Below are 143034 nucleotides of genomic sequence, written 5' to 3' on the forward strand. Positions count from 1 at the left end.
TTGGTTTATTATTTCATTTTTAGCGGGACAATCTAATATGTAATACGAAGTTGTTACCTAAATATATGATTCAGTCCTAGGTACAAAGCATATAATAATTCAAAATATTGGGCTATTTCGGGGTTTAAAAAAAATACCGGTTCCGAGCCCTGAAATCACATTCAAATGCTGTTTTTGCAGCCCCGGTTTGCGGTTTTCAATACAATAGAATAGAGAATAGACGCTCAAAAAGAGTTCAATATCCAGCCGACTACGAATAGAATCAATCAGCTGACTACGAATGTCGTTTCGCCTTTATTAGGCGTGGTTCGCTAACTATGTGAACGCGTCACAACTTATCTTTCAAGTAAAACTTTTTGCAAATATTTAGAGGTAATAGGAGGTCCGTACCTGTAAGGGGGTACCATGCGGCACCATTAGTGATCCCGTGCTCGAAGCGCGGCGAGCCCGACTTGCAGGAGACTCCTCGCGACATCTTGGCGTGGTTGTTGGAGTACACCAGTGACAAGTGGCGGAACACGTCGTCGTCCGGGGCGATCGACGGGGAGTGCGCGTAGCTTTGGAACACTGCGTTCAGGGGACATGTTGGACAGAAAACAATATCGTTAATTACGTTCATACTGACACTACGACGACGACGATTAAGTTGACACTGTTAGAAGAAGATACATCACCTGAGCACAGGACTGAAGATCTGCATAGTCCTTTAAATGGGCAGCGTGAAAATAGTAAATAAATTTTATATTAGCTATTTAGTTAGAATTGTGTTTAGGTTAATAAAGCTGTGCTGCAAACTTTATACCATGCACTACTTTACACCTAACCTAAATAGAAGGTTTGATCATGGCGCCTTGTAACAACACATTGTGCTTAGGAGGTTGAAGTGGGTAATATTATAATATCATAAACTTTATGTTAGCGCACAGCTTTGTGCAGTTGCTATGAGAACATACAGCTACTGACAGTACGGACCTACCTACGTAAAGTACGTAACGACAGCGTTAACTTGCATGGTACGTGTACTCGTAAATCCAATATAGGTATGATTTTTTCCGCCTCTGCCTGGATCTGCTTTGTGGGATGTTGACATGGCTAAATGTCATGTTACCTACTGGCACTAGGCGTGTTGTCGAACGGGTAAGAGGCGACGAGGGCGCCGCCATGCAGCGATCCCGACAGCGTGAACTGGATCTTGGAGATCCATTCCTTGACCGCCTCCGTCTCGGGTTGCGGCTGCTTCGTGTTGGCCTTGAAGTAATCTGGGAAGTTGCGGTTCAGGTCGTACCGTCGGGCGTTGTGTCTGTGGTTTAAAGAGGTCCATTAAATAATTTGGAAAGAATAAAAGGTGCTAAAGATTTTTTTAAAGTTAAATCCACCGGAATACGATAGCGTTTACAAGCTATTTACCTCATAAATTGGATCTCCTATAGCATTCGCTGTTGTATAATATAACAGCCGACATAGGTTATTCATAGTTCCAGTGAGATTTATCGGGTAGAAGGTCTCGTTAATTAGTGTGAAGCAAAGCGAAGCGTGTACTCCCTGGCGAGGTTATCCCGAGGGGCAACAGTTTGGGGTTCTTCAAAAAAGGAGTCTATCTACAGGTTTTTAAAGGGTTGGCAAGGCGCAAGTAATATCTCTGGTGTTGCAGTCGTCCATAGGCTACAGTGACTGCTTACCATCAGGCGGGCTGTATGCTTGTTTGCCACCGAGGTGGTATTTAAAAAAGCAGTTAACTTTATTGTACAATATAGACGTATACCTACTAATTTGATTCATCGTGGTGAAGGTCTGATAAAAGGATACTTATATAAATACCTGCTGTCAAAAAGATAGACAGGACAATCTAAAAGTATAAACATTCATTCATTGTTATTACGCAATGAAAAACATTCAATAACGATTGTAAAAAGGAAATTAGAGTCATTTAAAAAATATGTAAATGGAAATGAGTGACAAAATGGTGTAACTTAATGTTCTGTGATGCAACTTATGCTTTACACTCAATGCGTTTGCACAATAGTACAATGTTCTACCCATGTTATGTACGGTTGATGTGTGCACAATGTAATAGATCAATATTTTTTCCAGCTAAATTTACCTGCCGTGAATGGTGTCGCATTGTCCCTCTTTAGAGATGGCGAAACCGTCGGGGTTCATGGACGGCATCAGGTGGATCCTGGTGTTGTCCAACAACCATTTGATGTAGGGGTCGCTGTCGTAGGAGGTGACCAAGTGCTGCAAGTATATGGCTAACAACTTTGAGAAAGAAACAAAGTGATGGCACTAACAGCAACACACTTAAAGGCATAATGGACCATTGATGATCCCTACCGCGTCGCAATAAGGATTACGAATGGTGAGTTGACTGTGCTAACGATGGCAGATTATTTCAAAACGTCATGATAGAAATCGAATATTTTATAGAGAGTGAAATTTTAACCACCATAGATATTTTGCGTAGTGACTTTATAGGTCACTAAACGACTTTTACTATGGGATGGGACCAATACCCAAAGCGCGAAAAAAAAATTGGCTGTCCAATTAAAAATCAGCGGCATCACATCAGCCGGAATGTCATCATACGTATGATACAGCCAATTTTCTTTTCGCGACTTAGGCATTGATCCTATAATAAAAGTTGTTCAGTATGACCTATAAAGTCACTATAAGGCAGAGTATGGCTGGTGGTTAAACTTTGGGCCTGTAAATAAGTTATGGGAGTCTCTTCGTACTATTTCGTAGATCTGATGAAATACTACAGCGACACCACACTACGCTATGCATGAACGAAAATTATAAAATAAAAGAATCAATGGAGTGGAACCACGCAGCTCGTATTAAAAAAAAATAGAATAGAATAGAAAAACGTTTATTGCAAAAACCATCTATACATACAGCACCATAATTTTTTTTTATGGTGCTGTATGTAGGTATAGAATTGCTTGCGTATGCGTAGCGTGCGCTGTGTGCTTCATTTATAAAAAGGATTGGTGCCCGTTTTGATTGCTCTTGAGTATAAATTAGATATGAGCGCCGATAGGCATTTAGCCGGCGGCGGCGCGCCGGTCAAAATCGGTCGGCGGCGGCGGCGAATCGGCGGCGTGGCCTTGAAACACCTTTGATTAATGAAAAAACAATTCAAACCAAAACCAAAATTTTACCGAATTTACACGTTTTTGCTGTAAGAAAGTTATAAAATAAGTGCATTTTTCAATTGCAGGCAAAATTTATTGAATAAAGGTACGAAAAAAGTTTTATATAGTATAAACGGTATCGAGCGGCATCAGAGGCGGTCTTAATCTTGGCGAGGCCCTGGCCGGAAGATCTTTGCGAGGCCCTTATCTATTGTGCTAAGTAAAAAGTAGCGGATTGACTGTATCAGGGAAACATCTGGTCGACTGTCCAAAGAGCCGAAGTGAGGAAAATCAAGCTCCGTTATTAACCAATATCGACCCAACAAACCGGTTTATGTCAAAAAGTGAGGCCCAAGGCCGAGCTCCACCTAACACCGAAGACCAGATTCCGACGCCTTCCCATCCGAGGCCAGAGGCTGAGCAGCAGGTAAGCATACAGCTTAGAATCGAACGCCAAGTGTGTGAGCTTGGCTGACGGCCGAATGCGCGGAGTGCCGATACGGCGCGCTTCTGTGCGAGGCCGAAGGCCAAGCTGCAAGAGGGCAGAGCTTGGAATTGGTCCAGTGTAAGCAAGACCGAAGGCCGATAAAGACCGTGGCCACAGTGTTAAAGACCTCTGGGGCTCTCCTGTAGGTGCATTCGTGCGAGGCCAAAGGCCGTGCTGCAGTGGAGCTAAGATTGGAGAAGAACCAAGCATTTTAAAAGCGAGGCCAAAAGTTACGCTCCAAACAGGGCCGAAAACTTGCAGGTTCAGATAGCGGCTTACTTCTATGCGAGCGATGCGAGGCCAAAGATTGGTCTACGAGAGAGCAAAGCTTGAAATTTGAACAATGGCCAAGCTTAAAATGAGACCTGATTCCGTTTCCGGTGCCTTCCGTGCAAGGCCAACGGCCGGACCTTTGGGCGTGAAAACGCTTAATATCTGAAATTAACCCCCTTTTACACCTTTTTAAGACATTTAAACCATGCTTGCAATAATTGAATTCGCGGTGAATGACGGATGAGCTAGCCAGCTGGCAAAATTAGTCATTTCGTTGCTCTAACACTAGTAGCGCGGTTACCAAACAGAAAAGTTTGAATTTACCATCGATATTTTAGAATGATATGGACCTAAAATACCTTTTGAATGTCTATAAGCTATTTATACTGGCGCCGTTAAAGGTCTAAACTAGATAAAATATATATTATCTGATTCTGAAAGTAGTAGTATGTAGTATCTAACAAGGTCACGCCGATGCCACGCCGATAGCGCAGCGTCGGCGGCGGCGGCGCGTAAATTTTGTCGGCGGCGGCGGCGCGCCGGCGCGGCGCTCATATCTAGTATAAATATGTACATTGTATAGTAAGTAGATACCTGAATGAGGTGTAGTAGCAGTTCCCGACCGACGGCTTCGTTGCCGTGGATGTTAGCGACGTACTTGACGTCGGGCTTGCCCAGCATGTGCTCGTATGGTGACGCTGATATCACCATCACCCATAGATCGCGCCCTGGGAAACAAAAATGATTAGTGGATAGAAATTATAAGAAGCTGATTTCAGATCAGATACCTGTGTACCTATAACTTAACAGCTTATCACATTACGTAGGTACTTAATTACTTATACCCATAACACATTAGGCCATTAGACCATTTTAGGCATCATGAACCTGTCAAGAATAGGTACAAAGTAAATAAAGATTCTGCGTGAGAAAGAAATTGCGTGTTTTGCCCCCTTAGAAATTAATATTGATATACCTACATACAAAGATAAATTTACACGGAACTAGTTTATTTAAAGACATTTTATATATTAGTGACTAACGACTCCTAAAATGAGTTTTTACAATTTTCCATTATAAACCTTTTCCCATCATTAAGTTCGTGCGAAAAACATGTTATCGAAGCGCAGATCAAAGAACCTCTTGTGTAAATAAATACGTGGTAAATACTTAGGTAACTAATCGCGACGGCCTAGAGCCTACAAGTAGAAGTAGAGATACCTAAACGCCTAGCCTAGCTTATACTCGTATATAGGTACCTAAATTAACTTTTGAACTTCATATGAATTTCTGATGGAAACAACTGCTGTAGGTAAATAAAAATATTTCGGCAATACGTTTGGAAGGTAAGCTAAATATTAAGATTTATCTAAGTTAATTATATTATCAATTTGGTAGTGTTTTATTTACTCTCACGTAATATTATAGTATTTACCTACCTAATTAATTCAATGATTTATAACATCACATATAACATCACGTGCTTTCAGATAGCAAGACTTATAAGGTCTTATGAAATTATTTTTCTAGATATTTTTTTCTATGATGTAGACAGGTGGAACCTCCTAAAGCGTGAAATCCTCTATTTAGTATTCATTAGTAACATGAATGGTACAGTAATTAAGTGACAATTCTTAACTATGCTTAATCATGATTTAACTTAGCCAAGCTCGCTTAACTAACTGTGCCAAGGAATCTGCAGTTAATTACTATTCCATCTCTGCAGATTGTGCAGTGTTTCGAAATCGATAGGTTCTCGGCTGATTGCCAAGCTGTAAAATTTTCCTAAGTTATTTTATAGTAAACTAGCGACCCGCCCGGCTTCGCACGGGTTAACAAATTATACACCTAAACCTTTCTCAAGAATCACTCTATTGTTAGGTGAAATCTGCATGAAAATCCGTTCAGTAGTTTTTGAGTTTATCGCGAACAAACATACAAACACACAAACAGACAGACGCGGCGGGGGTTTTGTTTTATAAGGTGTAGTGATTATTTAGTAGGATGTTATGAAATCAACTAATAGGAGTAAGGTCAGCAACAGAAGTAGCTAATCGTGTGAGGTGTCCATAATGATCTGAACACAAGTGCGTGTAGATCATTTTAAATGCCTCATACGCTTACTTAGCTACTTCTGCTGCTGACTGTATGCTATCAAAATCGCTGCCAACTTAGGTTGGTCTGACTCTATCATAGTAATTTTTTGATACTTCATATATTCATAGTTAGACTAAGATAAGCCTGCAGCGATTTTGATAGCACACGCAGTGCAAGCGCAATGATTACGTATAAATAACACTTGCACAGCATGTGCTATCAAAATCGTTGCAGACTTGACTTGGTTTAACTCTAACTTATCTCAAAAAACTGTTGATGCCAAAAGTTAACAAGAACAATAACTTTCGTAATCCTACGTATTTTTAACCGACTTCAATTTCATAGAAGGAGGAGGTTCTGTATTCGGTTGTGGCTATTTTTTTTTTTCTATGTACGTTCACCGATTACTCCGACATCCGTAGCTCGATTTGAGTAATTCTTTTTTTGTTTGAAAGGAGCTACCTCCGAGTTGGTCCCATTTTAATTTGGTTCTGTTCTGATGATGGGATCCATGAGGAATTGAGGGAACTCCTCAATTTTTAAAGGCACATGCATGGTGTTTTGGGCGTTTTCTTAAGCAACTCGAGCATTTTCTCCCGAAAACCACCAATTTGATGAAGTAGACCTGATGATGATGATTATTTTGATGATAATGATGATGATTTCTTTAAATGTAAGTATGTTCAGCGATTACTCCGGCACCTGTGATCCGATTTGAGTAATTCTTTTTTTGTTTGGAAGAAGTTACCTCCAAGGTGTTTCCGTATTATTTTTGGTTCTGGTCTGATGATGGAATCCATGAGGAATTGAGGGAACTCCTCAATTTTTAAAGGCACGTGTTAAGTGATTTCGGGGTTTTCTAAAGTAACTCGAGCATTTGCTTCCGAAAACCACCAATTTGATGTACTGCAACTGTAGCCTTACCACGAGTTTGACATTGACACATTCGCTAACGTCTTATGCATCTAAATGTAACTTTTTATGCATCTCGCTCACACTAAGGTTAGTACGAGCGAGATGCATAGGAAGCAAGTTACAAACATGCTAGCGAATATATCAATGTCAAACTCGTGGTAAGCTGGTAAGGCTACTGATCGGGGATTAGGGTTAGGAGTTAAGGGGTCAGGGATTAAGGGGTCGGGGAATGGCGGTTGAAGGGTTGCTGGTTCAGGATCGAGGGGTTCCTGGATCAGGGGTTGATGTGCTGTGAGGTTGAGTGATCGGGGGGCTGAGGGATTGGGTCAGTGGCGGGGCGGGCGGATGGATTTAGTTGACAGGAATTATAATTAGTCCCAGACGGACTCGAGAAAATTCCTGATTACATATTTATTAAAGAAATAGGTACACGAATTTAGTGTTAAACATGATCTTGTTTTTCATTCATGCGTCGCGCTCTTAACAATGCGTTAAAACTAAAAATGGAAAAATAAAAACTTTTTACAAAAAAAAGCAAACCGCCTTCAAAAAGGATGAAATAAAATATTTTGTATAAACAGTTGTCGTCCAACTGTCATTTGTAACTTATTCGAATTAAAATTCTTGCAGCCAAGAGAAATGTGCAAATCTCACCGTTGTGCACTAAAGAGTTGCGCCAACAGGTGCCAGTTACCTTGTACGGACTTGCTGATGGAGTAGAGAGCCGTGAGGGCGAGGTAGCGCGCCGACGCCGTCACCGCGCGCAGGTAGCGCGTGAGCTGCTCGTGGTCGTGGTCTTGGTACTGGAACTCCAGGTCAGGTGGCTAGTCGCCTCCACCTACCTTGTACGGACTTGCCGATGGAGTAGAGGGCAGTGAGGGCGGAGTAGCGCGCCGACACCGCGCGCAGGTAGCGCGTGAGTTGCTCGTGGCTGTGTGGTACCGGAACTCCAGGTCAGTGCCTCCGTCGTCTCCACCTACCTTGTACGGACTTGCCGATGCAGTAGAGAGCCGTGAGGGCGGGGTAGCGCGCCGATACCGCGCGCAGGTAGCGAGTGAGCTGCTCGTGGCCGTGTGGTATCGGAACTCCAGGTCAGTGGCTCCGTCGTCTCCACCTACCTTGTACGGACTTGCCGATGGAGTAGAGAGCCGTGAGGGCGGGGTAGCGCGCCGATACCGCGGAGGTAGCGCATGAGCTGCTCGTGGTCGTGTGGTACCGGAGCTCCAGGTCAGTACCTCCGTCGCCTCTCCACCTACCTTGTACTGACTTGCCGATGGAGTAGAGAGCAGTGAGGGCGGGATAGCGCGCCGATACCGCGCGCAGGTTGCGAGTGATCTGCTCGTGGCCGTGTGGTACCGGAACTCTAGGTCAGTGCCTTCGTCGTCTCCACCTACCTTGTACGGACTTGCCGATGGAGTAGAGAGCCGTGAGGGCGGGGTAGCGCGCCGATACCGCGCGCAGGTTGCGAGTGATCTGCTCGTGGCCGTGTGGTACCGGAGCTCCAGGTCAGTACCTCCGTCGCCTCTCCACCTACCTTGTACTGACTTGCCGATGGAGTAGAGAGCAGTGAGGGCGGGATAGCGCGCCGATACCGCGCGCAGGTAGCGCGTGAGCTGCTCGTGGTCGTGGTACCGGAACTCCAGGTCAGTGCCTCCGTCGCGCGCCTCCACCTCGCCTAGGACCGTCGGCGAGACCTCTTCCGCTAAATAGGTACAACAAGTGTAAATATTTATGTAGAGTAGAGAGCAAATTAAGGTATCCAACTAGTCTTTGATCGTTGCATATTGGCAAAGAGCATGACAGCTGCAGGGCCTGTGTCGTAGTCTTAATGAACATTTTATTGATCTTAATTAGGTATTCGTTACTTACTTTATTTGCAGATAGCTCTGCTTGTTCAATTTACCAGAAAAAAATGTTATTAGCTATTAAAGATCAATTTTCTATCAATAATGTGCTAACTATTTAAACTAAGACAAAAAATAAGATAAGAAAGAAAAAGTTTATATTTTTTTAGCTTAGCTAATGAATTTCTGCAATACTTATGTTTTTTTTACTGATTAAGATTTAGAATTTTGAAGATACTGACATCCAAGCCCTCAGTTAACAATTTCAATGTATCCAGAGGCCGTGAGTTCAAGTCTCACCCAAGACAGTAATTTTTCCACTTTTAAATTTATTCTAAGCTTAATAGCATTGTTAAAAAATAAAATTTCAAAGTATTTTTCTAACTTACATGGTGTGAATCCAGGGTCAGGAGCAGACTGCGAGGCCGCGGTTGCCACGAAGGCAGCCAGCAGAAGGGAACGTAGCATGTTGCGGCCTCTCCCGTCGCTCGTCTGCTACTGCACAAGTGAGTAAACACAGTCTTAGTATACCTAGTCTTAGTCAGATACCTTAGCGAGTTTATATGTGATTTTCCTTATACATATAGTAACAGCACCAGTCATGGGCATACATCGTTATCGCGGGAGCAAATATAAATTTATTAAAGAAGTGGTAAAACAGACTGCCCGTTTAGTAAAAACAGACCTTTCTGCCTACACATTATAAGCCTCCAAGAAGTTCATCATACATAGCACGAAGTTTTTGTTGCATAATGTTCATAAATCTTGCTTTACACTCTGTTAGTAAATAATGACCCGGAATCGACATATCAAATAAATATTCATGATTTATTTTGTACAACATTATTTAATTTTTGTTGATCTTAAGTGATTTTCGTAATATACGACATAAATTTTCTCTATGTTTTCTACTCTTAATCTGCGGCGTCGTGCAGTAAATATCCATTTTAATTGGCTAAATGATCTTTCGACTGCTACTGTTGTAATGGGTGCGTTTTTAAAATGACGGAAGTAATCAAATGTAGAACGATATATCGTTGAATCTAGTACTATCTCCTTCTCCGATATCAGTTCACACATTTTTTTCATAACTTCATATCCGGCATTTTTCTGCAAAACCACTTTGAACTTTTTTAAAATCTGTTTTCCATCTTTATTCAAAATTAATTTGGATATATGTTTGTATGTATTTTGTACTATGGTCAAACTTTCACTAAGAGATAGATTTTGGCACTGCAGTTTATTTATAGCATCTGGTATTACTTGCAGATACTTTGCTATGAAATTTACATCTTTTCGAACTTTTGCACTGAGTAAAGATTTTTTTGCTTTGACGATGCACTGTGCGTCTGAATTACGAAATGTGTCTATAACGCTTTTTATTTCATCAAAATACTTGTTGTAGTAAGTGGTAGCCTCGATCCATGTTCCCCAGCGAATAATTGTTGGGTTTGGAGGCAAAGGAATTCCATTAAACATTTCTCTTAATGCTTTTACTCTTTTCGGAGATTTGCGAAATACTTTCTTTACATTTGAAATTAATAGGTTAACTTCTGGAAAAAGAACACGAACTTGATCGGCAACTCTGTTAAGAGCATGGGCTAAACATGTAACATGGACAATGTTCGGAAAAAGTGTTTTCAAATTTCTGCCAGCTTTCAACATATACCCCACACCATCAGTCAATAACAACAACACCTTGTCATGCTTATTGTGACCAGGGCCCCACAAATCATCCAGGGCATTTTTTACAGTATTATCAGGGCAGTTATCGCGGGAGCAAATACGATTTGACAATACTGAAAGATTATAAAAAACAGTCAAAAACAGAAATGACATTCGTATAGAGAAACGTTTATACCTACGACCTTAAAATGTATAATTATTTTATTGAATATCAATGCTATCTTACCTCCATACTTGACTTGATTGGTACTTAAAAAGATTACCTATTAGGTACGCAACCTTATCAGTCAATTTAGACATTTGTCAATCTTGACTGATCTTTATTTGTAACAACATAATCAAATAGAAGTTGCCTTTAAAATGCCTCGAAGGAAAATAACATGTGATGAATTTGTGGGGTTGTTTATACAGGATTATCCTGAGCTAGAGGCTCGCGATACAAATCTATTTTGCTCGAAGTGCAATATTAGTTTTTGTAAAACTAAATCTTCCGTGAAACGTCATTTTAACTCTGAAAGACACACTTCTCTCAAAAAAGATTTTAGGTTGGAACTGACAAAATTTCTAGTAAGCTGTAACATACCGTGGTCTCAAATAGAGAACCCTGTATTTAAAAATTTCATTGAAGATTGTGTATCTGGAAAATTTGAAAAAACTGTTCAGGTCCCTTCAGAATGTTTGCTGAGGCAGACTTGCGTGAATGAATTATACGACAAAGAGATGGATATAATTAGAGACGAATTAAAAGACGCGTATATATATGTAAGTGTTGATGAAACCACAGATGCTATAGGTCGTCAAATCGCTAACGTTATAGTAGGTGCTATGCTTGAAGATGATGTTGGAACTCCACACGTGCTGTCAAGCAAATGTTTAAATGAAACGAACAATATCAGTATAACTAATACTGTAAAAAATGCCCTGGATGATTTGTGGGGCCCTGGTCACAATAAGCATGACAAGGTGTTGTTGTTATTGACTGATGGTGTGGGGTATATGTTGAAAGCTGGCAGAAATTTGAAAACACTTTTTCCGAACATTGTCCATGTTACATGTTTAGCCCATGCTCTTAACAGAGTTGCCGATCAAGTTCGTGTTCTTTTTCCAGAAGTTAACCTATTAATTTCAAATGTAAAGAAAGTATTTCGCAAATCTCCGAAAAGAGTAAAAGCATTAAGAGAAATGTTTAATGGAATTCCTTTGCCTCCAAACCCAACAATTATTCGCTGGGGAACATGGATCGAGGCTACCACTTACTACAACAAGTATTTTGATGAAATAAAAAGCGTTATAGACACATTTCGTAATTCAGACGCACAGTGCATCGTCAAAGCAAAAAAATCTTTACTCAGTGCAAAAGTTCGAAAAGATGTAAATTTCATAGCAAAGTATCTGCAAGTAATACCAGATGCTATAAATAAACTGCAGTGCCAAAATCTATCTCTTAGTGAAAGTTTGACCATAGTACAAAATACATACAAACATATATCCAAATTAATTTTGAATAAAGATGGAAAACAGATTTTAAAAAAGTTCAAAGTGGTTTTGCAGAAAAATGCCGGATATGAAGTTATGAAAAAAATGTGTGAACTGATATCGGAGAAGGAGATAGTACTAGATTCAACGATATATCGTTCTACATTTGATTACTTCCGTCGTTTTAAAAACGCACCCATTACAACAGTAGCAGTCGAAAGATCATTTAGCCAATTAAAATGGATATTTACTGCACGACGCCGCAGATTAAGAGTAGAAAACATAGAGAAAATTTATGTCGTATATTACGAAAATCACTTAAGATCAACAAAAATTAAATAATGTTGTACAAAATAAATCATGAATATTTATTTGATATGTCGATTCCGGGTCATTATTTACTAACAGAGTGTAAAGCAAGATTTATGAACATTATGCAACAAAAACTTCGTGCTATGTATGATGAACTTCTTGGAGGCTTATAATGTGTAGGCAGAAAGGTCTGTTTTTACTAAACGGGCAGTCTGTTTTACCACTTCTTTAATAAATTTATATTTGCTCCCGCGATAACGATGTATGGTCATGGGACATTTAAGAGGAAATTTGGAGTATTTATGATATTTCCCTTGTACATGTAAATGGTCTTCCGCTTAGCGTGTTAAAAGATGAAAGTCCTATCCGCCTTTCATGTTTTAGGCGTGTTGTATCAAAGATACTGCAATGAGTTTCCACATAATTAACAAATTAAAACTATGCTTTTTTTCTCCAGTCATGGACACCAAAGCTCCAGTAATGGGCCCCCGGTAATGGACGTGGATCCAGTAATGGGCCTCCTATAATGGACATTGCTCTATCAGTATAAAATATAGAAATGGGGAATAAGTTATGGCAAAAAAATCAATTTTTGGTATAAGTTTTTATCGCTGAATGTATTTTTCTTTCCACAGCCAATTATTATTGTATTAGATTCATCGAGACAATTCTAATATACCCAAACACAATTAGTTAGGGTTTATTGCGATAAAGTTTCCATAGCCACCTCCTGTCTCCATCATCAGATCAAGTCCATGTTATCATAATATTGCATTATCATCCGATTTGCATACTTAATTACGTACTTACACAAAATTTCAACTGAATCGGAAATCGAAAAGTGGGTCAAATTCAGCTACCAAGATTTGACCCACACTAACTAACAAGGCAAGTTAAATAAAAGTTTGGAAAAACGATATTAATTTATCCTAAGTCCGAGAATACCTCCTGGTTGACATATTTCGTAACTACATTTTACTTCGGTATTGTTTAAAACATGAAATTAAGGCATGGCAAGCATCATTATGTCAATTGTCCCATCATAGGAGGTATGCAGTTTTACAGCTCCTATAATGGGATTGGGCCAAATACAACTATTTTTTTACACCTGTGGAGTCACAACATAGTGTGTTGTATACCTTATCTCATGGTAAATGCAATTAACAAAACACATTCTAGTTTTCATCAAGTATTAATTAATTAAAATTTAATAAATTAACTCACCTCTCTTAGCGAAGTTGTTAAGAATTTTTAGTGATATTTTTTTCAGTGGCACGACAACTTTTGGGTTGACGCACATTTCTTAAAAAATAACCGAATTTAATAAAAATTCAGACATAATCAGCTCTAGGACTCTTATTTATGATAAAAATATATCCAGTGTTTATAAACTACTTTTATATACTTATTTTAGAGGAATTGTGTTTTTTTGTCCCATTACTGGTTCCGTGTCCATTATAGGGTATACTACTATATATCTTGTTTCCGTAGTATATATACATGTGTATATTCATTAGGTCAATTTAGGTACCTATAACATTGTAGCCATGGTTTGGAACGTTGAATATCAATAAATGCTATTTTAGTCGAATGCCGTTCAACTCGGGGACACAAATTTTTTTACTAACGTATTGTTCTGTTGTTGATACAAAAGTCCCATTAAGTTTCACTATTCATATTCGTAATAAGTAATTTGAATATCCACCGAGTTGTCACACTTGTCACGACGGCGGCGCGTCACAACAATTCATCTAAGTAGGTACGTCTTTTTCACAAACCGTTCTATCTCTAGTGCATATTTGTCTCTAGTATAACTTGATCCGTAACAACTTTTTATTATCGAATATATCAAACTTACTGGTTGGTCTGAGGCGCGGTCGTCAATCATCGTGAATAACCTCCATTGAAGAGCTTACTCACGGCCACGGTCGGTTGGGCGTTAGGCTTTCTTTTTAATGTTATATTATTATAAATACGTATAACGCCGCTAGGCCGGCGCTCCAGTTGCTTATGCCTTGCCCAGGCGCAACCGGTCGCGCGTTGAAGGTCAATGGGTCAGTGGACCGGCCGCACCTCCCTGCGTGACTCCATAACAAAACCCACTGTCAAAATAGTAGGCACTTAGCAGTTTGACAGTAATGTAGTAGGCAATTAGACAGTAATAATTGCTCATTTATGCCGTACCAAATGAAATTTGGAAACCATTAACTTTTGAAGTGACTGGGTATCTAGGTAAGTAGGTATATAGAGGTACCTAGTCCAAGTGTCTGGTCTTTTGGAAGAGGTAACTATCTAACTACGTCATTAGTCTCACTAAACTGAAGTTGACCAAATTCGTGATATTACTGATATTATACAATGGCAATTATACAATTATACGAGTAGCTATCTCCAATGCAATTTTCCATGGATTTAGGACTAATGGCATAATTACTTAATTATTGCAATACGAACCTTCATACAAGAAGTATCTATAAGTAGTCCTCATTATAATGCATTCGCATGGACTTTATAAGCATGGGCTTTATAAATAAATGAGGAAATTCAGAGGAAAATATAAGAGTATCAAAAAAAACTGCGTTGTGCACCCTTTGAACCTAAGTACACGCTCAGCGAGTTATAATGAAAGCATCCTTGATAGTATAGCGTTATAGGTGGATCAGAATTTATAAATAACAGTTTTGTTTAGTAATTAGCTACTGTGTTGTCTTACGATGCTGCTGACATTTGAAATAGCGCAACTTCCTTGGAGCGTGTAGTGAAATGTTTGTCCCGACATCTCGCGCGTACATTCCATTTGTAAATTAAAACTCTAGAGAAGTAGACAGAGAAAAATAGATATCTGGTTTTCGTCACTGGGTACTCTATAGTCGACGGAATATGCCAAATAATTAAAAAGAAACTATTATAGTTGGAACAAAGTCGTGTTACTGTGACTTATGACCAGACCGCTCGAGGGTAGACGAACGTGAGAAAAAGCCAGGTTTTCATAAGCCTACTTGCATACTGGCTATTTCTGGCACTTTCCTTAATTCCATTTGATAAATAATGAAAACTAAAGAACAGACTTAGAGATATCTGGTTTTCGTTAACTTTCCTTCCGCCCGCACTGTGGCACGTTGACCTTATTAGTACCGCCCCGATAGCGTTTGCAACTTTCATTTTCAAATGGTCGAAATAGTCTCTATGAGTTTTAATTAACCGGCTGACTGACTTGATTTGTTACGATACTAGCAACTAAATTATTAATGTACATATATATTGTACCATTAATACTAGTAGAAGAGCTACCCGCAAATTTTCTAACCGAATTGATACCACGATGAAATGCACAATGGTTCCCCATAAAAGTGATGCTAAGTCCGAATTCGATAGTCTGCCACGGCGGAACTTGCCGAAAGTACGAAAAAGAAGGCTTCCGGTGCGAAAAAAGGGGGCTGATTTAACCCATCTGGTACCGAAATAATAGTTATGGCAGCAGTTAGAAATTTACATGTAGACACAGAAAAGCGAAGTCTGCCTGTAATTTTTTTGCCGGAAGTGCTTGGCAGACGCTCTCAAAGGTGGCCACCGGGACCCCTAATTTAACCCATCTGATACCACCATGAAACCAATTCCAGTCGGTAGGTATGAACCCCCATTTTAGGAATATATAAGTCTGCCAAGGTTTTTCCTGCCGAAACACCTTGGCAGACGAGATTATTAGCAAGATGACTATCGGTTACCGTACACTAACCCATCTGATACCACGATGAAACCAATTCCAGTCGGTAGGTATGAACCCTCATTTCAGGAATATATAAGTCTGCCAGGGCTTTTCCTGCCGAAACATCTTGGCAGACGAGATTATGTTAGCAAGGTGTACATCAGTTACCCTACATCAACCCATCTGATACCACCATGAAACCAATTCCAGTCGGTAGATATGAACCCCCATTTCAGGAATATATAAGTCTGCCAAGGCTTTTCCTGCCGAAACACCTTGGTAGACGAGATTATAAGCAAGATGACCATCGGTTACTGTACACTAACCCATCTGATACCACGATGAAACCAATTCCAGTCGGTAGGTATGAACCCTCATTTCAGGAATATATAAGTCTGCCAGGGCTTTTCCTGCCGAAACACCTTGGCAAACGAGATTATAAGCAAGATGACCATCAGTTACCGTACACTAACCCATCTGATACCACCATGAAATAAATCCAGTCGGTAGGTATGCACCCTTATTTCAGGAATATATAATTCTGCCAAGGCTTTTCCTGCCGAAACACCTTGGCAGACGAGATTATGTTAGCAAGGTGTACATCAGTTACCCTACATTTACCGACGAGTTCGAGTTCATATCTACCGACTGGAATTGGTTTCATGGTGGTATCAGATACCCATCTGATGTAGTGTACGGTAACCGATGGTCATCTTGCTTATAATCTCGTCTGCCAAGGTGTTTCGGCAGGAAAAACCTTGGCAGACTTATATATCCCTCAAATGGGAGTTCATAACTACCGACTGGATTTGGTTTCATGGTGGTATCAGATGGGTTAGTGTACGGTAACCGATGGTCATCTTGCTTATAATCTCGTCTGCCAAGGTGTTTCGGCAGGAAAAGCCTTGGCAGACTTATATATTCCTGAAATGGGGGTTCATACCTACCGACTGGAATTGGTTTCATGGTGGTATCAGATGGGTTGATGTAGGGTAACTGATGTACACCTTGCTAACATAATCTCGTCTGCCAAGGTGTTTCGGCAGGAAAAGCCCTGGCAGACTTATAAATTCCTGAAATGAGGGTTCATACCTACCGACTAGAATTGGTTTCATCGTGGTATCAGATGGGTTAGTGTACAGTAACCGATGTTCATCTTGCTTATAATCTCGTCTGCCAAGGTGTTTCGGCAGGAAAAACCTTGGCAGACTTATATATTTCTAAAATGGGGGTTCATACCTACCGAATGGAATTGGTTTCATGGTGGTATCAGATGGGTTAGTGTAGGGTAACCGATGGTGACAATGCTCACATAATCTCGTCTGTCAAGGTGTTTCGGCAGGAAAAGCCTTGGCAGACTTATATATTCCTGACATGAGGGTTCATACCTACCGACTGGAATTGGTTTCATGGTGGTATCAGATGGGTTAAATTAGGGGTCCCGGGGGCCACCTTTGAGAGCGTCTGCCAAGCACTTCCGGCTAAAAAAATACTGGCAGATTTCGCTTTTCTGTGTCTACATGTAAATTTCTAACTGCTGCCATAACTTTTATTTCGGTATCAGATGGGTTAAATCAGCCCCCTTTTTTCGCACCGGAAGTGGCCTTCTTTTTCGTACTTTCGGCAAGTTCCGCCGTGGCAGACTATCGAATTCGGACTTAGCATCACTTTTATGGGAGACCATTGTGCATTTCATCGTGGTATCAAGTCGGTTAGAAAATTTGCGGCCGGCTCTTCTACTATACGGATTGAGTTGTTCGACGTCTGCAGCGTATTAATTATGTGCATGTGCAGCGGTATAATAGTCAAATTTCTAAAACGTAAGCTAGAAACAGCATTTTATTCGACGTCCGGAAGAAGCTACTTTCGGCGTATTTAACACAAGTTAAGCCAAAACAAAATTATTTAAAAAGTGCTGTTCACTTTATGAATGACATAAAGAATACAAAACTATTGTTCGTGATCTATAAATAAATATTATAAGGTCTAACACAGACTTAACTAAAACCAGCATAAAGCCCATAATAAATCTGGGTTACAGTAAGAGTTAGCAAGAGAAAAGAAAATTGTAGAGCTAGAGTAGGGCTCTTCAATTATTAGATAGCTAAATCAAGTAAGCGAGATTCTTCACTATTCTGTGACAGCTCCCAAATCCCGACATCGCAAATCTTGTGATGTCACTGCCATATCACGGAATTTACTAATGCAATTATCGTTAGGTATATTATTCGATGAATTATTGGCAATATGAGTATGCTGGTGTCGTTCCCACTTTTCAAAAAAGAGGCCATGTACAGCCTGGCAAAAAAGAGTAGAAATTAAAAAGTGGCAACACTGTAGTGTCGTCCCTTTCAAATCAATATATATAAGAGAACGGGACGACACTACCACAGTACACTAAGAACAGTAGTGAATCTAAGGCCGCTCGGCAAGTTATTTGCCTACTCTTGCGTTGGCGCTTAGGGTTGTCACTTTTATTTTTAGTTAAATATTATTTGCGTATTATGAGTAGCACTACGTTTCTATTTATTATAATATAATGAAATGTTCTATCAATTCATAAATTAAGTATAAATAAAACGCTTTTTAAATATTTACATTAGGAAATGGCATTTATTAAAAAAAATATAAATTCAATACAGAAAAAAAATCCTCCGGTTTCTGCATGTTCGGAACGCTTTATTGTTAGCGGTTAAAGTAAAGTAAATTCTCATCCTTACGTATAACTTTAGTAAAAAGGTTTTAGGGAAGCATGGGCAAGTAGGTATTATGAAGAATGACAAGTCCGGGTTTGAGGAGTCGTTATTGAGACACTAAATTTTTTTTTTCTACTCGTCGACTGTAATTTTTGAATTAACATTTCTTATACCAAACTGCAAATGGGTATTTTTAATGTATGAGCTCCCAACTCAACTATAATATTCATTTCGATACAGTTTAGTCAACTATAATGAAATTGACCAATCACAGCTCGCCGCGGTCAAGAGGACGAAATAAAACCATAGCTCAAATTAATTATTAATTTTAGTTTGTATAGTAGAAACAATTGGTTCATAAGTCAGAAACGCGCATGTGACACCCTTAATATAGCAACATCCATAGACTACGAAAACCACTTAGTGTTGCTTATTAGTCTCCATAGGCTACGGTGGCAAAAATCGAGAAAACAACTGTCTAAAAATTTAATTTAGCGCGGAGCAAGTACCAGGGCCTCATGAGTTACGAGAAGGTGTCGTTGACTAACGCGCCGGGCGCGGCGGCCGAGGCGCGTACCAGTATGAAGGTATCGCGGTTGCTCGCGTATCTTACAATTAACTGTATACTTTTGGTTTGGTTCGTTTGTATGATTCTACTAGTTTAAAGTATTATTTTTGTTGATTCGTAGAAAAAGTATTGTATACAATAGTGATATAATCAAGCTTTTGAATCTCGTACCTTACTTATACTATTGTCTCTGTTCGAAGTCATGATCAAAAAAATTAAGGCCTACTGTCAGAGCAGACAAATGCGAGCGGGCGGGCAGCGTACTCGAATGCGCGCGATCACAGTCGCGGTACAGCCCACACTGCCGCCACCGTATTCCCCCGTATATTATGCTAATGTGTGCGTGGCAGCGCGTGCGTACAGGGCGCCCGGCGCGCACGCACACATTCAAGCCGGCAGCGGCTCATTTCTATGAAGATTCACTACTGTTCTTGTACTGTGACACTACAGTGTTGCCACTTTTTAATTTCTACTCTTTTTTGCCAGGCTGTAGCATAGCAAGCAGTCGAATTAGCATCCTCCCTGTATTTGTGCAGATCTGGTGCAGATAGCTTATCAAGATGTTCTCACGTAGAGAATCGTACAATAAAGTACGTACATGTCATTAGGTATTCCCATTGAATCGTTTAATTTGCAACAGTTGCATCGCACGTACTCATTCAAAAACAATGCAGTATGCTTTACGTTCCGTGAAAGTTGAAAATGTGTGGTTTGAATAAAGTAGGGTAAGTAGGCGCGTAGCCGCGTAATGCCTGTTGATAAGTCACAGGGACGTTAGATACTAAACAATATAACTTATAATTCCATGAACTTGTATAACATAAAATTTATATCTGGATGGAGTGCAAGGCAAATAAAATTAAACAAAACTAAAATTAGGGAAACAATTCATTGACTTGAGTATCAGGAGTATTTTATTTTTCACACTTGGTCATATATAGTTCTGGTCCAATCAAAATAGGCATTAGATACTACTTTATTCATGACTATTTTAAAACTTTAAATACTTATTTAACCTTAGGTTTGGCATAAAGTTTCCTTATACTCAAAATTGTAACTTGGATCTAAATAAACTCCTTAACTAAAACTTACCTGAAACCGGAAAGTTCTTGCGCTAAATAATAGTTAAACTTTGTGATGTCATTTATGATTGTCACCTTTGGCACAACAATTTGATATCGCGGAGATGTTATCGTAAGGGAAACGGCGGGGTAGAGTCCTCGCGTGCGGGCGGACTCTACTCGACTGGCACCTCGCGGCGACTGAGCGAGCCTCAGCCTCAGTTCATCTGCGTCATACAGCCCGCCATACAACCGGAAAGTGCTTTCTCTCAACCCGCACGTACTCGGAAAACTATGCTTTATCTCCACACAGTAAGGTTTCATTCGAATTAGCTCCAAACTCTATAATTTTATACATATTCGATTTTTTATTCTATGCTGAAAGCTTTTAGGTTCAGTTTTGTTTAAGGGACCCGGAAGGTCCCAGTCGTGACGTAGGAGTGCTCCCGCCTATCACAGATTTTCTCACTTTTCCCGCGTATATAGTTTCTTCGTCAACTACCCGATATTTAATATCTCTCATCTATCAAGCATAAGTAGTGAAAACTGTTAAGTGAAACCTAGTAATAATATTGAATAACTAAATGTAAGGTTGAGATGTTTGTGGAACGTAACTGAATAAGTAGGAAGGTAAACTAATAAACAAAATATACGCCGTGGGCTCGAATAACCCGACAGATTTTAAAGGAGTATTTTGACTGCATTTAGAGACTAAAATGTCATACAAAGTTTTCTGAAATAGGTCTTGTTTTAGAGATAATGACAATTCTCGTGAAAATTTGTTTCTGAAAAAACAGTGAAAAGCGTAAATAAAAAAAAAATACTTATTCTTTGCAAGGTTTTTTTTCGCCATGATGTAAAAATAAATAACGTGTCGTGTGCTGAATGTCACCACGACGCCGCGTGCGTTGACACTGTTGACAGCTTGCAAATGCAGTGCATAGTTGTGTATTTCAGGGTGCGTAGCCAACATGCTAATCGTTTACGCTCCGTAGCGAACGAAACGCAACTGTCACTGTCGCACTAATATGGAAGAGTGATAGAGAGACACAAAGCGTGTCATTAACGTAGCGCAAACAATTGTTACCTTGGCTAGGCAGGCACCCAGGGCCGCTATTCCACATTGTCGATAACATAGTATTTCTGGTGTAGGTACTCAAATTTTTACATACATACATACAAACATATAATCACGCCTATTTCCCGGAGGGGTAGGCAGAGACCACGGATTTCCACTTGCTACGATCCTGACATACCTCTTTCGCTTCCTTCACTTTCATAACATTCCTCATACACGCTCGTCGGTTTAGGGTGCTCTTGACCTGGCCTTTCTTCAGGATTTCCCCGATATGATCAGAGAAAGTCCGCCGAGGTCTACCCCTTCCAACTCCCACTTCCACTTCTCCCTTATACACTCTCTTTGTTAGCCTTCTTTCACTCATTCTTTCCACATGTCCAAACCATCTCAACATACCTTTCTCAATTTTTGTCACTACATCTACATTCAGTCCACACTTTTCCCTTATCACACTGTTCCTAATTCTATCTTGCAATCTCACACCACACACACTTCTCAACGCTCTCATTTCCACTGCATTCACTTGGCTCTGATGCCTCTTCTGCCATACCCAACTTTCGCTACCATACATAAGTGTAGGCACCAACACCCCTCTATTAACAGCCAACCTTGCTTTTTGCGACACCTTCTGGCTGCTCATAAAAGCGTTAAGTGCCCCATTCACACGATTTCCAGCATTCACTCTCCTTTCAATGTCTTTATCATGCTTACCGTCCCTAGTGAACAAGGTTCCCAGATACACAAACTCTTTCCACTTGTTCCACTCTTTCTTGACCAATCGAAATTTCACAGTTTGTCATATTTTCTTCCTTTTCAAATACCATTACTTTCGTCTTGCTTACATTTATTTTCATTCCTTTCCTTTCAAAAGACCCATGCATTCCAGTAACCATCTCCTGCAACTCGTCACCCGATGACGCTAGCAATACCAGGTCATCAGCGTAAAGAAGACATTTGACGGATAACCCAGTCATTCTCAGCCCACATGCATCATTTCTCAAATCATGCAAACTACTATCCATGAATAGATTAAACAGCCACGGTGACGCTACACATCCTTGCCTAACACCCTTCTCGATGCTAAACCACTCAGTGTACGATCCGTTTACTCTCACACAAGCACTGGAATCCTCATAGAGCGATTTCAGTGCCTGAATGAGATGGCCGCTCAATCCATACATCGACAGTACCGACCAAAGTTCATTCCTCACCACTCTGTCATAAGCCTTTTCGAAAGCGCAATAGACCTTTTGACCTTTGACCAAATACTTTTCGGCTATGCATCGCAAGGAAAAGACTTGATCCGTACATCCCATACCCTTTCGAAATCCCGCTTGTGCATCCCATACTTTCTCATCGGCCTGTTTCACTACTCTTTCAATCAATATCTTTGCATATAATTTGCCGACGACGCTGAGTAAGCTAATGCCTCTGTAGTTTTTGCAATCCAGTTGTGATCCCTTTCCTTTGTAAAGAGGTACAATGACAGCCTTGCACCAGTCCCTGGGCACTTGACCGGTTCTAAAGCACATATTGAAAAGGCGATACAACTGACTTGCTACAATGCCTTTTCCAGCTTTCAGCATCTCGACAGAAACTTTATCATATCCCGCAGCCTTTCCTGATTTCATTCCTTTCAACAAATCTTCAATTCTTTTCCTCAAATCTTTACGTTACTAAAATAAGTAGGGAAGAACATCATTAAAACATTAATGTATAAAATAAGAATATTTAACCGTATTATGAATACCCATGGTATAATAATATACTCCATCGGGTACTCCATTCCCGTCTTTTCTAGGTCACCTAACTGACACAAGCTACGTCATCATGCGACAGCGCTATATGATAATATGCGATAGCGCTATATATAGCGGCCATGTTGTTGTGACGTAGGCCTGTGTCACTCTGGGAATAGAAGACCATGTTTTATTAGACTATGTGAATACCTACATAATTTATCATGAATAATCATGATAGTCAAAAATATTTTCAACATTAAACTTTATATCTAAATTCGTGGGATATACCCATTACTAAAATATATGGATATTCGGTTATAAATTTTTCCTAAATTAGGATGATTCGAATCTGCTGTTGGGGATCGACAATCTATAAATAGCCGTCTTGATTTCCCAGGGGCATTCATTTATGTAGACTTGACATGCCAGATTATGTTCATGTTTATAGCTTAAATCTGTGCACTGGAGCTCTTTTGAGTGTATTTTTAAACATATTTCTGTATTTGAAAATACTGTTAGGAGTGTTAGGTATTAAAAATAATACCAGAACCATTCAAAAATCTCGGAGTTAAAATGCTACAAAATAGTTATTTGTTTTAATAGGGGGCAATAGTACATTGTAGGAGAGGATGGAAAACCGCTAAAAGATGGACGAGTCGTTTGAGGGCCGACACGTTAGTGGAGGCCCTCAAATAATACGAGTCCATCTTTAGCGTTTCCGGTCGAGGCATTACATAGTGCTTTTCACGACTACTGCGAGGAAATAAGAAAACATTTACATAACTATAAGTACTTGCCCGCGATTTCTCAGGTAGCAAATTACTAGCCACTGCCTGTGCTGTCTCTTGAATTTCGGTAGGCGTCAGTGTAAGAATATCATTTTCTTCACTAGAAGAACTCATTTTTATAGCGAGCGTAGATATACGCGTTTCTTGTATTTTTTAGTCAAACACAATTTACACTATTCAATTCGGTAAGTATTTTCAAATCCCGCCTTTTTTACTTTTTTTATCACTTTTAAGAGGCGTTTTTCTGTTATTTGCTTCAAACCGACTCTACACTTAGAAGCGTTTTTGCTAAAAAAAACCACAAACAGCTACAAAAGTAAAAAACGCCTTAAGCGTGAACTGAATGGATAATTGTTAAAAAAAATGAACTGAATGGTTTTGACATTTCTTTTTTTTTAAACAAGAAATTGGTCCTATAAATAACCTTATTTTATTTTTGAAGGAAAAAGTTGCGCCTAAAAAGACCTTTTATTGATTTTTATGTTTTAAATGATACTCATTGCTGTAGCGAACCGTCACCAATGACAGATGATGATAACAATGAAACATTGTAGTAGTGGTGGTTCAGGTGCTACTGCTATTGCCTACTTTCCAGCTTGGTTTTAGACCATCTATTGCCAAATTTCCGAACAGTGGCGTGAAAAATGTTTTTTTTTAACCCCTCGTGCTACTATTATTACCCAAGTAGCGAAAGATTCGAAAAGTGTATCTTCAGCGTTGCTAGGCTTCGACAAACTTTTATACCGAGTGAAACACAAAAATATTCATCACACTGACGCGTGGAAAATACTAACTGTAAAACATATATTAAGTACATTTCAAATTCAAACGAACATAAGTAATAAAATAAGTATTTATCATTCAAAATCATCACTTAAAAGTTAATTTTACCAGAAATAATTACTTCAAACAACTTTCTCAACAGTTTTTAAAGAATAAAGAGACCCTTTACGAGCTGGTGTGGAGAAATACTAGATTATTAATGGAAGCCAATAGTCCGAGGCTGAAATGATGCCTTTCACCCGAGTTAAACACTCTACTTTTCATTTCGAATACGAGGAAAGTGAAATGCATGTGTTTTTTTAAAAACATGAGAAAGTATAGACATTTTTACAGTAAATCTTGAAGGTACTTTCAATTAACAATTCAGGCAAAAGTATCGTTATTTATGGAATGGGGAGATACCTAAATATCAGAATGGAAATCGTATAAGAAATCCATTTAAAGTATTTAAACCCAAATTAAAATTGCTTATCGTAAAAAAAATATATACGTTTCGTACTTTGGAACGTAAAATGCTCTAGTGCAGAAATGTATCATTTTCTGCTCATCTCTTAGAACAACAATGACCCTCTTCATAGCATGAGAAAAAAAAAATTTAGATGACCGAGAACACCCAGGAAAAGGAATTTTCACAATAATGAAACCTATTAGCCTAAGTTTCATCGAAGTCGTTGAAGAAGTTTTAAAAATACTGCATTTTTAATAATCAACAAGGAAAACAAATTAAAAATATAGTTCATTTAGCTTAGTTAATACAATTTTATTTAATATAAATTAGAAACCTTTTCGTACGGCTTCTTTACTTAGAGCAGAACTTTCCAACCAGTGAGGCTCAACATAAAAACTCCAACTCTAGTATATCAGTTAGAGCTTTTATGGTGAGTGCTAATTATTAATTTACCTTAGGCAGAGACTAGCGAAATATTCAAGACGGACAACCTCCATATCTCAGCAGCTTAGCTTTATACCTACGAATACTAAGCACACAGTCGTCGCTATTTATTTTTAACAGGCGCTATGTCTCTATGTCAGGCGCGCAGTCCATAATAACATTATACAGATCTTTAGAGTTAATCAACATTATAATATAACCTCTATTATTTCATTTTTAGGGTTCCGTAGTCAAAGAAATAAAATAAAAATATTCGTCGTGGGCCAGATAAGTATAAAAATAAATACACGGTGTAACATGAGGAAACCGATCAATTTTTACCGCGTATACCTGATCATATTTAGATACAAAAATGTCCTATAAACTTTTTTGAAATTCGCCTAGTTTCAGAGATAATATTAACAAAAAAAAAAACAAGTTTTTATTGTTACATAGCGTAAAAGGCCTTTTTGATGGTGATGTTGCTGCTATGGGACGTAGTCTAAATATCCTTATTGATAGATGGGTGGATTTCAAAATCCAGCGAAAACTTATGGTTCGGTCTTTATAAAAAAAACTAGTAGGTTGTGCGAGTTGCAACTTTTTTATATGTTTTTAAGAACTATTATCTTCATGTTCCTTCAATTACCATCTCCAATAACTTAATAGTTTTTTTTATATAAAATGTTTTATGTGTCTAAAGTCATCACCGTCTACCGGAAAAATCTGAACCTTTTTGTTTGCAGTGAAAATTATAGCATACCTATCGTACGATTGCGATTTTTCTTTTACTTATATCTTTTCCATGTTGTTGTTTAACACATGAAAAAATATGCAATAATTCCTTCACCGAGAAAGTACATTTAAAAATATTTAAAATTTTGTCACGAATATTCATCAACACCGTCATGGTAATGTCAATGTGAGCTTATCTCCGTGTATGAACAACGAAATACCGCCAAAGGTCCTTGCCCTATTTTTCACTTTAGTATAGAATGCCAAAAATGATTTCACTATAAAGTCACATCACTGAATCGTGAGAAATATTACGAACAAATTTGTAAAACGTAGTTTGTCACAACAGAGCATCATCACCGTTATGCTTTGGTTTAAAAAAGTTACAAATGATATATTAGAAATAATTACTGAAATGAATGGCAAACTACATGAAGTTTATTGTGTAGCATAGACATTAACTACTATTATTCGTATTCTAGAAATAAAAACAAGAAACTCTCAAATCGTCAACACCATACCCGTCATCACCGGGAAAAAATGACGACCGGTGATGATTTCATGTGTATGGTGATGACGGTTCTCAGAAACTTTTCTAGTTATTTTGCGATAATTCATTATGAAATTAAGCTGTATGTTTGAAAAACGTCGTCTATGTCTTCTAACACTATATAATGTCTACCTTATAAATGTAGAATAAATGTAGAAGAAGATATAACTATTTTTTTCACACTAGAGGATGCTTAGTTTTTATTTAACATTTTGACTGATGTAGGCAAAATTTAGGTCATTTAGAACTTAGAACATACAAATGTTTTTTTTTATAATCTAATAATGTAAATCGTGCAACTTAGAGTCTGTAATTGCATGTTAGTCGTGTTAAAACAAAGTATTTAAACAAGCAACATATATTAAGTTTTAAGCGACCATAGGCTACGGTACTGGCTCACTATCGTGATGGCTTTATGTTTTTTGATAATATTATATTAATTGATGTATATAATTACACCAATTAATAATTATACCATTGGGTAGTCACCGGACCCAATACCTAACATTTTGTAACTTATGACATGCATTACAAGTAGGGGTCTTGCAACTTATAAAACACTGATTATATATTAATGTTTAGCTATTAAACAACATATATATGGATTTAAATCATTATAGCTATTTTTAAAGTTAATTAATAAAACAACAAAAATACAAACTTGTGCAATGAATCAAACTATCAAAAAAAAAGTAATATATCATAAAAATTAAGCTCATTGGTAAGCCAGTAATTTTATAATATGACATAAATACCAAGTTATGCAGTAGATAAAATAAGATGCGGGTTTAAACTGATAATAAGAGTACAATATTGTTAATATGATTTAACATTGAAAAGACCCAAAAAAATAAATGAATACATAAATTGCCTATTTCGGAACATAAATTATTTAAAATTATACAATAAAAATACTTGTTATATATTTATTTATATGAATAAAATGTATTTTTTATAATTTTCTAAAAATAATTTATGTAGCTAGTCTTATGTTCAAAAACATGTTATTTGTAATGTTTATTAAAGTTCTAAAGTCTTACAATTAAAAAAAGTTTTTGTTTTTTTAATACGTTTTTAATACATATGTAAATTAGTTCCCAAATCGTCATTACCGTACATGCAGTGTCATTACCGTCTATAAAAGAGTCATTACCATACCATGGTTGTCATCACCATCTTGCGTTTTTATTTTCCGAAAGCGATAACTTCAAATATAAGCCACAAATGATTGTATAAATACCATACATATCCTCAATATACAACCCCCCATTACTTTACCCAGCTAGAATCGTGTTAAATTAAACATTGAAAAAAAATAATTTTTTGTATGGTGAAATTTTTTGTGCTGAAATCCACCCAGATGTCAAAAAGTGACAAGCAACACTTTGCAAAAAGTAGGTTTTACGAAAAAAAAAAAAAAATCAATTTTAAGTGACAAGTTTACCAATAACATTTATTTTTTATGTACAAATACATTCAAAAAATTGAAAAAAAAAACAAAAAAAAAATTTTTTTTTGGCGAAATTGACCTAAACTCTTATTACATATTTTACTTCTTTTGACCTCAGAAATGCGTGGTTAAAATTATTCGGTTTCCTCATGTTACACCGTGTATATGAATCCATCCAAATATTCAAAAATTTCCAAATACACGTTAGTAATAAAAACTGCAATCAAATCCTTTTATACTTTTACTTATTTATTTAGTTGAGAAAAAAAGGTAGTTACCTATTACGTATACCTATACTCGTATGTATTCATCATCATCATCATCATATCAGCCAGAGGACGTCCACTCCTGGACATAGGCCTCCCCCAAAGAGTGCCACAATGACCGTATGTATTATAATACTTACAATTTAAGTCATGTATAGCAGTGAATTTTGTATTGTGACTATTGTGCAATGTGTACAAACGACATATAACTTAAATTTTTATTGCACTGCACTCCTTGACTCTTATCAATAGTGGTCTTAGAAATTGCCAATTCAGACCATTGGGCTTGAAGATAAAGTAGAGTTCATTACTATTAGTATTAATGTCAATAATCATGATACTTCGATAGTAGGTATCGTATCCAGGAAATAAAATATGTAGTCTATACATATATGAGAATTGAGTAAAGTTTGTAATTAAAATAAGTAAGATAGGTACGTTTGAAGGCGGTAATGATATTCCAACACCGAAAATGTGTTAAAGTCACCTACATAGGCATAGGCATAAAACTACAATGATCGGCCATGGAACGACCTTGAATCTTACTGGGGCGCGGCGTAGGTATACCTACTACAATGCATGTAGGGCAAGGAAAAATGCACATAGAAACATCACAGTATAACATTTAGAGCAAGAAGGGCAAGAGGTACGCGCAGGCGTACCAGGGTGCCTCGAGGATATCGATTCCAGAGGGCTGCGTGCGCCGGGCCCGGAACATTCGTAACGCTTTACCACCAGCTGACCAGTATAAAGCTGAACGCCAGCTACGCATAGTTGTAATGACTCCTAGGCTCATTTTACAATGGGCTGATGAGTCGGAGTAGAAAGTCTTTTGCGAAGGGTGCAGATTTCCCGCGCGCGCGCGCGCGGGGAGCAAGGCGAGGGCCCGCGCCCGGACCGGGACCCTCACATTACGTAACGCAACACGCACAGTACGGCGCACAAACAATGTGATTTTATTTTCTTGAATTTTTCTACTGTTTCGATTATACAAATTTTAGGATTAGTATCGTGATATTTAGTTAAGTGTCGCGCGACTTTAATTTCGCTATCGTTTTAGATGTCTAGTGTAGAATAATGTTTGATACAACTTGCAACTGCAGTTTTGTTTTGGTGAAAATCTATCGTGAATTGCGCAATTTATAATAACCATGGACGAGAAGATTGAAAGTCGTCGACGAGTGAATCTTGAACTTGGGATCTCGGAGACAAGGCAGTGACTTGTGTGAAATCGGTCGATCGGTTTTGAAAACTTTCTAAAATTTTTGTAAATCAATAACGCATAATTAAAATAGAGACAATACGTAGAAAAAATGAAGACGTTCTTAATGAGGAAACAGAAATATAAATTATGAAAATTGATTAAAATTTTCATAGTGTACTCTTAGTACCTTCAGCAGTTCTTCCTCATTACACAACATGACGATGGGTGAGTGTCGATAATTAATTTCAACATTTTCAGTGGGTAAACATTTTCTTAGTAGTTCTATAGAACTCTCTATTTTTTAATTGAGCTCTATGACTGAAGGATTTCTCATTTCTATAGACTGAAAGGAATGGGAAGTGCCCCTTTCAGCGCCATTACTTCCGCCCAGATCTTTTGTTTGGCATAATTGGTTTCCATAGTAGAAGCTTACAGTTTGGCTTAGGTGATTATTTTGGTGCCTGTTTTCCGAGAGGGCGTATTAGGTACTTATTAGGCATTTATAACAATTACCGAAACTACCGGAATACTACCTACCTCATAATTACCTACCATGCAAACTTTTTCATTGTTATTTTGTTTTTTTTGGTACCTACTTATAACAAATGTATGACTTATTTACGCATTGTAATAAATCGTTTATCGACTTTATCGCATAGGAATACAAAATCATTTTTTTGTAATAATTATACCTATTCTAATTATTTAATTTTACCAACCGATAATTAAACAAAAGTTAAATTTTATATGGATTATCGGGATTATCTCGGAATGAACTTTATCATATAGGTGACAATAAAATATTTAGTCTACTTTGGTGTCCCACTGCTTGTTAAAGGCCTACCCTCGTTTTCTCCATTGGCTAAAAAAAAATTAGTTGTGTAGGTATAGGTATCAAAAGTTACTTTAAAACATCATTTGATTGTACTAAATGGTAGGGTTAGGGTCAAGAGATAAACTAAATGAGCGTAGGCGTTGAACTATAAAACAGAAATGAGACCACTAGACCTGTTCTTGCCGAGAGTGTAACTGAATAGGTACAATGAGATCTTTTGTACTGTCTTGTCTTGGGCACAAGGGCGTTTTTTAAAAGTTTCGATGTACTGTGTGCTATCTGAGAGCTGAGTTGCGTCACCGCCACCGGAAGATGGTAAGATGCTTCAACACTCAACAGCATCTTGCAATTGAACAAAATGGGAGCTTGGGAAGATCCGCGTAAGCACCTTTAACCTATGATCTGCTACTAACTACCTATGTCATTAGTTTCTTTCACTGTTGCAAGAAGTGGTGAGGTAACTCCTTGTCAACTTGTTAATTTAATTTGTGGCTCTGCTCTACCTTTTTTAATCGTGCGTGATTGTGCGAACTTAGAATATCAGAGCGACGCTGAATTATGAACTAAAGTTTACATAGTTATTTTTTATTACCATCATGAAGTTAATTTTATACGATGCCCTAATAAACAGGCGACTTCCCGGAATATTGCACAATTTCTAAACATAGTGCCATGTAAAGCGTAGATTCCTCTAAAGAGTAAAACAGCAACTTTTTTCTTTACAGGAGATTAGATAGGTACATGTTTTTATCTAACACATTGTACCAGTTACTTTTAGAAATGGGTTAAACGTCAGTAACGGTAAATTTCTTATCTTATATTTGCGCAATGTACAGTAAACAAAAAAAAACGCTGAGCGCCGCCGAACGCTCTCCTAATCTTCGTAATGTTTTGTTTTAATAAAGTTATCGTTATTTTTGCTTAAAATCCACCTGTTCAAACATATTATCCTACACGTTATTCGCTTTCAGTATTGCTTTGGGTAAAATTAAGCAGTTATTAAATTTGTTAGCTAAAGAGTGACGCAAGCGCCGGTCAATGAAGCTCGGGCGGCGCGCGAGCAGTCCGTGCGCGCGCGTTGCACCGACACCGCGTCGACCGAGCGCCGCCCGCGCCTCGCGTTTCCCGCCCTCGCAGTTACGCGACAATTTTCGAACCCCGCGCACTCAATTACTACAGTCAACTCTACTCCCCCTTCACCAACTATTCAACCGAGCGCACCGAGTTCCCGCGTTTTTTTACGATAGATTATCGTATCTGTGTTGTGAGATCATTTTTGATAAGCTACAAAAATGATTAATACCAACCACACGTAAATAATAAAACCCAGTGAACTGTTTCATTAGAGATACATCTATTGGAGAAACCAGATATAGTTAACATAATGGAAAAGAGCGATTCATTTGCTATGTATGACATTAATATCAGCGATAAAGACAAAAAAGATCCGAATACGGAAAAAGTTTGCGATGGAGACAAAAACCAAGGAACCCAGATCTCGACTTTAATAAAAATTCGTAAGTAACGGCAGCAATACCATAACAAGTATATTGGCCTTTTGTTATTTGTGTTATATTATATTGGAATTATTAAATGATCTGATTCAGTCTATATACTTATAATATTTCCATTTTTAACCATCTATGAATCTATTCTAATACCATTATTTTTGAGTTTTGGATGTTTTCTACATATATGTCGTCGTCAAGTACCCATAAGTTGTGGGCTCAACACAAGCCTTATTGAGCTTACTGTGGAACTAGGTCGATTGTGTAAGATTGTCCAATTTTTTTTAACCGACTTTATTTTTTAATGTGAGGAAACCTGCATACATGCATGCATGCATACTGCTAAGGAGCTTCTAGGGCTCAAAAGGCACATAACCTGCGCGGTGACTAGAATACTGACTGGACACTGTAAGTTGAACAAACACATGTTTCAATTTGGCAAGAAAGAAAGGTGTATGTGAAGTCCCCAATCCGCATTGTGCTAGCGTGGGGACTATAGCCCAAGCTCTCTCGCGCATGAGGCCTGTGCCCAGCAGTGGGACGTACCTATATAGGCTGAATTATGATTAATATTTTTTTATAAATTATCGTATTTAGTAGGTACTAATAATATATTCATTTGCTAGTATTTAATTGTGATAATCCGCGTAGGAAAAACACGTAGTGGGCTAGTGGTGGGACAGTCGCTTAGAAACTGTATTTAGTTTGTGTAAACAAGTCATAGCCATAAGTTCAATTGTGTAATATGTCTTAATCTTGCTATTTGAAATCCCAAAACAGCTGAAACTAATTTACACAAAAAAGCAAAGTGTAGTGTAGGTATCTAAAGTAAACATCAAATTTAGCAATATTAAGTAGATTAAACTAGACATCTATAATCTTAAGCGGTGTAAATAAAACAAAAACTTGAGGCCCGACTGATTTCCCTCAACAAGTAGGTATACGTAAGCAAGGTAAATGATTTGTCATTGTTTATAAATCTTCTTCGATAAACAATGGCCTTTTCTTGTTCAATACAAATACAATAGTGCTTGACTTTTTTCGTCAGAGTGCGCTAGATAGATTGAGTAGAATGAAAATACGATGACATGTAGAAAGATGAAAAGCTATTGTCTACTTAACTCAGGCCCTGGGAACCTCACGTAACATCTCAGATTATTTCATCCAGCTTATTATCACGGGGTAACTTTTTACTGATCTTAATGTATTAGAAAATCAGAGATTTCCGGAGGATTTCATTAGTCTAAAAACGTCAAGTCTACGCGACCTTACAGTTAGTACTTATATATCTCTACTTGTAGAGCATAATAGAATTTGTTTTTGTAGCGCTGGATTTTGTATGACCGGCTTTTGTTTTCTATTATATTAATTTATGTGAATGGTAGACAATGGCACATTATTTGTTTGCACATTAAAAACTCGCAAACCTATTCATTTGTGTTGTTTGTTTGATAGCATAAATATTAGCAAGTACCTACTTGCTAATAGTATAGTGCTTGCTAAAGTTGCTAATAGAGTAATAGGTACCTACGTATATTTCAGAAAACTGTCAAAAACCCCAAATCTCTTCGTCATACAATATTCATAGGTGACTTGCTGCAAGCGCGCTGCCAGTGACCTTAATTTCACTGGACACTAGCATCGTATTGAATTAGCCGCGCAGCTGATTGACGGGCACGTTTGTCGCTTCCGCTAGTTGTGCCCGATACTGGCACGCGCGTCCCTGGACGATGGGCTAGGCCGGCTAGGGGAACCTGTCGTGTTCCACTCCGCCGCGGCCGGCCAGTTGGCCCACTTGTCTACGACTAGTACCTTAACGAATGGGCAGGGCCCTTATGCGCAATGCTTGAAGAGCACATAGTATCAACCTGTATAAGTGAAATCGCGTAGATTTTTACAGGTTACAGTTCTTGTTTCGCCAAGTGGAATGCTCGGTAAGCTATGAATTTAGTCTGAGTGCTTTTTCATGCCACCGATTAGATGGACCAATATAAGTTTGACCTATGGCGACTTTACAAAACTCGAAGTCAAGTTATACGAAGGATAGCCTAGCCATGCTTTGTGAACTAGATAGCATGTTTCCTGTCTTTTTGTTTTTAAGAATGGGACGAGGTGCAACAGGCTATGTTGCACACTAGAAATTTATGCGCTAGGTCAGGGGTCGCCAAACGTGCAATATTTAAAGGCTACTATTTAACTGATCACCAGACTTAGTAAAATTTAATACCAAAAAAATCTATTTTACCACCCTAAAATAATGAATGATCACCAAAATTATAACACCATTTTAATGTGAAATTATTACCAATTTTATTACACTTTACTATCCTTTTAAAGGAAATGACACCAAACTAATCATTATTAACCCAAAAATACTAAATGATTACCAAATTTCAAACCCCATTTTAATGTGAAATGATAACCGAATTTTTACATCTTGCTATCCTATTAAAGAAAATGACACCAAAATAATCATTGTAAACCCAAAAATAGTAAATGACCACCAAAATTAGAACTCCATTTTAATGTAAAATTATAACCAAATGTTTAATCTTGATATCATATTAAAGCAAATGACTCCAAAATAATCATTGTAAACCCAAAAATTGTAAATGACCACCAAAATTGTAACCACATTTTAATTAAAAATGTGCAAATATTTAATATAATTACCGTTATCCTATTAAATTAATTAATCCACTTCGTCACCTTTTTCTAGTAGCATTTTATTTCTGTAACAGTCGCAGTTCTAACCTAACCTAACCCACTTTTCTAGTAGCATTTCGTTTCTGTAAGGGTCGCAGTTCAAACCTAACCTAACCGAACTCACTTTTCTAGTAGCATTTCTTTTCTGCAAGGGTCGCAGTTCAAACCTAACCTAACCCACTTTTCTAGTAGCATTTCTTTTCTGTAAGGGTCGCAGTTCAAACCTAACCTATCCCACTTTTCTAGTAGCATTTCTTTTCTGTAAGGGTCGCAGTTCAAACCTAACCTAACCCATTTTTCTAGTAGCATTTGGTTTCTGTAAGGGTCGCAGTTCAAACCTAACCTAACCCACTTTTCTGATAGCATTTCGTTTCTGTATGGGTCGCAGTTCAAACCTAACCTAACCCACTTTTCTAGTAGCATTTCGTATATGTATGGGTAGCAGTTGAAACTTAGCCTAGCCCACTTTTTAGTAGCATTTCGGTTCTGTGAGGATCGCAGTTCTAACCTAACCTAACCCACTTTTATAGTAGCATTTCGTTTCTGTAAAGGTCGCAGTTCAAACCTAACCTAACCTACTTTTCTAGTACCATTTCGTTTCTGTAAGGGTCGCAGTGCTAACCTAACCCACTTAACTGATAGCAGTTTGACTTACTTTTATAGTAGCATAACGAAATGCTACTAGAAAAGTAGATTAGGTAAGGTAGGTATGCGGTGCGGGGTACGGGGGGTTGAGCGGGAGGGGCTAGTAATTTTGGCATCAGTTTACTTTATTTGGTAATATGTATAAATTTTTTGGTAATCATAGTGGTTTATTTAGGTGAAAATATCGCATTAATTTGGTCTTCAAGATTTGGTGATCATTAATGATTTTTGGTGATCATTCAATATATTTGGTATTTGAATACAATTTGAAGTGCAGTCGTAATTAAAATGGTGGTACTTTTGTATTTTTAGGCCTTATTTTTTTGGTGTTCAGTAATTTTTTTTGGTAAGCATGATTTTTTTATTTAGGGTACCAAAGTATTTTTTGGTGGTCATTATATTTGTAGCCATATTTAAAGATAAAGGAAAAAAATCGTTACTTATTGAAATATCCATTCACTTGCACTATCTCGTAAATGCTTAGTTTCTGTAATATACACATGAATTATTAGGTACAATAACGTCGGTATTGCTCCATTGACTGAAATTGTTGATTTGTGGATATTACACACGGAATTGCCGTAATTATAATGCTGATAGGTACTAAATGTTAGGTGAGGCTGTTTTTATTAAAAAACAATGCAGTGTATCTATCCAATCATATTTTCATTGAAGCATATCTTATCTATAAGGGGTAATGATGACTGGTATTCACTGTATGACTGAGATACCTATATATACTCGTATGTATATCTACATCCATAGATATAAAAAGTTCAATAGCTAGTATTGGTATTAAGTAATTTATCAGGAAATTGTATCTAATGCGTATGCCAATAAAATACTTGACGCTTGTTTATTTTCGTGGCCTAGATGTATCACCCAATTGTATTGATGTGTTCTTAATTGAGAAAGCTATTGATAACGATGTGTTAAAGTTGTTTAACTATTTCGATTAATGATTTGCTCTTATGTATATGCAAGAGTTTTATTTAAATAACATCCTTTCAGAGTATTGAGGATTTACACGACTGTGTTTTTACGTCGCTGGACTCGAACAGGGAACTGGGCCTATAGTTCAATACGTTTTTTAGTGGACTAAGCCATAAGGCTACATTCAATAATGAATGAAGGATTTCTTACAATGGTTTTTGTATTAATCTCAATGGAAAATTTGCTTGTTGTGATCCCTTTCCTTGCTCGGACTACCATTGGGAACAATGTAGAGCCGAAAATACAATTCGACTGAAGGGCGCGGATCTCGCTCTACAAATATAAGTAATCAACCATTTAATCAAGGATTAGGACCGGCAGTAATTGTTGACACCGTGCTGAAAACAACATATTTCCGAGAACAAAACCATCACTAATTGCAATGACGTCCTGGCTTACTAATTTTGTACTTAATTACTTATGTTTAACCGCCTTCTTTTTAAATCTTGCTGTTTCAACAGAACGTGAGCGCGGGGAGCGCGACTACATCGGGTTCGCGACACTGCCGGAGCAAGTTCACCGCAAGTCGGTGAAGCGAGGCTTCGACTTCACGCTCATGGTGGTCGGCGAGTCAGGGCTCGGCAAGTCCACGCTGATCAACAGCCTCTTCCTAGGAGACCTGTACAAGGGTCGGAAAATACCTGACGTCCAAGGTTAGTTCATGTTGATGTGGTTTAATTGTTGCCGGAGCAGGTGCACCGCAAGTCGGTGAAGCGAGGCTTCGACTTCACGCTCATGGTGGTCGGCGAGTCAGGGCTCGGCAAGTCCACGCTGATCAGCAGCCTCTTGCTAGGAGACCTGTACAAGGGTCGGAAAATACCTGACGTCCAAGGTTAGTTCATGTTGATGTGGTTTAATTGTTGCCGGAGCAGGTCCACGTAAGTCGGTGAAGCGAGGCTTCGACTTCACGCTCATGGTGGTCGGCGAGTCGGGGCTCGGCAAGTCCACTCTGATCAACAGCCTCTTCCTAGGAGACTTGTACAAGGGTCGGAAAATACCTGACGTCCAAGGATAGTTCATGTTAAGATGTGTTTTTAATTGTTGCCGGAGCAGGTGCACCGCAAGTCGGTGAAGCGAGGCTTCAATTCAATTTTTCAATTCAAATGGTAGCAAATAATTATATGTTGCATACCATACAATTAGACAGACACGGTATTATATTGAAAGGTTTATAAACTTAAATTACAATCGCTGTTTTAGTTTGTCAAATAAAATTCGAAGTAGAGCGTGTAAAATTAACACTCACTTTCCTTTCTATCCAAATATTTTAAAACCGCAAACGGACGTCTAATCATCTATGAAATTATGCAATTTTGTTACAGATAGGATAGAGAAAACCACATCTATAGAAAAGAAAACAATGGAAATAGAAGAGCGAGGCGTTAAGTTGCGTCTGACTATAGTCGACACGCCAGGCTTCGGAGACGCCATTAACTGCGAAGACTCGTGGAGAACTTGCTCGGGGTACATTGACGAGCAGTTTCGGCAATACTTCACAGATGAGAGCGGGCTCAACCGCCGACACATGCAGGACAATAGAGTGCATTGTTGCTTATACTTCGTTCCACCATGGGCTCACAGGTAATTCATAATATTTATTTTTAACTTCCTTTACAGTTTAGAGTATGTGGGACACCATGTAAATGATAAGATTTTATCCACTTGCACTGCAACACTGATGGGTAGGTACTACCCGTAGGAATTTAGCATATCGACCCATGATAAAATGATTGGGCACATGAAACTGCAGGGGTTATAACACGCGCATTGTCGATCGCTTAACACGTGAGCGCTAACTATAATCACACACAAGTACTGTAGGGTTAAAATTACATGAAAGTTCGCTGTGTGAGATTTGTTCAAGATATATTATTTAAATTGATAACACAGCGAGTACTGTAGAGGAATGGCGACCAACAGCTTCATTTACAAAAGGGTGAATAATTATCGGGCTCGAGTCTTTCTGCAAGGCGAAGAAACCTCCCTCGTTAAGCTGCCCTACTTCTCAGATGAAGCTTTAATTAGTCCCTTTTTTTGAGGTGCTGTATTATTACAATGTCTTGCTAAAGATGGGAATCGATTTCTTTAGGCGAGGCGAGGCGCCATTGATGCGAGCCTTTGTTGCGAGCACCATTACACTGTTACGTGAACGAGGAAAAACAACTATGCATTCAGTATTGTGTGTAATGAGGCAAGTGATTCGAATGGGCAATTTGAGCAAGTAGGCGCTTTTACCAGTCGGGCCATTTGCTCCATTAAACCCTTTCACTGTCATTATCCTTGAATCAGACTCGATACGCTTTCTCTCTAGGAATATTGTTATTCATTATCTCAGTATGAATTTATTTTTATTAGTATGCATTTAATATACCCACAGATACCTAGATATAGCCTAAAAATTGCAACCACCACACTGTTTTTGATTATTCCAAAGTAAATTTATTCCTAAGGATGTTAAGATTTGTCGTTTTTCACATAGCTCTAGATACTTCAACTCTAGTTTCTCACTTAATTCATCAAAACTAGGCAAATAGGTCTAAATACTTTGGCACTAGCCGGTTGAACATTTTCACGATTCCGCGCCAAAGATTTACATACACTCCCAATAGTCTCGATGTTCTTAATTGATAAGGTGGCAAGTTAGGGACACTCTCAGTTCTTATAACACTTTAAACTCTCGCGTTTTGTAACATATTCACAGTACTTAGTATTTTTTCTCAGTACTTCTTCTTCTTTTCATCCTGTTACCCCTGTTGGGGTGTGGGGGTCGAATCATATTATTCCAGTGACTTTGGTGCTGGAAAGTTTGGGTAACCTCCTCCCATCCCATCCCCAATACTAACACCCAACGCGGGTACACTCAGTACAATGTTTTTAATTCGTTACTTAGACTATCCTACAAAAGAGCCAATCATCTGGTTTATTAGGTCATGGACATAGCGATAGCAAGACGCATTGCGGAAGCATACGTGCTCCTTATGTGGTAACGGTAGTATATCACTTGTGTGACATGACTGACATTATAACATGGTTCGATAACTATATATATTTTTAAACAAACTAAGCGGGCGACACCTTATTAGTCTGCATCATTCAATAATAATACACTAGCTCATTAAATTGCAAATTAATGGGGTGTGGTTATGTCAGTTATATCATTTGAATTCCTACCAACGTCAACAGCTTTTCGATAATTTGGTATGAAAAGGAACGTAAACTACTGGGACATAACTGGGACGCGTCCATAGAGTATAATATCTAATCTATCTATCTAATACCTTTAAACGAGGAATTCTTGTTTATTTATTTATTTATATATATATTTTGGGGATCTCGGAAACGGCTCTAACGATTTCTATGAAATTTGCTATATGGGGGTTTTCGGGGGCGATAAATTGATCTGGCCAGGTGTTATCTCTGAGGAAACGCGCATTTTTAGGGTTCCGTACCCAAAGGGTAAAACGGGACCCTATTACTAAGACTCCGCTGTCCGTCCGTCCGTCCGTCCGTCTGTCTGTCACCAGGCTGTATCTCGTGATCTGTGATAGCTAGACAGCTGAAATTTTCACAGATGATGTATTTCTGTTGCCGCTATAACAACAAAAACAAATACTAATAACAGAATAAAATAAAGATTTAAGTGGGGCTCCCATACAACAAACGTGATTTTTGACCGAAGTTAAGCAACGTCGGGCGGGGTCAGTACTTGGATGGGTGACCGTTCTTATAGATAATGGTACGGAACCCTTCGTGTGCGAGTCCGACTCGCACTTGCCCGGTTTTTTGAGATTTTATACGTTTTCCGAGCAAAGCTCGGTCTCCTAGATATTTGAGTATAGTGAGATGACAAGAGGGTGCGAAATCCCTTACCGTTAATAAAGAAAGGAGAGCAATAAATTTGCGCCAAGGGGTACTTAAAAATGGTTGCGAACTCCTGGTATACATAGAATAACGGTAGGACGTACGTATATAAATGGTTGCGAACTCCTGGTATAGAATAATGTATGTTTGCAGTGTAAGGCAGGTGGATTTGGAGATGATGAGACGACTACACCGCAAAGTGAACATCGTGGTGGTGATAGCGAAAGCAGATTCGTTGACGGCGGCAGAAGTCAAGCGGCTTAAAGCGAGGATACTGGCTGACCTCGAGGATCATCAGATACAGGTTTGCTTTTATTAATCTTGCTAGTAATACATTCGTTTTGTGAGTCACTTGACTTAATAAGTATAACAAACAATTGTTAAATAATTGTATTTATGTAAATTGATAACTATAAACTGGCACTGATGCCCTACGCTACGCAATTCACAGCTATCCTAAATATGATACGTACTATACGATGGCAACGAAGTTTTACAATCGTAGGTGATTGACTCACTCCCACATTATTAATGTAGCATCAATAGCATCAATCGCGTGGGTGGAATAGCTTTAATGCAACGTAATATTGAGAAACTGGGATGTACTTCGTTATGGTGTAACGTCTACGTACTTATATCATAAAACACAATAACTAATAATAATAACAAACGAATGGTGATCGTATGATACTGCAAAAATATTACAAACCACGGATTTTTACTAACTGTCCTAAGACTCAATAAAAGGGATTACTTAATGGTGGTTCCTTCTCCAATTTCTATATACTTTCCAGAAAAAAAAAACCATTCAAATCTACAAATCAGCTGTACCCACAGAAATATGAATATAAGGTTGTACCCAAATAAAACAAAAGCGTAAAAAAGTTCATTCTTGACAGTGCCATATTTACAAGAGATAATTTATAATATTGCTAAGTTTTATAAAGCATATGCTCTCCCCAGCATTTCCATTTAAAATAAAGAGTTTATTAGAGTCAATGTCAGTTGGTCAGTGCTAGAGATGGGTAACTACCCGGGTAAATACCCGAGAGCGGATATTTACCCGGTAAATACCCGATATTTACCTACCCGCGGGTAAATACGCGGGTATTTTCGTTTTTCTTCTAAATTTGATGTGTTTAATGGTATGTGAGTATAAATAAGATTAATTTAAGTATTTTTTTATAATGTTACATAAAATGTATGTTCAAACTAATTACGAAAAGGTTGCTATGAGGTGAAGTTCGATTTTAACATATCAGTCCAATTATGAAAATCGTGTAAAATCATTCCCTGGCTTCCGGAAATGTTTTAAAATGCTTTTAATATACATTAGAAAGATGAAAATAAAGAATACTTATGAATGATAATAAAAAAAAATTGTGCAGTATCACAACTTGTGAAGCTTATAAGTCAAATACAGTTAGTTTTAGGACAAATATGTATATAACCTTTTTTGTAGAAAATTATGTCCACTTTAGTTTGTACATACAACACTTTTCGATATCAATGACAAATTCCAAGAAATATGAAAAAGTTCACTTTTGCCCCCCTCCCCCCAACCACACCCCCCGTCGACCGAAGTTGGAATGTGTATTATCAACGTATAAGTACGATAATTTACTCAAGGCTAAAAAATACTCTTATGACGGCCTTTTTTTAATATTTATCAAAATTGTACTAAAAATTCTTTAATTACAACTGCAACTGCAACTAAACCATTTCATTTTAAATGACACATAATAATTACAGCCATTAACTCGGTTTATATCTCCACTTTAACACAAATCGACATGTGCAACAATAAATGAATCTACCCGTCCATTTGGGTAGATACGGGTAAATACCGGGTAGATGGGTATTTACCGGGTATTTACCTGGGTGGGTAGATTGGGTAAATACCCGCGACCCATCTCTAGTCAGTGCGGAATTGAGGTACCTACCACTACCTTCATTAGGTACCTATATATTCGGCACACGGGGGTATGATGCACACATTTGGAATTTGAATATCATACTGTGGTTGTTGATAATGTATTTACCTAACCATGAATGATTGTGCAGGTGTACCAGTTCCCGGAGTGCGACAGCGACGAAGACGAGGAGTTCAAGCAGCAGGACCGCGAACTGAAGGCCGCGGCGCCGTTCGCGGTCGTAGCGGCCGACACCGTGCTCGAGGTGGGCGGCAAGCGCGTGCGCGGCCGCCAGTACCCCTGGGGCATCGTGGACGGTAGATATTCCTTGCAATAGCTGTCTTCTCGCGTGGTGATAGTGTCAATTTTTGCTCGCGCCGGTGAAAAGCTCAAAGAAGGATCGCGAGCTAAAGGCGGCGCTATTTGCTGTCGTAGCAGTAGACACCGTGCTCGAGGTGGGCGGCAAGCGCGTGCGCGGCCGCCAGTACCCCTGGGGCATCGTGGACGGTAGATATTCCTTGCAATAGCTGTCTTCTCGCGTGGTGATAGAGTCCATTTTTGCTCGCGCTGGTGAAAAGCTCAAAGAAGGATCGCGAGCTAAAGGCGGCGCTATTTGCTGTCGTAGCAGCCGACACCGTGCTCGAGGTGGGCGGCAAGCGCGTGCGCGGCCGCCAGTACCTCTGGGGCATCGTGGATGGTAGATATTCCTTGCTTTTGTAATAGTGTTCTCGCGTGGTCATAGAGTCCATTTTTGCTCGCGCTAGTGAAAAGCTTCAAAGAAGGATCGCGAGCTAAAGGCGGCGCTATACGCTGTCGTAATAATGGACACCGTGTTGGGGATGGGCGGCAAGCGCATGCGTGGCCGCCAGTACCCCTGGGGCATTGTTGACGGTAGATATTCTTTGTAATAGCTTTCTTCTCACGCGGTAATAGAGTCCAAAATTGCTTGCGTTGCTGAAAAGTGAAGGCTTCAAATAAGAACCTCGAGCTGAAAGCGGTGCCATTGGAGTTAGCAACTGTCACCGTGTTAGAGGTGGGCGGTAAGCTATAATTCTTGTTTAGCTAATAGTTTTCTTGCCGCGTGGCAATACGGTTCAAAGTAGCTTGCGCTAGGTACTAAAACGTGATTCGGGTTAAATTAAACGCACCAATTTGAGCTCCTGCTTTAATATACTAAGGCTACTAAGAAAAAGATAAAATGTATCGATGTCAACGAGCCTTGTTTGTAAAGATATGAAGGATTAACACAAAAACATCCACGAAACATCCATTTCAATTGTCAAACATGTAAGTTGTAGGATATATTTAAACTGACATTTCACTCGACCTCCTTTTGAAATTAGACGCAGGAAGCATTAATTACGTCTGGCGAAGAGCATTAGGGAATTTCACCGCACAGTCATAGATACACAAAAGAACTGAAGATGAATTTTATAGGAACCAAAATCTTCAAATACCGCCATGAATTTTACGGCGCTTACGATGTCTTGGTCACGTGATTCACGCCCGCTCCCCTCACCTACAGGTTGTCTTCTTGACTGTAGTAATAATTGAAGTAATAATAAGTCAATGTCCCATTGTTACAGTGGAGAACCCTCGGCACTCGGACTTCACGAAGCTCCGCACGATGCTGATCTCCACCCACATGCAGGACCTCAAGGACGTCACCCAGGACGTGCACTACGAGAACTTCCGCGCGCAGTGCATCTCTCAGATATCGCAGCACGCCATGCGGGAGCGCGGGTCACTATCTTAATATCATACACTAATAAGACAGCCAATAGACTACTATCCATGGTATAATAATATACTCCGCCTGGTACTCTCTTCCCATCTTTTCGTGGTCACGTTACTGACACAAGCCTACGTCATCATACGACAGCATATTATCATATAGCAACGCTATATGATAATATGCGATAGCGCTATATAAAGTGGCAATGTTATTGTGACGTAGGCTTGTGTCACTCTGGGATGAGAAGACCATGTTTTATTAGACTATACTACTAGTGGCTCTGTGAGCTGTAGACCTCGCGAGCAGAGCTTGAAATAACATGGTGCTAAGAGCTTTAAATACACCGTGTTTTTTTTGATTTCCGTTAATTTCAAGGGTGCATTCCTGAGCTTAAATCAAGTAACTTTCTCAAAGACACCGATGTTCTAATTAAGTCCATTTCGGAGATAATCCATAATTTATTTTTTTACTATAAGGCCTCTACAAGCGTGTACACTTGCCTTAGGGCCGGCTTACATATTGATTAGTGTTTAGAATGAGTTCATACATTTGCTACTAAACTTAAGTACAATCTCGGTCGATTGATGTACGAAATGACATTGATATGTCACAGATTTCAATTGTTTGGTTGAGTTAAATGTAATGCCCGTGTTACAACAACGCTATATGCTACATTTAATTACTTTTTAAACAAAAAAAAAACAAAAAAGAAAACAAAAAAAAATTTTTTTTTTTAAATTAACTATGCCATTTAGTTCTTATAAACGTACTTAACTATACCCCGAAGTTAACGGAATTCAATAAAAACACGGTGTATAGTAAATTAAAGAAAAACAATACGAAATTTATGTGTAAAAAAATACAAAAAGTTATAATATCCCAGCATACAATTACTGGGGATCGAACCCAGACCCTCTGTGCAAACAGAAAAAGCGAACGTTTACAAACTGAGCCAAATAGTTCTTAGATGGGTTGACGAAATTTAGCTACTCCTTCTCAAAATAAAATTAGTTAAAATTAAATATCTAAATACCGCCTAAACCAGCGATAATTTTTTTCTGCATTTTTTGCTATTAACTCTGTAAACATGTCTCAAAAAGAAAAAAGTCTTATGATATCGATACGACTATTTGTTTAGGCGCCAGGTATCACGACTCCGCCATTTTTAAAAATTTCCAAAAACCGGATTGACAAAAAAATTTTATTTAGTCATAAAATTCGGTCACAAAATTTCACGAGAATCGGTTAAGAATTGCGACCTGTAGAGGAGAACATCCGGACATACGAAAGCAAAATGCCCGAGTCAAAACGTAGACCTTCGCTTCGCTTCGGTCAACTATCCTACTAGTCAAATCAGCTTCTTTTTTAGAACTGTCATTTGCTAATATTTAGATTTTGTTTTTAGTTTTATTAAAAAAAGGCTCACCGTAACACCATATATGTATGTCCTTAGCTTAGGATATTAAACAATAATCGCCATCTGCAGTAATTATCATTTCACCCTCCAGGTTGGCAATCATTTTATCCTCCTTGTTGACTTCACCAGACACATTTTTAGTTCATAATAAAAAAAAAATGAAAAATTTTCTGATATTGATATATTTCATTTATCATTACAACAGTTTGTTTCTGCAATAAAAAGTACAGTTAATGGTAAAAATAATATCCATTAGTAATTATGTTACATCATACTTTCCAATGTTCGCATGTTGTTTTTATGTGTGTTATTACATCAATTCAAGTTAGGTATTCGAGTTATGCATGTTGTAAATAAATTCTATTAATGTTAAAGTAGGTTTAAGTTTGAATTGTTTTAATGTTAGATTCTGAGCAACATAACTGTTATTATTCATTAGTGGAAACTGTGTGGCTTGTGAATGTGTTATCTGATTTACTATATGTGTTGTTTTTGCCTGTTTGTTTCCCAAAGGTTTAAATAAATAAATAAATAAATAAATAATAAACTAACCAACTATATTCAAATTTGCCGCCAAAAACTCGTTTGCCATACTACAATTCCTTGCTCATTTCTTTCTTCTTTTTGATATAATTTTAAGAACTAGTTATATTAATATCATATCCTAAACATCAGAATTTATCACCAAATATTTATCTAACGCATATGGACTGATGCCAGTTAAATGCATCTGACGCGTAGTAATCTTCCTAATACAGCCGAATTTAATCATTTTAATGGATATTAAACGGTATAATCGGCACATTTTCCTTGTTTTAAAATACCTGGATCCCGGTATTGCATTAAAAAACTCCGGTATTGAAAAATGCGTTTAAATAGACGGGATCCCGGTATTGCGGGATGCCGGGATCCCGGTATTGGAAGCCCTAGTAGTAGCTCAAAACAATAAACAGACCCAGTATTTATAAATTATGAAGTCCTTCATAATGATGAACCCACTGAGATATATATGTTTTGAGTTAATGATGATAATATCTATTTACAGGAAACTGAAGAGGGATTCGATGGGCAACAATAGCGAGGTAGTTATTACGGACACCGACAGACTGCTACTGCAGAAGGATGAAGAGGTGAAAAAACAGTCAAAGCATAATGAAAATATTAATGTGCTTATTCTGGCGAGCTATTTTAGAGAGTTAATATTTTTACAACTTACGTTTATGCGCCACGAGGCCACTATCTCACCACTAAATCAGACCTGCTAGCATGAGTTGCGTTCTCGCGCGCGACTTCAAGTATTGACTCGCGCGCGAGAACGCTACTTATGCTAGACCGCCAGTTCGATGCAAACGGTTATTGGTGCAAATTGTTGCTACTGCCAGTTCCTTATTACAAGTACATATATCATTATTTGTTACAGATAAGGCGAATGCAAGACATGCTCACTCAGATGCAAGAGAAACTCAAAGCTTCCGACAAGAAACACGACAGTATTATAGATGTATAAATTATAGACTGCAAATGTACCTCTAGCGTAGTGTTACAATTAATCTATTTCACTTATGTTCTAGTAAAAATATTAAGAACCTCTTTAGAAAAATTTGATGAATTTAGAGTTTTGGACATATTTTTTGGTTTGTTTTTAATATCAGGAAGTACTGTGTATTTGACTAATGTACAGTTAGTGTATTCAAGAAAATTGTAATGTAGGTACTTTAAGCACAAGCTCACAAAAATCAATAATTTTATTACGAGTTTACCTGTACTGTACATTACCTAACTATTTATTTACGTTATATGTTGGCCTTCTTTTTGAGAATCTCGTAATATATTACTGAAAAACTTGCATAATTCACCTGTGAAGCCTACGGTCATGTATTTCATATTATTTGCATGTAGCATATACAAAGCAACCACAGAGTACCTAATACCTAGAATAACTACTCGGTATAGTCGGGATGTTGTATCTACCTTGTAAAGCAATATTATTAGTTATCAATGCCAGATTATTATCAACCAAGGCAACTTTCGTTTTTATGCTTTACGCATCACATCAACACGAATTACTAGAATGCCATTGCTCAAGCAATTTAACATACGAGTGATGCTTAATAAGAAAATAATAAGCAACATCGTCAATATAAGCGATGTCCATTAATCTGTCCGTCGTTCAAATTTAAACCAAAGTTAATGATATATGATAAGATCGAGAGAGCACTATGTGCACTTTATGTACCTAGTAGTTCAGTAGTACCTCAATGCTAAAGTATCAAAGACTAACGTTAAGTTGAAAATTTAATTTGTTACAGAATTACTGATAAAGCTTTTTAAATAAATAGTGTAGTAAATAAAGGTAGTGGACCCCGCAGTAATTCCTCAGCCAGAAAAAACTTTACAGTATGATAAAGTATCAATAAATAAAAAGTATTGTATAAATTTCCAAAGAATAATAATAATAGAATTAAAGTAAATACCTAAAGTCTTAAATCGTTAATATCTTTTTACGGAAAAATGCTCCGTTCAAACTTTCTTCACCAGACATATTCATGTAACGTATTCCAACAATATATGAAATATCAAAAAAATATCCCAGCAGAAATACCAGTATTAATAAAATAATTTTTTTTGGCGTGTCTTGGACCGGAAAATTGCTCAGTCTAATTTTTTCACTGGAATGCCATTTTATTGCCGTTTTATACCTACAAAATGAAAATCTAAAAATTTTCCACTCTCCGTTTTTAATAGTTCTATAATACATACATTTCGATACGCATTTTTTTGGATTTTTTTACCCACTGCGCCAAATTATATTCTAAGATCATATAAGAAGAAAAAAATGACAGAGCAATTTTCCGATGACAATGAGCGTCAAAAAAAGGAAGTATCATAAAAAAATATTCTCATGTTTGACAAAACTTTTAGATTTTTTTCTAGTATCACATACTGATACAAATAACTTATTTTGTAAAATAATTTTGGACTGAGGAATTACTCGGTTCAATATATAATCAAATTTGTGTTTTTACCTAACTTAGGAGTGTTTTTTTTTTTGGATATTTATAATGTTAGTCTCGGCTCATACTATACAATAACCAAGATAAATTTCATCGACTGAGAAATTAATGCATGGGTCTCCATACATTAATTTCATCGATTGAGAAATTAATGCATGGGTCTCCATACAACAACTTGCTTCATTTACTACACTAAAATGCCTACTAACGTTTCTTTCGTCAAGTTTACTAAGATTTTAAATTTTGTATCGATGTAATTGTATTAACATTGACAGTAAATTGATACTTTACTTAAAGTGAATTTTTATTTTCCTAATTTATAACAAATAACTGAAAAGTAGGTATAATACCAATTACCGGTTTTATATTTAATCTTGGGATACTACTTAAGGGTGGTTGGTATTCCACCTATCCAATTCATTTGTGCAATGTGTATTGCGTCTCACATTTTGCTTTAATGAGAGAGTGAGAGGCAATGACATTGGACCAAAATATTGGACAGGTGGAATACCACCCTTAAACATCAGTGGTTCTCGCAGTAATTTGTAGTATCGCTCGCAGACGTATCTGCTTGATGAATAGCCGGGTCCACAGAGAGCGCAATTTCCTCGCGCACAAAACGCCCAGTGTAGACGTGCCTCGGCCGAGGCGGCGCGAGCGAGGCACCTCTACATTGGCCGTTTTCGTGTGACAGTGATAACATGATAGTATTGATCGTGTTTTATTATGTTATCCCTGACTACATTGTCTTAATTCCTACGGGGATTTTCTTCACCAGAAGGGCGGCCCAGTCATAATAAGACTAATATGCTGTATGTAGTATGTTTCTGAGATTGATTAAGATTACCAGGCGGCTTAGCACGGTCGCGTTTTTATCCCTTGTCACCATGCCTGTCACGTTCTAACAAGTATGTAAGTGCGAAAGGGACGCGCATAGTGATAGTCGATAAAAATGGAACCTTGCTGAGCCCGCAGAACTATTAATGATGAGCTGTATAGGTGGCGAACAATTAGTATAATTCTAGCCATATGTAGGCAATGCGCATGTGACAAATTTAAGTTCCGAGCTACAGGTTCCGCTGGCCATCAGACGAGTCGTACGCATATAAAGACTTCTTTGTACCTGATGCTTCCACACAACGCAACCGGAGCAAGTGAAAAATACTACTGTTTACTTTGCTCGCATCAGCTACTTAGGGGCTATTCATAAATTACGTCATTTCAAATTAGGGGGGGGGGGGGGTCTGGACATCGGATGACGGTAGCATGAAGTAGGAGGAAATGGGGTCATTTGAAGCATGATTTTTGGATGATTATAGGGGCGGGGGGGTCCAAAATCGTCAAAAATCGATGACGTAATTTATGGACAGCCCCTTACACAGATTGCACGGGTATCGTGTGTGGGTGACTGATAAACATGAAAAAAACCCGCACATTTAATTTGTTCACCGTTCTTATAAAACCAAAAACCATCTATCACCATGCGCAAATTTTACTTCTTGCGCCTTGTGCAAGTATAAGACATTAATTACTTGTTTTGGAATGACTCCTAGCCAATGCTGCTGTCATGAATGTCAGTGAGCTGTCAAATACCTGTCAATGGAAGTGGGCAAGTAATGGTTCCTTTTACCGACCGACTGACCGACCGACAAAAATTACAAGTCTTTGCTGATTTAATATGTTAAATATCGTTATAGCTGATAACTGAGACAAAAATCCCGTAATTATGGCGGATAGAGATCTTTCTATGGGACCCCGTGAAGGAGTAACTTACCCTGTTAGGGTGCAGTACTGTGGAAACTGTTCGATGCCGATAGAATACTGCGAGTACTACCCTGAATACGATAAATGCAAGCAATGGTTGGAAAAAAACTTACCGACCGAGTTTGAAAAAGTAAAGATTGGTAAGTTTTGCACAAGATATTACTGAAGTTAGGTTATGAATTCCTATTGTAAAATGCCCAATCCGTGTTTCATGTCGTCTACATGAGAATTATTTTAACCAGAGCAATTTTCGCTAAATCTTCCAGATGAGGAAGAGAATGCTGGCGGCGAAGAGGAGAAAAAGAGGCAGAAGCGTGGTGGCAAGGGCATGCTAAAATCCAAAAAGAAGGAGGACGTGCCCAAGCTTGTGCAAGTCTCCCGTGCGCCGCGCGGCAAGAAGAAATCTGTCACTGTTGTATCAGGATTGAGCACCTTTGGTATGTGATTTGATTTTATTGATCTGGCAGATTTTGTTTTTATTTTGTACTGTTTTTTTTTTAATAAGTAACAACAAAAATGCAATAAACAATTAATTGCAAATCATAAAATGCTAGCTGTGGTTTTTGAATTCATTTATGTCAGCAGAATCCTGAACCCAGCTTGTAAGTATATTGATTGAAGCATCATAATTTACAATTGTTAGCTTTACTTTGATTTTTATATTTCATATACTTCAATACTTTTATATTTCAAATACTAAAATATCAGTATCCAATTTGTCTAATCTTAGACTCTCTTGAGACCACTCTTGAGTACATCTGTCCAATATCTTGGTCCAATGTCATTGTTTCTCACTCTCTCATTATGCAAAATTGGACAAGTGGAATACCACCCTAACCAATGTATAATATCAGTACAAATCTCGATTTTCATTTATTCTACAGGCAAATTAATTATATATTTTAGTTTTTTTTTTAAGTTAATTCTTTCGTAGTTCACATTGTCATTAATGTGCATTTTTTAATTTACAGATATTGACTTGAAAGTGGCGGCTAAATTCTTTGGCACCAAGTTTGCCTGTGGATCATCAGTGACTGGAGATGATGAGATAGTCATACAGGGAGATGTTAAAGATGACCTCTTTGATATTATACCAGAGAAGTGGCCTGAGGTAAACTGTTTATTCACTTACTTATTAATTATTATAGCACTATGCAATCTTAGAGATAATCAATTAATCAGTATAACTAACTAACATACCTAACTTTTGTGAAAGAATAATGTATATGCACTTTAGTGTGAAAGTATAAATATTTGATAGCAGGCGAAATTAAATATGTATCACTTTATCTTTATTTGGCATTTCGTGGGCATTTCAAAGCCTCAGTGCAATTTCATTTCATTTTATTTATTTCCCACATAATAAGCTAACAGTATTTCACCAAAATGCTTACACGGTATAGGTAATAGCATTAGACTTATTCTTATATAATGACGCCATCTAGTGAGCTCTCTGGAAAGGTTCCAAAAAGTTAAAAATAGATTGCCATTAAATAAGAATATCCCTAAAATGCTTTTATTTATTTTTGTACCTATGAAAGTGGTCAAGAAAGTCCAATATTATGTTTCAAAGTTATAAATAACAGTTATCCTATGCAAATAACAATAAAATGTAAAAATAATATTTGGTGCCATCTTTACAACAATGAGAATCTCCGAGCATTGTATGAGGGTTCTCAATCTTTTTATTTTTATTAGCCTCTGTTAATTCATTAGTTTTATATCAAAAGTGGCTACTGATGTCAGCATTGAATTTAGATAGACCGAATATTAATATCACGGTTTCCTTTTTTTCAGATTGATGAGGATAGTATTGAAGACTTGGGTGACCAGAAGAGATAGTCACAATTTTAGTGTAACAAGAATGGGAGATCTTTATTCCTCTGTCTGCATGAAACATTTGTGACAACATTTTGGATCTGTGATGTTTGTTATGTTACCTCTGTATTGTTACACACTGCTTCAAAGTTAATTGTGACACCTGGGTCGAGTATAGTAAATTTCACAAGTTAGCATTATATCCCTTTTACTAAAAATATAATAGTAAATAAAAAAAAGCAAACAGTGAATGTGTAGTTTTATAAAAATCCACACTGTCATTTCAATACTTACCGTACCTATTTTAGCTATTTTAGCTGTAGCTATTTTCAAATCAAAATAATTTTTGATTTGAAAATAGCTACGGTTAGACAAAGCCAGTAATGCTGGCGCCAGTCCTCAGACAATCCAGTGCTGGCTTGTCTTGAAAAACTGTTTGTTCAAGGCCTATAACAAGCCAGTGCTGGCTGCCAGTTTCACTGGCTTCGTCTGAACCTAGCTTAATTGATTTAACCCTTTAAAGGTCTCAAAAAAGACCGCCATATAACATCATCTTTTTTTTTTGTACAGAAGTTTTAGGACTATAGATTGGCAATGAGGCTTGATAGAGGAGTTTTTTCAGTCTTGCCCGTTAAAGAGTAAACAGTTTCTAAAAGTGGCTTATATCTACACAGTGGCCAACAATACAGAGGTTCCACCATTTTGGCATAGGAGTGAAGTGCTTTGATTCATATCTTCTTTATTTATGAGGTACTGCCAATAAAATGCAAGAATAGATGTTTTGTATGATTTGATTTGTAGCCTTACAAAATGGTCTGATATTTTAAATGACCCAACATATTGATTCTGCTGTTTCAATTAAGTCTAAGTTGTAACTGACTTATAAAACTAGACTTAATTGCCTTATCAAGTTGGTCTGAGGAAATTAGGGGTCAACTGAGGGCCTCGATATGGTACGAGGTATTAGCGAAACTGAAGGACAGTACAGACGGGAACTATTTTTCACCAATCTGATTAATTTGTCTGATCAAATCAGCCGATTATGACCGATATTAGGGCGTTTTCAGAAATAAATATCGAAAACCCGATTCTCACAGATCCCGGTGTTTTTGGGTTCTTTCAACTCAGAATCACTAGCATATTCAATTTTGATGATAACATAAAATGTCCCAAAAATTTGTATGAAAATTGTACATTCCACTACGTCACGCACATACAAGTGAAAAAAATGTTCATACTAAAACGTGACGTAGTGGAATGGACATTTTGGGACATCTTTTTTTAATGGTGGGATGGAGAATGCTGTCGATTCTGAGTAGAATGAGCCCAAGAACGTCCAGATGTGAAAGAATCAGGTTTTCAATATTTATTTCTGAAAACGCCCATTACCGATAAAATGGAGGTGCTGATGCAAGAATACAAATTTGTGACGTAGCTATTTTCGTGGGGGGGCATTTTTAAAATCTGAAATTGGTAATAATATTGCAAATTGACGCCAATTTATTTTCTGATCAAATCTGTCCATTTGATCATCCCGTCTGGACTAGCCTTTGATTTAAATCCTCAGTCAGACTCATAAATTCAAACACCATGATGGAATAGCACCTATCTGTCTTCTAGAAACCCTGTACGACTTCCAATTTATAGAGTAACTTTCTCGACTACTTACCACTACTTACCAAAGTCCGAGTCCGAAAACGATGGCCCAATAATAATTTGAAAATAGCGCCATCTAGTCTATAACTAAAACAACTATTTTCTTATGATTTTCTTACTTGACCTAATAGAGGGCGCCGACTACACTAAAACTTATTATTTTAATTAAAACGTTAACAAATACTATATTAAATGTAATTTGCAGAAACAAATAAAGTTATAGTAAAAATTAATACAAATTATACATTGAAAATATTCAAATATGCTCTAAAGTGTGTCATTGATGATATTTAATTTTACCAAGCTGGCAATGCTTGAGCCCTTATTTTCATACAGCAACATTTACAACTACATCGCAAAATCAACACAAAATAAAATCACTTCTAAACATTTTGCGGGTTTGCGTTCATTGTGTGTTGTGTATTGCTACAGAAACAATGATGCGTAAGCGGGAGTGTATATAAAGTGCAATAAAGGATTCATCTCAATAAAAGGAAGTGATTAGGAGGACATTATTATGCGTTGATCAGAATGTAGCACCTAATCAAGTTCCACAGTGCGAACCTAATTATTAAAAAAATATAGTATCGATCTTTTTTGTACAGGACTAAATAAATATAAACTGTTTAAAAATGTCTGTGGTTAAAGGAAAGTTAGTGAAAATGGAAGTAATACAAGTAGGTGAATATGAATTCACCAAACAAGATATAATAGGACACGGAGCCTTCGCGATGGTTTACAAAGGAAGGAAGAGAAAGGTGTGTATGATCAATCATGTTCTTCCACAGCGCTCACGGTGCCTCCAAATATCTTTGTGTGCATTAGCCATGCACACTGAATAGCTATTTTCGTTGTTAAAATGTTAAGGTGCTCTAATGGCTTGCCTTTCGCAATATTGATTAGTTGTGAACCGTGGGTGGAAACAAACGTCATGTGGGTAATTTGGCTCCGTTTTGAACGAATATTATGATGTCACGTCTAGTTTGCAGTAAAAAAGAATCAAATCAAACTTTATAAGATTATTCCATTACCTGGTCCTGGTCTTTATCTTGCTTGTCGTGAAATATATTGATATGGTGCTGGATCAGCTGTTTGTAAATATTGACGTTTGTTTATGAAAGGAGTCCTACTTACTAATAGCAGTATATAATAGCACTCTCCATAGTATTTCTGTAAATATTTATTTTATTTAAAAAATATTTATTTATTTATTTTAGTTTAAATACAGTTAATTTTCAAAATAATTCGATATTTTACAGGTTATCTCTTTATACTATTTAATACCCATTTCCTATATATTTAAGGAACAGATATTAATAATAAGCATTGTATTTTATAACTTAGTATGACATTGTATGTTCTATCATAAGCCTGTTATTTTTTAACTTCCTGAATAGTTAAAATTAAATACCACATGTAATGCCGAAACCACATCGATTTTTAGCAGTTGGCAGGAATATATTTGGCAATTTTGGCATAGTCATATTTCAGGAAGCACTAGTATTCCAGGATTTTAATTTAAGTATTTGTTTATCACTCAATTATGCCAAGAGAAAAAAGAATTCAACAATGTAAATTCCTATAATATGTGCATTTATTAGGAAATCCATGATTTATGACAGCTGATATTATGGGCTTATGTAATAAATATTGCCAGTGGCTTGCTTGGAAGTTAAATATTAACTTTATGTTGTAATAAGTTTGTGTGACATCATAATAACATGATTTTGAAATGCCAATATAGCCATTTAATTCTAAATGAGCTACTTTAGATTTCCACTGTGTGAGGAGTGCAACATGCAAAAACCAGCCTGTGTGTGACAGAACAATAAGAATGCATAGAGGATTCACACCTTCATATGGTACAAAAAAACCCAGGAAAAATGAAAAAGCTTGTCATTATTATTATTATTTATTATTGAGAGCCTGTTGTGTCCCACTGCTGGGCAAAGGCCTCCCCCGTTTTTTCCATTTTTCCCGGTTATAAGCAGTCTTCGGTCATTCTTTTAAAAAGGAGTCTAGCTCGTCATAGGACCCCTTTTATTTTTTATTTAATTAGATTTTTATTAGTTGTTGCTACACCCGTAATATCATTTACAATATAAACTATTGAATTTGCAACTAAATATTATTGTTTATAATATACAGCCTGCAAACAGATATAAAGCACCAGAAATTGTATTTCTTGAACTTGAAACTACTGTTTGCTATACAGACAGAAAAAAGTGAAGGCTTAAACAGTTTTTATTAATAATCATTATCACATTATAATTTACCACATACACACAGCCTTAGACCTCATTGAAAAAGTTTACATGTAAGTCAGGATGATCTATCTTTGCCCTTAATAGTGCAACGGAGAGAAGTGACAAAGTTGCCATTATGGCCAGCTGCTCCCATTCCAGTTGTGTGAGCAGCTGTCTGTGCCAATTCTGTGCACATGTTGAACTGTGCCTTTAATTACCTACTACTATTTGTTACCATGCCGCTACTGGTTAATAAGTAATATGAATTAACTTGCTAACATCAAAAGAGACATTTTAAATAGATTTCACCAGGGGAATTAAGACTTACGCCAAATACTATAATTTATTTATTTTTTATTATTATTATAGAAATAGAATATTTTTGGACAATTAGTTTTGTGTACAAAAAAGTATTTAGGTATGACTAAACAAAAATTGTATCCTAAAAACCTAATATGTGTTATCTAATCAGTATCATCACAATATGTTTTGTTAAAATTGTAAGTTCTTTACCTTGTTCAATAATTACTTGAAAGTTGCAGCCATGAGAACCCAAACAAAAATTATTATTGTTATTATTCAGACAGTAATCTATCTGATTCTCATGTGGCACATTGTTCTGTAGGCAGTAGAGATACATTGCTAGGGTTATTTTTATTTATTTATTTATGTTTCTCAGTGAGGTAATTACTTTTTACCACATCATTTAATTTGTTCATTGGTTTATTGTTTAGTATGGTAATCAAATTAGGTATAATTTTATGCACAATTTTTTAATTCACACATAAAATATTATACCTACTTACCTACTTTTTTATATACAAATGTTGTGATTTGACCTGACTACATACCTAACATCTATACTTAATTACTTGCTAGTTTAAATATTTACACCTTTGCAGGTAGTTTCCCTGTTGTGTATTCTCTGTATTGTTTTCGTTTATTGACGTATGCAATAATGAGTATTATTTGTATTGTATTGCAGTTTGAAATAAAAACAGGTCTACTAAGGTACCCTAGGTAGTTGCAGTGTCATGTAATTAATAGTATCCAGTTGGTATGGCTTGGCAAAAAAGAGTAGAAATTAAAAAGTGGCAACACTGTATTGTCGTCCCGTTTTCTTATATATATTTGTTTGAAAGGGACGACACTACAGTGTTGCCACTTTTTAATTTCTACTCTTTTTTTCCAAGCTGTACACCCAATTTTGAATCTTAACGGCATACAATTGAGGTACAGTTTACAGCAAGTTAATATTATTTGTCGTCGACCCTACAAAGTAGTGTAGTGCACTGTTGAGCGTGGCATGACCGACCGCATGTCGGGTTCGGGTGTCGCATTGTGCGGGCCCACAAAGCCGGACAATGGTGCGACACGCACGACGGCCCAAGGGCGAGCGGCACGTGCCGACGCCGACCCAAGCACATCCTTATCTATAAATTATAGCAGCAGGTTTTGTCATATACCTAATAATATCTACAACTTGGAAATATAATGTACATGTAGGTATAAGGTAGCAGTACAGAAATTCCACTTTATGTTACAATCCGTTTTACAATGACTGCTACGCCTTTAGAGGATAGTTATGTTTGCCAACATCATCACGTAAAAAACTTGATTTAAAGTGAAGTGGAGTAAAACGGATGACGATGCTAAAAACTGGGGTCATTGCTATGTACTTAAGTGTCTACTTACTAGGACCATTATCCACATTGAGCGAATAGTCAGCACTTAGCTAAATTAGCGGTCAATTAGTATGACGTCTGCCGAGACGTCAACCGTACCTCCATGAGTCCATGCCATAATCGCTGAATTGGCAAACGTTTACGTTGGCGAGCGCAGAGATTAAATGCTGAACACGGCACGCTGACCGTGACCGTGCAGGCGGCCCCCGCGGTCCGCTGTTCTATAAAAAAATCTTATTTACTAACAACTGCTGTTTTAAAACTGCTGAAGTAGCCACAAAATAGCGCTGGCGACCTTTATAGCTTACAATACACCTTTATTAGTCGATAGGAGGTAGTTATCTTTTCTTTCGGCCTAGAAGCAATCCTGCTTCACGGGGGACAGGGAGTGTCGAAATCGGGTCAAGCCGTAATCGCTGCACGAGCCTGCGGAATGTAGGGCGGGCTAATGTTAGCCGGCGTGCGCGCACCACCGGCCCCTTCTGGATAACTGCGAGCCGATTCGCGTTTACTGAATCACTGAATCAGTCCTCCAGATCAATTCAACGTCCAAGAAACAAATACTTTTTATTGTAATTCTCACAATATGTAACAAATCTCCTTGCGATAAAAAGTCACATAAGTCTTTTTACTATTAAGCGATCTCATGCAAAAAATTCATTAAGAGCGCTATTACATTTCGGCGTTGAGCGAGTTTAGGTATTTTACGCGCTGCGGCAGGCCGTGCTAGCTCAGTATGCCGATCCCTTCTACCACACTCGCACTACAATGATGGATTAAACATTCTTGATCCTTCGCGAAGCATATTGAAATCAACCATAACAACACTAACTGTGCTTAACTTTTAAAGTCCTAAAACTGTTATTTGGTAAGTACGAAAATACTAAATGCAGTGCAAATGTAAGTGTATGCAGTGTTCATAAATTACGTCATCTATTTTTGACCCCCCCACCCCTAAAATCATCCAAAAATCATGCTTCGGATGACTCTGTTTCCTCCTACGTCATACTACCATCATCCGATGTCCAGACCCCGCCCCCCCTCCTTCCATTTGAAACGACGTAATTTATGAATAGCCCCATACTCGTACTTATGAAGGTATAAGTATTACTCGAAATAAATTATAGGTACTCGCTTATTTACATGTTTCGTCATAGCATTTGGTACCTATAGGTTGTAAAGTTTGTATCAACGAGGGTTTAAAAACGAACTAGTATTGAGGATCTGATGATAATGATGATGATTAAGGTGGTCACGGATACCAATCAACCATGTAGTAACATGATTAGGCTCGTTTGATTCGTCTCAACAAGATCTTTGACACTGAAGATACACAGGGTCTGATGATGGAGCTGGAAGGTGGCCACGGGTACCAGTCTATCATGTAACTAAACCACTTCGTGTTTGGGCTCGTTTGATTCGTCTCAACAAGATCTTTGACACTGAAGATACACAGGGTCTGATGATGGAGCTGGAAGGTGGCCACGGGTACCAGTCTATCGTGTAACTAAACAACTTCGTGTTTGGGCTCGTTTGATTCGTCTCAACAAGATCTTTGACACAGGACAGTACTCAGGGTCTGATGATGGAGCTGGAAGGTGGTCACCATTACCAATCAACCATGCAACTAAACCACATCGTGTTTAGGCTCGTTTGATTCGTCTCAACAAGATCTTTGACACTAGGTGATACACCAAACACGAAGCCCAAACACGATGCCCAAACACGAAGCCCAAACACGTAGCCCAAACACGAAGTGGTTCAGTTACGTGATAGACTGGTACCCGTCGCCACCTTCGAGCTCCATCATCAGACCCTGAGTAGTATTTTGTGTCAAAGATCTTGTTGCGACGAATCAAACGAGCCCAAACACGAAGTGGTTCAGTTACATGGTAGACTGGTACCCGTGGCCAGTCCAGCTCCATCATCAGACTCTGAGTACTAACTTTTGTCAAAGATCTTGTTGCGACGAATCGAACGAGCCCAAGCACGAAGTGGTTTAGTTGCATGGTTGATTGGTACCGGTGACCACTTTCCGGCTCCATCATCAGACCCTGAGTACTATCTTGTGTCAAAGATCTTGTTGAGACGAATCAAACGAGCCCAAACACGAAGTGGTTTAGTTGCATGGTTGATTGGTACATTTGGTACCGGTGACCACATTCCGGCTCCATCATTAGACCTTGAGTACTATCTTGTGTCAAAGATCTTGTTGAGACGAATCAAACGAGCCCAAACACGAAGTGGTTTAGTTGCATGGTTAATTGGTACCGGTGACCACCTTCCGGCTCCATCATCAGACCCTGAGTACTATCTTGTGTCAAAGATCTTGTTGAGATGAATAAAACGAGCCTAAACACGAAGTGGTTTAGTTGCATGGTTGATTGGTACCGGTGACCACCTTCCGACTCCATCATCAGACCCTGAGTACTATCTTGTGTCAAAGATCTTGTTGAGACGAATCAAACGAGCCCAAACACGAAGTGGTTTAGTTGCATGGTTGATTGGTACCGGTGACCACCTTCCGGCTCCAACATCAGACCATGAGTACTATCTTGTGTCAAAGATCTTGTTGAGACGAATAAAACGAGCCTAAACACGAAGTGGTTTAGTTGCATGGTTGATTGGTACTGGTGACCACCTTCCGGCTCCATCATCAGACCCTGAGTACTATCTTGTGTCAAAGATCTTGTTGAGATGAATAAAACGCAAAACAATAAAGGTAAAAACAATGAAATTATATCGCGGTAGACCCGTTTGTGTAATTAAATATGAATAAAACGAGCCTAAACACGAAGTGGTTTAGTTGCATGGTTGATTGGTACCGGTGACCACCTTCCGGCTCCATCATCAGACCCTGGGTACTATCTTGAGTCAAAATTAATACATATAGAATGTCAGGTCGCTTCAAATATTTTTAATCCTGTCCGGTAGTTTATTAAACTGTACCATTATAAATTATAATACTATAAAAACAGTGCTAGGATCAAAGTCTCTCGTTGCGGTTTACACGCACACAGTATAGCGTTTTACACGGCGCCCGCCGCACACAATGATAAAAAATCTCGTTGTCGCCGTTGAAAATGTGCGGAGCCGACCGACACACGTCCTGCCTCTACAAGCTCTGCCGCGGCACTGAGCTGGCGCAGCGCGCGTCATCGGTAATATAGAGTAGTTTTCAAAAAATTGCCAAAAAATTATAGTAGAATTTCATAAACACTAATTTATACCAACAGTATAAGCAAACGTTGAAGATTGCTTGAGTATGAAAATGACTTCGATATTAAGTAGATTTTCGTAGGAATTTAACACTTGTTTCGGAGAGAAAATTGAGTTCGTTTTACTTTGATTTTCTCTTTCTCAAAGGTGTGTAGGAAAAATATCGTTTGATATGCCTAAAGTACAGGGTATTAGTAATACAAAATAGCCAGGTTTAGCAGAGTAAACTTCTCAACATTTCCAAATAAGAGCTTGCCATTCAGTGCTTCACGGGGTTTTTCGGAAACGACCATCAGAAAAAAAATCATTACTAATTTAATAAGTCCTTTTTCTAATATTTACAACGATATTTAAAAAGATAAGAAGAGACTTTTACTGGAACAAGTACTCATTGTTTCTAATAATGAGCACAAAGTCCTGAATTTCGTCGACTAGTATCATCAATTTTGCGTTATTTCGACTTTTCTTGTAAGAGCGCTCTTAACTCATTCAATTAATCACCAGTTCTAGACGCATCTAAACGAACGAAGAGAGCTACTAAACGGTTTAATTGTAATGAATTACAAACGACTTAATTACCTACACCACGAATAAAAACACCACACAGCTAGGGCATGCAGTACCGGTTCCGGTACCAAGAATTTCATTTCCCGGTTCTGGGCATGGCCGGAACCGGGATTCCCGGTTCTTCCCGGTTCTCAAGGCATCTTTTGAATACTTTTAAGAAATTGTTTGTGTTAGCGTACAATCTTTATCAATGACTTATTTTGATATAAATAATTGCATAACAATTAATAAATGACTTAATTTAGTTCAAAAAAAAACTTAATTGGCGTTCCAACCTATTTTACGAAATTAACCGGCACACTTTGCCTCCGCCTGGGCCGAGCCACACGGCACACGGCCGTAGCGTAGTCGACGCACTCAGCACTATGACGGCACGGACTGCCTGCACGAATACCTCCTTTACTAGGTTAGTTTGTTGGGTTCTTTGGGTCCTCCGTTTCATAGCACCGTTATTAAATGTTATTTAATGTCCCGAGCAGAAGTACTAAAACATTACTACTACTGAATTGGGAATAAATAGTCATATGATGAGAACCGGGAAGTACCGGTACCGGGTCTTCAGTACCGGTTCTTGTGACACTATAAAATTCCCGGGAATTCCCGGGAATTTGAGAACCGGGAATTCCCGGGAGCATGCCCTACACACAGCACAGCACACACACTAATATGCGTTAATAAGCCGTCAGAGCTGTAGGGCGTGCCGATGCCCAAAATTTCCCAAGAAATCCAAAGCGCAGCATATCTTATCAATTCGGTTTTGGCAAAATGCCACAGGCCTGTTTGAATAAAGCATTTGGAATAAATAACTATTTACATAAAATATGAGTTTCGTACATAGAATGTGCTTTCGCAGTAGAACCACGATTTACATTACATCATTCTACGCAATAAACAAGTGGAACGTCATTTCGCGACACTTCACAAGTACTTCCTATTCCCATTAGTTCTGCAAAACGAATACTTTTTGTCCGAATTTGAACTCTATTCCTTAAAGAAGTTCCAGTTCTAAAGAACAAATGGGAAGTACCCCACTTCACCAGTCTATCTCGAGAGCGCGGCAAGACAAAGGAACTGACGAATAGTATAGTCATCGTCTACCTACCTATATTTCAGCACCCAAAGTTCTGGAAAGATAAATACAGTTATCTACGCTATGTATGTTTTGAGTTTCTATTGCACAACCTCTATTAGACCTCTATTAGAAAAACGCTGTACCTTACAGGACAGATGCCGTTTTATTTATTGATGACAAGATGTTTGTCTTAGGGTGGTATTCCATCTGTCCATTATCTTGGTCCAAAGCCATTGCGTCTCACTCTCTTATTAAGCAAAATGTGAGACAAAATACACATTGGACAGGTGGAATACCACCCTTAAATAGACGATATTTCACGTCGTCGCAACGTCGTTTCTTAATCTATCCCGATTAGGTTTGACACATTGCAAAAAGAAACAATAAGGGCTCGACATTTTTTGCATGAGATGGAAGATACACGATACTTTTGGACCCAATCCCAAGAGTTACGCAAAATAAGTCACTGCCATTTTAACGATATTGACGTCGAAAGTTAGCTGTTGATATATATTTTTGTGACTCGGACACCTGTTTTGGCAGCGACATGGATTTGGACGTCGCTGCCTCACATCTAGCGTCTAAAATATTTTTTGCTGACATCAAGGTACCTATGTACGTAACTTGCGCGAATTCAAACAGTTAGACCGATGACAAGGAGCTTTTAGTTACACCGGTTTCAATTTAAAACCTGCTTCGTTGCGGAGTTAATTATGTTATGATTACTAAGTGCATCCATTAGATGCACATTTATGACGAACCGAAGATGCAGACCTTGGGCCGCACACGCTAGCCGCCCACCTGAGACGACCTTATGCAACGCTCGGTGCACTCGGGTTATCACTTTACAAAGACAACGAGCCTATTGCTACTGTATCCTACCTACTACATCATTTCTAATCTTACCCTTTATGCTAAGCTGTTTTCCGCCATTCCGCCTCAATGAAGCGACATCGGGTGTGTAAGACTGGATACACAGTGTCTTTCTCTTCTTGTGGGGAAACAGAAGCATTACATTTTGCACCTCATATTCAACGTACCTACTTATTTTGCTAACAATACACGAGGTCGAGAGAGAGAGTTACTCTCACTCACCCGTAAAACATCAAAGAAACTTGATTATTTTACATACAGTTTATGCCAATAAGGTATTATATTCAAAACTTGTTTTGTTCAGGTTCACCAAGCAGAAATTGATGATATTTTTTGTTTGTTTTAGAACGCATCGCAATCAGTGGCCGTAAAGGTGGTAACGAAGAAAGGAATTCAGAAGGCTTCAGAGATTCTCGTGAAGGAGATCAAAATCCTACGAGAGCTCACAGCACTGCACCACACAAACCTCGTGGCCATGCACGATTGTATGGACAGCCCCGCTTATGTGTATGTCGTCATGGAGGTAAGTTATAGTCCTGTAATGAACGCGTTATCAACTTTTATTCTTTAAAAACGCCCGTTAATCTAAACGCTAATTACAGTTTTTATATCAAGATTTACGTAAATCTTAGGGAAATAGAAGCTGCATTAACCCACGCTACCGTTAAATGCAGTGACTGCAAACCGTACAACTTTAATTAATAGTTTTGCTGTTACTGATAATGCAAGGCAAGTCAAGGCAATATGCCGACTTGAAACGTCAAAACGTTACACTTGAACATAAATCTATAAATTGTAGTAATATATGAAAACAGGTCTGGGTTTTTCCTGATAGGTCTTCATGCTTCCTTTGTTATCGATTACTTCAAGTAAAGATTTGTAGTGGCTTCTGTGCAGGTGTCCCGTTAATAGTGTTTACAACGAACTACCAGAGTTTGTAAACTATACCCTGGGAAAGTGACTGACCTGGGAAAGAAACAGAATCTTAAAAATAACTTCCGTTCTGACGAAGTCGAACCGTGGTTTATTCAAACATTACAATCTCAGAATATCAGCAAACGCCTGTGCAATGTTATTAAACGTTTAATATGTTTAACTATTAAATTTGGCTCGCTCAACATTTATTTATTAAGTAAACCGAGTAGGTACCTAATGTTCAGAGCGTTTGAGATCAGAACCATTTCTTACAGATTGCCTAAATAAAATGTAGTACTTTAATAGCCTTAAGTATCAGTGTGTTGAAATGTCTGTATAGGTGCAATGCGGACGTACAATAGAAACGTACAGATACTAAATTACCGTGTTACCCATAAATCAGCGATGCAAACTTAAGCGAGGATCGGTGATTGTACATAACCCTGCAGAACATTGATTTAGTGCGCCCAGGCGCTCAGCAACAGCAACATGCATTTGCATAACGCAGTAAATTTTATATCAGTAAGAAACTAAGTATGCTCTCTAATAATTATATATCAGTAGGTACCTCTACTTCGACCCTGCACGCTCCTGTCTAGTGGCCGTTAAATCAGGACTGTTGTGAATAATTGCCGCTATTATCGTGTATCATTTATTGTTATTGTTTACACTTGAATTAACACAAACAGTGGCCCAGTTCTCCAAATGAACTATGCCAGCTTATTATCTAATTATATAATTAATTAACTCTACGCTATGAACCTATTTAATAGTGCATTCGGGAAATGGGCAGCGCTCGATTACATTACAATTTCAAATGGTTCTGAATACAAGCATAATCAGATTTCTTTGTTTATATCGCCAGTGTGACAATTACCAGGAAACTGTAGCTATCCGTAGGTATTAGGAGTCCGTGACCTGATGTCCTTGCCCTTAATCCATCCTCGATAACGATAACAGTAACGACACCGCATTTTCTTATGTCCATTCATTATTGTTTTACTTATGATACGGTTAAGAATGAAGTAGCCTACAAAGGCTACAAATTCACACCTTCCTTAAGCCGCTCTGACTAATGTTTAGCATGAGTTGCATTAGGTCAAATGAGATTTATGACCATGAAAAACAAGGTGCAGTGTTATGATTTATGACTTGTAAAAGAAAACATAAAAGACGATGATTAGAGAATACCTAAGTCTATGTCAATACAAAAATCTGTGCGAGCCGCGCTATCCCTACAATCAAATAGCTACTATAATAAACAAATATATTATTTACATAGCTATTCTTACAAATGTTACACTGCCAAGTAGCTAATATGTAACATAAAAATGTAAAACGTTTCTTCAACTTTTGTAAACATTCGACTAAATTTTATTGAGTTTAGGAACTAAAACAGACAATACGATCATAATTGGCAAATTACGTCGCGGTCATATTTGTATAATATTAAACACAGACAGAGCTCTCATTTTATCATCACTGCGACGTAATAATAGTCTTCCGCGTGTTCGCAGCGCGTGTAGCGTATGCGGATCCGCAGCAAGGTCGCACGCCGCCTGTGCGTGTGCGCCGGTGCGGTGGCCCATCGCGTGGACACTCCTTTATCGCTAATCGCAGATTTACTCACTAAATGTAATATACCTACCAGACAGACGGGAAGCTTCCATGCGAACTGTGAGTGCTTCTACTGCGCAGTTACAATGTTTAATGCTGTGCCTAATAGGTCAAGGGGACGACGACCGCACCAATAAACTTAAACGTGGCTTCATTTCGCTCGGTGTCTACTTCAAAATGTGTACCATTATTCATTTAACCTTATGAATAATTCAATAGTTTGCATAAGTACTATTTTAATTTCTTTGATTTGAATTTGAATCATCGCTTTCATAGGCATTTATGTGGATATTTTGGATAATGCTATGTATAATGTATATCAAGGTAAATTTTTGCCTAACGATAAGAGAGCAGACTGCCCTTATCTCATTGACGGAACTACATAGTGTAGACATATATGATATCACATGTGTAAATGAAATCGTGGAGAATCTAGTCATACAACGTGGCCTACTAACCTCTTTATCATTTATTACCTACTCGTAAACTTTCGGTTCCTATCAAGTATTTACAGATTTTTGTCAATCATTATTATGGCAACAAATTACAATATTAGGTAGCAACAATGTTCGTATGATCAGTATGATCTTGTTACTGGCTGGTCACTGGTCAGTCCGATATAGTGCATTAAGTTAGAAAAAATTGTCAATATCACTTCTTATTGCACTGTTTTGTAGTCTGCTTCCTGTAAGATATTCATTGGTAGTTGGAAATCTAACAATATTAATATATTTAAAGTTAAATCACTTATATCATATTAAACAATTACTATCAGCTTTTCCAAGGCATTTCCTATTGGCACTTGACAACTAGACCTCAGTGATGAACGCTGATTGTCCTAGAAGCGATTCTTTCTTAGTCTGTTGTTTAAGAGGCACAATCCACCTGATGATGCCTACATGGCTCCCTGCTTCAGCTGCCACAAATGCGGTCGCTAATGCCGGTTCTGCATTGGCTTATACAGCCACGAGAGACGTTCCTCGCTTACAGACGCTGCATAAATAATCTGTCAAGATGTTAAAGGCCTGATGAATGAATGTTTATGAAACCTGAGTACATTCATATTGCGTACCTGATCCTATTTTTAAACAGAGGTGACTCAAAAACAAGTGATAGGTTTAAGGGCACATGCACGGCAAGCTTAGATTAGTCAAACAGTCATTGCACCCGAGATGTAATCGTCAAAAGTGCATTTCTAAATTCTACATGCTTGGAGAGAGGTTATATTATTAAATAATCCCATTGTCTGTATATTGTGTACGAACCCTACACCAGTAGAGCAGAGCAATAGTCGCGTCGCGGTGTCTGGTGCGCACCGCGAACCGCGACTCCACGTGGCCACAATAATATCTGCATGCGCAACTACTAAGTAATAATATAATGTTTATGCTAGGTAATTGCGCAAAGACACCTACAGGTTGAGACGAAATTAAAGTATTGCGTCAATTTCTCTTACGTGCTTTCAAAACAAAAACAAGTCATTTGTTTATTTGGTTTACAATATGTACCTATCTACAAAACAACAGCTTCCTGATAGTCAGCCCTTATCTTCTGACTTATTTGTTTTCAATATTACTCTCTATAAAATCTTTTTAATTGTGCCTTTTCGAATTCGACGAATCAAATTCCTGAGAACATCAAAAATCTCTCATTCTTGATTACATATATATATAGACGCCTTTCTTAAAACAGCTTTCCGTCCGAGACATGCACAAATCTCGACAGTTATATTTGGCTTTACTTTACCCGTCGTGGTCGAATTAAATTATTTTTATTTGCCATTTGCTCAGGTCTGACGAGGTAGTACAACAACGAATTATATTAATAGCTCTCGCCAAGGGCAAGCACACGAAGCCAAATTGTACGACTGGTGGGAATGACGTTTTAGTTTTAGAAGTACGTAATGAGAATGTTTAGTTTTTGTACCGCGAAGAGAAGAGGCATACCCAGGCCGGTGCCTCGCAAGTCGCAATAGGTACGGCGCACAAAGCCAACAAAGTTCATTGGCACGAGTTGCTTTCGGGCGCGGAACGCGGACAGTCGTCATGGCTTCTGTGGACCATGACTTTTTTTGTTAATGCTGTCAGTTTCCTCATGACTGTATAGCTCGTCAGATCTCGTCTAAATTGTTTTTAATTAAGATGAACTTCAGTACCTACACAATACAGTTTTTTCGCTCTACATCAAAATGTTCGTGGAAGATTTGTTCAAAAGTTATTAAACAAAGTATCTTGGACTGAAGCCCACGCGTTTCTATTTATGTTTACATTTAAACCGCAAAAGTCGATGACAAAGCTCTTCGATAGTCAGCCAATGATGAGGCGTGGTCGGATGATGCAAGCCTGAGCGCGACTGTCTCAGTCTCACGGTTTGGTTGCTAGCACGTGTGCCCTGCCAATTACTCCGCTCAACTTTGACATTATACTCGTATTATATCCCTCTGATCAACGAAACGTACTACTTTAAGAGTCCGCAGCAAGCTCGGCCGAATTTCACCTTCCAGCTTCACATACAAACGGACTTTCGTTCTCATTTTAAAACTATATGCTGGATTTAATGAAACTTTGCACAAACAATGACATGAGGTATATCTAATATACATTTCCAACACCCACATGTTAGCATACAGTGGAATATATTTATTATAAATGAAATTATTCGGGCTGTGTCGTCCGACACCATCACCACACAGCAGCACAGATTAATAAATAGTTACTACGTAAGGTAGTGACCTCGTGGTCGTATTAATATACAGCGCGCTGTCGACTCGAGCGGTACATCTCGCACGTGGCTGGGCCTTGGGGTCGCATCAGGTTCATATACACATATATAGGTATATTGTGGCATCTGCTCCGATATTGTGTCACAGCCATTTGAATGTAAAAGTAGGAACAATTCTTCCTTAGACTCAATTACAACTCTACCTTATTGAGTATTTGTCTCGTCATAAACCTAACGCACAACGAAAGCTACTTGATTCACATTTTGTTACAATTGCACGAATTGTAAGCTCGCTGAGATTCCTAACAATTGTCCTTAGAGGTAATAGATCACACATCACATTTACAGTTCGCCTGAGGTCCCGCTAAGTAATTGTGGTTAACAATGGCACCCTCTTGTAATACAATAAGGGAATTTAAATGGCGAACGTTTAATATCTTGCAACCACATATGCAAGAGTTGCAATTAGGCGCCTTTTCGCGTAGACACAAAGCATCATTCCATCATTCCATTCCATGATTATGTAAATTGGAAACGGTGCAGTACCTCCTTTACTTATGCATGTAACAGTAGCGTGTCGGTTATCAGAATATTTAATCTCAATTTTCTTTTAATGAAGTACGTTGAGTATCTTTACTCGAATTAGTTACTATAAATATCTATTCCAGAACTGTAATAAAATAGGTGTTCGTTTTAACAATTTTGTAGTCAGTAGGTATACTTGATATCATAAACCCAATTATTTATGCATGTTGCATGTCAGGCGGTAGCTATTTTGTATGCTGTGCTGAGACTGAGACCTGAAACATAGTACTACATACTATTCAATTGTAAGATCCGTGCCTATTTTTGATGTACAATAATTCGATCTAGAATAGCAAACCTACGAGCTACCTACGACCACTTTTTACATGTACGTGCAGTAAGTGCACCAACTTAAGTACTCACATCGCCATACTAGCTGTATAGATAAGTGGATACTTATGTATTGTTAGGGCACCGACTGTACATGCGGTCTCAAGAAATATACGACATTCATTATGAAATTCGTATAGTTAAGTACGCCATTTCGTCCTACTCCTATCCCAAGATATTGCACTACCCGTTATACAAATGGTTACAAAGATTGCATTAAGTTTCTCTACAGGCGGCTTGATAGCGCGGCTGGTGGAAAGTGATGCAGGTACATACCCACCGGAAACCGCGGCTTTCTACCCATCTAATCTAGCCAATGATCTCATCATTTCAAATTACTAGCTCGTGCGTGAACTTGTCGATTTACTTTGTTTTCTTTATTAATATTACGTGGCAATGCAGCGATTCGAAAATGTATTATTATCATATTCCCAGTTTACAAACATGGTTGCGCTAAATGCTACCCGGAACACTTCGACCGGCTTCAAACTCTTAAAAGGAATGAATCACATCGTCTAAGAAACTAATAGAATTCAAGCTGCAACTCGATTACTGTATTTTCTTTGTTTACTGCCTATAAAAACTTGCTGTTAGACAACTTGACGCTATCTGCCCTAGTACTATAGTAACAGTATCGACTAGTTCACATTATTAAGTCAGCACATTCTGCTTCTGCAATTCCTTTGCAGTATCGATATCGATCAGAATGTAATGTTTATTTTCTATATATGGTACAATTGGTACAAAAGTACAAACGCATTTATTTTATAGGTAAATGCCACACAATAAATATTATTTTATCGTAATTCAAAATGGTTTTGATCCGCTGGAAGTATAAGACAGTGTACTATCTTCAAGATTGGTACCAAATATTCGCAACCCTGTGTCCCAAATGTAACTGGCCAGCGTGTTCATCTATCTTTATGTAGCGTAGCGTTCCAAAAGCGTATATACGAAACGAGAGCAGTGCACTTGAGCACACGTGTCGTTGATCAAAAGGCGGCGGACGCGTAGGTACACTGAACTATACTGTATGCAGTGATGTGCATTGAAATTGCGCAGTTTTTAGTACACGGGGCGGAGACCTGTGCTCGTGTCAACGACCCGCCGTTTATATTCAACGTAAAATGAAAAGACTCATGAGATAAGAAAGAAACACTGACAATGGGAGTTGCCTGTAGCGTTTGTTGTGAAATGGAGGTTATCGTGCAGAACCGGGTAACGGCATCTCGTGGGTTAGTGCTTGTAGGTCAGGTGAGCGCTGAGGTGCATATCCGCCCGTAGGCTCGTAGCGGACACCGGTACACTCTTTACCCTAACATCCATTAGTTAATCAATTGTGACGTTTTCATTCCAATGATACGCGAATGTACGATTTTGGAATAACATGTTTGTTTATTTTGTTTATACATATACATTACACCTACCTATTCGTTTCGTAGTAGAGCAACAACAAATGCGCATTAAGCGCATTATATGGGAAACATGTTTACTTTGAAGTGAGAATAGTTGAGTCATAATAAGATATAACTTTTGTTACTATTTAGATATAACATGATAATTATACATCTATATTTAAATTTATGGGACTTTAGTCGTTTATGATAGTATCCACTGCCTACACTATCATCTATTTTATTGTTATAGTGTGCAATTAGGAATCCCTATTTCGTTGATATAAATCATATAAAGTCGAATATTGTATTGCTGTTGTTATGCTTAATTTAGCTCCATTAGCTCTACCAATTAGTCGAGTCAGTTTATTGAGTATATTTAGAAGAAATAAAACAAAAGTGCAGAGTACAGGTGGTAAAAACTGAATACATATATTATAAAACACATTTTGTCATAACATAATACATACAAGTACAATGAAACAATAATATCTTTATGTACATAAAAAACGTATCCCTAACAACACTTAATCTATTTGCACCCTTATTAACATTTCCTGAATAAATAATGCTCTACAACATTCAGATCGAAACCGTTCATATCCAATAACAAAACTGTATAATATTATTATGCTATGGGCATTTTTACTTAATATACCTTTAACAGCCTATGAGCCGTCGTCACAAAACCGAAAGTTTATGTCAAATGCCATTCGTTTCGTCACAAATTTAAGTAAGGCTTTAAAGTAAGCAAAATGTGAATGCCTGTGTCAACATAAATAGACTCAGACGGGTGACTTGTTGTCTTGCAATGGGACTTCTTCGGGTGCCGTTGCATTTCCATTCGCGACTCTCTCGTTCGCAGGCCTGGGAGACGAGCTAAACCGTTTCTTGATTGAACTCCAGTTCTTCTTTATGGTTACTCCTGCTACTACTACCACCATGGCAGCTACGATAATGCCGATTACGCTTTTGTCCACTCCTCCGGTTTTAGTGTCAGATGTGGTTGCTCCAACCTTTACGTTCGCGTCAGCCTCAGTAGCATCTTGATGGGTATCGCTTACGGGTTTATCTGAAGACACAGTTTCGCCTTCTGACGGTATATTGTCTGCAGCCACACGCAAGGAAAAGTTGTTAACAAATGATCCGCTTTCGCTATTTGCGTTATCGTTGGATGACTGCACTTCCGTTGGAGTTTCCTCTGTACCTGAATCGACATCAGTGTCATTGGTTTCCTTAGGTATTTCGGGATCTATCAGAGTTCCAGGTAATTTAGCTTCCGATTCCAAAAGCAATTCTTCCTCGTTATTTATAGGTTTATCTGTGTCACACTCGTACATGTCCGATCCGCATGAACTGGTGCATATGGTTACTAAAGACATTTTTAGCTTGTTGCAAATATCTTCCTTCAGTTCTACAGTACTGGTGGCAAGGGTCAATGTACGAAGCGATTCGAAGTTGGAAAACGTGTCTGCGTCAAGCACCTGAAAAATAAAGAAATGAATCTTATTAATAAATATTTACAGAAGTAATTTTTGTAAATACATATACGATACTCTGGAAAAAAGTTGACGCGCCCATAATAATATTAGCGTTGTGAATTATAATTTATAACTGGTCCTTTAAGCTACATATGTTATATTCTTTCTGTATATCTGAGTTAGTTTAGTATTTGTCCGTTATAAACTAATTTTCCTTTTTTCATAATAAAATAATCTACTCGTTCTGCTTCCGCGTTAGTGCCTTTTTATAAGAGCCATAACAGGGCAATAACTATATTTTTGAGTTTAAATACGTTCCTCACGACCCTGTACAAGTATGGTTAACTACGAGTTACTTAATTGCCACACGGAAGGTGTCAAATGATTGAAGTTATAAATGTTTTGGAATGTACTTTTAAGTATATTCGTTTTCTTTTTCCTTGACCATCATCTGGAAAATAGATCTGCAAGTTTGGTAAAGCATAATTAGGTATTAGGTACTATCACTACACCTTATAAAACAAAGTCACCCACCGCGTCTATCTCTTTGTATGTATGTATGTATGTATGTTTGCGATATTAAACTCAAAAACTACTGAACGGATTTTTATGCCATTTTCATCTATCAATAGAGTGATTCTTGAGGAAGCTTAAGGTGTATAATTTGTTAAGATTTTGTGTATCCCGTGCGAAGTCGGGCCGGGTCGCAAGTACTATTTTAAAACTAAGTTCTTGTTCGGGGAGTAAATCGATTAAAGGCTTCTCGCTCCTAATAAACACCGTGGTATAAATACTTAAATGAATGCAGCTATTAGGTCTGCTAGGTACTTGAAACTGTCAAGACGCCCCGAAAGCTTTAATATTCAAATTTAACCTAAACTCCTAGAGTAAGTAGTGCGTCTACATGATGCACATTTACGGACTTATTAATTTTGTAATAAAATATAGAGTATACAAATAAATTAAGGACTGCCTCAACCACACCGCTCTGCTTAAAGGATTTAAAAAAACCGGGCAAGTGCGAGTCGGACTCGCGCACGAAGGGTTCCGTACCATAATGAAAAAAAAAAAAAAAAAAAAGAAAGCAAAAAAAAAAACGGTCACCCATCCAAATACTGACCACTCCCGACGTTGCTTAACTTTGGTCAAAAATCACGTTTGTTGTATGGGAGCCCCATTTAAATCTATATTTTATTCTGTTTTTAGTATTTGTTGTTATAGCGGCAACAGAAATACATCATCTGTGAAAATTTAAACTGTCTAGCTATCACGGTTCGTGAGATACAGCCTGGTGACAAACGGACGGACGGACGGACGGACATCGAAGTCTTAGTAATAGGGTCCCGTTTAACCCTTAGGGTACGGAACCCTAAAAAATATATTACCGTTCTCATGTCGTTGCCACCCAAATCCAACTCCTCTAACTTGTTGAGTAGCAAACTGTTCCTTAGGTCGCTCGGATATTCTATCAAACGATTGTTTGCTAGTTTCAGAACTGTTAAATTAGGTAGCTCGCTTATTGACTGAAAACAGATGAAAATCGAATTAATTATGATATACAATTTAACCATCACAAATTCAAGTGTAATTTTAATACCTTCTTAGGTAATACTCACTCCAGATTTAAGTTCCATGATAGAGTTGTTATCTGCATCAAGTACTTTTAAATTCTTCAATGAGGATATACTTTTAGGGATTTCAGTTAATTTATTATTGCGCAGTTTTAACACGGTAGTCTTTTCGTCTATAGGGGTAGGAAATTCTGTTAAATCAAATCCAGCACAATCCACTGTGAATGCGTCTCCTTCTGTCATGCAGGAACAGCGTGCCGGGCAAGGTATTTCGCTATCCGGGGCTTTGCTTGCTTCCTCGACTAACTGATTTGTAGGTTGTATTGCTTCAAGGACAGGGCTACTGTCTGTGGTAGTCTCGGTGGTACTATCACCGCTGCCCTCCACGACCTCGTCCCCCTCAACGTGATTCTCTGGCGGGAACTGGTTATCATTTTCCAAAGGATTTGGTAATTCATCCTCATTTTGAGCCACCACAGCGCCGCACCTGAAATTAAAGTAAATGTCGGTTAACATGTGACTATTGTGACTGTTAAACGTACTTTTATCGCACCGAGCTCCGGTGAAATTGTTATGACAGATAAAAATTGCGATAACTACAAGAGCGTAGTTAACTGGAACACTGATCTCGAAAATCTTAAACTACTATAAATTAGGTACGTCGTGTTTTTTGGTGAATTAATTCTGCTTAGATTTACTTTTTTGTCAAGGTGGTTGTGGCCTATCTCGCGCTAGACCGTTATGTACCTACCTACAGGTAGGTATATGCGACGCGAACCACCTTCTATTTCGCCGCATTTCAATTTAAGTACTCATTTTAACTTATTAAATACCTCAAATCAATATACATTGGTCGCTTAATAATCAATTGATAACTATGTGTAAGGGATAAGATAACTCTGACGTATACATATACATACCTAGATTATAGCATTATGCAGCCTATGATTACCTACTGACATACCTGTAGTAGCCGCTAACCGAAATGAGTACCGGGGTCATATAACTATCTCTCTCACTCCTGCCACGATCAGGCAAATGTGAATGAAAAGTTTTACGGCCCCGGTCGTCAGTTCGGTGCGGAAATTATAATATAATGACTATAATATGATACTGCAAATATTTAACTTTTATTGCACAAAAGAAAATGCAATCGTAGGTAGGTCCATTTCGTATTTGTTCAATTAAAAATCAAGAAAAGAAAACAATACCAAATAGTACAATATTTTCTTTGGACACCTATAGGTAAGATTGTTCACATTTGTATTCTTAACTACTTAAATAAATACTTTCGACTATCATTTCTTCTTACACGTAATCTATGGCTCATCCTTATGTTTAAAGTAGGAAAATATTGTTGTTTTTTAAACAAAATTAATATTTTAATTAAGTAACATGTACCTATGCTTAACACATTATTACAATAATAACTATCGGATCGACAACGCAAAAAGAAATAGTAGCATAGGTACTTACGAAACAAGCACAACGATCAAAAGGTGAATACATTTCAGTTTCATGGTCACTTGGAACAATCACTTAGAGGCGTCGCTGGATTTAGATTCTTGTCACCACCAGTACTGTACCTCCGGGAACAGCGCATAACTCACTGACACTTATAACTGTTATCACTCTGATAAGAGCACCACTGCCATCGCGGAGCTTATCGCGAATCAAGTGTGATAACGTCGCGCCTGCCTAAACACCAAAAACTAAGACTATCAATTTTCAATAACGCGCTCACGTTTTGTCGTATTAAGTCGGTCACGCCCTTCGCATAAACGATTGACTCTTGATACGCAGGTCAAGCCGCCGCCAAACGTTAGTTACAGGCTCCTGAATAGCGACTGTACTTTCCTTATCCTGATTTTCTTCTCACGCGCACACCAGCCGATGTAGTTTACGCCGTTCTATTTATGTATGTTTATCACCTACACGCAAGAAATTACGAGAAGTATAACAAAGCGAATTTGCAGCGGAACTGATAGCGATTATGAATCAGAAATTGGTCACATTTATCGGAAACTTTTGTCTTCAGACCAATTTTCGAAAAGGCAAATGTAAACAATGTACAATGTCCGAATGCCACGGATAGAATGATCACACTTTGCTTATTTAGTTGGCAAGTTTACGCGTACCTAATGACTTTTGAGTTATTTGTAAATTGAGTAGGTATTATTATTCTAGTCGCATCGTTGTAATGGATCATAAACTGTCATAAAGTTGACCACATTTTATTACATCAAGAACTGTTTGTAAGCCATAAGTGATGCACAGCTCGTGATTTGAAGAGTTTTATATTACAATTCAACCGAAACGGGCAGAAATGCGATCCATGGCATTGCATATCAAAGATATCTGTTTATTGCTAGCCGACACATCGGGACTACCTACGATGATGTTTCTATCTTTATGAGAGATATTTGTTGTTGTGAACATAAAAAACCGGGCAAGTGCGAGTCGGACTCGCGCACGAAGGGTTCCGTACCATAATGCAAAAAACGGCAAAAAAAATCGGTCACCCATCCAAGTCCTGACCCCGCCCGACGTTGCTTAACTTCGATCAAAAATCACGTTTGTTGTATGGGAGCCCCACTTAAATCTTTATAGCGGCAACAGAAATACATCATCTGTGAAAATTTCAACTGTCTAGCTATCACGGTTCGTGAGATACAGCCTGGTGACAGACGGACGGACGGACGGACAGCGGAGTGTTAGTAATAGGGTCCCGTTTTACCCTTTGGGTACGGAACCCTAAAAATAGTCATAAAGTGGTTGAGTCTCTATGTTAAAAAACCAGTAAGTATTGTTATGGGATTAGGCGTCATGATGGATATTATAAGGATATTACCAACAAACAATGCAATTACATTGTGAAATGAAAGTTAAGGGTACTTGTGCCCGAACAGGAACTTTAAGGAAACACTTTAAGGAAATTATCCTGCGATGACATCTCATGGTTTGCGCGTAGGGTCTTATAAGTTAGTGCCTTTCCTTTTATTTAACAAATTAACGTTTAGCCGAAAAATCACCTCAGAAAAATATAACTACATACAACATACATATAACACTGAAATATGAAACCTATAGAAGTGAAACGTCAACGAATAATGCGTGCCACTGTGACGTCATCTTGGAACTAAACATGGCGGTTTTAGTGCTGCCCAGAAGATTTTTACTGTTACTAGGTTTTGTCGATACATCGATAACTTTTTAACGTTCTCGGCTCATTTTATTTAAAATACTAAGTATGTATTATTTGTGGAGTTTATGTTTCAATAGGAAGTAAGTAAATAAATAAAAATTCTTTATTAGTATATTGTTATATGAAAAGATACTTTGATTGAGTAAGATGTGTCTAGTCTAAGACAATTTCGTGCTTCAAATTTGACAGGTAAACGAGATGACGCTGTACTACTCAATACATATTGCGATTTTTGCGGTAACTCTGATTTTCAAAAGTTGACGTTTGACAACTTAGTGACCGCAAAATTTTGTGTTGCTAACTCTAAAGTCTGTAACACACTACCGCACTGCACCTCGACCTTGGTGCGCCGTATCTATAAGTGAGAGCGATACAAAATTCAAGCTTATTAAGCGACGGGTGAAAAAAAACAAAACACCTTCAGAACTTTTTTTTTATTACAAAAATAAGGAATGACTTCCGCTCTTCAACTTCTTCAACATTTATTCAGCAAATAGGCCACAAGGGCATTTTTATACGTCAACATTGAATTTACATACAAGCAAAAATAATAACAATACATTAACAATTTTATAAATTACAACTATATGTAAGTATATGGTCTCTTAATGTCGAATTATATAAAAAAAATATAATAATGATATAAAAGCCCGCAGGGCAGCTTGTGGAGTAACGACCCCACGGCCCCGAGTTACCCTAGGGCTCCCGAGAGTCGGTCAGGATCTCCATCTCCAGGCACTTTTTCTTTTTATGTTCATTTCTTGGTAACCTATAAAAAATGATTTAATTATTAAATTAAGATAATTTAGTTGGTTTGAAGCGGGGTAGCATGATAAAATAAGAAAATATAAATAGGCAATCATAATATATCGATATCAAAGTCGATAAATAAAGTACAACCCTAGCTGAAATGTTTACATTATTTAAACGTAAAAATATAGTTAAATAAATCCAATCACTTCATGATCTATAACTGCACAGAAGAACCTTGCTATTTATAATGTGAAACATCCTTATATTTCCCAGGAAAATTAACAATAACCAATATTTTTCATGTAAATGATAGCGTACCTGTGTAAGGTTAAAGATGGCTGATTTGGTGGTTTTCTTATGCCGCACCCTAATGCACTACACACTGGCATATTCGCGACGTAATTATTCACATTTGGCTTCAATTATTTTCAATCACAAGCAAAATATTGAAAGATAATTAATAATTTTAATTTTCACCACGACTTTTTGACAGGACAAGTACCGGCTGAACTAACAGACAATGACATTTGGGGAACTAAACATGGCGGATTTTCGGCCGCATTAGGTATTTACGTATTTTCATGGAACACTTTATGTACGTACTGAAATACTGTCATCTTTTTTTGCTATGGGTTACAGTGCTGAGTAAAAACGAGACAGATATATATTTATGTGTGTGCCGTCAAAATGGGTGCTATTTCTATAAGCAATTGTACGTATAGAACAATATGTCTTGTCCCTATTATATAGGTCCATGACATATAACCATTCAAGACGACTCCTTGCAACCTCGTAATACGCTGAATAAGAAACACATACATTTAAACATATTGTGTGATCGTTTGGGTAAGGGTCCAAGTCTTAATTAAATAAAGTCCCTAAACAGTGAAAAAATCTCAAGTTTGTTTTTCAATACAAGCCAAAGATATGGTTATTCGGTAAGAGAACCTTAAGGGGCCCACAGATTACCAGTTCGCCGGACGATATCAGCCTGTCAGTTAAACGCAAAGAGGTGACAGTTCCGAACAACTGACAGGCTGATAGCGTCCGGCGAACTGGTAATCTGTGGGGGCCCACTTTAGATATACGCACTACATATAGCATAAATCATAACTGTATGTATTAAAGTTTTTGCATCTCCTGTAACTAGATCTAACATACGTTGTGTTGTTGCAGTATTGCAACGGTGGTGACCTGGCAGATTACCTGCAGGCCAACCGGCTGCTGAGCGAGGGCACCATCCGTCTGTTCCTGCGGCAGCTGGCCGAGGCCATGCGCGCCATCCACGCCAAGGGCATCGTACACCGTGATCTCAAGCCTCAAAATATACTTCTCACACACAACGTTGCGCCGCCCCGCACACCACATCCCTCCGAAATTACTCTTAAAATTGGTAATTATTCCAGTAACCTAGTAAATCCAGTGGTTTCGGCAGCTCCCCGCATGCGCGCTATCTACGCCAAGGGCCTCTTGCACCAATACCTGGAACCACATAACAAATTATATTACCGCCCTTACAATACGAGGATTTGCGAACAAATATATACCTTAAATTAATTTTACGGCTTAAACTCACGTGTTTCGGAGACCGTAAATTTAATTAAATGTTAGTATGTTTTACGACAGTTCTGATTCAAATATACCTATATACCTATTTGTACTTGAGCTATTCTTTGCTAAGCTATCAATATTATTAAAATACAATGACAATCTAAGCTGATCAATTTTAGGGATGGTCTGATTTAAACTGCGTCATAATCGTATGCAATAAATTAGTCAACTCAGTGACAATGACACCTTTAATTATTAATGAGTTTACGCCTGTTAAGAATTGTTTAAAATTTAATCAGCTTAATTAACAAACTGATTAAGTGAAATATGTTCATTTGTCAATATTGTAAAGATTAGAAATTTCCAACGAACTGTTAAGAAATCTTTCCATGTTAAGTAGACAACCACTATCTAAATTTACTTTAATTTTGTCTGACGCAGCCCAGTTATCAAAAAACTAAAAGCACTGCCAACAAAAACCTAACTACTAAAACTAAGAATACGTGAACATTTATCTCGTCATTTAATATGTGTTTCGTAACTTATGTAAATGCATCCCATTTTAAGCGTAACTTTTCATTATAATTCTTGTTCGTTTTTTATTAGTCTAGGTTTAGTTAGTTTAGCATACATTTAAAATTAGGATACGTGTCAAGAATAAACACTCAGCAAATTAAACAAAACATTAAATAAAAATAGCCCTAAGCTGCTGTGAAAACAGAGCCGGCAATATCTATGTTATGTGATACCTGTGCACTTGCAAGGTACCATATTAGCATTAATTCTCGTCAACCATCAGAAGGTCCGCACGCTTGTTTGCTATCATAGTGCAACCATATTTATTTATGATAAACAAAATTCATAATTCGTTCTGCATTTCATACGAAACGACCTTGTCTGCAAATGATCCACAGACCTTTTAAAACTATTTTACCAACTTTATCAATATTACCATTCAGTTTATATAATTAAACGCGATCTGTCACGATACTTGAGATACGTTATCAAATTATCTACTAGGACGTAGCTTAATCAGTATAGTCAGAAGTCACATGTTTTTTTATAATTGCCAATCTCTTTCATAGTGCCTGACTTTCACCGTCAACTAATTCTAGACTTAGCCTTAGGTAACTTATTGTAGGTTGTAGTTTTATCTCAATACGATCTCCGTTCACAAATCAAGTTTCTTTACAGCCGACTTCGGCTTCGCGAGGTTCTTAGAAGAAGGCAACATGGCGGTCACGCTCTGCGGGTCACCGATGTACATGGTAATTTCAATGCTTTTACTACCTACCTCGTCATATATTTTAAATATCATTTTGAGGTTTACCAGTTACTCTGCGATGAAGGTAAACATCGTGAGAAAACTTGCTTGATACATTTACACAGAAATTCAGTAGCGTATTGGAAACACGCATTGGGCTAGCGTGGGAAATAAAGCTCAAGCACTCGTGTATACAATCAGAGGAGGCATTTGGAGGCCAGTGGGAAGTGGGAAGTAGAATATAATAATTCAAAAGAAGTCAGTTATTGGCATCGTTTAGTTTTAAATAAAAGTAGCTGATGTGATAGAGTGTGATAATAATGTAGAAACATAATCCACAGGCGCCAGAAGTGATAATGTCGCTGAAATACGACGCCAAAGCGGACCTGTGGAGCCTGGGCACCATCGTGTATCAGTGCCTCACGGGCAAGGCGCCCTTCCAGGCGACCACGCCCCACGAACTCAAGGCCTTCTACGAAAACAGCATCGATTTGCAACCCAAGTAAGAAACGATTTCAACTTTTCACGCTTAGGGCCACTTGCACCATCCCTCTAACCCAGGGTTAAGCCGTTAACCTAGTGTCAATTTGAACTGGTAACCATGGTAACTCCAGGTTTAACTGGTTAACCCCGGGTTAGTGGAATGGTGCAAGTGGGCCTTAGAATATCTAAACGATGGATTCAAATGAACTAAAGTACGAGTAAGCTAAAAGTTCAGCGAGAGGAGGGTTGCAATTTAACTGAAATAGGCATGTTAAGTCTTAAGTCTTAAAAGACAATGCCCACGATAGTTAAAAATTTAATTAATTTAATTATATTAGGTTTTAGTACTTTAGTTTAGAAGTGAGCGACATGATAGGATACATTTTACATTTGTATAGATAGGTGATCTTGTGATTCATGATCTTCCTTGAAAGGAGAGGGAATTAGGCGTGGCAGCCAGACAGTTGGAAGATTTCGTCATAAGATAGTGTTTAAGTTTAATTTTTTTTTATCGCTGAAGGCGATTTAGCCATACGCAATTGAACTACAAAAAACAGCATAGGATCCTGAGTTATACCTATAGCTTTTTTGTAAACTTTTTTAACAATATCGACCCGTCGTCAACAAGGTCACGCCCGAATCGTATGAATTTAAATTGATACCTATGCTATGTTGATATTGTAAAGAAAAACCAAGGTTGCTGAAATCTACCAATGAATATTTATTTTGGATACAAAGTTCTACATAGCATTATCCTTCTAAATGCATATTTTCGATCAGACGCTACTGGCGTTAAGGTTCAAACTGAAATCAGTCTTATTGACAACCGTGTAAGGATCAATATTGACGCGATATTTTTTATAGGATGCCCGCGGGCACTAGTCCAGAACTCTGCAACCTGCTGATCGGCCTGCTGCGACGGAGCCCGCGCGAGCGCATGCCGTTTGAAGCTTTCTTCAACCACCCCTTCCACCAACGACCCAGGACCACCTCCTATACGAGTATGTATCTCGAGCATTTTAAGCTAACGCATCGGTAGCGGTAGTGGTATTAGAACTTGTATAAAGGAAGACACTTGATAAGACCGGTTTTAACGCTAAACAAAAATGAGTATTAGACTTTTTTCAAACTAAAATATATTTTCGTTTTCGACGTTCAACCAAACGTTTTCTCCCAAACAATAATTCAAGAGATTCTTTAAAGTGCATTGTGCATTAAAGAGATTCTTTCATTACTTATTATTTATTTCATGTTACTACATGCTGTCTTTGATACATGTTCGAATATTTACTGACATTACCGTTACCGCTATCGATATATGTACATTCGTAGCTTTAGTTAGACGATCGGCTTTACTCCGCCGTACAAATCGCATAATTCTGAGGAAACCGTACATAAAGCCGGCCGATGACTAATCCTCGCTCTATTGTTTTATTGGTATGCTTTCGAAATTTGTCGCACACACAAACGTGCGACATGTACCTACTCCATTCATGTGACAAATAGCAGCTTATAAATATTTTTTTGCCTTATTATATTCATTCATTTTATTTTGTTGTTTTGTGTAGCTTGATGACGTTGGCGACTATTATTTAAGTACTATTTATAGACTTAAAATATATCAAAGCCACCACCCGATGAAGACTTAAATCAAATATAAGTAGTAAATATATAATTATCACATTATGTGCAACTAGCGGATATGTGGGGCTAATTCGTCTATATCACGAAACATTTCTAAAATAAACTTGTTATGGCAGTAGAGTGACGTGCTGAATATTGTTCAGGTTTGGATTCGGACCTGCCCGACATAATGGAGAGCGAGTTAGAGGCCCCGGCAGGGGGCGAGTGTTGCCTAGAGGAGTCATTGGACAGCCAGGGTATTTGTCTGCCAACACACTCGGATTTTTAATACCAGAGACTAAGTTGCAATTCATCTTGACGTATTCATTTTAGGGGTGATTGCCATTATACTTTTTTTGACAAAGTAGTGTTTGTAAGTCGTTCGTTAAATAAAAAATACAATATGCCTGCATCTAGTGTAAGCTAAGAAATAGGCAATCAGCATCACATTAAACTGGTTTGTTGGTGATGACTCGTGGATAGGACCTCCTAAACTATATACATTATAAACTTATCATGTTTGGAGTCGTTAGAATCGTCTCTATTAAACGCGCGGTTGTTTTATGCGATAAACGCAACGCGTTTGCCGTACGCCATTTTACATCAGATCATCTAATGACACTACATTATTTTATTACGCGGTAAACGCAGCGCTAATCGCATTGTCATTTTTCCTACATTCCGGTGACCCATGCGTTTATCGCATTAAACAACCGCGCGCTTTAGAGGTTAGACTATGCAAAGAAATGGCAATAAAGGTAAATGATGTTTTAAAACTTTTTAGCAATAATTATGGTCTCTGGGATTAAATCAGCCGTGAATCAGCTTTGGTCTGTGTGCACGGGGTGCGGGTTTGGCGTGTTTACGTGCGCGATCGATCCTATCTTATCACTGCCGCGTCATTGTACTTACACATTTAACTGATGATATCATACTTTACCACAGCAAAACTTTCATTATGTTATGTATTTACTCGTTAGAACCTATGTAAAACCGCCTGACTTTGTTTTGGAGGGTGAATGGATTGTCAAGTCCTTAACAAGATCAAAACTAACCATATGTTTTAAGACGATGGCACCGTATCTTGGAACCGTAATTTTTTTCCATAAATGCAAAATATTGTGGAAATATTACCTTTCAGGGCAAAATGAACGGTTTTACGAAAGTTATATTTTCATATTGTTTTTTTAAGCATGAACGCGCTTCTGAAACTCGTCCTCATTCATGACGCATAGTTTTGCTTCTGTGCATGACATTACATTCTTAGTTTGTTTTTGCCAAAGTCACTTGTACAATGAACTCGAGTTCACAGAGCATTTATTTAAAAAAACTTGATGTAAATAGCAAATTAAAACTAAAATAAAGTTGGACGTCTCAAATATACAAACTTGCAACTAACTAAGAAGGTACTAATGTACAGTTGGAAAATCTATTAATTTCATACCTAGTTGATTTATTTATTAGTAAAGTGCATTGTGCATGTTAGCACATCGACGTCAACGAAATTCAATGCATTTGATTGCTGCTTCAAAAATTATAGGTAACTATTCGGGCTCATTTACACACGCTCTATTAATTCTCTCCACGGACGTTTCATCCCTACTTAAGATACCTATGTGCAGAAATCTAGTACCTAATGCAGTGTCTGGCCAAGTTCGAAGAAAAAACCGAGCGACAATGCAGCGTATATGTAATTACATCGACATTATTTAGTACTGATAGTGAACTTCTATGCTGAATAAATCTATGACGCAAATTAATAGATATTGATAAAGATGATTATTTGATAGGATTGCGCCTAGTGGCGTCATAATATAGCTTTTTTTCTTGGTCCTGTAGTCTAGGGCCGTCTAATAATAATTCAAAAAAACTACTTACAGCGTGTCTGTAACAAAGATTCATTGTTTTAGATGTCTAAAGTTTAAAGACGAATTCGTGCTTCGAATTTAATAGCTAATGTTGATGACGCTGTATGGCTCCGTACATTACGCGGTAACTTTGGTTGTTAGCAGTTACTACAAAATATACTGAGTTGTCTAGTTTTGCTGTACGATATAACCAATATGAAGTTCCATCTTTGAGATTTAAACTATTTAAACGTTGGAAAGGAGACCTAGACTCTCCGAAAAATGTCGCGCGAGTGACTAAAAACAAGTGAGTCTAAACCGTAAAATTATTCAATATTTAAACGTTATTTCATCCATATCAAGCTATTCAAGGAAAGGGCATCTGTTGTTTTACTTTTAGTTTCTCATCTCTAGTATCAGAGATCCTCACGTTTGCTGTGTTTCAGCAGCGGCGGGATCCGCGCCGGCGGCGAGCGCGGGCGGCGCGGCGCGCACGCCGCCCGCGCCGCGCGCGCTGCAGCCGCCGCCGCCGCAGCTGCAAACACTCGCACCTCATAATACTAAGAAGCCGACGTCCTCCGGTAAGTGATAGACTCCTATTTTACTGTAAGGAATATCTAGAGAAGTTATCATATATGCATGGTATCATTTGGAACTAGACAATGTTTCTATTATAAATTGATTTGCAAAAACCGAATCTCTAAAGAACAAATCACAGCTCTTGTGAGTCGACTTAGTGTATGTAGTTCATATATTGTAAATACATACGTATGTATAGTGTGTAACTAAACGGTGGCCTACGAGGTCAAACCTGCGCTGCGATAAATGTAAACGTTTCTACTAAAACTAGGTGGTGTAGTGAGAGCTCGCATTCATAACATCCATCATTAGAGCTTATATGCATTATAACGTTTCCAATGATAACAACGGTTCTTCGAACTCTTGTTCACTAGACTTAATGTTAATCCCCTACACTTATCCTTAGTTACACAACTTACCAGATCTCTGTTGGATATGTTCCTCATGTTCCCTTCTAAGAAGCACTAACAGCTGTTAGATTTCCTGACGTGAATCAAAAAATAACGTTTTTTTTCTTATATCTGCAAAATATCTGCAATCAGTCGCAAGACTATAAGAAAAAAAAACTTATAAACAAACAGTGCCTCATATTCATTAGAATGGTTGTCCGGACAAAAGGATTAGGTACCAGCAATGTCATACATGTCATGACTTTATTTATGATCTTTCAAACTATTAGGTAAATATTAATTTTATGCTCAACCTTCATGTTGTTTTCTATTTCATAATTATTATTTATAATTTGATACTCTTTGTCATCATATTTCCAACAAAAGTGAAAATCGACTCTTCTTTTTAGTGTTAAAAATGGTCCTAATACAATAATATTTGAAAACGATAACGGCAAAAAAGTATTAAGGTTCGAGCAACTTATTCAGATAACCCTAGCCTGCCCTAAGGGGCGATATCAACATTATTATTGTAACTTATTGTTTCTGACATGATTACCAACTAATAGACCATTCTCCGGTCGCCGGGCTTTGACTATTTCATTTATTTCTAGATAAAACATGTTATTAAAAATAATGTAATCTTAATTGTATTCTTTATTACCCTTTTAATAACATTAATAATCAGGAAACCCCTTATAATCGTAAATAATTAACGTTTTTATTAACTAACCTAACTAACAAATATGAGTTCGACATATAATTTACACAAACTAGAGAGCATGGTTACAATCACTTTTAATATATTACACATCAAATCAAGTAACTGTCATAAATTATGTTAATTGTATGCTTACCATCTTGAAACTAGAAAATTATTATGAATAATTGTATGGCACGGTGTCGCAGTTTAATGTTCTGCGCAAGAGACCGCGGCGTGCCCGCGCCATGCTCACTCCGAGGTGTGACCTTCTGCTTATCCAAATTCGTCGAAGATTAATTGAATACTTGCCACTTTATAATTTCCCTGTACGTAATCTTGGAATTCTTGTTATATTTATGTATAAGATAATACAAATGAGTTCGGCCATTATTGAGTCTAATAATTGAGTTGAGAGTTATAATTTTAATCGAATACACGATTTGTTGATTCTTAAAAATAACATTGTATTGTACCTAAACATATTATAATATACATACCTACCTAGTAACCTTACGACCAAGTAGACCCTGTGCGACGGATGTGAGGTTACTAGAATATGAACCTAGATCTCGGGCCTTATAGGCTAATCACTTAATTAACTAAATTATGCTATATCTTGTAATAACATAAACTCAACTCTTTAGTTGCAGACAACCCGCTAGGCTAGTTTACGGTGCTTAGCACAGAAAGTGTAACGCATAAACTAGCATCGAAATGACACTCTCTATTACGTCAGCCGCAAAACGACTAATCAATGTTAATTTAACATGAAACCACGAGTTATTAATTTATTCATTTGGTGGTGTAAGTGGTCGGCATTGGCGCTGTTAGATTGCGAGCGGGCTTCATTACCATACAGTGGTGTCGTAGTCGTAGGACACGGGTCTAGGGCAGGCTCCTCACAAAAGTCACAGATTACTTCACTCGTTTGTTTGGCGCTCGATCAATAAAATTGTTAGAAGGTGACCTGTGCGCTCAGCGCGTACGCTCGTAGTCGAGTGAAATTCAACGTTAAATGCACGTTTTAGGCTGCATATTTATGCAGAAATAGCCCGTCTATCTATAAAATATTTATATCTTATACATACAATATAATATGCTTGTGTGGGCAGCCGCCTATTTTAGGAGCATTAGTATTGAGCTGGTTTTATTGTAGGTCGCCATTAGATATATTGAAGATGAAGTGACCAAGATGCTTAAGGCCATAGTCTAATAAAACATGGTCTTCTCTTCCCAGAGTGACACAAGCATACGTCACAATAACATTGCCACTTTATATAGCGCTATAATTGCTACATAAGAGTGTTCAATAGAGTTTTAAGAAAAGCAAAAATGTTAGCAGTACAGAGAGAAATAAGTCAGGCTAAAAATTCCACCAAGGGTATTTGGACAATTGTCAATAAACGCACCAACAAAAAAAAAAGTTGACAATAAGGAAAAGTTAATGCTTAAAGTGGGTGGAACTCCGGTTCGCGACATTTCTATAGTTGCAAAAATATTTTCGAACAAATTCAATTCGGTAAACACTCAAGTAGTAGGTGATATACAAATAGCAATGAATCTCCTCAAGACAAACACTAATCGAATCGAATGTAATATAGAATCTTTGAAAACCACACCATCTGAAATTAAGAAAATTGTAGACAACATGGAAAAAATGTCATCGTGTGGTTATGATGACATTCCTATAACTGTAATAAATACTTGTATATCTGAGTTAGCAAAACCACTGTCGCATTTTTGCAATCAATGCTTTGACTGTGGGACTTTTCCTGACCAACTGAAAATCGCGAAAGTTTTACCACTACTCAAGAAGGGTCAGAAATCAGATGCCAGTAACTACAGGCCAATTTCTTTGTTGCCAGTAATCTCAAAGATTTTAGAGAAAGTTATAAAAAACAAACTTTCTAAGTATCTTGTTTGTGTGCAATAGGATTTTGATAACAGGCAATTCGCATACCGAGTTGGCGTTGGAACATCTGAAGCTTTGGACACTCTTATTGATGATATAACAAGTAAATTGTACCAAAAATTGAAAGTAGCAGGTGTCTTTCTTGATTTAAAAGCTGCTTTTGACACTATTGATCACGAAATATTGATTCAAAAGCTAGAATTTTACGGAGTCAGGGGACAAGTTTTAAACTTATGTAAGTCTTATTTGTCTAATAGGAGACAGTTCGTGGAAATAAAAGAAATATATGACAGTTCTACAGAGGTGGTACACAGATCTAGTTACACTAAGATAACGAAAGGAGTCCCGCAAGGTTCAATTCTTGACCCCGTATTCTTTAATGTTTATGTAAATGATTTAATATTATATTTGCAAAACGAAATCCCTGACGCAAAATTGGTTTTATTTGCCGATGACAGTAGCGTAGTAACTTCTGGTAAAAACCTTGACGACTTAAACGAGAAAGTAACATTTGTTATCGAGGCATGCTGTCGCTGGTTCACGGCTAACAGTTTGGTTCTAAACAGCAACAAAACCTACGCGATGCTGTTCAAGACTACTTCTAGGAATAATGAGAGGCTAGACATAAGAATAATGGATCAAATAATAAACTCTGTTGACAATATAAAGATACTTGGAGTGTACATCGATAATTTATTAAATTGGAAAGAGGAATTAAAATCTGTTGAAGACTCAATCGCTTCGGGTTGTTTTGCTTTGCGTAGTCTTAGGAATGAACTGACTATGGAACAGTTAAAATTAGTATATTTTGCTCTCATAGAGTCCAAACTTCGATATAGCATAAGGATCTGGGGTAATAGCTATAAATACAATATGGATCGCGCTTTTATTGCACAAAAAAAAGCTATTCGCGCCATGGTGCGTATCCCGCAATGGGAATCTTGCCGCGAACACTTTAAAGAATTAAAGATTTTGACAGCTCCGTCTCTTTATATTTTAGTTCTCTTGACAAGCGTCGTGAAGCATCGGGATTGTTATGAGTCACAGTCTGAAATGGAATTGAGACTACAGTCGAGAACAAAAAACTTTCCTGTAACTGCAGCCTCGCGACTAGCGGTGGTCTCGCACACTGCCAGAGTTCAAGCAGTGAAGTTGTTTAATAAGTTGCCTGTCGAGTTCAAATCTATAACATGTCATAAGAAATTCAAATCGAAGCTAAAAGTATATTTGTTGGAAAAAAATTACTATAGTGTTGATCAGTTTTAAGTAAATCATCATCATCATTTCAGCCTATATACGTCCCACTGCTGGGCACAGGCCTCCTCTCATTTAAGTAAATATTATTATTTAATGTTAATAATTATGGACAAATTTTATTGGTTTTTGACATATTGTAATTTAATCGTTCTATATGTATTTTAATTAGTTTTAATAATAGGCTCAATTATGTATTATGACTTTAGGTATTATTGTAAAATTGTAAATAAATATTTGTAAATAGGCATGATTTATTTAGATAATAATGTAACATTCAGACACAATTGTATTATTGTTTATGAATAAATAAATGAAATGAAATGAGACATCGCATATTATGATATAGCGCTGTCGCATGATGACGTAGGCTTGTGTCAGTCACGTGACCACGAAAAGACGGGAAGAGAGTACCAGGCGGAGTATATTATTTATTATACCATGCTTAAGGCTATCTGAGTATACCAACTGTCTAATGGTAATCTGTAGTATAATCAGTATTTAATTAATTCTATCGTCATCGACAATGTTAGCCGCCTGTATAATGGCACAAAAAACGATATTGTGCCGGTCACGCATGTGATTCATGCCTTAGTAAAAAGTTATGCATGCATTATTAATTTATCATCCTAGCCTGTAGTTTCGGCGGTGTCGTTCAAGTTTTAGCGTTTTGCGACGATAGATCTATATTTATTATCTAACCTAATCTTAGCCATCGACGCGGAATACAATGTGTGAAACGACAATAATGTCCAGCTGCACCTGGGCACTAGTGTTGACGTGAGTTGTGTCCGCAGCCGAGTCGTCGGACACGACCTGGGCGGGCGAGGACGACTTCGTGCTGGTGGAGGCGGACAGCGGGTCGGGCGAGTGCTCCGCGTCGTCGGGCTCGGAGGCCGCGCCGCGCCCGCGCACGCTCACGCTGCCCGCGCCGCCGCAGCAGGACCCGCCGCAGCCTGCTAAGGTAACTACCATCATACTGGTAGGTATATCACAGATCGACAACCAACACTCGCGAGCTTTTATATTATAGATAGAACTCCTGGAATTGATGATTTCTACTTAAGAGCCCTTTGCTCACCCCTGATAAAGTTTTGTCAGCCGGGGGCCGACAGTAACCTGTACATACATAAGAAATATTTTAGTTCGTGTGTTAAATTATTTTTCACCACACCAGCTCGGAAAGGCTTGCTTTGCACTTCAAAAACTAATAGCAAATTTGCACTTTGCTATCAGTAATTCACATGTGAGGCAAAGTAATCAAATGCAAATTTTGAGTTGTTTTCTTATGTTTGCTGGTAGAATTGACTTTTAAATGATAATTTTGGATGATAAATATTTAATAACATTCATTTGAATTTGATTTTGTTTGATATTTTACATTTAATATTTGCTTCGGGTTGGTGTGGTGAGAAATTTAGTGTTTCACTCGGGGGCTAATTTTGTTTAACCCTCGCAACGCTCAAGATTCCATCAACGCTCAAGGGGGCAAAGTTGTTGTTTAGCCGCTCGTGGTTCAATTTTGTAATCTTTCGCTTGCTCGAGTATCAATATTAGCACGAGCGGCTAAACAACAACTTTGCCCCCTTGTAAAACAAATAACTATTACCCACAACTCCCACTTATACAATACAATCCGAATACAATATAATAAGTAAAACATGATAAGTGCCTTCTTACACATTATATTATATAAGAAGGAGAAGAAGGCACTTATTATGTCTCATTTTACGTCAGACGCTACTGTAGATATTTGCAAAGCTTAGATTGTTTTTTTTTTTAGTAAATATAACTTAACCGTAACTTTAGGAAAGAGTAATACATAATAAGCCATTCGAAACATTTGAAATTTCGCGACACACAGATAATCTTGTTGTTACTCTTTACACTAATCATTTCTGGGTCACAAACCTTTCTCTTGTCATTACCCTTGCCGTTCGAAAACATGTCAACCGGTCACTTATCTTTGGCATTATCGCGGAGAAAACAAATTACGTACCTATTTCTACAACGACAGTATGTTGACAGTAATTGAACAGATGAAAATGTAATGTAAATGTTGCCAATTGTAGCGTTTGTTGCCAATTTGTATCAATGTCGGATTACAGCAAGCGAAAAGCTAATTGACCAAGCGTCAGAGAAGCCAACCGTAACAGTATACAAATGAACCTAACATAGTTTTTTTAATGCATTTGTTAGATAAATGAATAATTTTTTTTAAATATTTCAAAATTAAAAACTCAAAATTTGATAGTCAATATTAACTTTCAAGGTAAAACTTGTCAGGATGTTATTTATTTACCTTGATTCACAATTATGTAAAACTGCTAAATCAATAACTGGATACTATTTAAGTTTTAAGCAAGATAAATAAAATAATAAACAGACGTAATTGAAAATAAAACTGTTTTATTAAATTGAATAATACAATTTATTCACCTTATCATCAACAACTAATATATACAACCACTATTAGTTTATAATTCAGTAAGAGATTATTTAATTAATTATTAATTAATTAATCCATCTAATTAATCAAGTAGGTACATAATTATTACAATAATTACCAACACAGTATTTACTTAACTTTCAATATTCCTTTGGCGATGATTAACTCAGTGCTGCAGGGCAAGGCAGAATGCAGAATCAGAATGATTGGTGAATGCAGAATGAGGAATAATGGATCGGTCGGTCCCTTTTATACCCATTTCTACCTGGCAACTGGTTGATCATGCCACTTGTCATTCGATAAGTGACGTCACAGAAGTAGTTTCTCATGTACCTCGTCCATTTATCGAATTATGCAGAATAAAACTATTAGAATATATTTTCAATAAACTCCGTTATACATAATTATTAATCAGTAATATTAATTCAAAATATAATTACTTCAAAGTAGTTTACAAATTTAAGTAAGTAGTAAGCTAACAGACTTACTGTTTCTCTTGTCAACGGTGGTTTCGTATCGTACCTACCCACATAAATAGCAAATTCTGTAAAATTCACGTAATGTTGTGTTAAGTGTTTAAATAGTGTAATATATTACCAACATTGAACGTCAAAGAGAAACAGGTCAGTTTTATACGTAATACAATTTGTACATAGAATAACAATATTCTAACACGGCCATACTGACGTATACTTCGTTCTCGAAGTACACAATTCATCAATAATCTTAATAATAATAAAAAAAAACACCACAGCATAATCATAGGATAGTGATTGATTAAAATAATATTAACTTTGACCACTTGCCAGATATCTAGACATGTTTGTCCCATTCACCCGCTGCTAATGAAATGAACAAACACCAAACAAATGGCCGACCAGCGGAGTGCTTTAACTAACTCAACACTTTGCCAATCATCTAGACATGTCAATCTCATTCACTCGCTGCTAGTGAGACAGAAAAACACCAAATGAAAGGCCGACCAGCGAAAGTGTTCAACTTCATCGCTACAAATCCAATAAAAAATAATCAATCAATGAATAACTTTAATCAATCACTTTTAAGTGATTTTGACCAATAAATATTAACTATTCAAATATAGAGTAACATAATATTTACCTACATAACATAACGATCGTTCGGCCAATCTGACGTATCATTGCACATTGTGTTAAACATATTAATTACAGTTGCTACACATCTTTCTACTTGACCATAGCTTCGTGGTACACCAGGACTCTGCTCCACTGTCGCTTGTAGCGGGTTAAAGGTGGGCAAAGCGATGTCCTTGTCTCTTCTGCGAGCACCGGAGACAGCTTTCAGAAGGCTTCACACAGCTTCCAAATTCGTCTGAAATTATATAAGTATATATGTAGTGTAACTGGATACAATCCCACTTCTGATGTTAGATAAATGAATAATTTTTTTTAAATATTTCAAAATTAAAAACTCAAAATTTGATAGTCAATATTAACTTTCAAGGTAAAACTTGTCAGGATGTTATTTATTTACCTTGATTCACAATTATGTAAAACTGCTAAATCAATAACTGGATACTATTTAAGTTTTAAGCAAGATAAATAAAATAATAAACAGACGTAATTGAAAATAAAACTGTTTTATTAAATTGAATAATACAATTTATTCACCTTATCATCAACAACTAATATATACAACCACTATTAGTTTATAATTCAGTAAGAGATTATTTAATTAATTATTAATTAATTAATCCATCTAATTAATCAAGTAGGTACATAATTATTACAATAATTACCAACACAGTATTTACTTAACTTTCAATATTCCTTTGGCGATGATTAACTCAGTGCCGCAGGGCAAGGCAGAATGCAGAATCAGAATGATTGGTGAATGCAGAATGAGGAATAATGGATCGGTCGGTCCCTTTTATACCCATTTCTACCTGGCAACTGGTTGATCATGCCACTTGTCATTCGATAAGTGACGTCACAGAAGTAGTTTCTCATGTACCTCGTCCATTTATCGAATTATGCAGAATAAAACTATTAGAATATATTTTCAATAAACTCCGTTATACATAATTATTAATCAGTAATATTAATTCAAAATATAATTACTTCAAAGTAGTTTACAAATTTAAGTAAGTAGTAAGCTAACAGACTTACTGTTTCTCTTGTCAACGGTGGTTTCGTATCGTACCTACCCACATAAATAGCAAATTCTGTAAAATTCACGTAATGTTGTGTTAAGTGTTTAAATAGTGTAATATATTACCAACATTGAACGTCAAAGAGAAACAGGTCAGTTTTATACGTAATACAATTTGTACATAGAATAACAATATTCTAACACATTCATACGTAATTGAAGTGAGCTACTGTGGAATCATAAACATCGCTACAAAAGAATATATATGCTGAATTTTTTTACACACAAATATATTGTTGGTTATAGCTCACGAGTTTCAAAGTCATAAGAAACGTGTTGTCTAATATTATGAATTTTAATACACTTTTTAGTACCTTTTAAACAACGCGTGGTTTGAGGAAATTCCATTGCTTTCATAAAATAACAATTCTAATACCTTTAAACGAGCAATTCTTGTATATATATTTATATTTCGGGGATCTCGGAAACGGCTCTAACGATTTCGATGAAAATTGCTTTAAGGGGGTTTTCGGGGACGAAAAATCGAACTAGCTCTAGCTAGGTCTTATCCCTGGGAAAACGCTCATTTTTGAGTTTTTATACTTTTTCCGAACAAAGCTCGCGCTCCCAGATATTACATTTTATACCTAATGTACCATGTATCTTTCAGAACCCGACGCCGTCCACCGCGAGCATCCAGCGCTCGCAGCCGATCTCAATGCTGCGCTCCAACCACTCAAGGAACCCCACCAACCCCATCGGATCTCTCTCCCCGCCCACTGTAAGTACCCTATTTTTATTTATGTGTTAGGGTCATACATATATTAACGTCGAATGACCAGAAGACCGAAGACCGGTGTCAGAAGACCGGCTACACGCTGAGGGTGTTCCAGCTTCGATCGCGCCACTACGTGCACTTCAACTCTTTTGTGGTGCGCGTGCCGCGACCGCTGCAGGGGACCATCGAGTGCGCCGACTTCTGGCCGAAGGGTGTCGTGTTTCGGAGGTTCCGGGCCAAACTGCCAAATCCGACGCAAGAACAGCCGATTCCACGGAGCCACGCCGTTTTGTCGCATAAATAGTGTTTAGTTTTTAAGTTTATAAAATATATATGTAACATGGGCCTTGTTGCCTGACTTAAATTTTAAATAAAAGATTTTGCTTTGCTTTTAAATAAATGTTTTTTTGCTGTCGTCTCGTCTATGATCGAAACTGAATGATTATTTCGATTCACACTTATTATTTGATGATACTATATGTATATTTTGATGGAGGTTATCATACGCCTATAGAGGAGTCCCCCTATAGCACTCTTTTTGTTACTACGTTAAAAAAATGTTTTACTACTCTTTTTATTAATCAACTATATAATTTGATAAGATAAGCAAAGAGAGGTCAAAGCCTGTATAGTATATATTTGATTTTGATACATATCTTGTAACTATGTAACATGATAGTTTTTATTAATTATGATGATATGTATATGTATAACAAGATGTAGTTGGAAAACTGAAAGCGCTTGTTTTCTTGCTAATAACATTTCTTAGTATAAAGTTCACTTCCGTAACACAGTATCTATGATATTACGCAACGCCACGTGTATGACTCATTATAGTTACCGACAACTACGCAACTTTACAGTCGATTTGCATTTTCAATGTTTATTTCGCGATAGTGTTATGTTTCCCACGCGGCTGCCCGGTAGGTTACTTTCCATTCCTAGATAATAGTGCGACAAAATTTCCCCTAGGTTATTTAGAAACGACATAATCGGTGCCGTTGAGGATAATGGATACATGCAATATGATTATATGACCCATGGATTGTCCATAATATATGTACCTACTTAGCTTTATGTATAATAGGCAAGTTTACTATAGATAATTTTAATAAAATCTCACGTTTCATAAAACGTAGCTGATGAGACTTGTTAGTAGTTTTCTACATCAAAGCTGAAACGTACGTTTAAGCTTTGGAATAGCTGGTTTATAAAATCTTACACGATTATAAATACTGAATTAAAATCTAAAGGGTGCATAAGGAAAACATCACAGAATGGGGTACTTATGCATCATGATTTCCGCAAACTTGACGTCGACGTAACTAGTGCGGGAGCAGAGCCAATTAATATCATTGAAATGGATTGTCGAAAAGAAACAGTATACGGGCCACGGGAAATTGAGTTTAATTGAGTTTGTGTTTAAATTCCATATTGTGTTGCAGTTCACGATGGGCACGCCGCTGTCGACGCGGCGGCGCAGCGCGTCGGGCAGCTCGCCGCCGCCGTCGCTGTGGCAGGTGTCGCCCACCAACAACAGCCCGCTGCGCAGATCCGGTAAGTGTACCATACGACACTGTATTTTACATATACATAATAATTTGCGAGGTGTACAATCTCAGGAATTATTTCCTTAACAACGAGTGTGGGATGCATCGTGATGTGGTGGCAGTAGACAGGAACCTCACGCCGCTCTCCTTGGCAAACGAGAACTGGCGCAAACCTGTGGTACTAAGTACTGCGGATCGCAAGGCGGCATGGGAGAGTAAGGCGCTACACGGGCGGTTCTACAAGGCCCTCACGGGACCCGATGTGGACCTGCTCGCGTCGGTGAACTGGTTACGATTCGGGGACCTCTTCGGAGAAACCGAGGGTTTTGCCTGTGCAATTGCGGACGAAGTGATGATGACGAACAACTATCGGAAATATATCCTGAAGGACGGTACGGTCGACATTTGTCGGGCATGCCGCCGTCCCGGAGAGTCACTCAGGCATATCATTTCCGGTTGTTCTCATCTTGCTAACGGTGAGTACTTGCACAGACATAATCTCGTAGCCAGGATTATTCACCAGCAACTTGCTCTTCTATACGGCCTTGTGGACCGCGAAGTACCGTACTACAAGTACTTACCTGCGCCTGTTCTCGAGAATGGTCGTGCCACGCTCTATTGGGATCGATCTATCATCACTGACAGGACTATTGTCGCCAATAAGCCTGACATCGTGCTGATAGACCGATCGCAGCGCCGGGCCGTGCTCGCCGACGTCACCATCCCCCATGATGAGAATCTCGTGAAGGCCGAGAAGGACAAGTCCAGCAAGTACCTAGACTTAGCTCACGAGATTACCGCCATGTGGGATGTTGACTCGACGATCATTGTTCCGATAGTTGTGTCAGCGAACGGTCTCATAGCGAAGAGTCTCGACCAACACCTAGAGAGACTCTCGCTGGGTGGTTGGATCAAGGGTCAGATGCAGAAGGCGGTAATATTGGACACGGCGCGTATAGTACGTCGGTTCCTCACTCTGCGGCCCTGACCACCGGCAGCTTGGGCCAAGCTCCGCTGCCGGCGGCACCCTAGGTTAGGTTTTTTATAATGTGTTTATATGTATTTTTTATTGTTTTGTAAGTGTTTTTATATTTTACTTTTATATTCATATTATAACAAACCTAACTTAAGACGAAAAATAAATAAAGAGAATAATTTTGTACATATAAAAGTGAACTGAAATGGACGCGCCGACGGTCGAATGTTGTTGGGTTAGGAGTAGGGAAGCGAGGGGTAAAAACACCGTTCCGCGTCTTACTATGTGTTAAGCGCGGTGTAAGCGTTGTGCACTATTCCTCGAATAGGAAATTTCAGGATTTTTATGACGACCACCGTGTTGATCCCCGGTAAATATTTCGAATAAATATTTGGCAAGCAAAATTATAACCGGTATGTGTCTATGTGCAGGCTCATCACCGCCGGTGCCGCTGGCGCTGAAGGGGTCGGGCGAGGCGTCGCCAAAGCGCGCGGCCACGCTGCCCGACGCGCTGCTGCGCGGCCTCAAGATGCACAACATGCACGACCCTCCCGTCTACATACCCAACCTGCAGGAGGAGACCATCCTGGCCGTGAGTACACGCTTATTGTACGTGTGTGTGTGCGTGTACACTTCCGAGAACAGGAATACGAGACCCACTTGTCCCCGTATGCTACACGAAGAGTTACCATATCCTCCTAAGGCCCCGCCAAACAAATGAAAAATCCAAAATTTGCCACTGAAATTTGAACCTATGGTGCAGGAAATAGAGTTGATTTTTAATTGTATTTAAAATTTTACGAAACAAAAGAAATACAACTGTTCCCTCAAACAAAACACCCTGCCAGTGTGAGGGGGCAGGTAGAGGAGCCTCACGGGGATGTTGGTAAATCAAAAGCAGGAACCAGGGCGAGTGGGTATTTATTATTTAAATAAAAAGGCACCTGTAACAATACAGGTTACGTGTTAACGGATAGGTATGTATAAAAACACTTTCGTAATTCACTTAGGCCCACTTGCACCATCCCACTAACCCGGGGATAAGCGGTTAAATCGTTAACCCAGTGTTAAATTGTATCGGTAACCATGGTAACTCCAGGTTTAGCCGGTCAACCCCGGGTTAGTGGAATGGTGCAAGTGGGCCTTAGAAGGTTAGAAATCAAATAACTTACAATATGTGCCTTGGTGATGATGTAGATCTATATCTGGAGGGCGTGCAGGGCACAAAACGAGCACTAAACTGAACTGCACGCACTTATGTATTATATTTACGTTTCACTAATAAAAATCACACTTTAACGTTCGTGTTTAGAAAACTTGGGAAGTACAGTCTGTTAGATTAAAATGATGTTCATCGATCAGAGTATGTGATCGAACTGAAAATAAAAATCATTGAATGGAATTTGGAATAGGATTTGAATTTCAAAAGGGAATTTAGAATTTGTATGGTGCCAGAATTAGTATGAAGGTTGATAGTGTAACGTTTCGTTACACGCACCGTTACACTACCGGGGTCGCCCTGGAAGGGAAAATCCTGGGGCTTAGGGACCAAACTACAAGGTTTTTCCAAAAATTGCAAATATATATATATTAAAATGTATGCAGCTTTGATGATTCATTTAATGATAAGTAACTTTTCCCGAAAGACCAATTGAATATGAACCTTCCTAAGGTTGAAATTCTATTGGCGAGTATGTGGTCGCTAGGTGCACTACGCCTGGAAAAGGGTTAAATTTAATTGAACTGAAGTAGCACTATAGTTAGGACCTTGGGCCTTAGGAGGATAAACTTATTTGTATTGTGCATGAATTCTTGATTCTGGATTAAACTATCGGACATATCCGATAAGCAAGCGTGGGAAAAAGTACTTACCTAGATCTCATAAAGACAACCTAAAATCTTCATATTTCGATACGAATTATTGTAAAAGTTTTGCCTTTATGTGATATGAACTGATTCCATGTTATGTCGCACAGGAGGAGCACAGCAAGGTGTTCTCGCAGCTGAACTTCGTGCTGATGCTGGGCGAGCTGCTGGCCGACCTCGCCGTCTCCTGCGGCGCGCCGCTCGCCGCGCTCATGGACACCTCCGACGGTCAGTGTCACACTCCGACCATAGCCTTATTAAACTACTACTACTACTAATTAGTTGAAATCTAATCCTTTTATTCATAAACGCGCTACAAACCTGAATTAGAAATAATCGTTTGTCCTTAGGGGCTATTCATAAATTACGTTATTTCAAATTAGGGGGGGGGGGGCGTCTGGACATTGGATGATAGTAGCATGACGTAGGAGGAAACGGGGTCATTCGAAGCATGAATTTTGGATGATGGGGGGGGGGGGAGGGGGGCAAAAATCGTCAAAAATCGATGACGTAATTTATGGACAGCCCCTTATCGGTCATTTTGACTTACGTATTTGTAAGAAAGGGATAAAACATAATTTAACTAAATCAGGCTCGTAAAGTTTTATGAATAAGGGGGTAAATCTGTTACTAGTTCACGTCGTATTTACAAATGAACGCAGTGCCCAGTACACAAGTAGTTTGTGAAGAAATCGTTATTTCTAGTACCAGGAGGCTTAGCACAAGAGCGTCGTGACAGTATCTCGGATCTCGTCAAAACGGACGGGTAGTCTATCTCACGCGCGAGAGAGAGACGCGCGCGACGTTCTTGTGCTAAACCTACAGTGCAGTGTGGGGCGGACCTATCCCCTAACTTTGATGGCAGTCATCGTCGTGTAATGCCCGAGCCACACTAACGGGAAACGCCGTTGATTTTCGCGAGAATCCCAATATCGCCGTATGAAAAACGTCCATTATCGCGATAATCAACGGCGTCTCCCGTTAGTGTCGCCCCGGCATAAAGAAGAATGAGCATCGTGAATAACGTGTGTGTGTGTGACGTTACAGAGCGCTGCAACGAGAGCGTGCGGCTGGGGCTGCTGGTGCAGGCCATGCAGGCGCTGGCGGCGGGGCTGCGCCTGGCCGCCGCGCACTACCGCGAGCGCACGCTGCAGCCCACGCCGCAAGTGCGCAACGGTGGGTACTCACCGCTGTCTGTCCTGTCTCGCTCCACCCAGCCGTCTGCCGACTAAGACGGAGTTACGTCTAGACAAGGCGAAGGCGCCTTAAACGTTTACCGCGTGACGTGAAAAATATGCCGCGGACCCAGCGAGACACGTCTCGACCGAACACCTGCCTCGCGAAACATCAGGCGGCGGATGGATTTTACGCTATACCAGTATTTAACAACCTACGACTTACACCTAATTTAAAATAAAAACAATCAGATTGCAACATTTTTGGCTCTTTAAAATACGCGAATCACATGATATACACTGCGTTCAGTCCATCTTTTTAAAACTTTGCAGACCCGCTACATAGTTTCATACTATCTTATTTATGCTGCTAAAAATACCCTTGTTAGGACAATAATTTAGTGAAACATTGTTTCGTTTCAGTGGTCTCCCTGATGAACGGAAAGTACAAATGGATCGTGAACGAGTCGCGGCGACTCCACGAGGCGGGCGTCACCCCCGCAGTCTGTGATAAAATACTCTACGAGCACGCCATCGAACTGGTATGTTGTTTCAACTATGTCTTCTAATTTTACTTACCTTTGCTCAAATAATATTGACTTTATTTCAACTTTCGGAGCCTTGTGCTAAACAAAACCGCGATATACCGCTTCACCTGCCCACAGTTAGAAGGCTACGGCGTGCGTGACGTCGCCTTATACGGCATAGCGCTGTCACACCGGAACGGAATGTAAATCCGCATAAATTTGATTGATAACCGCGTAAAAATCAAAGAGCTGTCATGAAAATAAAACAAAGATAGAACGTGCTAAATGAATTAGTACGTCTAAATCAGAAAGTAATATGTAGCAAGTTTTGTCAGTTTCGTGTATGTTGTGTGCAGTGTCAGATGGCGGCCATCGAGGAGCTGTTCGGCGACATGAAGGAGTGCGAGCGGCGCTACATGTCCGCGCAGGTGCTGCTGCACTCGCTCGTGCAGCGCCACCCCCTCCACCCGCACCACCGCACCACGCTCTCCAAGTGTACGTATAATTATAGGCGTCGCCGCACAACTAAAAGCTCGACACCGCCTCAACCCGTCCCGCTCAATATTCTTTGTAGAAAACTACATACTGTAACGGACACTTTACCGGCACAAGATAAGCGGTGCGTTCACAACTTGCAGTGACTGAGCTTAAAACTGTCCATGCGTTTGCGTCTCGCCGTCGGCGCGCTTACCGCCTGCGCAGTCACCCAGCCGTAACCGCCCTACATCTTCGAGGTGTTGAGTCGCTACCGCTACGTGCTTAGGAATGGTTAACACTTAGTTACCGGCGAACGGATGAGTTGAGGCGGCGCCGGTCCGGTGCCGGTCCGGTGAGAACTTTTAGGTGTACTCCAACCTTAAATCGATATATCCCATGATACCGGTACCTATACTTCAAAGTCACAAGTTCAAAGTTGTATCCCGACAATGTATGATGCATGTGTTACAGACCGAGACGCGGTGCAGAGGCGGCTGAACTGCCTGAAGGGGCCGCGCAAGATCATGGACGTGAAGCTGGAGGCCGGGGTCTCATAATGCAATACGCGACCGGCGACCTATATAGTACCCTAATAGTAAGCGTAAGCGACGCAAAAAGAGAAGTGATTTTATTTTGTTGTCGACAGACTCACAGTGAGAAAATTATGAATAAAACAAAGTATATGGGAATAAGTGAATAAATATCAATTAACGATCGATGTATACAGTCGTTTTAGTGATGAAGATTACCAGAGATTGCAATAGTGAATTATATTTTTTTATATGCAGTAAGTACATTTCTGAGCCGTAGTATTACCGTAGAAGCGGCGAACATCTCGACGTTGGACTAATTCTAGTGATCGCTTGAAGTGATAGTTGTAGATTAGATGTGTGTTGGATCCCTTACGTCATAAATGGTTGTATCTTTTCATAGATTGTAATGTTAGTACAAGTTTCATCAGAGTAAACCTTCCGCTTCTTCAATTCTGAGGAGCCACGCAAATTATTTTAGAAAATTGTGCATGTATTTCTTTCGGTTATCACCATTTTAGGGTAAGTAAATACAAATAAATAAAAAACAAAAAAATATAAATTAGAAAACGTAGCATTGTTTCCTAACTCACGTATCTTGTATGACATTTTGATTATTACGGACTTGTAGCGTATCGTGTAAAGTGACTTCGTGAAGTAATATCTCGATATAGATACAATGCTATAGAGATCTCATTATCGACCAATAACAATATGGCATTTTTAGGTTAAGATAGAAATTATGTTTGAAGGTTTCTCGAAAATATTATATGAAAGGATTTCTGTGTATTATCTCAAACCATTATTTTATTTTTAATTTGCCAAAATTGTGATTATGTATTTCCTCAAAAATAATATTAATTGCTTTATGATAATAAGAATAAATAAAGACTGTTGTATTATAAATATTTTGTTTTGTTTTAATAAACACTTATTTTATCAGCATAATTTTGGCATATTATTTTTTGACTTGTTAGTTGACAATATTACAGCTTCCTGTCATTGTTACCTTTCCTGTTTCCTCCAAAACGTATCCAAATATCACATATACACGAGAAAATGACTAATAGAAGTACGAATAGTACGATTGAACATTGCATTTAAAATTTAAATAAAGTACAATCATTTCTACTTTGCTCTAAGGTTGACTGGTAGAGAATGCCTTATGGCATTAAGATCGCCTTCTGTACAATAAGTTTCTCATTTGTGCAATAAAGTTTAAGTAAATAAATAAAATGTTTTCCTGTACCTACCGAAAATATATAATGATATTTCGGGTTATTCCCACTAGTTACCACCAAGTTGTTACCAGTGGTAACTGAGATTTTTTTCCACCAGTCCTCTGTTACCACCAACTTACGCTAGTGGTAACTATATAGTGGGAATTAATATTATCTTAAATTTACCCTATTATTTTATAATAATAGGGTAAATATCGTCTATTACTGGCCACTTTATACTAAAATGACTAAAATAAGAATTCTAAAAGTAAACCGTATAAAATTAGTTCTGAAAATTTAGGTACGTACAGTCAGCCAAGAAAGTGGTTTACCACTTTTCGACTCTTATCATCTGATTGATAGAGTCGAAAAGTGGTAGACCACTTCTTGACTGACCGTACTTGGATTGTTTGAATAGGGCTTGCACATGGCCACGGCTCACCCACTTGCCCAAGTTCGTAGAGTGCCCGAGGGTCTGAGTGCGCTCCTCGCGCACTGTACGCGACGAGTTTGAGGAAACGGATGAGCCTCGCCTCGCCCTCGTTTCCTTCGTACCCTAGTGACTAGTGCCAAGCGAAGTTTTTAAATAAAAAAATCGAGTATTAGTGCAATTTTTATTGAGGTTGTCAAACTTAATTTATCAGAGACAAAGCTATCCTTAATTATTTAAGGTAAACTAGATTTAAGTAAGTTCTTATAATTCTTAATCAATTAATATTGTATGAATATGCCATTTCCTTGCTTTAAGAATTTGTATGGCTTTGCCCTATTCCTGCCTCGCACAGGTTGGAACATAACTTTATCAGGTGGAAACTCTGATGTTCCTGTAGTTTCCAACAGTATGTCAAGACAAGTCAACAACTTTGTCATTTGTGTGGTAAGACTGGGTTTACCCTCAGAGCCCCAGTCGCTGTTGATAATCCGCTCAATATCTCTAATGTCGTCATCAATGCCTGCATGATGTGTCCCATTCCAGAATAATGTTAATGAGAAAATAGGAGCTGATTTAGGGTAATCACTCTTTAGCACAACTAAAGCTATCAACTTTGCCGACTGCCTTGTAATAATGGCTCTGTACAGCATATCATTGCTGTTCACTAGACCTTCGGATATTAAGAATGCTGTAGATGGGGCTTGACTATATTCAGGCCAGCCTACAGATTGCCACTGTGTGAGAGAACCAGATAACCTCACAGGGCTTCCTTTTGCTGGAACTATCTTTCCAGACTCCAATTCCTGCAACTCTTTCATAAGTGCTACTCTCGATTTCAACCGTTTCTTCAAGGTAAGTATAAAATGTTCAACAGTAGACACACTGAGGCTTGGACAAGGTTGAATAACTTTGTTTGTTTTTTTCTCATCATCAACAACTAAAGCCATGAAATCTAAGCCACACATCCTCTGGGCCCAGATGTATGGGCGACCCACTTCTGAAATGAAATGGTGGAAATCTTCAGACACTCCAGCAGCCTTTAGCAAAAATGATGTAGCAGGGTGAGGTGAATCATGTCCACCATCTCCAGGATACAACTCATTGAGTATACAGTGACCGTTCAGCACATCAGCAGCAGACACTCCAGATACAGGTTTTGGCAGAGACACTGTAAACTTAACAACCACAATTTTTAAGTGCAGAAGATAAGAGAACACTAAATTCAAAGCTGTACTAGCCTGCACTTTGACAGAAACTTGCACATGTAAAGGATGCTTTTTCAAAACTTCTTTCTTCTTGGCTTCAGTTTTCTCTTCTTTGGAAACTTTGGCAGTTCTGTGATGGCGTTTCTTTTTTTCTCTCTGTTCATCATCATTATTTTCTTGATCAGAATCCGAGTCATTTGACAGAACTAAGCTATTATCAGAATTTTTCTCCTGGTTTAACCTTCTGGCTTCATCCTCATCACCAGAAATTCCTGTAATATAAAAAAAACATTACATTTGACGTTCCACTAATGAGACTTACATTATGTAGTTCAATGTTTTCATCGATACTCACCAACAGTTACAGTTTTCACTCCAAGTGCATCAGAATAAGCACAAGCATTAGCATAGAGCAAAAACAAAGGCGGGGGAAGAAGAGCTGCTGCTCGAGATTCATCTCTCTTCTCATCAAGGCGAAGGGCCATGCACTCTTGGAGAGGTTTTGTAGCTTTCAAGACATCATTAAGGTGAGGACCCAGGGCGTCCAAGCGGGATCGGGCAGCTGCTATAGCAGCCCCAACACGCTCCTTTGATGCCACCAGCTCATTGCAGGCTCCAGCTAACTCTCTGCGCTGTCGCAGCTCCCACTCCAGTCTAGCCAGTTGTAATTGATGCTCATCTTTTTTAGTGACTTCCTGCAAGATAAACACCACTATGTTTATATTTGTTAACATACTCTTCACACTTCTAACAAATTGTTGGCATCATTATAGTGTTTGTATATGTGCCATATGGTACAAAGAAAAAATCTTTCCAACATCATAATTTTATTTATTTATTTATTTAAACTTTATTGCACAAAACATAAAAATAATGTACAAATGGCAAACTTAATGCCTAATAGCATTCTCTACCAGTCAATTTTCGGCATTATATATTATTTTCTTTTATAAACTACAATTTTACAAGCCTAAACACCAGTTAAAATTTTAACTTGGGGTCAAGTCAGGGGTGCGAAACTCCTCCCTTTGGACAAACTCAACTCGGCTCCGTTCGGCTCAGCATTGCTCCAAGCAATTATTAGGGTTGACACAACTTGACATCCCTTTGCGTACATAACCACAGATACGATAATGGCATGAATTTTGACAACGCTAAATAGCCGAAAGGGATAGCATTAGAGATGCAACGGATAGTTGTTTGTCAGGCCGAATATCGGTATCCGGCCGCCGAATATTCGGTCCGCGGAACTATACCTTCATTTCGGTTTTTCAGGTGTGCATTGTGCAGGTTTGACCTGTTCCTACTGAACATTCGCGTGGACTCATTTCTTGGTTCGAAATGATTGCGCATGTCAGTGGAATGTTTAAATTGTCTTAAATTAATAAAAGAGTACGATTATGACCGTGATTGTTTCTTAAATCCAATTTGTTTACTCTGAAATCAAGCAATGTTACTATCCGGTATCCGGCCGGATAGTAGATAGCATGATTCGACCCTGAACCCCTGTCTAACATCGGTTCTGTAGGAAGTTTCCTTTCTGTACAGTAGTACTATTCTTTATTCTGTAGTTAGGTGTCCTTTATTATGATAGAAAATACTTACAGGTCTAGAAACCTCAGATGGTGCCTCCTTGTAGAAATCGTCAATAGGCACAAGTTCAATTTCTTCATCTTTTGATTTAAACTGCAAACATTTTGTTACTTCTTTGTTGAGATGGTCGGCTTCATACAGCAAGTTTTGTAACTGCAAGTGTGTGGAGTCCACCTGTTGCTTCACTTTGTGGAGGGAGTCGCGACCAGCTCTAGTACGTACTTTCTCCAATCTGTTCAGTTTCTTCAGTGCTACAAGCATTAGCGATGCCTCCACCCTTTTTGAGTTAATTTTTTCCTTAGCCTATAAGAATTAAAGAGAAAATATTGTTAAACTTTGAAGAAGCTATTGAAATTATTCAATAAATATCCAAACACGTACCTCGTCAGAGCTTTTTTCTTTTAGTTCTGCTATATCAGAAAATAGCTGCCGAATATCTTGGCATATTTTTTTAAACAGATTAGCGTCCTTATCGGCGGGGCGTGATAGAGCCTCAGCTTCTTCGAAATCTACAACACGCTGCAAAAAATATGAAATCATTTTTTAAAAACACTACTATATTTCACTCGTAAGCGTCCTTATCGGCGGGGCGTGATAGAGCCTCAGCTTCTTCGAAATCTACAACACGCTGCAAAAAATATGAAATCATTTTTTAAACACTACTATATTTCACTCGTAAAGTATCTCCCTCGTAATCAACTAACCTTATACACATCACCTGGCGATTGTTTGGAGCTATCGGTAGAAACAGATGTGTTTAATTTCCGACGTTTTTTAACAGAAACTTCATCTTTGCCCATTTTACAAAGGAAGGAATAGCCAAACTAAATAAACAGTTATTTAGAGCGCAAATGCCGCTCGCATCACACTTTTACAAATAAGTAAAAGTAAAGCAAAGCAAAGCAAGCCGCCGTATCGTGTCACCTGTCAATAGTGTCAATGTCAGAGACAAGCGGGTTCCTCTTTTTATTTTCCCTCTGCCTCCATAGACATTTATGTTATTCCTTTCTTTGCACTTGGTGCAAATGCCCTTTGCTGTTATAAGACGCGTGTAGAGGTGGTGTAGAGGGTCTACCGCGAACCTCGAGTTTTGCAAATTGTGGACATTTTTCTCTTTTACTCCAATTATGGCGTAGTTAGCGTAAAAGAGAAAGATGCGTGTGCTAAATAAAGTGACGTCTATCGGTCGATAATATCTATAACTACTCGCCACTAGAGGGCGCTGATCTCAAAAACAATAAACTCCAAATCTTGCTTAAAGAGGGCGCAACAAAAACGTTGATCAAATGTTGATTAATATTAAATTAAATACCAAGCATATACCAAGAGAGAGAGAGCTACCCGCCATTAAAGAGCGCTAATCTCAATTACATGATTCTTTCAAATTCTCTTTGCTATAACCCGAGGCGATAACTATAGTAATTAGTGGAAGGTTTAGTATAGGGTAAATGCAGAATTTTGTAGGCATTGGTAGGGATGGGTTGGTAGGTTCTAGAGTCAGGGAGAGTGGGAGCGACTTTTCAGTTTTGCATTATGTATTTGTATATTTACGTTATGCCGGCTGTACACTCTCGGCGAGACACCCCGAGACAGGCCGAGAGCGAGTGTGTACAGACTGCTCTCGTCTTGTCTCGTCTCGGTCTTCCTTGTCTCGTCTCGCCGTTCCGCGATTGCGGTCGGTTTTTTGCTGCCGCGAGGGCAGCGAGGCAGAGCAAGTAAGTACACACTCATTGTTAAAACAGAGATTTGTGTAACTACCCGACATAAATCTATGAACAAATTGGGGGTAGACGTCACAAATGCAAATTACCACCACACGTATGTTAAATATTATTATCAATAATAACCCGGTGTGTTTCTGTAAAGACGCGTTTTGGTGATCAGCCGTTAAAATGTGGTCCAACAAGACTGAATTGCAGTTTTTAGAATTATACCAAATGGAAACAGTCCTATGGAACCCAAAAGACGTGAAACATAAAGATAAGAAATATATCTACGATGCTTGGGTCCGAATAAGTGACCTAATTGATTTGGGTTCTTTTGCGGTGCATAGTAACCATCCACCAGCATAGTAATTTTTTTTTAAATGATATACGCCTAAATCATAATAGTAGCTAGCAGCACAGAGGCAAATCGCAGCAACAGTTTCTATGTCCATCGTGGCGGGCATCCGTGGTTTAAATGATACAACGAGTGTGTACATGGTGTGCTCTCGTCGACAGGACGGTTACCGTGAAAATCGAAAATCGTCAATTGCGGGCATTTTTCTCTGTCACTCTAATTACGCCTTCATTGGAGTAAAAGAGAAAGATCCCCGCAATTTGCGAATTTCTGTTTTCGCGGTAGCCCCTCAGCTTCTCGCCCGAGACTCTCGGCGAGAGGCTCTCGCCGAGCGTGTACAGCCGGCATTACGTATTACTTGGTATTACTTATGTGTATATTTAAATTTTAAAGTTTTTTTATTTCTCATTCTAAGCTGTTATATTTACTGAAAATAATTTGGTCAAAAGCGTATGTGCCACATGAAGATTGTAATTTTAAATCAAAATCACTCCGCTCGTGATTCTATTACTGAATCTCACTTAATCGGGACCAAAATCAGCACTCTCAGTAAAAACTAACTTTGCTCGCTGTTTTATTTAGATTTAGATATTTATTCTCATAATATGAAATTACATTATAAATTATGCTAGACTAATCTACATGACATACCACACTTACACTTCATTACACACACTTTTCACAGTTGCACATACTTTTCATTTCTTACTATCAAATGGCCGCATTAACGTAATTCTAGCTGAACACACAGATGATGGCTATGAAGTAGGTACATCATGTATTACCCAAGTATTACCGCATCACGCATCGACAGCGTGCAACACGTGACGTCACACACAAGTTCACTGTATACAAACCGGCCCGCCCGTGCCTACAGCGTGGAACGTTTATCGTCGAATCGTCGCGCTCCGCGATGCCGATAATAAGAACAAACTCACATCCATTTCACTTCAATAAACAAACCAAACTGCCCATAAATAGCTTTGTTTGCAGCCAGTTCGATTAGTAGCGTTAAATTATTCCGATAAACTACTCAAGTCAAGATGTCTGAGAAGAAAGAACTTCGTATAGTGACTTATATGTGCCCCACGCACCCGGTGCAACTTTACGAGTTGATTTTGGAGTTGCTGGAGAAGGCGTTGAACTGCTACACAACTTTGCAGTATGAAAGCCGGAGTCCCGGGCCTTTCCCGGACCGCCCGGATCCTTTCAGTACCAATAGAGTGGATTTAGGTGAGTGTTATTTAATATAGGCAGGCGTGGCTCACTCCGCGATTTCGTCGCTTTGCTACAGGTAGCTAAAAGTACATCCGTTCGGCCCCAATTTTGGGGTTTGCCATAAGCCGCGCGTGGCGCTGTCGCCACCTAGCGGCCATATCTGTGCTGATCGTAACAGACGCGTTTTGTTAGAGAGTGAGTCTTCTGTACCTAGTACTATTATTTATTCTGTGATATAGGTAGTAGGTAATCAAGTAACCTACCCTCATTTTTATTGTACATATATATGTCTGCAATGTTTAGGCAAGTTAATAGAAAAAGTTTACATAAGAAAACGAACATACCGTCATTGATGTGCTTGTAAATTTCGACACGTGCTCATTTTTTTTAATCTGAAATGAAACCCCGAAACCGATCTTAAATTTTGACATGCACAGCGCATAGCGGAATCTACAAGTGCATCAACGAATTTGACTCTATGGCGTACACATTAAGGTTCTAAATTAATAACCCTTTGTTCCGGTTGTGTTTGTTCCAGTTTACCTTCAATATTTACTTAGGTACCTAGTTGTAGAAACGTACTTATCCTGTAGTATTCGTGTACTTAATATTATGTACTTACATTATTTTCTATTACGGTACGGCGATATAAAAGTGATCGTGCTATACCGATTAACCGATGCAGGCGACGGCCCAGCGCAGTTTTGTAGCGACCAATGTACAGTCAGCAGCAGAAGTTGCTAAGCGGGCCAGGTGTTCAAAATGATCTTGATGCGACTTATTGTTAAGAGAATAAGAGCGTGTCAAGGTAATTTCGAACACCTCGCGCGCTTAGCAACTTCTGCTGCTGACTGTAGCATGAGTGTAGCATGAGGAGCACGCATGAGCTTGAAATTTATAAAAACATACCTACAAAAGCGGAGAGCGCACTCATACTGGCTGGTATTTTCCATACATTGGACAACCTCAGTTCGTGAGTCTTAGGGGCAAATAATTAGGATTTATCTATCTTAATGCTTTTATTAATATAATTCAACTTCAAACAAATAATAATATTGTAGATACATGTACTTACACTATTGTAGGTACTTACTACGCCAGTCCCACATCAATTTATGAGTCAGACCCTAGCTGACGCGTGTGATTGATCATAGCGTTCATGACGGCGGCGGCGTACATGCGGCTCCGGGAGACGGACGCGTCGGCGGTGCAGCTCCTGCCCGTCACGCCCGTGTTCGCGCACCAGATGAACGTCGAGAACAAGCCCGGCTACTTCTCCGACGTCATCATACACCGCGACAAGAAGTAAGTCACTGGACACAGTGCCACTGATGGTACCTAGGTACGTCACGCCCGTGTTCGTGTATCCAATGCATGTTAAGAACAAGTCTAGTTATTTTTTCAACGCCTTGCATTATTCATGCATACCCCACGACAAGAAGTAAGTCACTAGCATATTTACCAATACCCCCGGTGCTCCTTGTTCTCGTACCAGGTGAACATTCAACGCGACAATAAAGTAAGTTGCGTATATGCTGATTGATCATACTTAATTGTACATTGAGGTATATAATACCCCAGTGTACCCACTTGTAACAATAAGGACTCTAGCTGTAAATATCTAAGAAGACCGGTCAGCTGTACAGGAGAGTCGCCACCTTCATATAAACTTGTACGAAAAGTGCAAACCATACCTACTTATTTGCTGACTGTATCGATGAAAACATTATCTATATTACATATGCGCATACTCAGCTTTAACTCGGGAGCTTTTAATAAAGCAGGTAGGTATATCTTAATTACCAAATTTCTAAATCTAATTCATATCTGAGTTAGTGATCATACATTCTCACAATAACTAGAAAAAAGACAGTAAGAACAATGGCGCTATTTATTTATATAATACGTATAGCCACTATCATTGATCTTACTAACCATCATCCATCATGCATTGATCTTGTATGTACCAACAATACTGCATGATAAATAAGATAAATATATAGGAACGTTTGTTTTGTCATCAATTCCTTCATCATTAACAAATGAATGATCCTCTACAGATTGTTGCTTTTATACTTGTTAGCAGTAGTATTAGGTAATGAGAGGGATACATATTATGGCATTATATCCGCTCCAGGCGCTACCGATTTAGAGGGGCCGCAACTGACTGACTGACTCTACCTCTTTAGGCACTCTACATCGATACTAAGGCCAGATGGCACGTTAGTTTTTACATTGTATAATGTAAATAAAATGCCTTTACCTGATCATTTACACAATGACGTATAATAAATTTACTCATAATGTATTTCATAAGATCTACAAAAGCATCTAGTGATTCATTTTCCTCCCAAGTAGCATGGAAGTGTCGGCAACATCAATATAGCAGCCAATTAAGAACTTAGAGTGATTTAAGGGACGTATAAGAGTGTCAGAAAAGATTTAAGCTGTATAAAAGGTACTTTACAGACATTATACAGCTCAAGCTGTATAAAATCATTATAAAGGATTCTGCGGAAGCATGGGGTGCTTTATCAGAATATAAAAAATCTACTATAAAACTAAAAGTGTTGTGAGAGACTACAAGCTAATTCTATCGTAAAAGCTGTATACAGGCTGTATTGTAGAAACACTTGGCACTTTTAGCTGTACAAAAGTATCTGTCAACTCCGTTTTAAAACATTAAGTGTTGTGAAACACTACAAGCTAATTTTATCGTAAAAGCTGTATACAGGCTGTATTGTAGTATCACTTGGCACTTGCAGCTGTACAAATGTATCTGTCAACCCCGTTTTAAAGCTATTTCTTATGGCGTAATCTTACTCTCCTATAAGAATAGTAGTTGTATAACTTCTGTCTGTAAGGGTATTATAAAACCAAATGAATAAATGGCAGCTATAGTACAGCTTTTTTCTGTATTACTGATAGAGTCGCTTATAACAATCTTTTGGCGTAATTTTACACTCGTATAAGTATAGTAGTGTAATGATTTCTGAAAATAAGTGTATTATAAAACTAAAGGAATATATGACAGTTACAGTCTTCTTCTTCCTCGCGTTATCCCGGCATTTCGCCACGGCTCATGAGAGCCTGGGGTCCGCTTGACAACTAATCCCATGATTTGACGTAGGCACTAGTTTTAGTTTTTTAGTTTTTACGAATGTTTTTAATTAATGACAGTTACAGTACAGGTTTTTTATTTGTTATACGGATCTCTAAAGAGAATTATAACTTATGTACGGAGAACCGAAATACAGCCAAACGAATACGAATATTCTATTATAAAGCTGTTTTAATTACAAAAGCTGTAAAAGACACTCCATTTATTACACAGCACAGCTACTAAGATTATAATGCTCTCCAACTATCCTGTAGGCTGTTTAAAAATTGTCGCCATTTTACAATAAAAAAAAAAACGTATTTGTAAATATAATTAAAGAAATACTTGCAAATATTTAGCAGACTAACGCCGTGTTATGATTACCAGCTAAAATAAATTGTTTAGCCTTAGAATTAATATTTATAAATATTTTTGATACTCTAACCTTAAAAACAAACAGTAACTTTACCGATTTTTGATATTTTCCTTATGGTTTCTCTTTGTTATTTTGCAGGCGCGTAAATATTTTGCCAGAAAAGATACACAGGTTCACAATAAATAATAATCCGCACATACCAATAATGTAAAATTCCATTCAAGTCCTGTATAATATTTACTTTTACTTTTACCATCCACTATAACACTTTATTGTCGCCATTACTATATTACGAATGAACAAGATTAAGACATTTTAGTTTCTTAAATGATTATTATTCTCTTGTAATTCTTTCTTATAACTCATTTAAAACTTATATTCTTATATCGTACTTATAAGAGATTATCTGTAGTGTTAAGGTTTCCTGTTACACCGAAATATAGCTGTAATGCAGCTATTATGCAGCTTATGTATTGCTTATACAGCTACTCTACAGCTCTAATAACGCCAAAGGCTGTATAATTTGGGCCCTTTTTTTACTTATAAGGGCTGTATAAGCGCTTATACAGCCTTTGTACAGTCTAACTGTACAGCTTATAGTATACAAATAAACTTTAATACAGCTTATATACAGCTTGCAATGCTACTTGGGCTACTACCTACTAGGTAAGTGGTTAATTCAGACGCAGTTATGAATAAACTCGTGTGCGGAAGTTTGTAAAGTAGATGAAGGTACACCAATAGCATAAATCTAGTTATGAGAGCATATATATATATATATATATATATATATATACCTACCCACATTGGTTTCAAAGATAATAAATAAATTTAGCCTTGACTGATGTTATCACATTCCTAGCAAGGTCGTCGCTATTGCATGATGTACCAACTCAGAGGGCGTTGCACGGTACAATCCTTATAACAGCGGACATCTTTAATGTAGGTTAGGTATTCCATCACCCACCTCCACAGTTTCATATTTCATCAATTAATTACTGGAATCTACATCGTGAATTAACTCTTTGCAATCTTCCGGGCATTGTCGACACCAAAAACAAATAGATAAGTTAAATGTTATCAGCCCGTGTCATTGGCTCCTGATAAAGATTGCTTCTATTATTCCACAATTCACTCGTCGACTACCTAATACAGTGTTATCACACGCCGCGCTAGCGTCGCTAGTGATTTTGTGGTTATTTGCAGAGCGCACAACGTAAATACGCTGCTGGACCTGCGCGGGTGCACCTTCGCGTACAGCAACGAGGACTCTCTCAGCGGCAGCAAACTCGTGCTTAAGACTCTTAAAGGAAAAGGAGAGAATGCCTCTTTTTTCGGATCATTACTAAGTATATTACACACTCATTCATAAAAATAACTACTACCCATTCGCTTCAAGTTGGCCGTCGGCGACCGTTACACGATTACGTGACAGGTACAATTACTAGTACGTCTAGTACTGCCGACAAAAAATAACTTCGTACTTTATTTTTAATGCTTATCTTATTTAATAATTTTGTGATTGTATAAAATGTACTTAAGACAGAAAAGTAGCTGTAAAGCTGTGGTAGCCGAGTGGCTAAGGCGTCAAGGGGGTGGGGCGGGGAAGCGGGCCGGGGGGTAACGGCCAACATAAAGGGAACGGGTAGTAAGTATAAACTTTAGAAATAATTAATGTAAAAGAAACACTCATACTCATATAGTTGTAATACTTACTCATTTCAGGATCTGGGTCACATTTGGCATCAGCCCAAATGGTGTTAACGAAGCAAGCTGAATGGGCCGCCGTTGATTCAACAACTCTGCTCTACTCCAAAAAGTTCATGCATGATGGTGGGAAGGACATCATAACTCTGGAGACCTTGGGACGTCTGCCACCCTACCCCATAGTAGTCAATGTGCAACTTCCAGGTAACAGTAATCATTTCTAGATTAATTAAATGTATTTACTATGTTTCTCTGCATAAGAGACCTGTCATTGCCTTACACATCATAAAAAAATCCTATATTTTCATAGAGGTACAATAATATAGAGATGAAACGGGGGAGGGGCCAAACGACCGAACGAGATGCACTTATGGAACTTTCAGTAGGAGTAGCAGAGAAAGCGGTATTATTGTTTGTCCTTGTCACAGTCCCACTTTTTGTTTGTTCCCCACCTTTTTATTAGTATGGAGAATGGTGGGCAACGAATTCATCACAGTGTCGCATTTGCGTATGTTTTGTCCCTCACGGAGGCACGCGTATATAGTATACCACTTCTATACGATCCTACCTTCTATGTATATTCTACATAACCAAATATGTACTAGTTATTGAAAATATAAATAGTAATAGTACTGTAGATATGTGTCCTAATTTAACGTGTAAAACAAATGCATATTGATTATATTTCAGTTATTTATTCCAAAGCTGCAGCCCAAGCCCACTGCGGCGTACAACAACACTATAAGGTAAACGTACTGGTGCTCGACGCGGTCCCAGTACATGTCATATTGAAACGTAAGTCATTGTCAATAGAGGTGACAGCAAGGTGTCATCTATTGGGCATTAGCATGTCGAGCACTAGTACGTTTACCTTTTACCACTACACGTTTTTAAAATTCTAATCGTATTGAGATGTTTCTCCTCGCAGCAGCAACGTGCATTACTCAGCAATAATGCACGTTTAAAAGTAGGTACCTTTACGTAGGTCTGCCTAACGTTAACGTCGATTGGAGCGTACCTCGCCGTGGGCTTGAACAAGGTGCTAGCAAGATTAGTCGAAATTGTCATGGCCTATGGATTACACCATAATGCGACTTTAAATTCCAGATCATATCAAAAATGCTATAACCGACGCTTTGCTGACTTTGCCACAAACACTTCCGTGGAAAGACAGATTCGCCAAGTTTGGCGTCATAAAGTTCTCGGCCAACAGCGATGGCGCCTACGATGGGGCGGCTGCACAGGTGCGGGCCATCCCGAGCGAAAAACTCAACGTTCGGTATTATTAGAGTCATTAGAGTACTCCTAGTCATTTCTTTAATTTACGTTCTTTATATTCTCTATGTGGATTACACACCTAAACAGTCATAGGTGATTAATCAAAAATGCCATTCTCAGTAATAAATACTATTTTATATTTTTTCAATAAAATGATTATGTTCAACTTGAATTATTTATTTTCCCTTTGCTTTCCAATAGTTACACTTAGGGATACTAGCTTTTTTTTCTTGCCTGATTGAAGCAGGACACCACGAGGTATTTTAAAAGTCGCCAATGGTAAAGGTCCTTCCTTTTTCGGTTTCAAAAAATGTTTAGTGCGGTATTTCCCTTTCTGAAATAATTGAGGTACTTTAAACTATTTATACCGTATACAGGTCCAACACACCACAGCTGGGGTGAAATACATATTTAAAAAATGAAGTGAATAAAGTATGTGCATGACCAAATATTTATATGTACTTATGTACAGTCACCTACGACGATGCACGCAAAAATAACTTAGTTTCTTATTTGCAGAGATATAAGTATGTCCTTGTGTATGGTCAGCTGCAGAGAGGGGGAACCCCCATTGCATAGAAATTTGTTTGCAGGGGGGAGGGGGGTCACCTGCATCTGCAGCTGACTGTATATGATATATGTATTTTTGTGCTTGTGTTTGTTATGTATATCAAGATAGTACAATCCATAAAGACGCACCCCACTCTGCTCAAATTACCATGGAATAAAAAGGAGCTATACCTCGATTTTTTTTAGGATTAGAAAAAAAGTATACACGACGTGTCTGAAAATATGTAACAATTATATAGCAAGGACATATATTTACATTCTTTTGGTTTCATAAGTAGGTAATAGTTACTATTTTTTTAAAGCCATTTTGTAATAAAAAGACATGTCAAAGATTGTCTGCACTTTTTCTAATGCTAAAAAAACGAGGTATAGGCAATGCTTTATAGATCATAGAATTATTTATATTGTTGCAGCTGTTGGAGGTGACTGTACTAATTGTACTTACACAATGATGATGTCATTTGTTTAGCTCACTTTTTCCCCTCCAGCTTTGGAGGATCAGCCTGTAACATTCAGCGTAAATATTAAAGTAATAAATCAACAACTGTACATAATTTAACACTAATTACCTCTTGACTATCAACAATAATTTAGACAAAAACTAATGGTATTACTCGAAGGACAAATTAAACTACAAGTAACAAATAAATACTGTCAATAATTATTGACCAATAATCTACATTCTACGACAATAATTAATTGTGAACTAAACAATGCCTCCTCCGTTGATCTGGTCAATCTCTTCCTGAGAGAGGGGTTTTCTTCTGTAGCGTGCCGGAAGGTCAATGTCAGGAATAGCACTGGTGCTCATTTGTGGTGCTCCTGCCGGCCTGAAGGCGCAAGACTGTAACAAAAGACTTTTTTAATTTTTGCAGTCAGTTTGAATAGTTTTTGCACATCCTTTTTTATAAAGTGACATGTAGTTTACTAGAATTTACTATAAACATTGCCAAACAGTGATAATGATATCAGTAAATAGGCTTTGGAGTTTTCCTAGCATGGTAAGACTAAAGTGAGCTATGAAATCTATATCAACATTTAAATGAAAGTAATTCAATTCAATTCAATTTCAATTCAATATTTTTATTTCGAATAAAAAAATCCATATTATTGTTAGTACAAGGCTCAACAACCCTTATAAATCTATGTTAGTGATAAAAAGAACATAAAAACAAACAAAAATAATTATGTACAACTAAAAGCGGCGTGGTGCGGCGACCGGCAGCGCGTGCAGCCGCACCCAGCACGTTTAGAATATTGTTTGGGCTGTGGCGAAGACGGTCGACTAATAGTAATACTCATCGGATGGTAAGTATCCGGAGCCACCACTGTACACTAACAATTTTGAGGTTTTCAGGTAGATAAACAAATATAGTTTGTCAAAGGACTGTCTCATTTCAAACATAGACAGAGAGAATCATACTATCTTTGTCTTACACTAGTACTAGCACCCAAAAGAAAAGGATTATTGTTTATTGTTTATTATTTAAGTTGACAATTGTACCTTAACAGCTAAAGCCACAGCGGCACAAATTGGGAGGGATGACTCTGACAAGGATGACTAGGTATAGTTTTTTTGTTCTTATTTACTGACAAATTTGGTTTGACCAACTTTAATTATACATCACACAGTCAAAATAGGTTATTGTAAAAGTACCTTTAACAGTTATAGACAAAATCAAGAACAAGACGTATTATGAAATACATGGCTCATATTATGCAGAATTGTTTTAAAATATACATCCACCCGTTTACACATTGTTATCAAGCATGTATTTTATATTATTTGGGTCAATATGAAAATCAAATTAGTCAAAGGAAATGTATGAAAAATTATATGCCAAAAATAAATTTCTCGGAAGTAAAGAATCAGATAGGTTAACATACATAAGCTAGGTGTAGTTCCTAAAGTTCAGGTAGCACGAATCATGTATGATAACTTAGAAAGTAGCAGTTAATAATGAACGTACCGCAGAAGGTGCAGGAGCTCCCGCAGGCGCCGCGGCCGCCGCGGGTGCAGCACCCGATCCCGAGTGTCCCAAACCTCCTTTACGGAACTTTATTACCGGCACACGCAAGAGAGCTGGAGACAACCGCACCATATTGCTTTTAAAGTAGTCTTGGATTAGGAGAGTAGATTAAACTCGTGATAAAGTAATTTGTAGTGTTATGTTACCCAATGAAATTTGACTTATGTGACGTTTGAATTTAGGAATGACATTGACAGATATTGCTTTTGACAGAAGAACGTTCAAAAAGTTAGAATTAACATGTCCAAATAACAATAAAAATAATACGGAAAAGGGTTATCTGTAGATTGACTAGCAGTGTTAGAGTCTGTGCGGAAAGAGAAGAGTCGTGGCAGGGCTATAACCGCGAAAATCGAAGTTCGTAAATTGCGGGCATTTTTCTCTGTCACTCTAATTACGCCTTCATTGGAGTAAAAGAGAAAGATCCCCGCAATTTGCGAATTTCGGTTTTCGCGGTAGCCACTCAGAAACGGGAACTAACATTTTAAATTTTATATGGCAATCAAACCTTTGACACCTGTCTTGTAAAAAGTAAACAAACTTCTGTCATTGTATATTTTTATTAACAAAAACCGCAAGTTTTATGTATAAAATATTTTCAAAACACAATAAAACCCTACATAAAACCACATGGAAAATTATATTTAACATTGTTCGGTTTTGTCAGCGGGAAGAAAACGGCTAAAAGCCGACTATCGACTTACAAAAAGTCGCGGAACGTGTTTCCGCTATTCACGGGTTTTGATGTTGTATTTAATATTAAATAATTACCTATTTAATAAGCTCCCTAAGTAACTTGTCTCCGGTACATAATCGGTAAGTATATTCATTCAAAATATATTAATTTTCATAAATATGCAGGTCACTCATGATCTTTAAAATAACTGACAAATAGTCTTGATACTTGCCATTTTATGCATATTTATATGTAAAAAAAGGATTGTGTAAAAGTACCTACGGTATCTCGAATAAAAGACCGCTAAGTAGGTGATATAATGCAAGAATTCGTAGTCTACGTGCCGGATTCAAGCACATCCAGTTCAGATGAAGATAGTTCTATGAGTGTCCCTGGTTGTTCTGAAGCTAGCTCAAACATAAGTGACATTGAATATTTTAATTCAGACTTCGATTACAAAGAATAAAACTATTTCTAATAAAATATTTCTTTATTTGTAAGTTCGTTTACTAGGTTCTGAATAAAACTTTTTCTAATAAAATATTTTTTTTTTTTGTAAGTTCATTTACTAGGTTCTGTTAGTTATGAAATTATATTTCATATTTAGCAGTGACTTTTCGGCGAAGTAAAATATCGTGAGATGAGAGAACCGGACATATCCCAATAAGGCCTACCTACTTATGCACTATTTTTATTCATATTCATATTTATTATTAATAATGTACACATACATTACAAGTCAAGTTTACAATGGGTGAAATATATCCCAGATAGTAAAATTACAGTTCTATTGCCCAATATCTACCCGATCTACCCGGTTTTGTATTAAAATAACTGTTGGACTGCACAGATTAGGCAGTACATAAATGAGACTATCTTGTTTGGTACTAAAATTACAGTTGTATTGGGCAGATTCTTAACTAGTTTTAGCAGTTTTGTCAATCGCACTGTCACTTTAGTATCTGAGACATAAAAACAAGATTGTGTTTTAAAAAGAAAACTAGTGCCTGCGCTAAATCAGAGGATTGAGTTGACGAGCCGACACCACCACCAGGCTCCGTTTAGTAAGCCGTGGTAAAAAACGTGGTTTATTGTCGTACTATAATCACGTGACCAGTGTTGTCAGCATAGCAAAAACCATAAAATAGCACTGGCGCGCCATCAAATCCCACGACTCTTCTCTTTCCGCACAGACTCTAGCAGAGAAATTTATGTACATATGCCCAATAACTACAATAAGCCCTGTCCATATTTTACTAAACTTGAAAACTGAACTGCTACAGACACTATTTGTAACTGAATGTTCCTAATAAAACGGAGGCTCCCAACCTTTTATAACCTCTAGCCGCCCAGAGACCTATAAAAAGGTCTTACGTTCCATTCTAATTTGAACTTTGTGTTGACAAAATAAAATTTCATTTTGCTTGACAAGGTTTGACGTATGGGCGGCTAGAGGAATAATATTGTTACCCCAATAATCGGGGAGGATTAAAAAAGGGGAAACCGATCCATTAATCACTAATGAGAACGGAGACTTGCTCAAGGTGGATGTGGCTTGCGCATGCTAAGAAGCCGGCTACTGCCTGATAACATGCTTAAGCTGTATGCGCTAGTTATTATTATGTGTGCATAGTATGTACATAATTTTACAGACTCCAATGAGACGGAAGTATGCAGTCCACCCGGAATGACCGAAAAGCACAGTTAAGCCAATATTTTTTTTATTGAACGGCACCACACCAGCTTACCGCCGGTTGCACCAAAACTCATCAATATCGCTAAATTACTATTGTTTGAGAAGTTTAATTGTTCTCTGCTGAGAAACGTAACTCAGTCCGTCGATTGGAGTTAGTTCAACCAGCTCTTATAGTTTTATTTTTTTACTGGCGAGTTTGATTTAATCGCTTCTCCGCTTCTTCTTATATAATAAAATAATACAGTGAGCCTACATTCGGGGACTTGGGATGGGACTGAGTTGTTTGAATAAAATGAAATAATTACAACGTACATAGTGTATTTACGAATGTTCCGATGCTATTACATTCATTTCACATTTTCACTTACAGTAAAATCTTATAATTCAAATAAATAGATTCATACATTCAATAAGTGACAACTACTGCCCTCAAAACATCTTATAAAGTAATTTCATAAAAGCAATGATATTGTTGACTAAGTTCTCAACTCTACACCATTAACAAATTAACATTATAGGCTATAAGATGCTTTAATCACGACATACATTACAGTATGGAGCGTACGGGCATATCCTGATGTTCAGTCACAAGATAGAAACATACATTACAATAGGTCAGACTGGTCAGAGATTACCACTCTATCAGAACACGCCCTACAAGTATTTTATTGTATAAGTTTAGACGGGTTTGCGGAAGTTCTTGCCGGCGTACTTGGCGGCGCCGCCGAGCTCCTCCTCGATGCGGAGGATCTGGTTGTACTTGGCGAGGCGCTCGGAGCGGCACGGCGCGCCCGTCTTGATCTGGCCGGTGGACAGCCCCACCACCAGGTCGGCGATGAACGTGTCCTCGGTTTCACCGGACCTATTCAAAATTGCAAATTTAATTTAAAATGTAAAGCGGATCTGATGAGTTAAAAGACTTAAAAGTAATGTGAGCAAAGGTCATTTATAATTGCTAAGTGTTCATTAATCATAACTATCATTAATTCATTATATCATAAGTAATTAACGAAAATTAATGACTGTATAAATTATATTTAAACAACAGAGATATCAACATCAAAGTCCATACTGTCCAGAATCCAGATTACATCATTATCTGTGTGCTCTCTAGAATAGACTAGGTCAGTGAAGGATAGCAAAGGTCATACTTTAGAGTTCGTGAGTTAAAACAGTTACAATTCACTAAAAGCAGCTTTAAGATTAGATTTGGTAGCCATTCTAACTAATATATAAGTACTTATAGAGCCTAAATTCCACTTTCTTATGAAAGTAATGGATGAAGCTCTAACAGCTACGTTCCATGTAACCTTGACTGGTTGTAAGGACGTCTCATTGTCATGGTCATAATTCATAATCTGTACACTGAGACATTATGGTTTTATATTAGATGTTGCAATAGGGCTAGGTTAGATGAGAAGAATGACCCTAAGGACGGGTCATGTATCTTTCACCCAACGGGCATAATGGTGTCAGAAGTCACGCAACTTTGAACCCTATCACTTTAAAATAAAGTTCAAAATCATTATGGGAAATAATTATATTATCGTTGCCTAATAAAGTAAAGAAAAAAGGGGATAGGTGTCGTGTACCTGTGGGAGACCATGGTGCCCCAGCCGTTCTTCTTGGCGAGCAGGTGCGCGTCGATGGACTCGGTGACAGAGCCGATCTGGTTCACCTTCAGCAACAGGCAGTTGCAGGCCTTCTTCTCCACTGCTGTGGCGATGCGCTTGGGGTTTGTCACCTGACAAAATATGTTATTGTTTAAAGCTTTGCAAACTACACTAATAACCTTAGACACGCCTGAATTGCTTTCAAGAGTAATGAAGCCCATAGCAAAGCGCTCCCTCGATAATTTCAAGAACACATGAAAAACTCCTCGCAACAAACGCAAAAACCATCACAAAACTTAAGAAGGGTTGTAGTGCTGTTGTCTACTATTTTTGTGGTTTACTAATGGCACTTACGAACCAAATCATAAGTACATTTCACTGTACAGAATGAAGCTACATCCCAAACGCACTTTTTAGCTACAATCGCCGAAGGCGTGGCGTGAGATATGAATACCAGTATTAACTTACCAATGCTGCCGAATGCTTAGGATTTGGTAAATAGTGTTATTGATAACAAGAAACTAAATCAACTCACAAGCTTTGTTTAGTTTGGGGCTAGGTTAGACTGTGTAAGATGTCCCCTAATATTTATTAAATGCGCCCTACACCTGCATATACATTTTGATTATAGTGATTACTGATACGAACGGTCAAGTCATCTCCAACAATCTGGATGGAGGTGCGGGAGGTGAGGTCGCTCCACGCCGCCCAGTCGTCCTGGTCGAAGGGGTCCTCGATTGACACCATGGGGAAGTCCTTGATGAACTCCAGGTAGAGGTCGGCGAGCTTGCCAGACGGCAGGTAGTCGTCGGGGTTGGAGTTCGGGTTCTTGAAGTCGAGATCGTACTTGTTGTTCTTGAAGAATTCTGACGCGGCTACGTCCATGCCGATCTCAATCTGAAAAAAACAATTTTTTAAGTGATCATTAAAAAAAGAAAATAATATTTTTAAAGATACCTTCAGACGATTCAGATGTATTGGGCATGATAGCAAATCTCTTCATAAGGGAACCAATTTTGCGAACTTATGCAACCAGTGCAACCACCCACGATGCTTGTATTTGTATACCCAATTTTCTAATATAGGATTACGCCCAAAAGTGGTTTAAACCGCATGCCATGCAACTAGTTCGTCGGGCAATTGGAGAGGCAAAAAGATATAAAATCTTCGCTGGTCTCAGGTGTTGTAAAGGTGGTGAAATAATAAGTGGACTGTAGTTTAACGCTGGTTTACTTCCAAAATTACAAGAATACAAAAAAGGTGGCAAAGTGGATTGTCGTTGGGATTCGAGATGACAAAGTAAAGTTTTTGAAAGCTCTATTAACGCTCTATGAGCTCTATGAGTAAATAATCAGCTGCTAACTGACAACTGCAATGTTTTTTTTAGACAGCATGCCAGCACCAGCTAGTAAGCCTGCCAAATAGTACCAAAGTGGTTCCGAAGATATAAAGACCTTCTACTAACCTTGCCAGTGTATCCAGCCTGCTGGATAGCATCCTGTATGAGGAAGAGAGCATCCTTGTTGTTGAGGATGTTGGGCGCGAAGCCACCCTCGTCACCGACGGCGGTGGAGTCGAGGCCGAACTTCTCCTTGATGATCTTCTTCAGGAAGTGGTACACCTCGGAGCCCATGCGCATGGCCTCGGTGAATGAGGTGGCACCTGTAATAAAATATTATATTATTTAGATTCGCAATAGATTCTAACCAGATTCTAACATAATTATCCACTTGAGAGACACATATTACTCCTATCAGAGGATAGGAAGACCCATAAAGGCAAATAGCAATAAAACTTTTAGTGCACATTATTAAGTTAGCTTATTTATTACATTATTGTATTGGTAAGTAATCAATGATCTTTTCAATACCTGAACACGCGTGCGAGAACTTATGCTAGACCACCAGGGTCTAGAGAATAAATTTAATTTTACAAGTATATTATAACAACAGTAATCAAAGTGGTTATTTTTCAAAGTCAAAGAATTTTACCAGTGGGAAGAATCATGAATTCCTGCATGGCAAGTTTGTTGCCAGCGTGAGAGCCTCCGTTGATAACATTGAAGGCAGGCACTGGCAGAACAATGTCAGCGTTTCCGGCCAAGTCAGCCAAGTGCTTGTAGAGGGGCACTCCCTTCTTGGCAGCGCCAGCCTTGGCGACGGCGAGGGAAACCCCGAGAATGGCGTTAGCGCCAAGTTTGGACTTGTTCTCAGTGCCATCCAAGTTCAGCATGAACTGGTCAATCTAAAAAGAAGTGACTTCATTAGTCTAAATTTTTTATGATGAGCCATTCCTACTTTTCCAAGTTCCACTAAAATATTTATATAAAAAAGCTTATAAATTGTTATGCACTGCAAACCCATTATTAATCTTTTTCTTTCCATTGAAACCGTGTTTTCAACTCTACAACTGTAGTAAGTAGATTAGTTAGAATTTCAAAGCAGGCAATGATGATTCAACATGCTAAAAGTTAACAAACTTGGAAAAGGCTTATGTTACTGAGATAGTACTTTTAGTACTTGCGTCTAACCTGTTTCTGTTCAGTGACTTCAATGTTTTGCTTCAGCAACTCAGGGGCGATGATGTCATTAATGTTGCTGACGGCCTGCTTCACACCCTTGCCCAGGTATTCACCCTTGACATTGTCTCTGAGCTCCAGAGCCTCGTGGACTCCAGTCGAGGCACCAGAGGGCACAGCCGCACGGAATAGACCCAGTTCAGTCACCTTATAAGTAAAAGGTTCAATTAAATGTATGTATTTCACATTAATTACAAGAAAACAATTGTATATTTACAGGTTCCACTTATTTTTTTTTTATTATTATTAAAGCCTTTCTTATACGAACTGTTAACATTTCATTTAACAATTATAATTTTATGTATGTATATTTCTATATGCATGTTCGTAAGGTCTTTTTGACCTAGGCCTCTTCCGAATCGCCTTTTTCTAATATATTTAAGTATTTGTCCAACATTTTCTTCCATTCTTGTCTATCTATTGCCATTTCTTTCCAGTCTTTTCCTATTGTTTCTATTAGGTCTTTTTCCCATCTTGTTTTTGGTTTGCCCTTTTTTCTTTTACCAATTTTTGGATTTCAATTTGTTGCTATTTTTGTCCATCTGTTGTTTTTCATCCTGGCTATGTGCCCGGCCCAATTGTATTTTTGTTTCAATATATGTATTGCTGCATCTATAAATCTTGTTCTTCTTCTTATCTCTGTGTTTCTAACTCTGTTTGATAACTTTATGACAGGTTCCACTTGGTAAGCATAAATAAATGATGCTTAGTACTTAAAGTTCTTTGAGAATAAAATATTTAATGAAACTCAACTCAACTATGAAATATTATTGATGCCTCTCAATAAGTTATAAACTAAGCTTTAATGACTAAGATATTCAAGATGAGATATGTAGGTATATGCTAATAACAATATTCTTAGCACATACATATCTCATCTTTACAGCAGAATTTAAGTATTTTTTCATTAATGTTTACATTTGTAATTGTAAAATATTTCATCTTATTGCACAATATCTAAGGGGGAGATAAGTATTTGGTTCTATTTACTCAACTCAATTTGCTGCATGTAAATCCATATAGATAAATAAATATGCAATTGTGTCTACTTAACTTGCAAAACTATTCAAAGTGGTCACATCCTGTTACAGTACCAATGCAATACCTAGAGTCAAGACTGATTAGATACTCAAGAAAATATGCAATGATGGTCCTTACCAGGTCAACTTCTACTGTGGGGTTGCCGCGGGAGTCAAAGATCTGACGAGCTTTAATTGACTTGATAGGCATTTTGTAGAGATGTGAAAGTATCCTGTTGATGAAATTACAGGTTAGTCATAAAACTTTTAATGTGCACAGACAGTATGTTATTACTAATAAGATACTAATAAGTTTGCGAGCTTAAGTAAGCAAATAGCACAAGCCCACAATTTTTATTCTAGCTTTCAATGTAGAATAATGATGATTTAATATAAAGTCAGTTTGTCACTAAGGCGTTCAAATAGATATTCTTAACAAAATAAATAACATTGATAAGGTCGAAGAGGTCAAATATAGGTTATGTTAAGTAATTCTTATAAAAAAAGAAATAATTTCCATGCGATTTCGTATGCTACAACTCAGTGTTTATGTTTTCCAAATTAACAGTAATTAAAACAATTGAAGATTAATAACAGGGTACAAAAATTACGTTATGTAAAAATAGGTATTTGCAAGAAAGTATAAGCAATAATTATCGAATAATATAATGTTAAATATTCTTTCAAACATATTTTTAAAATAATAAAATTAAACTTACCGTCTGGTGTAAGAAATGACGAAATTTAGAGGAATGCTCAAGGAATTTGATTCATTCACCGGATTCGCCGGATTGATGTGGTGATAGCTTTGACCTCTAGAAGGTGAAACTAGTGCGGCTCCAAATCGATAAAAATCAGGATTACCCTAACAATGCAAGCTCATAATAACCGGTTTTTGATCGCCTGGCAACACAAACATTTACAGCTGTCAAAGTCATTATATTGTCAAATGTGTCAAGTCCATCTTGATGTGATTATATCGCGGCATCGCCTCCCTTGTTTATTAATTACAAACACAAAGCTTAAAATTTCAACTGTAGTGTGATTAATAGGGCACGAAAGCCATATGTTACGAATTCATCTTTTGAACGTAACTTTAATACAATAGAACTTTTAGGTTAGTTTGTGTAAGAAGCTGAAAGTTGTGTTAGTGATTCTATAAATTTAGCCTCAAGTAGCTTACTTATTGAGTAAAATGGATGATAAAGAAGCGAAAAAGGAGGAAAAGAAACCTATTGTAGTAAAAAATGCTACTGACCTACAAAGGTTGAAGTTGGAAAAGCTCATGAAGAACCCTGTAAGTTTATACATTCAAATTATATGTATTGTTATTGCAAGGCAGTTGTTGTTATCTATATCGTATCAAACAGCAGAATAAATCAGCATATTTCTTAATTATTCTTTCAGGAGAAGCCAGTAGTTATACCAGAACCACCAAAGCAGAAAAGTCTAACAGCACCTCCAGACTTTGTCCGCAATGTGATGGGCTCCAGCGCAGGCGCGGGCTCGGGAGAGTTCCATGTTTACCGCCACTTAAGAAGGAAAGAATATGCAAGACAAAAGTTTATTCAAGAAAAAAGTGAAAAGGTAAGGTAGAATTAATTTCCTTTTGTAATGTTTAGCAAAATGTTTCCACAGATCAGATTCTGATAACTGTACAATTCATTTTTACTTTTTTACAGGAAAAACTAGATGAGGAGTATCATAACAAGATAGAAGAAAATAGGAAAGCAGCAGAGCAAAAAACTGCCAAAAAAAGAGCAAAAAGATTAAAACAAAAAATGAAGGCAAAACTTAAGGGAAAAAAGCCTAAAACAAATAATACTGCTAAAAATTCCTCACAATCTGATAGTGATAGCAACAGTGAGGATGAAGCAACTGAAAATGAGGAAGGTGATAATAAAGACTTGAGTGAGAACAAAAATGAAGAAACTGTGACGCAATAGTTTTTTTTTGTACAAGACCACATACATTTAAAAAAATGTAATTTTAATTTAAGTACAATTACAAACCCATAAAAAAATAAATCATGTTTGAGTTAATTTTATGTGTAGTCTATCTTTACTAATATTATAAATACGAAATTAACTGTGTTACCTCTTTACACTTAAACTGCTGAAGCTGAACCAATTGAAATGAAATGTAGGAAGGATATAGGATAGTTTTTATCAACCATCTATGCAGACAAAGTTGCGGCCAGAAGTTAATATTGAATATCTGGGCCTCTACTAAACCATACAGCATGCTACATGTTGGGTTGCTTGGTTTGGTTAGACAACAGACCATTTTATAACAGTGCCATCTAGCAAGTTAAAATCCATTTGAAACCATCTCAACAGGCAACAGTGTGATTTAAAAAACACTCAAATCAATTTGTTCCTTTGGGAGCTATGATACCACAATCGGACACGCAGATAAACTTACAACACCCCTGTATTAAATTAGGGGTTAAAAATAGGAACATTAATATCAAACAACAATTTTTACGACAGATTTTATTTAAAAATTGAATTAGATAATACAGTTATTCGCGACTATAATTGTAAGATTAGTAAGTCTACTGGACGCTCGCCATGACGCTGTCCTCGTTCTTCTTGAGTATGACGAAGCCCTCCATGACGGGCGACAGCGGCACGTACTCGTCGGTGGCGAGCTCGGCGCGCTCGCCGAACGACAGCAGCACGGGCGTCGTGTGCGTGTGCGAGCCCGCGATGGTCTTTGGGGTGCCCGCCTTGCCGATCACGTCTACGGCCTGCGAGCAACATCACCAATGATAACGTTTGAGCATATAGAGGGTAATCGGGATTCGTCTTTGCGCAGTCACAATGCATGCACATTATCCACAATAAAAATATCTCTTAGCGCCACTTGCACCATCCCACTCACCTGGGGTTAACCGTTAACCCAGTCAAATTGTATTGTGTACTGGTAACCATGGCAACTCCAGGTTTAACCAGTTAACCCCAGGTTAGTGAATGGTGCAAGTGGCGCTTAATAATTGTTTTACGAATACAAACATTGTAAAGACTTGTCTATTCCGCGACACGCGCACTGGCGATGGCGGAATGCGTATCTGATGTTAAACCGCACAATCATAAATATAATCTTTATTCCTTCAACAGTAGTTTACACTTACGGGATAAATAAAATTGGCACATCAAGGAATTCTGAATTACTTGTTTAATTAGCGATACAGTCGTCGTAGTCTCTTATACTGTTGTACAATCAGCTATGCAGCTTATTTTTTGTAAACACGTCATAATAAATAAATATAGAAGAGCTAATGTAACCTCCCTTACGGAAGCAAACCTGTTTATCTGTACATACCTGTCCGACGCGGACGGTGACGTTGAGGGGCTGCATGTTCTCGTCGAGTGTGACCAGCCAGCGCGGCTGCATCGCCGTCGCCAGCACGTACAGCAGGTAATGCGACTTGCCGAGGATTACTGGAACGTAACAATTAGGTCAATGAATTACCCGAGCAGAGGAAATGACGCGGATTTGTTAACGGCTATTGTTGGCTGCTATTGAAAGTGTAATAATAAAACTAAGATAAGAGTTAGTCAAAGCTAACTCAGCGCCGACGTCACCGTGAAGTCAAATTCACTAATCACTTCAACACTTTGTTAAATCAGTGCAGAGTTAGCTTATTAGAGTCTAATAAGCCGAGAGTCCGTCTAATAATTAGACGGACTCTCGGCGATTCAAAAAGTGTTTCCTATAATGTTGATATTATTATGACAATAATGGCAAGTCAAACCTACAGTTTATGCATAAGCTCCTGAGTTCCGATGATTTTCGAGCTATAGAAGGTGTGCAACTAGCACAGGGGCTTACCAAGGTTTCTTGGAGGTTAATCAAAAGTAAGCAAAATTGGTCCTATCATACATAAATACTAAAGTAGGAACGATATTTTTGCTATTTATTTCAGAATGTAGTACGTGTCTAAGATCTATTATCATGCATCAGCACTAAACCTTTTATAGGTTTAAAATCACGTACGAATTTTAAGTGGTGTTTAATTTCACCGAAATTTCATATGACGAGGTGGCCGAGTGGTTAAGGCGTTGGACTGCTAATCCAATGTGCTCTGCACGCGTGGGTTCGAATCCCATCCTCGTCGATAAATTTTGTTAAAATCAAAGGAAGGGCAGATTTGTATGGACACTGTATCTAACTCTTCATTTTCGTTAAAATAGATTAAAAGGAAATTCTTATTTGTATAATTTTCTTAACTTAATACGACATCCATTTTCGTAATGTAATATACAAGGTGTAATCGTTAAGTGTGGCCAGGCGATAATTCCGTAAATATAACAGATATCAGAAAACTTCAAATTGATATCGAAAGTGCGTTACTCTTCATTTTCGTTAAAATAGATTAAAAGGAAATTCTTATTTGTATAATTTTCTTAACTTAATACGACATCCATTTTCGTAATGTAATATACAAGGTGTAATCGTTAAGTGTGGCCAGGCGATAATTCCGTAAATATAACAGATATCAGAAAACTTCAAATTGATATCGAAAGTGCGTTACCCAATGAGTAAAATTACATTAATAACTTTTTTTTAATAAACGTAGAAATATCCCAAACATTAACTTCAAACCCTCCCATACATTTAGTACGACGACTCACCCCTAGAGATAAAACTGCTTGAGATTAATTATTTGCGATAATAAACTGTAATAAAATAATAACGGTAGTTTTAATAATAAATCTAACATTTATTTTTTAATCACAACGCAAATTTTAAGAAAAGTTCATTTAGAAACATTTAAGAGAGTCCGTCAATGTATCGCACAAGAAGGGCGTCACTTCGAGCAACAAGTGTAAACAAAAAATGTACTTCCTTAAAAAATAAGTTAAATGTTAGATTTATTATTTCATAAACGGTAGTTTTATTATTTTATTACAGTTTACTATCGCAAATAATGAATCTCAAGCAGTTTTATCTCTTACGACACCAACGGCGTTCTTTGAGGGGTGAGTGAGTCGTCGTACTAAATGTATGGAAGGGGTTGAAGGTAATGTTTGGGATATTTCTGCTTTTATTTAAAAAAGTTAATAATGTAATTTTACTCATTGGGTAACACACTTTCGATATCAATTTGAAGTTTTCTGATATCTGTTATATTTACTGAATTATCGCCTGGCTACACTTAACGATTACACCCTGTATTCGCAATAATTGACCGAAGCGTAGCGAAGGTCTACGTTTTGACTCGGGCATTTTGCTTTTGTATGTCCGGATGATCTCCTCTACGGGTCGCAATTCTTAACCGATTCTCGTGAAATTTTGTAACCGAATTCTATGATTCGATAAAAAAAAATTGTCGAGTCGGTTTTTGGAAATTTTTCAAAATGGAAAAGTTGTGATAGCTCGCGCTTAAACAAATAGTCGTATCGGTATCATAAGAGTGAATTCTTTTTCAGACATGTTTACTTACAGATTAAATGGCCAAAAATTCAGAAATTTTGTTTCGCTGGTTTTGGAGGTATTAAGATATTTAGTTTTTACTTGAGAATGAGTAGCTAAATTTCGTCACCTTAACACTTTCGCAACCGGGCAAAAAACGGCGCACTACCCCAGAAACCGGTCGTCTATATCTGCGTACAAAACAACCCGCTGGGCGGGTTGTCCGGCATCTGAGTAAAGTTTACGAGTGCCCGAGAGTCGGGTACGCGGTGTCGAATGTGTTAAGTAAGAACCATCATGGCGTATTTTGCAAACGTTCGCTTTTTTTGTTTGCACAGAAGGTCTGGGTTCGATCCCCAGTAATTATATGCTGGGATATAACTTTTTGTGTTCTTTTTTTTGCACTTTTCGTATTGTTTTGCTCGCGAGGTCTTAGCCAGGGAAGTAGTGTCATAAGGTGCAAATTTTGGTATCGGATGAATTCACTTAGCACAGATGTAATATACGTAAAGCTAAGCTAATTGAGCCTGGTAGACATCCGCCACCCCCTGGCGGGTAGGCAGGGGCGGCAGTCAAAGTAATTAGTAATGGATTCAAGCTTTCAACTCCTTTTTAACGCCGTTAGAGGATGAATTTTTAAAAACGCTGAAATTACTTTTCTTGTCTACTAATAATATGCGCATATAAAAAGTTTCAAGCCCCACACTCGAAAAAAATGTTGATCTCCATACAAATTTTCAACCCCTATTTCGCCACCTTAGGAGATGAATTTTCAAAAACGCTGAAATTAGTTTTCTCGTATTTCAATAATATATCTTTTAACGAAGTTTGAAAATATTACTTAAAATAAAACATGAACCCCATACAAACTTTCATCCCCTTTTTAACCCCTTTAGGGGTTGAATTTTTCAAAATCGCTTTTTATCTCGTGTACACATTATAAATGTAACCTGGTGTGCAAATTTCAACTTTCTAGCATTTGTAGTTTCGGCTGATAATAGTAATAGTTGAATAAAGAAATAGCAAACCGATTTTGATTTGTTCGTCAATATTTTTATTTTATTCTATTAAACTGTACATTAAGTGTCTCAAAAATGAATTCCTCATGCCCGATTTATCTGGAAATGATACCAAACTCGAGGTGGTAGGTAAATAGAAGCCGATATGCGGCGTGTAACTTTGGATGCCCCCCTGCCTACCCACCAGGGGGTGGCGGTTGGCTACCGGGCTGGATTGGCTTAGCTTTACGTATACTACATCTGTGCCAAGTGAATTCATCCGATACCAAAATTTGCACGTCCCATACATAGGGTGACACTACTTCCCTCACTAGTCTACAGCTCTCAGAGCCACTAGTTTTAATGCTTTATCTGCACCGTAAGGTTTGCTCATTGCATTGCTGTTTTCGGCGCACACTTATTTGTTTAGCGTAGAATTGAAGAAGCAGTATTTAATCTTAGAGATCGGTCTTGGCGCCCGCTGTCTTCCCCAAACAACACCCAGCCAGAAACATCACCCAGCCAGTCTTAGAATTATTGACACCGCCCTTACTTACCCACCCAATGGCACTCGAGATACCATGTGTATCAGTCGTTTTGAACTTAGAATGCACCTATGCAGTGCTGTAACCGCTTCAGGTGTTTATATTGTAATGTATGTAGTGTTATTGACCGAAGCGTTAGCGAAGGTCACCGTATTGACTCGGGCAAACTGCTTTTGTATGTCCGGATGTTCTCTTCCACAGGTCGCGATTCTCTACCGATTCTCGTGAAATTTTGTGAGCAGGTTCAGTAGTTAGATATAATTTTTCTGTCGTTTCGTGTTTTGGAAAATGTTCAAAATGGTTGACATACGGATAAAGGAATTAAGTGCCATTAGGGTTAATGGAACTTAAGGCCATTGTGAGTAAGCTGTGATAATGACTCAATGAAGTAAATATTTTATATTTTTATGTTTATGAATGTTATCTTGAGGTGTACACTTGTACAGGTGACAGAGCCACTAGTAAGTGTTAGTATACGCACTGTTCTTGCAATCGAGGAAGGCGGTGAGCACGACGAGCAGGCCGGCGAGCGCGGGCTGGTTGACGAGGCGGCGGTCGGCGTGCGCGGGGCACAGCGTGACGGTGCCCTTGCCGGCGTGGCACAGCCCCTGCGCCAGCCGCACCATGAACAGGTGCACCGGCGACTTGCCGTGGTACAGCGCCAGCGCGCGCAGCATCGTCGCCAACCTGCACCACACACCATTCTAACGTTATGTTCATTGAAGAGAGAAACGAAACCGCTTGGCAGAGGACTGAGCTTGTGGTAGAGCGAGAGTGGTTGCTTGAAGCTTGATGTTCAGTTTGCGATATGATACTCGACTGAACGTATTGAAAGTGTGCGTTTCTTCGATCCTTTAAGGGACCCACTGATTAACAGTCCGCCGGACGGTATCGGCCTGTCAGTTGTTCGGAACTGTCAAAATTTCAGTGGGCCGCTTTACAAAAATTAATTATGACCTTCAGCCCTCAAACACAAGAATATCAAAAACTTCAATTAGGGTGGTATTCCACCTATCCAATTTCTTTGTCCAATGTGTATTGCGTCTCACATTTTGCTTTAATGACAGAGTGAGACGCAGTGACATTGGACAAGGAAATTTTACAGGTGGAATACCACCCTTAAACGCGCGTTAAAAAATCAATAGAGATACGAACGAGAAATTCCAAATGACATGATTCCAAGTCCATAAATGAAAAAAACACACGTGGTTCGCAAAAAAAAAAAAATATCGTGTAACTGTAAGAACACCCACCTAGCATTGTTAAGCCCCGTCTCCATATCGCGACTCGATCTGATCGAGTTGGCTCGCGAGCCAACCCGGTATCCATTGCGCGCGGCTGCCTCGTAAGCCAATGTTCGATAGTTTGCCGCGCAATATGGAGACAGGGCTTTAGTGCCGGCGCCTACGAGTCCCATTGCGAAGATGGCGTTGTAGGCGGCGTCATTGTCGGAGTCGTGCGAGTACTTGTTGAGCACGTCGATCACGGACAGCTGCGGGTTGGAGATGAAGCACAGCGTGGTAGCTCGCTGTATAGACCATGGAAGGAGTCACAGTAAGAACACTCACCTAGCATTGTTAGTGCCGGCACCCACGAGTCCCATAGCGAAGATGGCGTTGTAGGCGACGTCGTTGTCGGAGTCGTGCGAGTACTTGTTGAGCACGTCGATCACAGACAGCTGCGGGTTGGAGATGAAGCACAGCGTGGTAGCTCGCTGTATAGACCATGGAAGGAGTCACAGTAAGAACACTCACCTAGCATTGTTAGTGCCGGCACCCACGAGTCCCATAGCGAAGATGGCGTTGTAGGCGACGTCGTTGTCGGAGTCGTGCGAGTACTTGTTGAGCACGTCGATCACGGACAGCTGCGGGTTGGAGATGGAGCACAGCGTGGTAGCTCGCTGTATAGACCATGGAAGGAGTCACAGTAAGAACACTCACCTAGCATTGTTAGTGCCGGCACCCACGAGTCCCATAGCGAAGATGGCGTTGTAGGCGACGTCGTTGTCGGAGTCGTGCGAGTATTTGTTGAGCACGTCGATCACGGACAGCTGCGGGTTGGAGATGGAGCACAGCGTGGTAGCTCGCTGTATAGACCATGGAAGGAGTCACAGTAAGAACACTCACCTAGCATTGTTAGTGCCGGCACCCACGAGTCCCATAGCGAAGATGGCGTTGTAGGCGACGTCGTTGTCGGAGTCGTGCGAGTATTTGTTGAGCACGTCGATCACGGACAGCTGCGGGTTGGAGATGAAGCACAGCGTGGTAGCTCGCTGTATAGACCATGGAAGGAGTCACAGTAAGAACACTCACCTAGCATTGTTAGTGCCGGCACCCACGAGTCCCATAGCGAAGATGGCGTTGTAGGCGACGTCGTTGTCGGAGTCGTGCGAGTACTTGTTGAGCACGTCGATCACGGACAGCTGCGGGTTGGAGATGAAGCACAGCGTGGTAGCTCGCTGTATAGACCATGGAAGGAGTCACAGTAAGAACACTCACCTAGCATTGTTAGTGCCGGCACCCACGAGTCCCATAGCGAAGATGGCGTTGTAGGCGACGTCGTTGTCGGAGTCGTGCGAGTATTTGTTGAGCACGTCGATCACGGACAGCTGCGGGTTGGAGATGGAGCACAGCGTGGTAGCTCGCTGTATAGACCATGGAAGGAGTCACAGTAAGAACACTCACCTAGCATTGTTAGTGCCGGCACCCACGAGTCCCATAGCGAAGATGGCGTTGTAGGCGACGTCGTTGTCGGAGTCGTGCGAGTACTTGTTGAGCACGTCGATCACGGACAGCTGCGGGTTGGAGATGAAGCACAGCGTGGTAGCTCGCTGTATAGACCATGGAAGGAGTCACAGTAAGAACACTCACCTAGCATTGTTAGTGCCGGCACCCACGAGTCCCATAGCGAAGATGGCGTTGTAGGCGACGTCGTTGTCGGAGTCGTGCGAGTACTTGTTGAGCACGTCGATCACAGACAGCTGCGGGTTGGAGATGAAGCACAGCGTGGTAGCTCGCTGTATAGACCATGGAAGGAGTCACAGTAAGAACACTCACCTAGCATTGTTAGTGCCGGCACCCACGAGTCCCATAGCGAAGATGGCGTTGTAGGCGACGTCGTTGTCGGAGTCGTGCGAGTACTTGTTGAGCACGTCGATCACGGACAGCTGCGGGTTGGAGATGAAGCACAGCGTGGTAGCTCGCTGTATAGACCATGGAAGGAGTCACAGTAAGAACACTCACCTAGCATTGTTAGTGCCGGCACCCACGAGTCCCATAGCGAAGATGGCGTTGTAGGCGACGTCGTTGTCGGAGTCGTGCGAGTACTTGTTGAGCACGTCGATCACGGACAGCTGCGGGTTGGAGATGAAGCACAGCGTGGTAGCTCGCTGTATAGACCATGGAAGGAGTCACAGTAAGAACACTCACCTAGCATTGTTAGTGCCGGCACCCACGAGTCCCATAGCGAAGATGGCGTTGTAGGCGACGTCGTTGTCGGAGTCGTGCGAGTATTTGTTGAGCACGTCGATCACGGACAGCTGCGGGTTGGAGATGGAGCACAGCGTGGTAGCTCGCTGTATAGACCATGGAAGGAGTCACAGTAAGAACACTCACCTAGCATTGTTAGTGCCGGCACCCACGAGTCCCATAGCGAAGATGGCGTTGTAGGCGACGTCGTTGTCGGAGTCGTGCGAGTATTTGTTGAGCACGTCGATCACGGACAGCTGCGGGTTGGAGATGGAGCACAGCGTGGTAGCTCGCTGTATAGACCATGGAAGGAGTCACAGTAAGAACACTCACCTAGCATTGTTAGTGCCGGCACCCACGAGTCCCATAGCGAAGATGGCGTTGTAGGCGACGTCGTTGTCGGAGTCGTGCGAGTATTTGTTGAGCACGTCGATCACAGACAGCTGCGGGTTGGAGATGGAGCACAGCGCGATGGCTAGTGGCACCGCGCGACGGACTGCCGGCTCGCCGTAACGACCCTAAGAGAACACACAAGGTGAGACTCAATACATCACTACACCTTATAAAACAAAGTCCCCCGCCGCGCCTGTCTGTTTGTGTATTTGTTTGTTTGTTCGCCATAAACTCAAAAACTACTGAACGGATTTTCATGCGGTTTTCACCTATCAATAGAGTGATTCTTGAGGAAGGTATAAGTGTATAATTTGTTAACCCGCGCGCAGCCGGGGCGGGTCGTTAGTTAGAACATAAGATAATTTTGTTTCGTCACAAGAACAGTAGGTACATAGTTAGAAAGCAATATGCCACTTTTGGCAGCTAATGGATACTCAGAATGACGAACAAGTTCTCGCCGGCAGTATAACTAGTGCCCAACCTAAGACGTGGTAGCACAGAATAAATAATAGTACTACCGTACAGCGTAGTTTGACAGCGGTTCAGGGTAGAATCATGCTCACCTTTCTAATATATGGCACTATCCCTTTCGGCTATTTAGGGTTGTCAAAATTAATAATAAAAAATAAATAATAAAAGACGTTTATTCAAGAAGTTTGAACATAGTTACATAATAAAAGTACACGATAATGCTTACAAACTAATTGAAATGGACATCAGGTCATTATCTTATCTGTGGTCGTGCACGCAAAGGGACATCAAGTTGTGTCAACCCTAATAATTGCTTGGAGCAATGCTGAGCCGAGCGGAGCCGAGTTTGCCCGAAGGGAGGAGTTTCGCACCCCTGGTGGTAGTTGATGATAGTGAAAGAATAGTGTGAGAATGCTAACAGCTGCTTGAACTCAGTGGAGCTTGCGGAGGAGACTGGGGTCGGAAACAGTCCATCTTCCTTGAGTTCAGTCTCCTCAGACCGAGCTCCCTGTTTTTTAGGATATGGCTAAAGAATGAGAGATGGAGTAGACAGGGGTTATAGTTACCAATTGTCCAAAGATACGTGTGCACATCTCGGCGCCGGTCTCCTCGGCGAGGGCGATGACGGCGACGCCGAGCGTGGCGACGGCCTGTACGGCCGCGAGCTCCTTGTTGGCCTCCTTTTCCTTGTCCTTTTCTTTGCTCTTGCTGTCCTTAGACTTGCCTAAAACATTACAAATTATTAAGTATTGAAGTTGACTATCAGGGTTCCGTACCCAAAGGGCAAAAACGGGACCCTATTACTGAGACTCCACTGTCCGTCTGTCTGTCTGTCACCAGGCTGTATCTCATGAAACGTGATAGCTAGACAGTTAAGATTTTCTCAGATGATGTATTTCTGTTGCCGCTATAACATACTAAAAAGTACGGAACCCTCGGTGGGCGAGTCCAACTCGCACTTGTCCGTTTTTTTTTTCATTTGTTTCATGGAGCTATGATAGCCTGTTACAGAGGACTAATCCTTTAAGAAACCATTATCCATTTTATTTTATAGCAAGAGAGTTTAACAACACAGTGATAATTAATCTACAGACATTTTCTCATTGTATTTAGGTTAATAGATGGCTAATGTGAAAGCAAAACACTTTAGTTCATATCTTTCTTCGCGCTACATACTTGAGTGACTTATTCTAGACCATATCGCATTGTGACAAGGTCCACCTATAATCAACGTCAAAACAAAACACGTACTTTTGTTCTTGTCCTCCTTCGAGCTGCCGGTGCCCGAGGAGCTCGCGCCAGAGCTGCTGGATTCCTTAGCCTCTTTTTTGTCAGTCTTCTTGAACGCGGTGTCTTCGGTGGATGACTGTTCATTCTGCGATAAAACATGAAATATGAATGTCAGTTTAGATCAGCGCTCGGCAACCTTTTAGCAGCCAAGGGCCACATAGTAGTTAACGAACTTGCCGCGGGCCGCACTTTGTTAATATTTATGACTTTATCAAACATTGTCGTTTGTCAACATTACATACAAAATAGCCAGGGAGACTCGCGGGCCGCAAGTGAGAGGTTCGCGGGCCGCATGTTGCCGACCGCTGGTTTAGATCATAACCCAGGTATTCTTGTTAGCGGAAGTAGATGGCGCTATACTGTGCCGTACAATTACAATATGTGGAAATTGGGTTGAAAAACATTTGGCAATCTAATTACTATGCTATCTACTACTTCACCTGGCATATTATTGGTTACAAATATGTATTCTTTTGTCTAGTTATATGATTCAACTTAAAATAGCATAGTGTATGACGAACTTATGCACATTTAGAAATTTTTGTTTTAAGGGAAACCTATGAAAAAACCGACCCTCTACCACATGTTAAATGATTAAAAGCCGCCGCCATTTTGAATTTGCGCATTCCTTTTTAGGGTTCCGTAGCCAAAACGGCAAAAACGGCACCCTTACAGCACAGAAATGTTTGTGTACTTACATCAGTGTCGTAGTGCTTGGAGCAGATGTGCAGCATCTGTTGCACGACGAGCACGTCGCCGGTGCCCGCGTACGCACACATGGACAGGGTCGTCTGGCAGAGCGACTGCTGGGGCTCCGGGAGTACTTCCAGGGCGGCCATTGTTGCTTCTGTGCGCTCCTTGCAGCCTGAAGCAATGTTTCGTTAACCCGTGGAGCGGCCTAGTATCACACGTGACATACTAACTCCATACTACTGTGATACTGGGGCGCTCCACACACACAGACCGTTCGGAGAGATATACAGATTGTTCTAACGATCCCAACCCAATAAGGTTGTGTTGCGTTTATCGCAGAGTTCCTACGGCCACCTTGAGTCTCTCTAATCAGATCAATTCAACATCATAATCATAATATTAAGGTATTATGGCACTGGACTGATATTTGGATACCAACTAGTGGTTGAAAAAGGTTATGCAAATTTTGAAGAGATATACAACCATTATATTAAATATCATATTAAAGACACAACCATTCGACTTTCCCTGACCAATACTTTCAAATCTTGGAGTTCTTCTTTAATATGGCGGTGGAGTTGGAAAGACTTCTTTAATTTAAAATTTGAAAGACTGTTAGTCAAAATGAACTGGTGCAAACCTATATCTAATAGACTTAGTAATGCAGTGCAGGTATCTACTGACCTAAGAAACATAATCCGAGACCCAAATGTAAAAATCTGACGTATGTAGAACTGTGAAGATCTTTCGTGTCATCAATGAGGCGTTGGATGATAGCGCACGTCACCTGTGAACAGAATTTTCAATTTAGCAAAATTCTTACATCTACTCCGATAATCTCTAGCTGCCCAGAGGCCTATAAAAAGGTCTCCCGTTATATTCTAATTTGAATCTTTACTTTGATAAATCAAAGTCGCATTTATATTTGGCAGGTTTTGATGTCTGGGTGGCTAGAGGCTAATACAGGCGAGAATCGATCTTTTCGAGCGATGGCGCCCTATACTTTTGGCCTACTCTCGAGTAGATGGCGACACTTTTTGACATTTAACACATATCAGTGAAAAAATAAGGGTCAAAGGCAACTGGCGTTCGAAAAGTGTTCATCATTTGTGTCGAAAGATGGCAGTAAATATACTGAATACATCATTTACTGTTACAATATTCCTCTAGTATAAATTCTCTTTGCTATAGCTGTAAGTTAATATCCTATGAAATAAAATAATAATAAATATACTAACGTCTCCGTTGCAGGAGCCGACGGCGATGAGTCCGCAGGAGATGGCGGCCAGCGCGCAGATCTCTGCGGGGGCGGACGTGTCGCTCAGCACCGGCAGCAGGTGCTCCAGCACTTCCTTGCGCTGGGTGCCGGCGTATGCGATGCCCAGACCTACAAGCAAAGGAATTTTATCATTTCGAAAATAGCTGTCATAATTTTGACCTCTGAGCACGGCCACATCCTTAAACCTGCATTTACTAATACAGATCTCTCACATACGCCCAGTTTGCGGGACACATAATGTGCTCTATCTCACCAGCTAATCCAAAATAGGTAATGCTTTTACATGTTTCTACCCAATATTCAACTGGCCAGTCTCCACAATAATAGATCCTTAACTGAGTGACTTGGGCTGTACTACAAAAACATTCTTCACACTTTTTTTTGTAACATTTTACCTGCCCTTTAGTTGTCTCAGTCTTCACCTAACACGCTCCTAATCCATGGAATGGAATGCAGTACAACATAGTCCAACAATTGGGGCAAATGCAGGATCACCCTCGTAACAGATGTTTTTCAGAGGTTGCAGTTATTAAGTTAATTTCTTACCTAACACGCTCCCGATCCTGAGGTTGGAGCTAGAATGCAGCACATAGTCCGACAGCAGAGCAAGCGCGGGATCACACTCGTTGCGGACTCCGCAGTTCACCAACCCAAGCGCTAGCAGAGCACCCGCCTTGATGTGTTCGTCGGCGGTGTAGAGGTACTTGTCGATGGGCGTGAGACCGCCATCCACGTCCCATAAGTGGATCATGCCGAGGGAGGCCGCCGCTGACAACATGCCTGACAAAAGAGAAAAAAAAATATATAGATAAAGAATGTTGCCAGAAATGTGAAGCGAAACAACACGTTGTTGCAACCGACTTGCGTCGCAAAATATTTGTCTCTGTGAATTCACAACTTAACCACAGAATAAATAATAGTACTACCATACAGAAAGGAAACTTCCTGCAAAATCGAAGTTTGACAGCGGTTCAGGGTCGAATCATGCTGTCCCTTTCTAATATATAGCACTATCCCTTTCAGCTTTCGATAGTATTAATGTTACAAAACTTCAGTAATAAAGGCTATTTTTATTTATTTTATTTTATTATCCCTTTCGGCTATTTAGGGTTGTCAACATTCAAGCCATTATTTTATCTGTGGTCGTGCACGCAAAAGGACGTCAAATTGTGTCAACCATAATAATTGCTCGGAGCAATGCTGAGCCGAACGGAGCCGAGTTTGCCCGAAGGGAGGAGTTTCGCACCCCTGACTTACCCTTCCACTAAAACAAATTGACATGACGCACTTACAATAAGTGTACGGGACTGTAGTTCAAATTGTACGAGTTACCAACAGAATCTATAACTCACCATGATCCTTATTCTTATACATCCACTTGTTGCCATCCTCTGTTGTGACTAACTTATCCCGCCCAAATCCGGCGTTGACGAAGGCATTAACAAATGTAGCCGAGAGATTCTGTCTAGCAGAGTCCACTGGGTGCTCCGCAAGAAGGGAAGGGCGCAGAGCCGAACCGGCCGACTCTAGCCAAGTTTTATATACTTCTTCTGGGGTTTTGGGCTCCATAATGTCGAGCTATAAATAAGAGAATCATTCATCATTTTTATTTGAAGAAAATGTTAAATATGTAAATAAATAAAGAAGAAAAAAAGAGGTGTCATTACAAATATGGCAAGTTGTCCCGCTTTTAAACAGATTCTAAATCTGGCAGTTCAACTATTACCCTAAACAATACAACAAAATACAAAATATACATTTGACCTACCTCTCTGCCCAAACTCAGGAAGTGATCATTGATGTGGGCGTTGAGAAGGATTGTACGCAGATCTTCATCCTCAATATCCAATGGAATGTACTGACGCGCCAGCATGTAGCAAAGCTGCTTCTTTATTAACCTACAAAAAATATTTCGCTTAGTTGGTAATTCCCACCAAGTCGGTTTGGTGGTAACTACTGGGAATTTTTTTCCCAGTAGTTACCAGTGGTAAAAGGTGGGAAAAAAATTCCCAGTAGTTACCATTGGTAACAACTTGGTGGTAACTAGTGGGAATAACCCCTTAGTTGTTGTTGTCCTATGGCACCCCAGAGGAGTGCAAAGGGCCTTCACAAGCTCGCGCCACGCTTGGCTATCTTCAGCGACCCTTCTGGCCTCTGGCCTCGCTCTAGCTCAGTGTACATAATAAAAGCTCATTTTGCTTAGTGTACATAATAAAA

The 143034-nt window shown here is 38.6% G+C and overlaps 11 protein-coding genes, 1 long non-coding RNA gene and 1 other non-coding gene across 25 annotated transcripts in view; 6 read left to right on the forward strand and 7 right to left on the reverse strand.

Moving 5' to 3' along the window:
- Positions 1–8087, reverse strand: part of LOC134796120 (carboxypeptidase M-like) — a 14957-nt gene extending 6870 nt beyond the window's left edge. For 2 of the 6 annotated variants that reach the window (XM_063768084.1, XM_063768082.1), the window contains exons 1-6: positions 7752–7878; positions 4492–4625; positions 2102–2238; positions 1113–1300; positions 675–704; positions 391–567 (exon numbers count right to left, since the gene is read on the reverse strand). In XM_063768084.1, coding sequence (XP_063624154.1) covers positions 391–567; positions 675–704; positions 1113–1300; positions 2102–2238; positions 4492–4608 — 649 coding nt within the window. In that variant the 5' untranslated portion in view covers positions 4609–4625; positions 7752–7878. The other 4 variants (XM_063768083.1, XM_063768086.1, XM_063768085.1 and 1 more) reach the window with 4 other exon arrangements.
- Positions 8088–21450: 13363 nt separating this feature from the next.
- LOC134796123 (uncharacterized) lies at positions 21451–22215 on the reverse strand. The gene is made up of 2 exons (XR_010144898.1): positions 21733–22215; positions 21451–21686 (listed from the first exon to the last, which is right to left on the reverse strand). It is a non-coding gene; the product is annotated as an uncharacterized LOC134796123 (long non-coding RNA).
- A 7196-nt stretch (positions 22216–29411) lies between these two features.
- Positions 29412–46928, forward strand: LOC134796125 (septin-2). 3 transcript variants are annotated; one of them, XM_063768092.1, is made up of 8 exons: positions 29412–29950; positions 36874–37065; positions 37735–37993; positions 40427–40577; positions 42338–42503; positions 43773–43929; positions 46384–46468; positions 46759–46928. In XM_063768092.1, the coding sequence occupies exons 1-8, from the start codon at positions 29941–29943 to the stop codon at positions 46843–46845; spliced, it is 1107 nt and encodes a 368-aa protein (XP_063624162.1). In that variant the 5' UTR covers positions 29412–29940; the 3' UTR covers positions 46846–46928. The 3 variants fall into 3 exon arrangements, with proteins under 3 accessions (XP_063624162.1, XP_063624161.1, XP_063624163.1); XM_063768091.1 differs by lacking the exon at positions 29412–29950 and adding an exon at positions 31558–32077; XM_063768093.1 differs by lacking the exons at positions 29412–29950; positions 36874–37065 and adding an exon at positions 37100–37244.
- Positions 46929–49938: 3010 nt separating this feature from the next.
- On the forward strand, positions 49939–52152 carry LOC134796130 (density-regulated protein homolog). The gene is made up of 4 exons (XM_063768097.1): positions 49939–50256; positions 50383–50553; positions 51088–51227; positions 51914–52152. Exons 1-4 carry the CDS (start codon positions 50079–50081, stop codon positions 51956–51958), a joined length of 534 nt encoding a protein of 177 aa, XP_063624167.1. The 5' UTR covers positions 49939–50078; the 3' UTR covers positions 51959–52152.
- A 1782-nt stretch (positions 52153–53934) lies between these two features.
- LOC134796132 (serine/threonine-protein kinase unc-51) lies at positions 53935–102079 on the forward strand. 4 transcript variants are annotated; one of them, XM_063768100.1, is made up of 17 exons: positions 53935–54348; positions 63599–63775; positions 79001–79217; positions 80570–80643; positions 80981–81141; positions 81987–82123; positions 82910–83002; positions 85042–85173; positions 90227–90393; positions 94679–94789; positions 96232–96343; positions 97744–97904; positions 99289–99406; positions 100226–100354; positions 100777–100895; positions 101237–101375; positions 101829–102079. In XM_063768100.1, exons 1-17 carry the CDS (start codon positions 54223–54225, stop codon positions 101912–101914), a joined length of 2259 nt encoding a protein of 752 aa, XP_063624170.1. In that variant the 5' UTR covers positions 53935–54222; the 3' UTR covers positions 101915–102079. The 4 variants fall into 4 exon arrangements, with proteins under 4 accessions (XP_063624170.1, XP_063624173.1, XP_063624171.1 ...); XM_063768103.1 differs by lacking the exon at positions 82910–83002 and having other exon boundaries at positions 53936–54348; positions 81987–82127; positions 85067–85173; XM_063768101.1 differs by lacking the exon at positions 82910–83002 and having other exon boundaries at positions 53936–54348; positions 85039–85173.
- On the reverse strand, positions 71225–75924 carry LOC134796131 (uncharacterized). The gene is made up of 4 exons (XM_063768098.1): positions 75343–75924; positions 73912–74353; positions 73681–73818; positions 71225–72298 (listed from the first exon to the last, which is right to left on the reverse strand). Exons 1-4 carry the CDS (start codon positions 75384–75386, stop codon positions 71600–71602), a joined length of 1323 nt encoding a protein of 440 aa, XP_063624168.1. The 5' UTR covers positions 75387–75924; the 3' UTR covers positions 71225–71599.
- Positions 102080–103707: 1628 nt separating the features above from the next.
- LOC134796133 (THO complex subunit 5 homolog) lies at positions 103708–107232 on the reverse strand. 2 transcript variants are annotated; one of them, XM_063768104.1, is made up of 5 exons: positions 107043–107232; positions 106720–106857; positions 106351–106641; positions 105101–105440; positions 103708–105017 (listed from the first exon to the last, which is right to left on the reverse strand). In XM_063768104.1, exons 1-5 carry the CDS (start codon positions 107136–107138, stop codon positions 103819–103821), a joined length of 2064 nt encoding a protein of 687 aa, XP_063624174.1. In that variant the 5' UTR covers positions 107139–107232; the 3' UTR covers positions 103708–103818. The 2 variants fall into 2 exon arrangements, with proteins under 2 accessions (XP_063624174.1, XP_063624175.1); XM_063768105.1 differs by having other exon boundaries at positions 106720–106966; positions 107043–107202.
- Positions 107233–109246: 2014 nt separating this feature from the next.
- LOC134796134 (uncharacterized) lies at positions 109247–116250 on the forward strand. Its single transcript, XM_063768106.1, has 5 exons — positions 109247–109632; positions 110772–110922; positions 114300–114442; positions 114819–115004; positions 115908–116250. Exons 1-5 carry the CDS (start codon positions 109443–109445, stop codon positions 116087–116089), a joined length of 852 nt encoding a protein of 283 aa, XP_063624176.1. The 5' UTR covers positions 109247–109442; the 3' UTR covers positions 116090–116250.
- On the reverse strand, positions 116192–118849 carry LOC134796135 (uncharacterized). 2 transcript variants are annotated; one of them, XM_063768107.1, is made up of 4 exons: positions 118619–118846; positions 117361–117492; positions 117094–117151; positions 116192–116412 (listed from the first exon to the last, which is right to left on the reverse strand). In XM_063768107.1, exons 1-3 carry the CDS (start codon positions 118748–118750, stop codon positions 117119–117121), a joined length of 297 nt encoding a protein of 98 aa, XP_063624177.1. In that variant the 5' UTR covers positions 118751–118846; the 3' UTR covers positions 116192–116412; positions 117094–117118. The 2 variants fall into 2 exon arrangements, with proteins under 2 accessions (XP_063624177.1, XP_063624178.1); XM_063768108.1 differs by lacking the exon at positions 117094–117151 and having other exon boundaries at positions 118619–118849.
- A 2502-nt stretch (positions 118850–121351) lies between these two features.
- On the reverse strand, positions 121352–127132 carry LOC134796137 (enolase). The gene is made up of 8 exons (XM_063768109.1): positions 126980–127132; positions 126400–126493; positions 125194–125388; positions 124655–124907; positions 124129–124325; positions 123312–123560; positions 122643–122794; positions 121352–121912 (listed from the first exon to the last, which is right to left on the reverse strand). The coding sequence occupies exons 2-8, from the start codon at positions 126469–126471 to the stop codon at positions 121729–121731; spliced, it is 1302 nt and encodes a 433-aa protein (XP_063624179.1). The 5' UTR covers positions 126472–126493; positions 126980–127132; the 3' UTR covers positions 121352–121728.
- A 111-nt stretch (positions 127133–127243) lies between these two features.
- Positions 127244–128222, forward strand: LOC134796138 (PRKR-interacting protein 1 homolog). Its single transcript, XM_063768110.1, has 3 exons — positions 127244–127557; positions 127668–127847; positions 127943–128222. Exons 1-3 carry the CDS (start codon positions 127456–127458, stop codon positions 128204–128206), a joined length of 546 nt encoding a protein of 181 aa, XP_063624180.1. The 5' UTR covers positions 127244–127455; the 3' UTR covers positions 128207–128222.
- A 518-nt stretch (positions 128223–128740) lies between these two features.
- LOC134796139 (26S proteasome non-ATPase regulatory subunit 2) overlaps positions 128741–143034 on the reverse strand; it is an 18071-nt gene continuing 3777 nt past the window's right edge. Inside the window, exons 7-18 of the mRNA XM_063768111.1 lie at positions 142586–142715; positions 142170–142395; positions 141364–141597; positions 140777–140925; positions 140223–140325; positions 139544–139710; positions 138807–138930; positions 138122–138279; positions 137025–137209; positions 133706–133911; positions 129588–129706; positions 128741–129012 (exon numbers count right to left, since the gene is read on the reverse strand). Of these exons, the coding sequence (XP_063624181.1) occupies positions 128818–129012; positions 129588–129706; positions 133706–133911; positions 137025–137209; positions 138122–138279; positions 138807–138930; positions 139544–139710; positions 140223–140325; positions 140777–140925; positions 141364–141597; positions 142170–142395; positions 142586–142715 (1996 nt within the window). The 3' untranslated portion in view covers positions 128741–128817. The remainder of the gene's footprint in view (positions 129013–129587; positions 129707–133705; positions 133912–137024; positions 137210–138121; positions 138280–138806; positions 138931–139543; positions 139711–140222; positions 140326–140776; positions 140926–141363; positions 141598–142169; positions 142396–142585; positions 142716–143034) is intronic.
- Trnas-gcu (transfer RNA serine (anticodon GCU)) lies at positions 130302–130383 on the forward strand. Its single transcript has one exon. It is a non-coding gene; the product is annotated as a tRNA-Ser (tRNA).

The sequence above is a fragment of the Cydia splendana genome, chromosome 13, assembly GCF_910591565.1.
Source record: "Cydia splendana chromosome 13, ilCydSple1.2, whole genome shotgun sequence".
Lineage (NCBI taxonomy): Eukaryota > Metazoa > Arthropoda > Insecta > Lepidoptera > Tortricidae > Cydia > Cydia splendana.

Bases quoted from the DNA above. Each gene is read 5' to 3' on its own strand.
- LOC134796125 (XM_063768091.1), top strand. From the start codon at position 31,945: ATGGAAAAGAGCGATTCATTTGCTATGTATGACATTAATATCAGCGAT. The intron at 32,078-36,873 runs GTAAGTAACGGC...CTGTTTCAACAG, and splicing joins CTCGACTTTAATAAAAATTC to AACGTGAGCGCGGGGAGCGC. The intron at 40,578-42,337 runs GTTTGCTTTTAT...ATGATTGTGCAG, and splicing joins TCGAGGATCATCAGATACAG to GTGTACCAGTTCCCGGAGTG.
- LOC134796130 (XM_063768097.1), top strand. From the start codon at position 50,079: ATGGCGGATAGAGATCTTTCTATGGGACCCCGTGAAGGAGTAACTTAC. The intron at 50,257-50,382 runs GTAAGTTTTGCA...TAAATCTTCCAG, and splicing joins GTTTGAAAAAGTAAAGATTG to ATGAGGAAGAGAATGCTGGC. The intron at 50,554-51,087 runs GTATGTGATTTG...TTTAATTTACAG, and splicing joins ATCAGGATTGAGCACCTTTG to ATATTGACTTGAAAGTGGCG.
- LOC134796132 (XM_063768100.1), top strand. From the start codon at position 54,223: ATGTCTGTGGTTAAAGGAAAGTTAGTGAAAATGGAAGTAATACAAGTA. The intron at 99,407-100,225 runs GTCAGTGTCACA...GTGACGTTACAG, and splicing joins GCTCATGGACACCTCCGACG to AGCGCTGCAACGAGAGCGTG. The intron at 101,376-101,828 runs GTACGTATAATT...CATGTGTTACAG, and splicing joins CCGCACCACGCTCTCCAAGT to ACCGAGACGCGGTGCAGAGG.
- LOC134796131 (XM_063768098.1), bottom strand. From the start codon at position 75,386: ATGAAACTGAAATGTATTCACCTTTTGATCGTTGTGCTTGTTTC. The intron at 74,354-75,342 runs GTAAGTACCTAT...CTTTAATTTCAG, and splicing joins TTGATCGTTGTGCTTGTTTC to GTGCGGCGCTGTGGTGGCTC. The intron at 72,299-73,680 runs GTAATATATTTT...TTTATTTTTCAG, and splicing joins GTGGCAACGACATGAGAACG to GTGCTTGACGCAGACACGTT.
- LOC134796133 (XM_063768104.1), bottom strand. From the start codon at position 107,138: ATGGGCAAAGATGAAGTTTCTGTTAAAAAACGTCGGAAATTAAACACA. The intron at 106,858-107,042 runs GTTAGTTGATTA...TATTTTTTGCAG, and splicing joins CGCCAGGTGATGTGTATAAG to CGTGTTGTAGATTTCGAAGA. The intron at 105,018-105,100 runs GTGAGTATCGAT...TTTATATTACAG, and splicing joins AGTGAAAACTGTAACTGTTG to GAATTTCTGGTGATGAGGAT.
- LOC134796134 (XM_063768106.1), top strand. From the start codon at position 109,443: ATGTCTGAGAAGAAAGAACTTCGTATAGTGACTTATATGTGCCCCACG. The intron at 110,923-114,299 runs GTAAGTCACTGG...GGTTATTTGCAG, and splicing joins ATCATACACCGCGACAAGAA to AGCGCACAACGTAAATACGC. The intron at 114,443-114,818 runs GTATATTACACA...TACTCATTTCAG, and splicing joins TTTTTTCGGATCATTACTAA to GATCTGGGTCACATTTGGCA.
- LOC134796135 (XM_063768108.1), bottom strand. From the start codon at position 118,750: ATGGTGCGGTTGTCTCCAGCTCTCTTGCGTGTGCCGGTAATAAAGTTC. The intron at 117,493-118,618 runs GTACGTTCATTA...CTTTTGTTACAG, and splicing joins GAGCTCCTGCACCTTCTGCG to TCTTGCGCCTTCAGGCCGGC. The intron at 116,413-117,360 runs GTTTAGTTCACA...CAATTATTTCAG, and splicing joins AGATCAACGGAGGAGGCATT to AAAGGGAAATACCGCACTAA.
- LOC134796137 (XM_063768109.1), bottom strand. From the start codon at position 126,471: ATGCCTATCAAGTCAATTAAAGCTCGTCAGATCTTTGACTCCCGCGGC. The intron at 125,389-126,399 runs GTAAGGACCATC...TTTACTTATAAG, and splicing joins CCACAGTAGAAGTTGACCTG to GTGACTGAACTGGGTCTATT. The intron at 124,326-124,654 runs GTAAAATTCTTT...ATTTTATTACAG, and splicing joins ATTCATGATTCTTCCCACTG to GTGCCACCTCATTCACCGAG.
- LOC134796138 (XM_063768110.1), top strand. From the start codon at position 127,456: ATGGATGATAAAGAAGCGAAAAAGGAGGAAAAGAAACCTATTGTAGTA. The intron at 127,558-127,667 runs GTAAGTTTATAC...TTATTCTTTCAG, and splicing joins AAAAGCTCATGAAGAACCCT to GAGAAGCCAGTAGTTATACC. The intron at 127,848-127,942 runs GTAAGGTAGAAT...ACTTTTTTACAG, and splicing joins TTCAAGAAAAAAGTGAAAAG to GAAAAACTAGATGAGGAGTA.